The 129,207-nt window shown below is 35.4% G+C and overlaps 3 protein-coding genes across 3 annotated transcripts in view; 2 read left to right on the top strand and 1 right to left on the bottom strand.

Annotated features, from left to right (window-relative positions):
• Window positions 1–16,098: 16,098 nt before the first annotated feature.
• Window positions 16,099–77,080, top strand: LOC145686178 (phospholipase A1-like). The gene is made up of 8 exons (XM_081759197.1): window positions 16,099–16,214; window positions 24,327–24,601; window positions 39,762–39,903; window positions 43,434–43,579; window positions 47,135–47,380; window positions 51,315–51,542; window positions 60,078–60,276; window positions 77,017–77,080. Exons 2-8 carry the CDS (start codon window positions 24,556–24,558, stop codon window positions 77,042–77,044), a joined length of 1,035 nt encoding a protein of 344 aa, XP_081615323.1. The 5' UTR covers window positions 16,099–16,214; window positions 24,327–24,555; the 3' UTR covers window positions 77,045–77,080.
• Window positions 77,081–81,507: 4,427 nt separating this feature from the next.
• LOC145685281 (uncharacterized) lies at window positions 81,508–98,840 on the bottom strand. The gene is made up of 2 exons (XM_081757650.1): window positions 97,443–98,840; window positions 81,508–82,197 (listed from the first exon to the last, which is right to left on the bottom strand). Exons 1-2 carry the CDS (start codon window positions 98,838–98,840, stop codon window positions 81,508–81,510), a joined length of 2,088 nt encoding a protein of 695 aa, XP_081613776.1.
• Window positions 98,841–112,563: 13,723 nt separating this feature from the next.
• The window catches only part of LOC145686179 (pancreatic triacylglycerol lipase-like), a 22,020-nt gene continuing 5,376 nt past the window's right edge, over window positions 112,564–129,207 (top strand). Inside the window, exons 1-5 of the mRNA XM_081759199.1 lie at window positions 112,564–112,731; window positions 119,623–119,737; window positions 122,798–122,937; window positions 125,072–125,323; window positions 128,496–128,699. Coding sequence (XP_081615325.1) covers window positions 112,680–112,731; window positions 119,623–119,737; window positions 122,798–122,937; window positions 125,072–125,323; window positions 128,496–128,699 — 763 coding nt within the window. The 5' untranslated portion in view covers window positions 112,564–112,679. The remainder of the gene's footprint in view (window positions 112,732–119,622; window positions 119,738–122,797; window positions 122,938–125,071; window positions 125,324–128,495; window positions 128,700–129,207) is intronic.

Below are 129,207 nucleotides of genomic sequence, written 5' to 3'. Positions count from 1 at the left end.
TAACATACCCAACCTTTCTTGAGTTCACCTTCCATTCTTGATTGTTTATTTTGTTGAATATGTATTCATTTAAATAAACAAATAAAAGGAAAGACTGAAGGTAATTACACGGGGGAGAGTCTGAGCCTCCCCTTACCTCAACCTTAAGACTTGAACGTTCAAGGTAAAAGGAAGATAGGAGTATGGGCAAGCTGATACAAGATGGCAGCACATACTAAATCCATTGATGTTAATTACAAGTGATTACCTGTCCTCTAGCGAGAAGACATAGAATCATTTGTAGTTTACATAAATTTCCTGAGCATTTCCAAACACTTCTGAGGATTTGAGAGAAAGTGAACGCTAGTTTTGTTTTTTGCACTGACCGGGAGTATGAGTTTACTTACAAACGAATAATTGAAGACAGAAATCAGTGCTTTGAGAAAGAACCAAATTAGTGAGTTTGTTTCTGAGTCACTCTTTTCAAATTGTAATGGAGAGGAGTAAAGTTGTCCAGTAGTACTTTTCACATTCCATGACATTTTCGGTCTTCAGTTTTTCTGGAAAATCGAATATCTGAAAATCAATTTTTGATTTGAAAACCGAAACCATTTTTTGAATTTTGAAGTTAATTATATGTTATAAAAATCTAAGTTGATTTTCAGTTTTGAAATTATAGAATGGTTTCAAAACCCAACAGTAAATGGAGATTTTGATTCTCTCTCTATTACGCAAATAAGCAGTGACGGATCTAGAAGTTAAAAACTGGGGAGGGAAATGCCAGAACCCAGACTACGAAGAGTTTACTGTAAATTTTAAAAAACATATAAATAATAGCTTAAATTATTTTTGTCACAAAAAACATGGGGGCCTAGGCACCCCGGCTCTGGGCTAGATCCTCCACTGCAAATAAGAGTGATCGAATTAATAGAAACGCTATTCCCTTCCTTTTCATTTCTTTAAGATTACCATTCTCCCAGTTTCCAAAACATTCCCTATATAACCAGTCCTTGAAACGAGAAATATCAAATGCTAACGCTGGTAGCCTATACGGTGTATACTTTGCAGATGAATTTTCAAATGAGCTCCTTCGTGGCTAAGCGGTTAGCATACGCGCCTTTGGCGGGGGCGAGCCGGGTTCAGTTCCCGGCGGGAGTTTATGTCGTTCGTATTTTACGTTAATCAGTAGGTCTACATTTCATATAGCCTCGCTCATACGTATGCTACGTTTCATACGTTTCGTAAATTGAAAATCAACTCAACTCACCTCAATTTTAAAGTGTACAATCCAACTCAAACCTTTACATCTACTATCTCATAATAAAAAGTGCCGGTTTAAAAATTGAATGGAAAGAAGAAGTGTCGTAGTATATCACACCAGGGTAGCCTATACAATCCACTTCGAGCATTACATAACATACTCAGTGCCCTAATAAATCTCTTCGGGGTTCCGGCATAGAAAGGTATTTCGGGGCCCCCTCAATCTGTGAGTTGACCACAATGGAGGAGGGTACTTGTATCCGTTATAGAATTATTTGAATAATAACAGTTGAAACTCGTTCTCCTTGTCAGAATCTATAACAAAGGCTCCCCCCATCACCGTCTCCTTTAGCCTAGCTGGCATTAACGTGGGACGTAAAACTAAAGATTTCTCTTCATTTCATTTGAGCCGATTTATATATGTGATTCCCCGAATGATTATGTGGAACTTTCTTTCCTCGGGGCCCTTAGCTCCCTCTTTCTGAGAGCCACGAATGAGTAACACCATTTAAACGAAACAAGTCAGCCTACTAGATCTTTCGATTTCAAGAAAGACACATACAAATAAAATGTGCAATATAGGATCTACTGACAATTTATTATGATATGTTGATGATTATTTTCGTCGTTGTTTCAGTGACTAATTTGCTATTCTGCATTCCCGCGCCTAGCCTAAGCTGGCAACATGTAAGATATTGTATATTGTACGTACAATGCGATGCGAACTGTGTTAGTTTTTTAATATTTAAATGATTTTTTACTTTTAAAATATTACTTGCATGTTAGCAATAGGGCAGGGGATCAGGGGATTCGTTTGCTGCTACACTAATATGAAACATTAAAATGTACAAATCTCATACAAAATGAATAACAGAGTAATTTAGATAATTAGTAATATAAATTCCAAACAGTGGTTGAGGGGTGGGCATGGACCCTTTCGTCCGGGGACTCTGTGAGTTGCACTGTTTGCGCCGGCGATTATTGCTACTCGGAACATAGATACTTTTAAAACTGTTTAATACTAACTTACGGATATTCAGAATGAAAGGTATAAAAATCGAACCAAAACACGAAGTAGATGTTTGTTTTCTTTTTTCAGTATGTTATCTCATGTTCAATACAGGAATCGAACGCATGATCATATACACCAAGGCGCGCGCGCTAGCCACTAGAATACTGGAAAGTACGATTTTGGTATACGGTTTGGTATATGTGCGATGTTGGTAGACAATACAAATGTTTACGCATAACATATGTAAGAAACATTCAATACTGTCCTGGTAAATCGAATTTATCTGATTGCAATTTTGTGTCACGAAATCAGTTTATTCGTGAGTGTAAAGTAAAATAACTACATAGATATTTCTAAAACCTTGTTTCAAAGATATTCCTTCTATATTCGTGTAACCTAGTTCACGTGAAAACACATGAAACAGAATAACCGAACGTTTACCTTAAATTATAGCTGGCATGTTTTAAAAAAATAATTTTGCATATATTGCATATAGAACAGAACCATCTTACAAAAAGTAGCGTAACTAGAATTGTTTGTGGGAGAAATGATGGACGCATTAAAATTTTGAAGAACATTTGTATTTTAATGCACTTTGCTAAATAAAGAAATATAACGCACACATACACACTAATTGAGCGACCATGGTTCAGTTGGTACATCATTGGTGTAGCATTAGGTTTTCAAGTAAAGTGACGAAGTTTTATTATATAGCTAGATAGATTTACATTGAGTGTTCTAAAACTCGCGCCCGTGCTCAATTTGGGGTGATACTAGAAGTAAAAAGATAAAAATACATCTTCAGAACAAATAAATTATTTATACATTTTCAGATTATTAATGTAATATACATTTGTGAAAGATAAACAATATCATCTGAGTTAGTTTTGAGAAAATCGTCCGAAAAGTGTTCACTCTCCCACAAATAAAGTACCGTACCACTCGTAGATTTTTTGGGTCTAGATCAAAATCCCCACAGCCAAAACTCCCACACTCAAGAAATGTCAAAACGCAAACACGATCGGTCATAACTCCCACACAAATGGACAAATCTCCCAAACGCACGAACGGTCAAAACCCCCACAGCCAAAACTCCCACACTCAAGAAATGTCAAAACGCCCACACAATCGGTCATAACTCCCACACAAATGGACAAAACAGCCACACATAGCAACGGTCATAATCCCCACATAAATGGAAAAAACTCCCACACAAATGATCACAACTCCCACATGCAGAAATTGTCACAACTTCCACACAAATGGACAAAACCCCCACACAATCGGACAAATCCCCCACACTCTGAAATGATCGTGATTGCACGTCTTTGTTGCGGCTCTTTATGACGCCCACTTTAGTGTTTCTGTCATTAGAAAACAGTGCAAGAAGAATAGTTGCAACATGAGTTTAAGTGGAATAAAAAAGTTATTAAAAAGTACAAGGGCAAGACATGCAGCCAAGAATATTTCAGAGTGTGGGAGATTTGTCCGATTGTGTGGGGTTTTTGTTCATTTGTGTGGCAGTTGTGACAATTTCTGCATGTGGGAGTTTTGTCTATTTGTGTGGGGTTTTTGTCCATTTATGTGGGGATTGTGACCGTTGCTATGTGTAGGAGTTTTGTCCATTTGTGTGGGAGTTATGACCGTTGGAGGTTATGAACGATTACCAATGTGGGGGTTTGGCTGTGGAAGTTATGACCGTTCGTGTATTTGGGAGATTTGTCCATTTGTATGGGGGTTATGACCATTTGTGTGGGTGTTTTGACATTTCTTGAGTGTGGGGGTTTTGGCTGTGGGAGTTTTGACCTGTTCCCGATTTTTTCCCAGCAAATTGACTTATACCAGAGTATAAAGTTGTTAATATATACAACCCGAATTTATATGCAAATGCATGTTTATAGTAACATGCAGAAACGTATGAAAAATGTTTTCTTCTTTCCGACGGACTTGCAAGGATTAGTTTGAGGTACATGTGTTGATGCATATAAGTGCATATTTTGAGTGAATTGCAATGTGCCTGCATATTTCGTAAACTTTGCAGGATACTGCATATTTCTGAATTTTATTGCTGCATACTAGCATATTTGAGAATATATCACGAGAAAGTAGTTTATATTTAAAGTGAACTGACTCACTTGGTAAACGCATATGTAGAATAAAATGTTGTATAGAATATTAGAAGACAATGTTGTATCCTATCCTAAATTAGTCCACTTGTCTTGCACACGTTCTTCATTGCATAGCAGAAACAATCAGATACTAATATCTAGCAGTAGGCGCGCTTGTATTAAACTTAAAAAAAGTATTTGTGAAAGATCCATCGCGTGTACATATCTTTCGCGAAGTTGCGACAAATTTTCCAGTTCCTTCTCAACCAGTGGAGCTCGTGGCTAGAAGTTGTGTCGTATTATGCAGATAACTTAAATCAAGTGAAGACAGTTGTAGACTCACTAAATCGCGATGATGCAACCGCTATTTATATGTCTCAAAAATGTTTCTCTACAAGTGACATTGAGAACAAAGTTAAATACATACACAACGACTTCTCGAAAATACCTTAAATTATCAGATAGTTGGAATCCCGTAAGCTTTGCAACATTCACTCTCCTTGTTGGGCGAATTGTCGCAGACTTTGTCCAGCGAAACAACTTGCGGTCTTGCGAAAATAGCGTCAGATAAATTTTGCAAAGTATTAGTCAAAAATCCCGGGTACAAAACAATCTGTTCCATTGCAAATGTACTTAATGGTGAAAACATGACATTGGAAGAAAACGTAACATGGGAAGACATTTGGTGTTTTTCGCATGCACCAGGGCTTCTGCTGGTGTAGAAAGAAGCTTTTCGATCTACAAAACGTTTCTTACTGATAAACGCAGAGGGTTGACACAAAAAAACCTTAGGAAGATGTTAATAGTTCATTCCAACAGAGATCATTAAGATAAGATATTTTTGTAAGAAACTGACATTTTATTTTCTTAGTGTATATTTCAGTGCATTTCAGTGCATATATAATGCACTAAAATGCATATTTTAGTGCAAAGTTTTGATAAATTCTTGCATATTTGCTTGCATATTTTGGGGTTTGTTTGTGCATGAAAATCCGGGCTTTTATTAATATATAGTAAGTTTGGGTGATTCCAGACAGTCGCTGAATCCGGACATCTATCCGGGCATATCTATAGATGCATATTGGAAGAATTTTATTACTTTGTGCGCAACTGCTCTACACGTGCACAAGTTTACAGTGCTCAAAACGGGCGAATCCGGACGTTTATGGAAGGGTGAATTCGAACACGTTTATTACGTTAAGGTGAATCTGGACAATGTAATTAATGAACTAAGAGTATCCAGAACACTCTCTTCTCTGTCACCTTTCACGTTTATGAGTGTGAAATAGTACGTGAGGTCTATTGCTTTTATTGCTCTATTGCTCTATTGCAGAAGAAGCTATAAAATTGTTAGGATCCACCAACACAACTAAATTACAAAATGCTAATCATAAGGTACTCAGAAATTCTACATTACTGAATGGCTGCATCATCTGGTATATTCGCATTTGATCCGCAACAAGTTCGGGAACATGAATTTCGTTTGTCGAATGAACGTGATCTGCCAGCAGTTGCAAACAATTCCTCTTCTGTGTCATCAAACTCATCCCCAAACACGTCTCAATCGCTTTCAGAGTCCTCAGTTAAACATTTCCTATCTTTTCCTACTGTTGCTTCTCGCAAACCCACATCCTAAAGGTCTGGCGTTGCTAGAAAATTAAGTATCACGAAATGCAGTTTGTTTCAAAATGTCTCCTCAAAGACACTCGAAGATATGGATGAAAACAACTGTGGATTTTGTGCGAAGAATTATTGTGCACTATCATCAAGCAAATATGGTTCCTGGGCGTCCTGTACTGTGTAAGACCTGGCTTCATGAAAAATGTGTGAGAGGTGAAAGAAAATGTATTTCAGCTGCGGACGATGTGTCTGAATTGTAACTAGTGCTTCACGAAACTGGCAGAAATCATTAAAGCAAGAAAAATAAATGTTAGTCTCAGTGCACACATATTATACATTTTACTAATAATCTAGTTGTTACTAGCAAAAAATAGTAGTACAATGTAGTTCTAATGGAAACAAATGCGATTAATATGTTAATTGATTAAACGCTATAGTGGTAATTACAGTACTGTGTATTTAGCTTACAATTTCAACAGTAATTAGTATAGAAATGGCTATGTTAGTAATTTCTATGTACTTATGATGTATTTGTATTGATATTCTGTATTTATCATATTAGAATGTTAGTGTAGCAAGATAGTAAGCTTAAATATACCTATCATGTATATATCCTCGTTCAAAGTTTAGTGTCCGGAATCGCCAACCTCCTGTCCGGATTCACCATTCCAAATTTGCAAATCAAAGATTTTGTCAACTTTCAATTTTTTTAAATTTGATTTCTTAACATGTCATTCCAGGAAAACTATTTCAGTTGTACATGCATACCAACATATTAAAGAATATGACGAAGTATTGGATATTTTCGTTTAGCGGGGTAGCAGTAAAAGAAAGAAACATCAGAACTGTCTGGATTCACCCAAAATTGAACTATATGAAATATGAAGAAAATCATTAGAGCTGTTTTCGAAGAAAGAAAAAAAAACACATTTTCTAAAATTTAACCCTTCCATAAACTTCCCTAATTTTGGAGGGAGGAAGAAAATTCGAGAAACCCTCCTAGGGAACCGCAAGTTTAAAATTTGATGCAGGTTCGTTGAATGGCGTGATCTAGGTAAGTAACCACGTACGGTTAGGACAGACGAACGAATATTCAAGGTCGCTTTTTCGGAATAAAGAGATAATAGAACCTGTAAATCCATTGAAACCTCAAATATGAGTTTTTCCAGTAACTCATACTTCATTCTCTCCTGTTTCACATTAAGTTTTATCAATCAGGAACAACTGTGTTTGAATCGAATAATTGAGGATTATGGTTCTTGCAAAGCATAAATGTATTTTTCGCACAAATCACATTTTATTTTATGTCATAATAAGTTAAGTAATACAGAATCCGTGAACTGATAGGCTTTGGAGCCAAGGGCGCCGATTTCTCTGTATTTTTTTGGGGGGGGAGGGGCATTCAGATGCAGAAGGTATATACCGGGTGATTCAATAAGAACGTACCAAGCCTATATCGCAGCTAATACTGCACGTAGAGCCTACAAAAAAAAAAAAAAAAAAAATTGCATTACCAAATCGTATGTGTAGAATGCAATAAAAAATAGTAGCGAAACCAGTGGCGTCTCGTGAATACCTTCAAAAGTTGCAATGGAAAATGGTATAACTGTTGGAATCGTTCGATAGAACATTAAATGTCATGCAACTTTCAGAGGACAAACTTTGTCATATCCTTTCCCATTTAGCCGGGCGTTGTTGCAGACTTGTATCTGACTACCCGTAGCAGGCCTTTATCTCAGCTAATAATGCACATAGAGCCGTCAAACAAACAATGGAACTATCAAATCGTATGTGTAGAATGTAATAAAAATAGTAGCGACACCAGTGGCGTATCATGAATATCTCCAACGGGGGTCATCTGCAAAATTTGACATGTTAACGGGGGTTGGTTTTGTCTCCATTGAAATAAGCACACAATGGGAGAAACGTCGAGAGGAAACACCCTTTCACTATCTGACTTTCACTTAGTAATGCGACCGTGTTGCTGGCAACAAGGAAGAAATATACCAAGGTGTTTCCTCTCGACGTTTCTCCGCTTGTTTCAACGGAGGCACAACCAATCCCTGTTTCCATGTCAAATTTTGCAGATGACCCCCGTTTTAGATATTAACGAAACGCCACTGGTGTCGCTACTATTTTTATTGCATACTACATATACGATTTGGTAGTTCAATTATTTGTTTGACGGTTCTATGTGCATTATTAGCTGAGCTCGTAAAGGCCTGCTACGGATAGTCAGATACAAGTCTGCAACAACGCCTCTAGCGGCTAAATGGGAAAGAATATGACAAAGTTTTTCCTCTAAACGTTGCATGACATTTAATGTCCTTTCGAACGATTCCAACAGTTGTACCACTTTCCATTGCAAATTTTGAAGTTGCCCCCAATTGGAGGTATTCAGGAGACGCCACTGGTCTCGCTACTATTTTTTATTGCATTCTACACATACGATTTGGTAATGCAAGTTTTTGTTTGAAGGTTCTACGTGCAGTATTAGCTGCGATATAGGCTTGGTACGTTCTTATTGAATCACCCGGTATATGAGGATTTTAAGACAAATTGCTAAAGATGCAAGGGCTCGGAAAAAATAGCTTTTTTTTTTAAAAAAAGTAGGTTTTTTCTGCTTCGCTTTTTTGCTTGGGAAATTTTGGTCTTTTTTCAAAATTCTGCTTTAAATTCATGAAGCAGATTTTGTTTCGCTTCTCTATAACACAAAAAGTCATTTAATTAGTGATTGATGTCGATAATAATATAAAACCTCGAAAATAAACCATGAATTTCGAAAAGATATTTCAAACAATTTTACTTCTCAATATATTTACATTATGAATTCCAAAGGATTAATCAATGTATATAATAAGATTTTTTTAAACCTCCTATACACAAAAGTAAGTAGGGTTGGCAAGAACCATGGTTGTTTTTGAAAATGCCAAAAATAAAAACCGTTGTTTGGAGGGAGTTTAAACTAGTTTTTTTTTTTTTTGGTTTAAACCAGGTTTATTGGATGTAGGTACTTTGTTTTATGTATTTATATTATATATTGACAGAAATAAGTTTGTTTCGCCTTGGTGTTATTATGCAACAACGGGGTTATGCTGGAAGAGGTCCCATAAGCTTAAAGAAGTCCGGTCAGTAAATTTCTTAAATTGGGAAACTCCCGCCCTAGCCATCGGGAAAATCCCGTCATTATTTTAAATTAAAACAATAACCGAAAAATCCTGTTATTGCTTTGCATGTAAAATTTAAAGGTCAACGTATCATAATCAGTACGCTAAAACTGAGGTATTAAATTACAAATTTAGTATGTAGATGTCATTGAAAGTCCAATCCAAGCTAATGTTGGAAACTACGTAGGCAATCGATAAATTTTGCCAATTTCTATCAATATATTTAAGCAACCTTGGCTTCTTTATAAAACAATAGCCATTCAGGCATGCAGAAATATACCATTTGCTTTCGTTTCGTATGTTCAGGCTTAACATACTTATGTAATGCCTAGGTTATCAGTGACACTCGAACCGCTACTTTGTTTACGCATGAAAGAAGGATTATGGTTCGACTAAGAATTGAACACGGGACACCTTGATTAAAAGGTGAAGAGGAAATAAAACTAATGCAGATGGTTTGATGTGTGGAAACGCCACTATGAATTCACACGATTCGTATTTATCGTTCTTTTTATTTTTTTAGTTTAAACCAGTTGTTTATTTTTTTTAAAAAAAGGAAAAAACGGCTGATGTAAACCAGCCAAACCTAAAAGTAAATACTTCTTTTAAAAAATACACAAATAATTAGCAAAATTCTATGTAGTATTTTTATTTCAAAATATTCCATACCCTCTTTTTGGAATAAAATAAAATTAAAATAAAACATAAGAGAAATACTTAGATTTATATGATACACTTAAAGGCTGCACATCTAGAGCTTTTGGTTCTGTATATTCTTGAAATTCTAGTTTTATATAACCACCATCACGGTTTACTCAGTCAAGTTCTCTAAATTTTTAACAAGAGGGATTCAACATATGAAAGGTGTGAGGCAAGAACATGGTAACCCACAATTTTACTATTTTAAGAAATTGGAGACTTTCTGCTGCACAATCCATTTTGAAAGTCGGAAAGCTGATTTTTCACATAAGACTATACATGAAGGATTAAACGAAGCAGTATGTGTTGCTGTCTATCTGGTGCTGCAAAACGGAGCAATTGAAAATTTGTTGGTTACCATGTTCTTGGATCACACCCTTCAACTCATTATGGAACTCTCTTCCCCCCCCCCCCAACACCACCACCACCACAAAAAAGGACTACGGAATACATTTAAGTTAAGATAAATACAACTGCACAACAAACGTGACTGAGTGGAGCTTTTGCGTTTCTATCGGGAAGTCCGGGATTCAACTCAGCATTCGACCATTCTGACAAAACTTTTCTTCATTCCATCTGTGAAGTAGAAATAGTGCGTATACTGTGAGTTGGCCGATTTCCTTGCTTATTGTTTTGAAATTGTTATTATTACTAATTACCAGCAGTGACGGTTTTGCGAAGGTTAGGGGCGGTCTTTCGAACTGAAGCCTGTTCCCCAAAATTACGGAATGTCTAAAACAAACGAAATAACTATTAGTTATGCCTTTACTCATAAACTTTAAGCTCCCGTCAAATAAAAATTACGAATGTTTAGAAAAACTAAACATTAGTAAGAAAAACCCCTCTCAAAATACTTTTCTAAATCCGCCACTGATTCTCAGTGTAAAATGATCTTCAAGGTTGTAACCCGGAAGATTATTGCTAAATATATAAACGAAACGAAATACAGTATTAGTTATGCCTGTACTCATAAACTTCAAGCTCCTCCCAAATAAAATTAGGACATTTTAGAAAACGAAACAGAGAAAACCCTCCCAAAGTACTTTTCTAAGTCCACTACTGAATATTTATATAAATTAGTATTCAAGGTTGTATCCGGAAAATTATTGCTAAATCGTTAGACAGCTACAGTATAACAGAAATGTGGAACTACGGTCTGACGGATATATTGAAAAAAGTACGCTTTAACGGATACATAGAAAAACACAAGTTCAACTTTTGCGCTAGAAGCTAGAGTACTAAGTTCTTGGAAATGAAACACGAATTACAAACTAAAGTGATCTAGAGAAGAAAAAAAATGTCGATAACTCAAAAGTTAAAATAAAGTTAAATAGCCTCTAAAATTGCCCTCAAATACTACATTCTTCATGTTAGCTTTAATTCGTAAAACATGTGCTCCATTCATCTTGATGGTGAATTTCAGAGCGAAATATGGCATTTAGGTCATGGAATTCTTATCTACTATAGAATACACTATAAGAAAGCTATTTTGATAGAAAAATCATGAAAATGAAGAAAGCCAAAATCTCCAAAATTCTCGTTTTTTTCCCTAAAAAGCCGGCTTTTTATGTGAAAAAAAACCATCGATTCAAAAAAGCCAGCTCTTTTGCATCTCTACAAATTGCATTCAAATTATGCCAAATATTGTATATTCGTAAATACAATAGGGGCGGGCCCACATGAGCTCTTAGGGGGCCCGGGCTCCCCGGCCTCCAAAGGTTCGGCGCCCTTGTTTGGAGCGTTAGTTAACAATAATAATAATAATACTAAAGCAATAAGAAAACAACATTGACAATTACGGAAACAATAAAATTTAATGAAGAAAATTAATTGATAGATGGGTAACGAATCAGGGCTTATCAGTTGGTAGTTTCGTACGATCCTTCGTGTGAAAGTGACAAAAATTAAAGTATTAGTACGTAGATACTATATTTGCTCAGCATATTTTACTTCAAAATATCACGAAACTTAACTAATATTCCTGGACGTCTTGATACAATATAAATAATTACAAAATAACGTCTATCATCTTTTCTTCTTACTAGCAGGCACGTATTCAATGAGGTCTAGGGGAGACCGGCCCCCTAAATTTTTGCTGCCCCCTAAAATTTTCGCGGTAGGCCTGAAAATGAACTATAATATGGTTGGATCAGCCCCTCAACTTCAGCCGCCCCCCTACATTTTTGGGTTGGCAACCGGCCTGCTTCCTAGGCTGCGGAACCAACATTAAAATATCAACCTCAACTTGAGACATTTTCCTTATATAGAAAGATCTAATTCACTCGTTTCTAAGTTAAACAAGGAAAATAGCATTCCAGAATTTTTAATAGTCTTGCTCAAGCGTTCAAGGCTAAATATGTAGGTCTGCATAACCTTCGATTTACAAGGCTGCACACCTAATCAAGGTTATAGTGAATTCCTGATTTCAATGTTACTCCCGACTTACCAATAATACGTAATATAAGGCTAGCCTTAACATTCATTATGACAATCAAGTATGCCTTAAAATTTGCACTAGGCAAAGTCATACACAGGGAGAATCTCTAATGGTAAGTTTACTGCGCACGCGTTTTCGCAGTCTTCATTCTTTCGTCTGATGTAAATGTGTACAGGTTCATCCATCAAGACTATCTGGAATTAAAACATGGCTGAAATTTACACTTGCCAAAACAATGCACCGTGAGAGACCCGGGTTCGAATTCCGGCGGGAGGTCATGTGATTCGGATTCCACGTTAATCAGTAGATCCCGTCTCATATAGCCTCGCTGCTGAAAGGGATGTTAAACTTAAAAAAAAAAAAAATTATGCACACGGAGAATCTCTAGGGTTGAGCCAATCAAGGGAAATAAGGGACAAACTCGGACTTGCCATAGATGTGCTTGCTTGCTGGTTGATAAGTAACTCAATGATTGTCACTTTATACAAGCCTTAGTATCTGGACTAGTCTTACGTAAAACATTTTTCACTCCCAACAGTTTTGTTTTTCTCAATATCAAGCAAGTATTCGGCGTAGACAACTGGTTACCGCATCGGTTTTCTACCATGGCTGGTCGGGTTCGACTCTTCACAGGTCCGAAATTTTAAACGTGCTTGAATTATAATTTGAATCCATACTCTGTGTGACCAGTGGCGGATCTAGCCCAGGGCTGGGGGGTTAATCCGCCCAGTTTTTTGAGTGACAGAAATAATTTAAGTTTTTATTTATATAATTTTGAAAGTTTATAGTGAACTTATGATATAACTATCATAGTCTGGGTTCTGGCAGGGCCCCCAGTTTTTACGTTCTGAATCCGCCACTGCAACGTGTGCTATATTGAAGATCTTTTCCTATGGAGAAGAATAGAAATGCTCCAATTAAGAGGTTGACGAAGAAATGGAAAATGTCCATTCCATGAATGAAAACAAAAATTTTGAAACTTATTTCCTTCAATCGTTGCAAATTTGATATTTTCACTTAATTTCAACTCATGTATGATTTTTCCTTGTCACATACAAAATATAGTGAAATAATAAGTTATTATTATTAAGTATTCTGTCTGTTGGTAGTCCTGAGGACTAATAAGTTTTTTTTTTAATTTAATTTTAGGTTTGGACCTGGAAATGTTTCTTCCAAGTTTCTCGATCTTCAACTTCCTATTTTAACTCCCAATATTTTCTTCTATTCTTCAGCTCATCGATCAGTTGTGTTCTTCTTCTTCATAATCTTCACTTTCCTTCTATGGCGGTATGAAGAAGAGTTTCTTAGCAAGATGTCCAATCCAATTGGCCTTCCTACGAAGGATGTTGGGTAAAACGTCCTCTTCTCTCCTATCCGTTTTAAAATATCTTCGTTTGTTACTCCCTCTGTCCATTGTATCTTTTCCATCTTCCTCCATCTCCACATATCAGCTTTCTAAGTATTTCTCCTCTAACTTCCGTAGTGTCCAAGTCTCTGAACCATACAGTTCAATACTACATGTGCAGCACTTGACTAACTTCTTCTTAAGTCTAATATTCAGCCTGCTACTTAAAAGTGATCTTTTCTTGCTGAATGCTTCTTTGGCTGACATTGAGCAAATCGCTCAACAATAGGGGTTATCTCAAAATAGATAAATTTGTGCATAAAATCCACAGCACAAAAACTGACTTAAGTGCTCTACAGCCTTACCAACTGTCGTCTGCTGGTTAAAATTGGTATAAATTAGGTTGCTTCTATCCATACATTTGTGACAGCAGCAAAAGTACTGGACTTGACCTAACTGAATTATAGCAGTTAAGGAGTGGGGATGCTTTTACTGCTGATCTCAAGAACGGTGAAATATAAAATCTTATATTAATATATGATGTCCATAGAATATTATGTTTAAATATCTCAAAAACTTTTCTCTTGAGTGTTAAGGAGTTAAGCATGGAATAAAATGTTCTACTCGGTAATATATTTCCGGGTCTGTTCTGTAGTGTACTGCCTTCATATCTCTGGAGACCAACTGTTCTTTGTACTGTCATTTGAACATTTATATGGACTGCCATTTCCAGGGAAACTTTGAACAGTTCGTGAAACTCAGAATCAACATTTGGTGGCAAACCATGTACAATATTGTTTTTAAAAAAATTTGTCACCACCTTTTTTTGAAAATTCCTTCACCCTTACCTACAATTGGAATTCAATCAAGCAAATGTGAATTTTCTTTGGTCAGTCCAGATCTTTATTTAAAGGTAAATTATTTTGTTTTTCTAGGTACGGTTATCAAAATATCAACATCTTAAGTAAGTTGGGGTGCAAAAATTTTTTGAACAACCCTGTACAAGCTTTCCTATTACCTCTACTTTTTCTAAAGCACTGCTGATGTCAATTCTTTTCGCTCGAATGCTTTTTGAAAGATTCTAGATCAACCCCACTATTTTCAATTGACAATCAGAGGTGGAGTGAATGACAGTGTTAAGTATAATATTAATTAAACTTGTTAGGAATTTCCACCAGATATTTGGCTGTTGCCTATCGTTTCCTCTCGTTTTACAAAGTGTTATCATTCTCATGCTTCCCGAATCTGATTTCAATTCTTCGATTTTTTTTTACTCTAGAATGAAGTAAAAAGTGTAGAAAATTTTTACACTTTGCAGTGATCTTAAAAGGTGTAGAAAATTTTTACACTTTGCAGTGATCTTAAAAAGTGTAGAAAATTTTCACTCATCCCTTTCGGTTGAGAATTTATTTTTCTGATTATATTTTTCTTTTTTCTTTTTCTTTCTTTCTTTCTTTTTTCCTTTTTTGCTCATCTTTCCTCTTTTCGGTTGAAAATGTTGACTTTCTAAAACATTCGAGAGAAACTTCAGTCCCATGAGCTCCCTCTGCATACTCCATTCTAATCAAATATGAGTATTTATGTTGAGAGCCTACAGCTTGGAGCAGGAAACAAGATAAAAATTCACTAAAACCCAGGGTCGAGCAATGATAAATAATTTTACTATACTTGAAGTATGGGAGCAAGGGCGCCCATGTTGTGGTGTACAAGGGGGGCAAGTATAAGCGACGTTTCAAAAATAGTTTCAAATTTTACTGTAACTAATATAAACATTCTATTGGATTTTTGATATTCTGAAGTACAATTTCCTGTAGGAGGCAAACGCCCCACCTTACCCCCCTCCCTAATGGGCGCCCTTGTATAGGGGACAAGTTATTGTCAGTTACTTTTAATATGAACAGTTTTCAACAAAATAAACTTCCGTATTTTATGAAATTTCTTATTGTTAAAACATATTGTTTTTTAAAGTCTGTTTGCAAGTAGGAATGGTACTGTTGGAAAGACATTGGAAAATATTTCTGATACATATATTTTTCTTTCCTTTCTTAAACAAGCTGTTTTATATTCCTAAGTAAACACAAGTAACTGTCAAGTAACTATCACCATAATTTTCTATTTCCACAAGTTTCCTCAATAGAATTAATGGGTTTCTCCATTAAATATTGCCGGAACAAATAAATATGTTCATATTTGCATATCTCGTACTTAATTTGTACTTATTTAATGAAATATTGCAATATTTAAAAATAATCAATTTCCCACAAATGACACAAGAAGCTGTTCAAATATTGTGGTATGTATACGTATAAATTCATGTTAAGTTAGCTTTGTTCCAAGTATTTTTACATTTTTCAAAAGTTATATATATATATATTCATAAATTACTTGCAGTATTCTATAGAATCCGTGTCATTTAAAATATATAAAAATATTGCTCACAACACATGCATATGGCATATTGAATATAATAATGTATGAATGACATCACCAGTAGCTTATTAAAAGGTGTAAAAAAAACATATGTTGTTTGCTTGTTTCGATTTACTTCATTTCTCGATAAGATGTGAAATATGCAATGTGCAAACAGGTATAGTATATTTAGCATAGATAACGACTAAGTTCTTTTCCTACAGACATCTATATGTTGAATTAAATATCCAATTTAGAAGAATCAGATATTATATAATGGTATGAACCAAGTTACATAAGTTGAGTTGAGTTGATTTTAGTTTAGCGTCTCGTTCACCAGCGAGGCTATATGAGATGTGGACCTACTGATTAACGTGGAATCCGAACCACAGGAGCTCCCGCCGGGAATCGAAGCCGGGTCTCCCACGCCAAAGGCGCGTACGCTAACCACTTAGCCACGAGGGAGCTCAAGTTACATAGGGATTTAGGCTATAGTACGTATATGTTCAATATGTACAGTAATATCAGTACATGTGTGTAAGCGACGTTTGACAGAACGTTCTCCATAATCATATCTCCAGACTATTCAATGCGTTTCTTCTACGGTAGTGGACAGTAACAAGGAAAAGAAAGACCGATGCACGAACGAGGAATTACCATTCACGGACAATTAACTCGTAATGAGCTGAGACAACTTCTGTTGAAGAATTTCGGGAAATTTCCAGGTTCATGTACCATGATTGGCAACATGTCTTCTGTCTTCTTGAAGAATGTGTTCATAATCTACCGCGGTAAGAATACGTTCAGTGAAAAACTTGCCAATCACTCCATGTTTCCAAATAACTCATTGCACCATGCTCTTATTTCCTCCCTGTATTTTCGAAGGCTCTGTTCTATGATGATTTGTATCACTGCAATAGCTCCAGTTTTGTTCATTGACTTCCCCATTAATACAAAGCCATACCTCGTCACTAAAGAAAATAGTTAATGGAAAGTCAAAGTCATAGACGGGGTTGCGCTTTTCCTCACAGAATTATAGGAGATAGGGTCATCCACAATGAGGTTTTGCAACATTTGGATGCCACTTTTCTTTGTACAAAATATTATACAACTCGTTTGGTTAATGCTATATTCCATCGATAGATGTCGAGTGCTTTTCCTTGAGCTCTTGCACACAGCTGCTAAGACATTTGGTGATATTCCTTTATCTATAGCAGTCCTCAGTCCCCTTGTCCATGGTTTGTAGTTCATGCTCTGTAGATCTCAAAACGATTTTGTCACTGCGTTGTGAGAGATCGGCTCCCCGTCTTGGTGTCTGCAGTTAAACTCTTCTACTGCATTACTGTAATTGCGATTACCACGCAGGAAAACCACACCCTCCCTTTCATCTTGTGTCAACATCTTCCCTGACCCAGACAGATACTCAGCTGAACAAATTGGCCTGAAACGAGAAGATAGAAAATTCCTATGTCTGCAAACTCTTGATTCACTCTGTACATACAAATAGTTGTAGAATATTGTCTTTAGTTCCCTCCCATTTTTTGTTTATGATATTATTTCATGAATCAAAAATTAACCTAGGACTACACATTTAGATGGCGAATAACTAAACACTTATCTACTTTAGGACTTTTGTGTAAGAAGTTCCAGTTAACACAGTTAAATGATGCGTGATCCCTCACGTAAGGACTAGCAAAATTGTGCAAACAAGTAGCTAGAAATCGAGGGTTTCTATATTAAAACTACCATATATATCTATCGTGTCAACGTCAAACGAAAGCAAAGTAAGGAAATCATTAGCACAAATATTCAGCAGAGTCGAAATTGCTCTCTGAAAGCTTCAAACTTCGGTTAGAACGAATATGTTATATTCTGTTTATAACAACTAAGATACGAATTGCCCAATTGGAACATTTCCATGTAAGGCCTATGGTACAGACTATCTCAGAGGTCAGAATATTCAGCTATTAACATACAAGAAACTTAAAACTGTGAACTATTACAGTGGGCTTGCATCATGTTCATTTGTTCTATGTAAAATGATTTCAGTTTCGTGAGTCTACGTATACGCCTGTTAAGGTATGATGTATATACAACTATTTGAAAATAACAACCTCATACGGCTTACTTTATTTATGAAAGTGTGTACCATATCCAAAAATTGTTCAGTGTAGACGTTGAAAGCAATTTTTCGCAGGGTAATCACCTTCCTGAGGATCCGTTTAACTCCAATTTCTTTTTCAGTCGATGTTTTAAATATACTGTATGAATCACTTCGTTTTCGTATGATGTGTGCAATTACTTCTAAATATATGCTAGTTCCCAAATTTCAAATAGATCGACAAAGAAGTCGCTGCAATCCCATGTTAATGACTACTCTTTTGTTTTTGTTTTTCCCTAATTTGTGTAATTACCTATACCATGTAAAAACACGCTTATATATCATTTCAATTTAGTTTATCGGGACACCTTGTACTATTATCTACATTTCTTCAGATACGGGCTTCTATACAATATATTCCACTATACGATAATTTCATTGTGCAGTAATATTTCAATCGTTCCGCAATCTTCTTCCATTTTTTTAAAATTTCTTTGTTTTCCTATGTAGTACTGTTTAATTACTTTCATCGGTACGATGCTTCGTGTTTACTGTTCTTTTTTTTCGTTACGCATTCTGCAGATAAGATAATTATATCTTTATTTCCCTGAGAACATTATTTACGATTTCCTTTTGTAAACCTAGTCACCACTACACTGCTGACAGAAACTAGGTTAAGTTAAATCTACCTAGTTTTGATTGTTTTCATCTCATTAGAATATATCTTCTTTTCAATAAGAAATCATATAAAAATATCCAATACAAAATTACTAATCTGCTACAAAAGCTAACGTTCGCCAATCTTAGAAAATGACTCGATATGGTATACTGTCAATTCAAATGCTTCTCTAATGAAAGCATGTTGTCTAATTTGGAAATTTTCACCACTTATAGGTATCTTCCGATCGTGGACAACTTTATAATGCAATAACAATGAAAGGTGATTTGGCGGACTGGGATATAATGGGCCCAGGGGAAAATAATTCATGGGGGTCCTATCTATGTATACACATACACACACACACACACACATATATATATATATATATATATATATATATATATATATATATATATATATATATATATATAGATAGATATATATATATATAGATAGATAGATAGATAGATAGATAGATAGATATGCCGCCGCAAAGGCGCAATGGAGTGTGGGGGGTCCAAGGCAAAGGGAGTCCGGCTTGGACCCTTTCTTAGCGGAACGATTCCAAGACCATTGCTCAATTTTAATTATTTTTGCCTCCTTCGAACTGTCCAACATATGAGAACTGAGAAGCCCAATTCAAGTGCAAAATTATATTGATAGAAGCACGGATCTTACAGAGTGAGGATTCGGGCCGGGCTCTACTTTAGAATTCCGTCGCATAAGTCCCTAGTATGCAGAATCAGGTATAAGGGACCTCTTGCCAAATTGTGCGATACTCCAGTAAATTCGACAGTTTCTGGTGGATTAGACCCTCGACCACAGGCTCTGTTTCTTGGAACCCCGCGGATGTGTGGAACCTAGAGATTCCCTTTCTTTGCCTCCTCTTCAATTTCCTGAAATTACGTTCCTGTCAAGAGGGCTCAAAATATTTTGCTGGGGGACCCAAAGTCTGAACAGCCGCCACTGATCAAGACAGGCAACTTAAGGGACTTCTGTTTTAGGAAATTTGGGGGGAGCCCTTGCTACTCTTCAGAACCCCGTAATCAGGTGTTTAGTAACTTCATACAGCTGTATTCACTATACCTAATAAATATGACGATATGGCAGTTCTGCCTTTTGGGTTTCATTCTTATTAAAATCGGTCTTTAAACTTCGCCTGCCAAATTGAAGTCTTGTTGTCATTGGTGCATTTCTTTTTAGAAGAGAGTAGCCAGGCACTTGATAAAACAAATTATAAGGGCCAATGTGGCCATGGCCGTACCCAAGGAGACCCTCTTGGGCCCGATCAAGGGAGTCCCATCATATATTTCTAATTCGCATATAATTAGTTCTACTTCAGCGGTAGTATGTGAAAATAATAATAATAATAATAATAATAATAACAATAATAATAATAATAATAATAATAATAATTATTATTATTATTATTATTATTATTATAGACTGAAGCGGTCCTTCCCGCCAGTCCATCCCTATAAATAAATGTCTGTGTTCATCATAAGTATATGTTAAGTTCGATTATGGACAGTTGCTAGAATGATCTGTTTTCAGTCGATACAGCCCCTTTATCTTGATTAGCATAACTTTCATGATTAAACTCGACCAGGATGGCATATGATTTTAATACTTTTATTCCCGAAATATTCGGATGTTAATAACTCAAAAACTCGGGCGTTTTTAGTGCTTTTTTCTTTTCTGAAAACAGAAAATTAACATGTTATTATATGCTTTTTTTTAAAACTTTAATACATAAATATTTTACTTTAATCAAAATAAAGATAATTTCTTCACTTTTATGAAATATAATTATTATTTTAATAAGTGTGTTTAACAAGTCGAAACTGAGCAATGTTTCAATGAAAACTATACATACTACTATTCTGTGAATGGCTTTCCTTGGTATAATATAACTTCAAGCATTCTGGCACAAAGAGATCAATACTCATTAGAACATAACCACGTTGTGTTTATTATTATTGTTATTATTATTATTATTATTATTATTATTATTATTATTATTATTATTATTCTTTTGCCGTATGTTAGAACACATATTGCAACATTGAGTTGATCTTTCCCTTTTTTATGATTGAGGACGATGTTAACTATCTGAAAAGTATCCATTTCTCAGATGAGGCCTCATTTCATTTCAATGGTGTTGTCAACCGACATATAATACTAGGGTATGTGGTCTGAAAATCCCCACGCTGTACTTGAGACCATCAGAGACAGCCCTAAGCTGAACGTGTTGTGCGGTCTTATATGCAATAAAACCACAGGACCTTTTTTCTTCTGTCGAAAGACGATCACAGCCGATACCCATCTTGCAGTTATTTGTTGCAGTTATATATTGCAGTTATTTGTTGGGCCACAGATTCAGGATATAACGAAATTAATTTTCCATCAAAATGATGAGCCATTTCATTGAGGGTTAGATATCCAAGCCTATTTAGACACAACATTTCCGGGGGGGGGCGCGGTGGCTCAGTGGTAGAGCGTTCACCTCTGTTGTTTGGGGTCCCGGGTTCAAACCCTGCTCCCGCCAAGTGAACTTTGTGGTGGACAAACACCGTGTGCGTGGGTTTTCTCGGGGTTCCCCCGTTTCCTCCCACTTTCTTCATTCCACCATTTCATTCATCTCTCATCATCACCGTCTCCTTTAGCCTAACCAGCATAACCTTGGGACGTAAAACTCAAAAATTTCATTTCATTTCATTTACAACATTTCCGGGAAAATGGATCGGGCGTAATGGTTCATAAACTGACCTCCGCGATCACCTTACATAACACCACTGGATCTCTTCCTTTGCGGTTATGTCAAGAACCAGGTTTACCAAACACCAGTGAACGACATTGCAGCATTGCGGCGCAAAATTACTGAAGTCATAACATCCATCACTCACGTAATGTTGACCAACGTATGGATGGAACTGGAAAATCGCCTGGATAGACCTTATCCTGCGGGCAACGAAAGGATTATACGTAGAAATTTATAAATTGTGTACAATAAACTTGAATATTATTACATGCAATTCCATATAATAAGTGTTTGCCTATGTGTCATATTTTATGCCTTAGGAATGCTTGTAATCAGGGAAAGAATTCTGGGACACTATGTGCGGAAAAAGTCCCGAAAAGGTCCAATAACTCTCGAAATATACAGTTCGGCAGAACAAAGAAAAACACCTGTTACATAGTTTTGGAAAAGCTATCCAATGATACTAAACACAATCCTCTATGCCCACCCCTTTCGTGGGTACCAGTGGTAATTTTAACATTTTAGATGTGGCCCCTGTTTCTTAATGCACATTTGGATTCTCCAGAAAAAGGGACAGTGACCCAGAACTGAAACAGTGCCTTCACAGATGATGTTTGAATCGACACACAAAAAAGGAGGTACCAAAACATTATGAAAAGGTGAATTTTCAGTCTCGTGCTCTATGGCTATATGGTTAGCGTACGAAACTTCGGCGTCAGAGGTCCTGAGTTTGATCCCCGCTCAAGACAACATTTCTTTGTTATTTCCACAAATAATAAGTTCATACGTTTTTAGTTCAATTAGTACTTTATTCAAGTTACATACAATACAAATTTTGATAATTGTTTTGCAAACTAGCTTTGTGAAGTGATTCTTAGTAATATGGTTATTAAGGTTACAGTTAATTGTAAGTTAATTAATTATGGACAAATACATTATTTTTGTCGAAGTTAAAAAAATTCATTATTTGGGTAGAAAAAATACACATAAAAACGTTACTCCGAGCGGAATTCGAACTTAAGATCTCTGACTCCATACTCCAGTATGCTAACCGTGTGGCCACAGAGTACGGGTCTGCCAATTCGCATTTTCATAATGTTTTGGTACCCCCTTTCTTGTGTATCGATTCAAGCGCCATCCGTGAAGACACTGTTTTCAATTCTGAATCAAATCACTGTTCCCTTTTTTGGAGAATCTAAATGTGCAATAAGAAATGGGGATATATATTTAAAATTTTAAAGTTACCCCTGTACATACATACACACACACACACACACACACACACATATATATATATATATATATATATATATATATATATATATATATATATATATATATATATATATACAATATTTTAGTTAAATATGAATTAATATTTAAGTTACTCACTCATAATTTTGGCCTATACTCATTAACCATGTTTTATAATGTCCTCTGCTAGGGTCATAATGAAGCGCTTGATGGGAGTGGACTTCAATATAAGTTTAATATTTATAGATGACGAGAAAACTAAATACCCGGAACTAAATACCCGGAATCGTAATACTGCAAATTATGGATGCGTCAAAATATCAAATAATAAGTTAGTTTGGACAAAGTAAACACTTTCGAATATATAGGATCAATGTTGACAGACCAAAACTATATCCACGTAGAAATTAAATTTTGACTGAAAACAAGAAATTTGTGTTAATATTCAGTTTAAAATCTATTGTCGTCGCAAATTCTGTCGAGAAATATGAAACTTGAAATATATAAAACGACTATCATGCCTATTAATACTGTATCGTTGCGAGACATGGTCACTTACTCTAATGAAAGAACGCAAACTGAAAGTATTTGAGAATAAATGATTGATTTTTAGTTTAGCGTCCCGTTCAGCAGGGAGGCTATATGAGACGTGGACCTACTGATTAACGTGGAATCCGAACCACATGAGCTCCCGCCGGGAAACGAACCCGGGTCTCCCACACCAAAGGCGCGTACACTAACCGCTTAGCCACGAAGAGTTTTTATTTGAGAATAAAATCCTGAGACGAATATTTAGACCCAAGAGGAACGGGAATGAGGAATGGCGGAATCTTCATAACGAGGAATTGCATAATTTATATTGTTTATCAAATATTGTTAGGGTCATCAAGTCTAGGAGTTTCAGGTGGGCAGGTCATGTAGCTAGAATGGAAGAAGGTAGAATTGCTTTCAAAGTTTTAACTGGAAACCCAACCTGAAAACAACCATTAAGAAGACCTAGGCGCTGATGGGAGGACAATATTAAGATGAATTTCGCAGAAATAGGAATACTAATTAGACACTGGATCCAGTTCTTTAAGGACAGAAGTCAATTTAGAGCTTTTGTGAACTCGATATTGTACTGCCGGGTTTCATAGGCCAGGGAGTTAGTGAGTCAGATTGCCTTTTTATCGTACAGAATCAACTTTCAGGCTTACGGAAAAACTCTGGAAAAACTCATATCTCTCGAAAACCCTTACCACGATTAACATTCACCCAAATAATTCTGTTCAGTTTAATGAGGTCTATTGATTGGTATATCTTACATTTTTGGACATTTTTTCCTTATACACTAATAATATAGTAAGATATACTTCACTATTCAATTATAATTTCAACACCTTTACATACTCGTGTTCTGATAATAATTTTATGTAATATTATGTTTCTGCTTGGTCGATTATCTTCAGGAACAGGTTATGTGTTAATAAAAATGCTACGAATGCTAACACTTTTTTTGTTCTTTGTTTCAAAGCAATTGCAGACGACACTGGGTAAAAATAAACAGTTAAAAAAATCCTTTCCTGACTGAAGAAACCTTATTATTGTTTTGCTGACGTCGTATCTAAGGCAGAAATGAATAAAAATTATCAGTGACCCCGGTTCTTTCACTTTCAAAGGAAATAGTTTTGTGCAAATAACGGTTCATTATCGCCTTCATCATATGTGTCACATAGGTCTGCTGTTTGGATGATGGTAGAAACATGTGGGCCATAATTGTGATTGTGTTTGCTCTCCATGGGGTTACCGGTAAGTTGACAATTCATATTTCATGTATTCGTACGTACATTTTATTTATTCATGTAATATATACTTGTTTAAGTAGTTTTAATTTAAATTTTAAATTTAAAACATTCACGTATTGTTAAGAATTCACGCTTGTCTTTTTGCCTTTCACTGTTGGTTACATCCGCATGCATAAGACTTTTATTTTCTTTTTATTTTGTGTTTATGAGCTTAGATTTTTAGTTTGTTTCGAAGTTTAGCTTGTTTGTTATTGAATTGTGACAATGTAGTATAAAGGAAAGGATCTGAAGAAAAAGGTAAGTTTTTATTTATAAAAACAATAGTAAATTCATTTTATTTTCAGAGTCAGAGCTAAAAGGGGGCACCTCCATTTTGACAGTTTAGCTGTATGTGCTGCACTTCAGCTTACATTGCATGTGATGAGAAAAATTCACTTTGTCACTTACTGTAAATAAACAGGTAAACTCCAGTTTGCTGTGAAACACGAGAACGTATGACCAACTTTTCCTACACTGCATAGGACATAAACTGTCAAAGTATCAAAATGAAGATGCGTCTATGTTGTGACCCGCTTAGTTTCAAAATAGCGATAATAATTGAAAAACACAAAACTTGGAAAATACCGATTGGTTCTCAAGTTCTTTACAAAATATTATAAAAGGGAAATTGCCAGAACTAGAGTTTTTTCCAGGCATACTTCCAGGAGGACTTCGCTTTCCCGCCCAGAGATAAGATAAATTAATTTACGATTAAATAGCAAATAAGCAAGGACCTTTGTCAAATAGTGTCCTAGTGCAGCCTCCTCATATTTTAATTTTTCCTCACCCGGGACAAAGTTTCCTTGAAAGAAAGCCTAACTCGGAACTTTCCAAATTGGTCGTGAAACATACGTAATAGCTTATTAAATATAGGACAGAAAATAATGGATGGATTTATCTCTGTTCGGCGGGAAAATGACGAGAAAGTGTCTCAAAAAATATTAAAGATAGAACAGTATAATAAACAATTAAAAGAAGATATTAAACTACAGTATCTTAATTAGAACCTTGTTTTAAAATTAGTTGCATTCTGATGAATGTGATAACTGTTATGATAAAAGAGAAAAGAGGAAGAAGACCAAATGTGACTGTAAAAGGATGGGCTATATTAAAACAAATCTCTATGTCAAGAGAATGAAGTTACTACGAAGTTACTCTCAGAAAAATCCGTTCTCCGTACAGCTGTATATTGTATATACAAATATACGGAATCCTCTTGCTTACTACAGAAATCAGTATGGAGCATGCTTTATCCATATGCTATATACGAACTGCTCTTAGATGTTACATCATGGCATTGCAGGATGTCTGACAGCTAACAGTCTTCCGTATATCACATGCATAACATATACTTATGTTACAATCCTCAGCCATATGTTATATACGTCCATTTGTATGTGAGATTCTGACCGCCTATATTGTTTCACACGGAAATTACGTATACATGGAACACTTATACGGAAAGTATTATAAAATATACTTTTTTCAGCTATACGTTTGCTGTACGTTAAGTTCAAAAACTACAGGAATTACACACGTAACTTACGTTTAAAGTACCCCACCTATGATTTTTTTCTCAGTGTACTGAAATATCAGGGTGCAGGGAAAAAATAACATGGGATGTGGCCTGAAAGTTATGATAGACTATTAATAATCAAGTATCGGTATTTCGGAATACTATAAAAAAATCAAGAAGGGCATTCTGGCTTGAAACATGCTACCCTTTCACTCTTATTGCTTTCACAGATTGTCAATAAGTTATCAACATTGTCACTGTTCCGGCATTGACTGAGAGCTGGCATAGGGTTTATACTTTTCTTCTGTTATACTTTCTGAGTACTTATTTTGTTATTCTAAATTTTGAGACTGCATTTTAGTTCTCGTACGGTTGGTAAACATCTCCCAATTATTTCAGGCCAGTTAGTTTTCCTATGCATTATCTTATACGGGAAAGAATCAGCCTTCGCGGAATACTCTTGTTCTAATGGTCTCACCTTTTAGAGTAAGGGTCCTTTTTCAGTAACGAAACTACATACGATGTGGACATATAGTTTAATCTGAAATTCAATCCACCGTAACGCATTCAAATGTCAATGTTTTCTTCTACAGGGAATCAAAGTAACGACTATGTGTAGGAAATGATAATGCCCTAGCCACTGGACAAGCAGGAAGAGCTAAGACATATGTGTGTGTCACCTAGTCTCATGTATAGTATAAATAATAAATATTTCAATTTAACGTCCGACAATTATGTCCTTTAGGCTAAGGAAGACGAATGATTAAGGCAAGTGAATAATGATGGAAGAACTGGTGGAATGAGAATGTCGGAGGAAACGGGAATATCCCAAGAAAACCCACGGACGGATATTATCTACCAGAAATTTATGTGGCCGGGGATCGAACCAGGGACTTTATGCACCAAAAGTAAACGTACCACTAAGCTACCGGCCAAACATATTCAAAACTCCTCGGCCCGGGTTCAGGGTTGTCGGCACGGCTGAGCCGACCTAAGCCGATGGCTCATCGCAACCGAGCCGGATCCAGCTCATGGCTCTCCCCAACCGTGCCGAACCGAGCTGATGGCTCACTTCACCTAGCCGGCTCAAGCCATGGGCTCAATTGAGCCGAGTCGATGGCTCATCCCAACCGAACTGGCTCAAGACATCGGTTGAATTAATCCGAATCTGCTCGAGATGTTCACTCAGTTGAACTGAGCCGAGTCGGTTGACATCACTACCCAGGTTGGTCTTCTGCTTGGGTTCAAAAATTCAACCGTAGAGGTCTCAGCCTTGAAGGTAAGAACTACAGTATACACTTATATATGTGCTCACGACATTTGAGGCTGTTTCGTTATCGAGACGAGACGAGATGCGAGCAGCGTCCTCTCTCGTGAGCAACACTAAAAGTATTCCACATTACTGCTTATATTTCTCATGGCTTTCGCTTTCCAGTCTAATCAGGCCATGCTTTCGAAACGAGCTGAACGAGAGAGCCATTTATCAAATTCGACTCGACTCAGAACTTGACCTCAAAACAGTAACTCGGCTCGGAACTCGACTCGAGAAAATTGCCTTTGACTCGACTTGAAACTCGACTCGACCACGTAACTTTGCACTATCTAATTTCTTTTGTTGTCAACTATGAAGTCATTTTTTGAAGAAAAGGCAATTCCAATACGATGCAATGCTGATTTCTTGGGTCAAGTCATGGCTTCTAAAATATTTTTTGACGGTCTTCCTTCAAACAAGATCTCCAAAAGTGCATAAAGCTATAGGAAGAGTGTGTGGCCGTGGGAGGTTCTTACATAGAGAAGAACTAATATCTGCAGTAAATTTCGTCTATCTTATTATTGTATGTAGGTTAAGGGAAGTATTTACTGATCATTCGTCGTACGTAAAAAGAATCGTTTTCTCGACATATAGTAGCTATGAAATGTAAATCCTTTGAAATCTGAAGTTTTTTTTATAATTACCATATTCTTTTGCTTTCAAACGACGATAGGAGAGAAGAAAGTATAGTGATTGTGAAAAACTCGAATTTGAGATTTCAACGGATTTACACATCTCATGGATCCTATGTACAAAAGCGGATTTTTGAATATCTGTCTTTCCGTCCGTTCGTCCTGGTGTAAAGATGTTCACTTGTCTAAAGGTTCTACCGTTCAATGAATCGAGACCAAATTTTAAACTTAAGATTTTTATAAGATCCTGTAGTTTTACTTTCGAATTTTCTTCCTATCTCCTAATATAAGGGTAATTTACTTAAGGATAAAAATTAAAATTTGAGATTTTCCCGAAAATAGCTCTAACGATTTTGTTCGTATTTCATAAATCAATGTTTCATTATCAGCTCTATGTTATGGTATAATTTGTTTCTCTAGGAAAAGTCTACAAGAAGCATTTACTCTCGGGGAGTGACTTCTTTTTCGAAAGATTTTCTCAAAAACAGCTAAGGCGATTTCCTTCATATTTCATAAATAAATGTTCAATTAAAAATCTGAAAATATAGCATATCTCGTTTGTTCTGAAAAAATGTGGAAAGGTTAGTTTATTCCTAGGTTGAATTTATTTTAGGGTGATTTTCTCAAAAAATGACTCAGACGATTTTCTTTATATTGTATAAATAAATGTTTCATTAGTAACCTGATAATATGCCGTAGTTTCTCCTTGGGTTAAATTTATTATTGGAGGATTTTCTCTAAAAATAACAGACGATTTTCTTTATATGGTATAAATAAATGTTTCATTAGTAACCTTATAATATGGCATAACTCATTTTTCTTGAAAACTCTGCAAGAGATAGTTTAATCTTGGAGGTGAGTTTTTCTCGTTTGATTTTCTCCAAAAAAAATATGCAGGCAATTTTGTTCATATTTCGTAAATGAGTGCGTGATTAATAATTCAACAATAAATCAACACGGGATAGTTTACCGTTGGAAGGGAGTTTAATTTTGGATGATTTTCTCAAAAAGACTCAGTCAGTTTTGATTATGATTCATTAATAACCTTATATTGTTTCGCAAATCATTTCTCACGAAAATACCTGAAAGTTTTTTTTTTTTTTTTTTCAGTTTCCTGAAATACGACTTCTGCGATTTTGTTGATATAAACAAACATTTCATCAATAGCAATAATATAGGCATATAATGGAAATAAATAATTTCTCATAAAAAAAAAATCCACAAACGGTAGTTTACTTTTCGGGCTGAGTTTTCTTCGAAAGAAGTTTCCCTAAAACATAATTTTATTCATATTTTATAAACAAATTTCTCAGCAATAACTAAAGCATAACATGATTTAGTTTAAGAATTTGGATCGAGAAAGTATAGTGTGATGTCCTATACTTATTATTTCTCTCTCGTTGACGCAAATACAGTTCTAACCATTAATGTATTATAGATTCCTGCTCAAAGTCGCCACTAAGTTCAGCGGCTTTCACTAACAACCGAAATAAAATAATAATAACCCAATGCCCTTGACATTATTAGCTCTGCATACAGTTGTAAATAATTTTAATTCAATGTAAACATGAGTACAAAGCAGCATACTCTACGCAAAAGAATGTAATTATTATACATGCGTATTAATGATATTTATTTCATTGTTCAATAACTGCAATAAACCTTCTACTCCAAACATAAAACTTGTCATTGAGCAGTAATATTCTTAAATTCTACCTTTGCCAAATTCATAAGCATAATTTGATTAGTAAAATGGTTATAATATTAATTATATTCGAAAGTTAAAAGTGTGAATATATCTTAATAGCTTAACGAAAAGTCTATCCGATATTCTGTTAGTTGTTTTCCGTTTCGTAAGTTGAAAATATCATATTACTTCACTTTAATTTATTCAGACAATTGGGCAAAGTGTCTAGGATTTTGTGACAAGGAAGTAGTGGCGGTTCTAGAAGGTATAAGCTGGGAGGAGGGGGGTGGCATCCAGATCCCAGACTAGCGGACGAACGGAAGGACAGACATTTGAAAACCACTTTTTCGGCATGTAGGCATGTGCGCCGACTACATGGGGACTCCAGAGCTCCAGCACCCACACAAATAATCTTGTTGGTGCGCCGCACCCACAAGATTTTTAGTTTGATACAAACAAAATAAAATAAATATTTCGCACTTGCCAGTTAACAAAAAATTAATTAAAACATTGAGATGGAAGTTAAAATTCTAACGTCCTAGACATAATTGTTTGTTTCAAATGTGTTTCTGCAAAGGCAACCCACCAACACCCCCTAGCCTTCTTTGCTGTCTCTGGCCTAGTCAAAGACAGTCCTCACAATTAAAAAAATGAAACTATATTGTGAATAGAATCGATCACATCCCTTTATGACAGTGTTCATAAAAGATTTTAACTAAAAGGAAATCAATTAAAAATATGAGACTCCCCTGAAAACATATAACAAGCTCCACCATTGATATGCACCCACATAAATTTGGAAAGTCGGCGCCGTTGCATGTAGGAGCCATGAAATGTGTAAATCCTTTGAAATCTGGACTTTTTTCATGATCTCTCCAACCGTCGCTCCAAAGTAAAAATAATCACTATCAGCAGTAATTGTCTTTCTCCGAAGATGATCGATCCGACGGTTGTAGATCTTACAGTTAGAGGAAGGATAATGAAAGAAGTCGTCTCTAATTAGATGACCACATTCACGATTAGAACGTCGTCATCAGATATGTTCTTGTAATTAAAAGAGATAATTATTGTAACCAGACGGTACACTATCCGGAGAATATACGAGATACATTAACGTTTCCCAACCGAGCTGTCATAGTAACATTTGCAACTTGTGTCTGTGTTTTCTCCTTAAGCAGAACACCAACAAGTACTGGTTGTTCATGAAACAACACAGCGTCTCTTGTCTTGTGCGTGTTGGAATATAAGAGGGTACAAAGTGCTCATTAATTGACACTGTCCGTTAGGAAAAAGAGGAATTTGTATGTGCAGATATTATGGTATATGATATAAGATTTAAGTGTTAGATTGAGATACATATTGAGTTAGTTTTACGAAGATTATTGAAATACTAGGAAGAGGATTAACACGATACAAATTTTGATTATTAGAAGTAAGATATTGAGATACATATGCTATATGATTTAATGAGTATATGAACGAGTACAGATTAAGAATAAAGGGATGCTAATGGATATGTGGCTATAGTGATTTAAGGATTTCGAGATCACACTTAGAATATTACATATAGAGATATAAGTGTGCTAAGCGTAATTTTGAATTAATTGACTTTTTGGACCTAACAATTTTGGCGCAGTCGGTAAAATAAGAAGAGTACATATCACAATGTCAACAATTTCCAATTTTCCTCCATTCAATGTTGAGACTGATAAGTTGCAGTTATACCTGGACAGGTTCGAACATTTGTGTATAGCCTCACAAATTCAAGAAGAAAGGAAAGTGTCAACATTTATAACGGTAATGGGTGCCGAGGCTTATGAACAGTTATGCAATATCTGTTGGCCGGATTCTCAATCTGAAAAATCACACACAGAACTTAAGGAACAAATGAAAATTTATTATGCTTCTAAAGTGAACATAATATCTGAGCGTTATCAATTCCATGCATTGCGACAGAAGCCTTATCAATCAATAACTAGTTTTGTCCTGGAGCTTAAGAAGCAATCTTCTTATTGTGAATTTAAGTGTTGCCTAGATGAAAATCTGAGAGACCAATTTGTGTTCGGAGTTGCCGACGAATCAATACGCCGTAAACTGCTTAACACCAAAGAATTAACATTTCAAAAGGCAATAGACATAGCTCTCCAGATGGAAAGTACAGAACATCAATTGCGTTTATACAAGCCTAACAGGAATAATGTTTTGAATGCAATGCAAACTACCAGAGATCGATTCTCGAAAATGTAAAGTAGGCCCATGTCAACGTCCAGCTCAAGTTCGGGATCATCGAAAGAATCACCAAGAGCTTTTCGTTGTGGTTATTGTAGATTGAAACATAAAAGCGGAGCATATCCGGCATGGGGAAAACAATGTTTAAAGTGTGGTCGGATGAATCATTTTGCATTGGCATGTCATTACAATACATTTACTTCCCAGTCTAATCAGCAACAGGCACTGGTAGCGGAGGACAGGCTAGCACTGGATCAGGATGGAACGAGTCAGGAACAGCCAGAACTAATCAACTTGGCAAATATAATGCATTTAGATTCAGTATCAGGTGGGACAAGCGATGAGCATTCATTATTTGTTAGTTTCAAGGAGGAATGTCTGAATTAGTATTCTATGATCAGACAGACCCGAAGAAAGCAGAGAATTCGTACGTTAAGAAAGAATTGTCTGATGAGTTAATAGCTGACAGGCCACAAGTACCTATGCATGAGTTTGTCGAAGGAAGCATTGATCAGTACCAGACTTTGGAAATTATGCAGGACAAGTTAGATGAGTCTCCGAAGAGATCGAAACGTGTGTGGAAAAAATGGTTCAATAAAAGTAAGGAGAGAAGTGAGAAGGCAACATCTAGGAACCCGAGGAACATAAGATATGAGGATGCTGCAGCTGAGAAGAATATTGTTAAGTCGGACAGGATGCCTGATTTAGAGGTGTTAATTAAACATCTCATGGAAAAACAAAACGAAATGCAGGCACAGATTGACTTTCTGATTACAAGATGGTATGAAAGGAAGAAAAAGAAGCAGTTCGAAGACTGTCCAACAAAGGAACTTTATTCGGATTCTTAAGTATCATCTATAGTAGTTTAAATGTTTTTCGAAGGGCAAGGTTCTGTTTCACGTAAAGGGAGGAGAAATGTTGGAATATAAGAGGGCACAAAGTGCTCATTAATTGGCACTGTCCGTTAGGAAAAAGATGAATTTGTATGTGCAGATATTATGGTATATGATATAAGATTTAAGTGTTAGATTGAGATACATATTGAGTTAGTTTTACGAAGATTATTGAAATACTAGGAAGAGGATTAACACGATACAAATTTTGATTATTAGAAGTAAGATATTGAGATACATATGCTATATGATTTAATGAGTATATGAACGAGTACAGATTAATAATAAAGGGATGCTAATGGATATGTGGCTGTAGTGATTTAAGGATTTCGAGATCACACTTAGAATATTACATATAGAGATATAAGTGTGCTAAGCGTAATTTTGAATTAATTGACTTTTGGACCTAACAAGCGCATCCCTTCCAACTATGTGGTTCACAAGTACAGGAATCGAAGTTTTCAATTGTTCATAGATACGTACGTTAATACCTGCGAGTACCGGTACATAGTTGCATTACTCATCTACGCAGTTGGCAATGTGCAATGCCTCCGAGCAGTTCACCAGATAAAAGAACCTTCTGTTAGTGGAGAATCTATTTTGGCTATATGGGAAGAGGTTTACGTTGTGCCAACCGTGGAGTATTCTTAAAAGAATCATCATTTTGTCCAAAAAATGAATTGTTTTTCTGACAACACGGGAGTCATCAAGGTACTTAAGTTGCTTAACAACCATTATAATGGTCAATAATTTACCATATTCGTTTTTTAATTAAATTTCTGACATTTGTTTGATTTGTCCTCAGTTTATACTTGTAAAGCGTACAGACCCCAATAACATTTTTGGGGTTCCCATGTTTGACCTAGTTTCACTGACGTTCCCGTTTAAATTTAGTAACCATAACCACCAGGCTATAAATGTTAATACTAATTAATACGTTCTTCGAAGCGGAAGGGAAAGTAAGCTCGTATAATGCCACTAGGAAAAAGTTCGACAGTTTTTTTTCTTTGTCGGTAGCTACTATTATAAGTATATTATCTTGTTTCGTTTGAATGTTCTCTGTGAGTATAAGTATAAAGCGTAAAGCAAGAGATGAGTGATCAAGATGCTATATATACTTGTGTGGTGTAGAATTAACAAGATCCACTCCTTAGATGAGTAGAGCCCCCCAGAAAAGAGAAAATCTACATATAGTTGGGGATCTTAAGTGTTTTGAAAGTATAGATAATACACCTGAACAGTACGCTATGTTGTCAAGGTAGGGGGAAGCCCATTATCCTACTGAAAGAAGAGATTTCCCAAAGTGTCCAGTTAAGGTCTGAAAATACGGTTGGCGGTGTGTCCAATATTAAAACCAACAGTTCACACATCCCTGAATGAAAAATAAATAAAATAATGGGTTGCGTTTGCATAGCTTACAGGTTTTGCATCCATGTCACAACGCTAGAAGTGAGTCTTCTTTAGTGAATGCGAACACACGTTGCATTTTTATGGACAGTAAGAATATAATATTTATTGTCTATAGCAGGCACGTAGCCAAATTCGGGGTCCGGGCTTCCCCTTCGAAACCAGTAACGAAAAAGAGTACGGAAGGATGAAACAAAATGAAACGAGAAAAAGAAGAAAAAGTATTAAAAGCTACACAAGCCAATTATACGCATACTTGAGCACAATGTTGTCGACATATGCCCTTCTCATTGTTTCCTCTCCACTCCAGCCTTACGAGGAACGCATTAGTCGAATTACTTGCAACACATAGTGGCGAGTGAGCGGGATATCCTGGAAAAGTCAGGGATTTTGAAATTTCTAGAAAAGTTATCTAAATCAGAAATTCTGCTGAGTGCCATTCTGTAATAGTGTGGATATTTTTTTTATCATAATGTTTCGTCATCACTTCTCTGTAGTAACAAACATTATTTCAGAAACAGACAGACAGTAGTCGACGGAATAATAAAAACAAAAATTTATGTGGAAAGAAAGTTCTGTAAACTTTTGATTCAACACAGAAAGAGACGCAGTTATTGTAAAATATTTTACAATACAGTATTGGATATGTACTTTTTATAATAGGGGATATGTACTTTCTATAAAGTTGAAATCATAGTGAAAGAAAAATTCTTATGTTTTAATGAACAGAGAAAGGAACGTAGATATTGTAATTTTTTTTATATTCTTTTACTCGAGATTTCTTCATAGTTTGTTATTAAAATACTTACTAAAGTATCCTCATTTTACTGTCCTAACAAACCAATATGCATTACCAGTGAATAGTTTAGATTGATTGAGGCCCTGGTATTTCATGTCACGGACCTCCCATTACGAAATCCTGGCTAAACGAACCAATATATGTTGCCAGTAATATAGTTTAGAATGATCGAGCCCAACCACAGTATTTCATGTCACGGACTCCCCATTACGAAATCCTGGCTATGTGCCTGCCTTAAGCTGGTTCAAGCAAATAATAATAAAGGAAAATCTTTTCTTCAATTTCAGAAGCAAAGATTGCATCCTAGCTTGAGAAAGTCCCTGTAATGTTCTAATCGACAACTGCGGATGACGATTAAAGAACTGCTTCTGTCATTTATTTCCTGCTTTTTCATGTCTTCGAAACGGATTCCGTTCTCCGTTTCTAACTACCAGTTGATATACTAAATGTCTTAGACAGGGGTGGATTAAGGTTTCTGGCGCCCCTAGGCACTCTATAAGACGTCGCCTGCCCAACATACATCTACGCACTTCTCATAAAACACCAGCACAACTCATGTTTAATATATATATATATATATATATATATATATATATATATATATATATATATATATATATATATATATATATATATATATATATATATGGACCGCAAAAGATTCTTAACGCGTTTTAACACAGAAAAAGATCTTTCTCCTGAACAGTTGTAAGTTGGCGCAGATACAAACATTCGTAGGCAAATATCTACATTGGGAAAGATGGTTTCGAGTTTCTTTGTCTGAATGTACTTCAACATTTCATATGCAGTTTTGATGGCTACATCACACGCTCTCAAGTGAGCTTTCAAATGAATGCATTCATTCCAAAAACTGCCATTTAAGTCATCTTTGTAATGGAAAACCAATACATTCGCTTTTGCTCGGATGGTTTCACAGTCCACACTATCCAGTTTTGCGAGGAAATTAACTTTTTCATTTATCATGCCTTTTTCCTTCTGCACAATTTAGGGATGAGAGGAATTCACAATGTGTTACATGTCTCCATACGAAATCGTTCTCTTCCTGTAAACACAAGTTCTCCCTCTTTTATTTCAGAAGGAGCAGTTTTCCTACTTTTCTTCCATCCCTTGTCATGCAGATATTCCTGACATCCACTTATGTTCTTTGCTTTCTCTTTGTATGTATCGAACTTCGTACAAACTATTTGCAAATATGCTTCAATCCTGCAATTACTTCTGTTGCTTCACTCAGATATAGTAGTGAAGCTAGTAGCTTTTTATTGACTGTATCGAATAGCTCCATGATCTTGCCCAGGTACTACACATTAATGCTGACTCTAACTGTTGTAGTTTTCGCCAGTAATCATCAGCATCACTACGAGTTTGTGGTTTTTCATTGTTGTCACTTCCAATTTGCTTCAGAGCTACACAAATTGCACTGTAGCTTGTGGAAAGTACTTTATACGCATCTGCTCTTGCTGACCAACAAGATGCTGATAAGCTTTTCAGAACAGTTGATTCTGGCTTCAAATGTTTTAGTAGAATTGCCCACCTTCTGTCTGAGGCTGAGAAGAAGTTATATAGCTTCTGCAGTAAACTGAGAAACGGAATAGCGTCACGACAAGACTCAGCAGCACAAGTTCTTACAAGACTTAGGGAATGCGCAAAACAAGATATGTATTCTCTCAAAGGAGTAACATCTTTAATAATTTTTGCCTGTAATCCAGCGTAACCTCCTGACATGTTGTTAGCATTTTCGTAGCTTTGTCCCCTACAGTGTTTTATATCAAGTCCAAGATATAGAGTTTCTGTCAGCACGATTTGTGTTATTCTTAGATTTATGTCCTGGGTGTTCAATAAAGCTAATCAACCTTTCTGTTTTACCATTTGGAAAAACGTAGCCAATCACGAAAGTGAGCTCAACTATATGTGCAACATCAAATGTGGAATCAACAATGATGGAGTAATACTTGGCTTTCTTCAACTTGTTGTTGTTGATTTTAGTTTAGCGTCCCTTTCAGCAGCGAGGCTATATGAGACGTGGACCTACTGATTAACGTGGAATCCGAACCACATGAGCTCCCGCCGGGAATCGAACCCGGGTCTCCCACGCCAGCTTTTTTCAACTCTTTCACAATTTCTTCAGTTAATTTCTCTCCCAAAAGTTGGATGAATTCATCGCATATGGTCGAGCTCAAATAGGAAAGAATTCCTCTCCTAGCATTACTAAACCGCGCTATATGATCAGCTAAAAAAGTGTCGAATTCTGCTAATACTTCTAAAAACCCCACGTAATTTCCATTATGTGATGATCCGAATTTCTCCTCATGTCCAAGAAATGACAAACCTCTGGATACCAAAAAGTTCACAACTGCATCCACTCTTCTTAAAACATTTTTTTCAGTACTCTGCTTCAGTTTTCGCTTGCAGAACGAGTTGTTTATCTATCCTACTTCTCACATCGGCATAGAGAATGAACGCTGATGTTCTTGCCCAGTGAGTAGAAGAACTTTCATGCTCAACAACACAATGTGCAACATTTTGCCAATCGCAAAAGACTTCAGATGAAAACTGTTTGTTTGGAGTGGGGATAAATAGTCTGCATGGACCAAAGTAAAAGATGCGTTCGGAAGGAGAATAAACTGGCCATTCTCTGTCTCGAACTTCCCCATTTTTAAGTACTTGTTTAAAGACTGAGTTTGGTAAATACCTTTGTTTAACACCAAACTATGTTGATGAGTTGAAAAAATCACATTCCTTATTCTACTGAATGCCGTTATTTACAAGAAAGTGTCTTGTGTAGTCATCAATTATCCACTTTGCTAGGTCATTTGATACTGATTGAGCAGAAACTTGAAAAGAAAATGTTATTATAATATAGTATACTAAACACTTAACGGCTGTCTCAGTCGAACTTTTGGGGTTTTTCAGTCACTGGAGTTCCTGCAGAACTACAAGTATTAACCTCATCTATTCCACTGTAATTAATGTTCATGTTGATTCTTGCTGGATACCATCCGCAACTGTATCATGTGCTGATGTGTTTGTTGCCTTATCACTTTCCCTGGCACCAAGAAACGTTTCGAGTTTAGAAATTTTCCTCAGTTGCTCTCTTTTGTTTTCCTCCTCTTTCTTTAACTTGCGTCTTTCCGCACCCTGATATTTTATTTCTTAAACCACTCATACTGATTCAATTATCGACGCGACGTGTGCATAATAACAACGCAAACAAGGAACTAGATAACACTGTCTCGTTCTTTGTTATGAGGGTGTACTTGAAACAAACATTGCACTGCGGTGCTCCATTACAATCCTTTAAAAAATCCAAGTCGACAGCGCTCTCTGTTTACTTTTTTAATCTGCTAGAGAACAGAAAAAAGCGAATAAGATGTGCGTACACAGGTGGGCGCTCCAGCAAATGAAATCGGTGTCTTATTGCCACCAAAACTGCACAGCGGTTTTAGAAAATAAAGTGCAAGTGCAACATTAGATTAGTGCTTTATTCTAAAATTATAAAATAAACATATCAAGTAATGTTTGTAAACAAAGACCAATTTCTCGATAACTTATTTTCTTAATAATTTTTTTTCGGCCCCCTTTCAGCGCTGGCGCCCTAGGCACGTATCTACTGTGCCTGTGCGTTAATCCGCCACTGGTCTTAGATCTGTCGTAGACAAGGCAAGGAATTGCTTTTCAGCAGTAATGCAATGGTCAACAATAGCTTCTTCAATATGTGAAGAGATAACCTAACTTGGTTACAATCACATTTTCAAGTTTTTATTCAATAGCTTTCTGAACATGTCCTTCTAATGTTGTTTGAGGCGCATTATGAATGTGAGCTGTTTTAAAATTGCCCATTTGTTTTTCCTTAAAAATTGATCCCGTTGTTTTGATTTTGGTGTATGAAGGAGAGAAAAGTATTCGCAGATCTCAAAGTACAGTACTGATAAGTGTTCTTAATTTGAGTAGTCTCATATTGGGCATTCCGGATCACCCTATAGTAGGAAACTTACACTTGTGTTTTTCTACTCTTATTTCAACTACAAGTAATCAAAAAAAGCAATGGGTTAGATATCTGCTTTGTATTCTTTACTTAAACACTTAAAATATTACAAAAGAACATCCGTTACATTTAAACGTGTATATAGTGGTATTCTCATACACACAAAAAATATTCAGGACTCACAGATCACATTACCTCAGGGAAATTTGCAACACATATCCTGTATAGCCACAATAAATAATCGAGGTGTCCATTCAAACAATTTCCTTTCGACATTGTTGAGAAATCTCACTTTCCAAACTTAGGCAACCTCCCCACATATGGCAACTTTAATCTAATCTTCACTCCTTCGGTGACCTTTCACATCTATCTAGGTGGCATAACTCTAGGTTAAGAACCACTGAGTACAAATTTATTTTGTAGAATTCCATACATTTGAAGGTAAAAAGATATGCTCATAATCGCGTTACTGTCAATAAGAAGAATTTATAAAGAGCACATGGTCATTAGAAACCCTTCGGAAGATGTTGTACTGAATGCATGTTTAATTTTACAACCAATACAAAGTAAATAACACATACGATGTTACAATATTAGAACGGATTAGCAACACACAATATGAAGTACAGTTATTCCTTATGTTGTAGGAGAATCTGGTAATCTCTACCTTGATATATTTCGTTCCATGGTTCAGTTGGCAGAAGAAACTCCAGGTGCAGGTGCTAGTTGTTTATCGGGAAAACTAGACTATGCTTGTCCTGATCCACGCATTAAGATTTACTTCTATCCGTAAGTACAATTCATTTAAAGATATTATACTTACATATATTTGTTAAGTTTTTTAATTAGTAGTTAATTTTTATTAGTCATACACGGCATACAATAAATTGCTCATACATGAAAATCACTTGGGGTAAATGATCATTAATGGTGGAAAATTACACTTCGATTTGAAATATTTTCTACTTTCTCGAATATGATAGTCTAATTTACATTTTTTGGTACATCCTTGGAATCCGAAGAAAAAGACTACTAACAAATAATATTGTGTAAATTGTCTAATAAAAATGTTGATTACATCAGTTTAATATTTATTTTCTAATAATAGTTTCTATAAATACTTAAATTCTTTTCCGTGTTTCCACCAGGCAAGAAAACTGTTTCAAGTGTAGAAAATCATATATCAGGTTCTCCAAAGTATTGACTCTTTTGAAGTCAAAATTGAGAATACATTTATTGTGAGTTGGAAACGACATTATGAAATTATATCATCGTTTTGTTCGATGACCTGCTAATTTTCGGGTAATCGCTATAACCCCGTCGATACAGAACTTCTGTTGTTTCTGGCAAATAAAATGTGACACATAGTTTTTGCACATCTCTTTTGAAACTAACGTAAAACATTCAGGGAGTTCTGCAGAAACTGAAACAAATGGTTGTCTGATGTTTCACGATACCCTTCAAATCCCACCAAACGTATATCACAACTTTCCTACACGTCAGCGTGGAGTGTCTACATGTCGTGGAGTTTTTTCTCGCTTATATCACGACCTTTCTGGCACATTGTTGTCGTAGGTTATCCATTCATCATCACTCGTGATCAACCACTTCAGAAATGGCTTGAGCTCCTTACTTTTCAGTAGAGATTCGCAGATAATAATTCGATCGAGTAAATATTTTAGTCAGATCATATGACACCCAAATTTCGAGTTCCTTTTTGTGGCCAGCTTTCTCCAAATAGTTTAAAATTCTTTAATGATAGATAGGTTGGTCATTGGTGTTGTCATGACTGCTTGCATGCCAGCCTTGCTTGACTTTGGCAGAATGTCATTCTCTTTTTCTGTGTTCCGTAGTTTACTGCGAGAAGAATCCTAGATGTCGAAATTTCCAGAACAAGAATGACGTTATCATATTTTACTGTTGCTGTTGATAATGTATCTGTACAGTGAGTCACTGTTGCCGACACTCAGCGGTTAGTAGCAGCATCTACATTCGCGACACCCAATAGTGGTGCACTGACCTCTGAGTCACGTGTCTGAAACATCATTCATTGATTCGTACCCCATGCACTGTTGCTTATCTGTTTGGCCGGTCAGGTCTGTCCAAACGTTGTCGGTCATAATTATTCTGGACACGTTGGCGACCACTGAGTTGTTCCAGATCGGTCACAATATCTTTAATGTGACACTCAGAGTCGACCCTTACATTGTAAAGCAACACAAGGTCAATGTCCAAAACGACATCTGAATATCCCATTAGTCTAGCACCACTTATTATTCCACTCTCAAACGCTGATAATTTTCTTCAGATTGTCATTACAACGGTACATGACACTTAGCTACATTCATAGGAGACCAAATGATAACACTGGAACTGCTTCACACCGTTTGACCTTTCTTTTAATGATGTTTCGACGATGACTACTAAATCCCCACCATTAACCCATGACTTTCGGTATTAAAGTGTAAGAATTCCAACACTTCAACTTTCAGCTAACCAATAACATTAGCTCTAACGCGTCTTCTGAGATTTGTGACACTAACACCATCTCGTGCGCAAAATACTCAAGACTTTTTAGACTACCTGATAGATTATATATGGAAATACTTAATATGTGAAGTTTAAAGATTCATAAATATATTGATGATGCAAAATTTTAAAATAGTTGGATGTAGGGATTGTCTTAATCCTGAAATAAGTATTGTTAAATTTGTATATACTTCTCATAATTTTTGTAATGTTAAAATCTTCGTTTTGACAAAGCGAGACTTGTAATTTCGAAGAATAGGTACTATTATTAATAGCACTCAAGTCACAGTTATTTTCTGCACTGTGATTAGGGCCAATTAACTACGCGTAAATCTCATTCTGTTTCTACACTAATTCAAACTCTTTTTTCAAACTAAATAATCTAAAACTTTATATAGTACGAATTTCTGTTTAAAATTACATTAAATTGTAGCAAATCTTCGAAAAGTAGCGAAATTTAACTTCATATGCGCACAATTTGAGCTCAAGTTAAACAGTTATACTTACAACAATTACGTAATTGAATATTGTTTAATTGGAGTTTAACATTATTGTTTTAGTACCAAGACTGTAAAACATTTGTATCTACAGCTAAACATACAACTGAACGTGGTTTCAAGGTGAGTTCATTAAACAATCAAATACGGTACTATACATTTAATACCTGTATTTGACATACTATACCCACATTTAACGTTGTAATATAGATTTTATTAATGTCTTTCATCCATAAATCCAAACCTTTTCTTGTGAAGTCTCAATCATTTTAAATCTTTTGATAATTCAATCAGCAAATGCTGTCAGATATAACATCAGTGCAAAATAAATAAATAAATAAATAAATAAATAAATAAATAAATAAATAAATAAATAAATAAATAAATAAATAAATAAATAAAAATAAATAAATAAATAAAATAAAATAAAAATAAAGAACTATAATCAATTCTGTCATCAAATCTAAATTCAAAATTTGTTACTATAGTGTAATGTGAAAGCAGATAATAGTTAATATTTTTGTATCTCAAATATAAATATTGCGAGTGTTACTAAAGAAAGAATTTGTTCAAAATTTCAAAATGTAAAATAAATAAATATTAATAAATTAAGTAGAGATTCTTTTCCATGAATTTGCATTCAATATGATGATTAGGCTAAATATGATAGGCTAATGAACTAGGCTAAATGTTATAAAGTATAACGTTCCTACAGAATCGTTAGTAATAACATAAATTTATCTTATCTTTATTTTATGTTGTTGGGATTGTGGCCATTTTCTATATATCATGTGCCATAATGTGCAAATAAATAGAACCTAAATTGGTAAATGTCATAAATAAATTCCATTCGTTATTTAGTTTAACGACAACCTACGATTATGCACGGAGGCCAAAGGAGACAGTGATGATGAGAAATGAATGAAGTGGTGGAATGAACAAAGTGAGAGGAAACGAAAGAACCCACGCACACGGTATTTGTCCAGCACAAAACTCACTTGACACCTGCTGGAATCCAACCTGGGACCCCACACATCAAAGGTGAATGCTCTACCACTGAGCCACCGCGGCTCCCAGGAAAGAGGATCTTCATATTCCGTAAAAGAATATTATATCCTAATTTTGGGAATAGAGAATTGGTAAGTTATACACTGAAATGTGACGGGATTTTGTTTCAGCAACACTGAAATTATGATATTTTCTGATATTGAGAAATGTACTTGAATCTAGTATTATTTTGATTATTATTATTAATAATTATTTAACAGTTATTTTGATTGTTCATTATTACAGAAACGCTAGCACTCCTGTTTTAGTGACCCCAAACAATATAAGCTCTCTTTCAAATTATGGATGGGACTGTACAAAGAATAGTACCATTCTCATACATGGCTTTACTCAGGATATAAACCATGTTATTATAAGGATGCTAATAGAAGGTAAGTTAGTTCTTGTATGTATTAAAACATTTCTGATCAGTAGAATAAAGGGGAAAGAAGACCGGTCGATGTAACTGTCGGTTGAGGACTTTTTCGCATCGCAGACTGTAGACTTCTCTCGCCACGGCATCCAATCGTTAATTTAGCAATGGGAAAAATGTGTGGTTCCCGATTGAGACTATTTTGATTAACCAGAATTCAACTTCCATTCTTTTACCCTTTGAAATCACGCACTCTGTTTCCTTCATACTAATCTAATAAAATATTGCACTGTGCAAAGTCGTATTACATATCGCTAATTTTGTGGTATCAACCAAGAAAACTTAATTTCAAAACTTAAAACTTAACATTCTTAATTTCAAATTTTGATATTAGTACCTGGTTATTTCCCAGATTTAATTATGTGTGTTAAGACAGTGAAGAAGAACGAGTACCTTGTGTTATTCCTACGAGTATCTATTGAATACTAAATACACGAAGTAAAATAATTGACTAAATGAAACAACTATACCTTCCTGTTGTTAGGTGAGACTATGCTTAACTACAACCCTTTATTTAAGCGTGCTGTATGTAATAAGTTCTTTCATTATTTTTTGCAGGAATATATTATTTCAATTACTGTATCAATAAAACTCTATCAAGATATAGCGTTTCGTGTAATCCACTATTTCATGAATCCGTATAATATACGGAGCGAGATATGAGTCGTTATGTCCCTGCAAGGAGTTGAATTTATTGTCACCGTGACCGCTGTGACGAATTCCTAAACATTTACTCAGATTCGTAGGGAGGAAGAAGTAGAGGTGGAATTCTCGCTCCACTTTTCTTATAGCGCCTTTAAAATAGAACGTTGCAGAGAATTTTAAATTAAAGCAAAAGTAGATATGAAATTATTTCAATTTTATCTGTCAAATTACATTCAGTTTAGCGTATTTTATTTATTTCTGCGAAAAATGATGTGCTCCTTCCTAAACACACCAAGCATCTCCAATGGGCTTTTTTCACATTCTAACAACGAATGGATATGAACCTGTCATCTGGACATCCGAATCAAACCTAGTCAATTCGATAAATGTAACAAAGATATGTTCATGCACAAAAAAATAGGTGCCATGGATAACGGAGTAAGTCTCTTGGGCCCATTAACCCTGTTAGTATAAAGAAAATCGTAGACTCGCAGTGAAATAGCTATTGCATCAACACTGTTCATTGGGAAGTCATGGTTTATAGTTCATTCTCTTCAGCATTAAACATGCTTTCCAGAGGTGCTATGTATTGGGGCGCATAACGTAGTTGAACAAGGAAAATTGGGATAATGTCGGGAAAATTCCCTCCCGAAATCCCTCTCATCAACTTTGGATCCCTCTGGAATGGCCCCGGGTAAAAGCGCACTCTCCAAATATATCTCGAAAAATACTATAGGGGATAAGAAACGTGTGTACCAAGTTTTGTATTGATAGACGGAATAGATATGAGGTGAAAACGTGTATTGGTATACAAGTTTATCAATACAAAACTTGGTACACTCGTTTCTTATCCCCTATAGTATTTTTCAAGATATATTTGGATGGTGCGCTTTTACCCGGAGCCATTATAGAGGGGTCCAAAGTTGATGGAAGGGATTTCGGGAGGGAATTTTCTCGACATTCTCCCAATTTTCCCTGTTCAAGTATGTTATTTGCTCCAATATATAACACCTCTGGAAAGCTTGTTTCATGCTAAAGAGAATGAACTATAAACCATGACTTTACAGTGAACAGTGTTGATGTAGTATCTAGCTATTTCACCGCAAGTCTAGGATTTTCCTTATACTAACAGGGTTAATGGGCCCCAGGGACTTACTCCGTTGTCCATGGCACCTAACGTTTTGTACATGAACATATTTTTGTCATGTTTATCGAATGGACTAGGTTTGATTCGGATGTCCGGATGTCAGGTTCATGTCCGTTCCTCGTAAGAACTTCGAAGTACCCTGTTATTGCATCATTGGAAACATCAGAAGTATCGAAGCAGATATACTTGCAACGATTCGTTGGATTAGAATACAGAATGGTAACTTTAAAGTAGGTCGTTAGCTATGGTATGGTCACTGGGGCTCAGCATCATCTGTATTGTCCATTGGTATTATGCAGGCCTGTGGCCTTCTAAGAAATCGGGCTGGTCGCAGACTTGCCGTTCAAGTATCTGTCGTAAGAGAATCAAAGTTAAGTTGTGGTAGTGTTGAGTTTATGAGTATATAGTTTATCATAGATGGTGAGAATTTATGTGTAGATTGTCCAGCTTAACGAATAACAAAAATTTCCATTGAAAATTGTGTATATCAATATTTTCAATTTTTGAAGTGTATTACGAACATTTACAACTATATCTATTGCTTTATTATCATTTTAAAATATCCATGGTCTGCTCAGCACTACTGGTGCCGCATTTAGCTACTACAAAAGAAAAGCTACGGTGAATAGTAAATCAATGGAGATTCATCTTTAATAGTGAACAGTGTAAATGATTCAACAAAAATGAAAAGATTGTACTAAAAATGTATAACACATACAACTATGAATGATACATGAAACTAAGAAACTGTCCAAGTTTAATGCATACTGTTACAAATATTGATGTGTCTTCTTTTCGTCAGTGGGCCAGTGGCAGAGCGTTCACCTCTGGTGCTTGGGATCTTTGGTTCGACCCCAGCTCGCGCCAAGTAAACGTTGTGGTACAAACACCATGTAGTGGGTTTCCTCGGGGTTCTCTCGTTTCCTCCCACTTCCTTCATTTCACCGTTTCGTTCAATTTTCATCTTCATGGTCTCTTTAGAGTAGCCGGCATAACCGTAGGACGTAAAACTTAAAGATTTCATTTCATTTTTCCTTTTCTTCTTATGACACACATCTACGGGGTAGTCTAGATCACCCCCAACACGCTCTAGCATACCCTACTAGTAGTCGTAAATGTAGCTACTGTATAATGTGGTAATGGAGCTCACTCAAAATTGTTGGCAATAAAGGTACACACACTGCCCCCAATGGAGAAATAGGAACTGACAGATCGGGGGATATAGGAGCCCATGGGAAAATTTCTGTCATCTTCAGTACAATGTCCACCCCAACGGCGCTTCGTGGGTGTTTTTATACCTTAATACGTACAATAAATATCCTTAAACTGTGGATACCATCTCAGAATAATTTGATGGTCAAAACAGAACGGTTCTGCTGCCTAGGCTCCTTTTTGGAAACTAGGTTTCTGCTACCGTCTGTTACCGTCTGTTTCTGCTGCCGTCTGTACGAGCCAAGATTACGAATATGAGGAATTAAACTTTGAAATATGTTCTTTCGTATCACCATTAGCATAATCGTATTGTATTAGCAATTTTAGAAATATTTCACTTCAAACACAAAGAATCATTTATAATCACCATATATTGTCGGCATGTGCATATTTTAGAAATATTTGTTATCTTGTGATACACAGAAAAAACGTGGTTTCAATTATGAAAATAATTTCAAGATTTCGTAACAAAAAATATGACAATTATGTTATTATATCTTTCTTTTACAGGCCACGTCGATAATGGAACTTTTCATGTGTTTGTTGTGGACTGGAATTATTACGCTAGGTTCCCTTGCTTAATTGGAGCTTTGAAAAGTATTTATCCTGTTGGACAATGTGTAGCACAATTTGTAGATACACTGCAGGAAATATGTGACAACTCACCGGTTCGTCTAATTGGTCATAGCCTAGGAAGCCATGTCTGTGGGGCCACTGGAGATAGCGTTAAAAATAAGGATTTCATTTGGATTATAGGTATGTTCATGGTGATCAATTTTTTAAAAGATATTTCAAATTTGCGTTGCAAAAAGTTAATTCCCAAATAGTAAAATCTGTGGCTCTTAATTCATAATAAGACAAGGTGTTCATGATGTCAGGACATTGTAACTTCAAAAGTTAATCTTTTGTAATATATATGTAGTACCTACCGTAGTCGGGTCAAGACTTTATTTAGGAACTAGTATGCGCCCTATGAAAATATCCATATTTCAGAATCCTGTGGTACCTGAGCAACAATTTTTGTAGAGGTAGTTAGCAAGTACTTCAACTTATATGCCTGTAGCTAAACTGTCCCTAAAAAGTTGTTGCGTGAGCACCATAGGATTCTGAAACATGTATTTTTGAATAGTGCACATATTAGTCCCTAAGTGAAGTTTTGACCCGACTACGGTAAGTCCCATAGTCTTCATGTTTTCGGCAGCCTATAACTCCGAAAGGAAAGATTTCTGCACCCAAGTTGGTCTATAATTTTTGTCTTATCTTGATATCGAGAATCACCTCCCAAACGTTGTCGGTGGAACACCCTGTATACATATTTGATTATAATGAAAAATTACGTACATTTTCTTCAACGATCATTAATCATCTACAATGCTGAAGCTTGAAACAAAAGGCCAAGAAAATAAAGGATTAACTTAATAATTAATTCCATGGAAAATTTTTGTCGATTTTCATAAAACGTAATAATTATTTTCCATGATGCACACAATGATTATTATTCTTCTTGCTTGTAATTGGAATCAATAGTGGGAAACTTGGTGAATTTAATCCATATTTGGAAACGCATGTTCAGTGGTAATTTCCCTGTATGAGAGTGCATTTTAATGAAAGACGTTTGTGCTTCCTACTATGATGCTTCCCACTGGCGCTCATTCTTTGGGATTGAAATCAATCAAGTGTTATAGCATGAAGTGAGCGAATATGAACCCTACAAAATTTAAAATAAATTGTGGTTTGTCTACTTTAAACCAGTGGTACTTTCTTTTTGATAAGTAAATTAATTTCCAAGTTAACAAAGATTTTGATATAATTTGTTAAGTATGTTGCATTTATGGGCTAAGACTTACCACTATTATTTATGGTTGAAGTGAATCAAGAAAGAGGGAATAAAAAAGTTTAAAGAAACTCACAGTTTAAAAATTATGCAAGTACAAATTGAACAGATTATATTACTGAGTCAATTATATATCAGTGAACAGTGTGTTTAAAAATATATCTACTACCATAAGACGATAATACACTAAAATTTGATACAATTAAAACACTTGTGTAGTCGACATAGATTTATATCTGTATTTTAAAATAACATCGGCTTGATGTTAAATGGAATGAAATAAAATTATCTTGTAATTACTAATCGACAGAAAAAATAATTTCAATATAACATTCAGTAAACTGAATACAGGCAATTCAGTACAGAAATAATTTTGATAATAATTGAAACTAAAATTTGTTTTGAAATAAGTAGCACAAATAATAAAAGTGATGCACTGCTAAATATCAAAGTTTGACTCTAGAATCTATTTCAATTAAATACACCGTGTAAAATAAATTCATGAATATTAGCTATCCTTTCACAAGTTCCGATTTCGATTTCGATTTACAGTGTCATATGTATTGCATGTGCATGGTGACTTCTTGTCTATTGGAATTCCATATCTAAATTTGTTGGCAAATTATCATATCGTTCAGGGCTACAATATGGCGCGTTCAGTTAAAAAGGGAATCAAGACCACTTTGGGGAATTTTCGCATATATCATCTTTAAAATCTCTATTTCAAGCTCCTTTCAGAGCGTAAAAGGTTCATGTCCAGATATAGGTAAATAATCGGTAACTATATTATAAACAAACAAGATTAACTTTTCCATGTACTTAAATGTACGATACAAACTTTTATGTTTTCTTCCTCACAATTTTGGTAATTGGATATGATTCCCTTATGCTCTGAACGCCAGAAGTTTCAAAAGAATCAGTTGCTGTGATATCTTGGTATTTGATTTTATGTATAACCTGAAGGATTTGTGCTATTAGAAATTAAATACGTGACAAACAATTATTGCATATGATTATTAAATGAATGGGGAATCAAGAAATAATTTGAAAGACTAAATGCACGGAAATAAGAGAAGTATTGCTATAATTTATATTTATTGGTTTCAGTATTGAAATGGGTTATTAATTAATTGATTATATGATGTGATTAATTGAATATTACTGATCATTTTAGTTTTCTGTTCACTAAAACTATTTCGAGTGTGCTGTATCTGTTTTCGTGTATCTGTTTATATCTGTCTTGTACGTAACTCTTGTTCATTGTATATATTATCTGTTCTGTCGTATTAACTTTTCGCAGCTTAATTATTATCAACATGTTTGTTACCATGTGCTTGCAACTAGCTGTGGCGATAAGTTGTGAAAGTAACCTGGATGTTTGGATTGGTATTGTTTTGAGTAACATATAATCACTTGCTATCCATAATTTGAAAGAAGCGAATAAAACGAACTTATCCTTAACATTTTGATATAGTCAGAAGTGTTATAATAATGGTATATTTTAAGTGTTTGTATTGAGAACTGGCCAGATCTTCAAAGGAGGGGTTCAGGCGTTAGAATCAGAGCTGTCGAATTTTGTATCACGTCAAACGAACTCGTCAATGGGTTTATAGTAGTGTTTCTAAAAGATGAACAGAGAGACCGCAGTGAATCAGTAGTAGCAAGCTCATCTTTGGTGTATGAAGTTCCTGATTAGTCCCAGCTTGCACCAAGTGGGCTTTGTGGTGGACAAGCATCATGTGCGTGGGTTTTTCCGAGGCTCTCTAGTTTATCTTACTTTCTTCATTCATCACTTTCCGTTCATTATTATCACCTTTAGCCTAAGATCATAATGCTGGACGTTAAAACAAAAAAATAAAAATCTCACAGGCTCTGTAAATTAGCTTAAGAGGAAAGCATAATGAACTTCCTAGAAGACCAGCTCTTGACACAGACGTGATGTAAGTAGATTAAATATATAAAATACATATATATCCTACAACCGAGGCATATAACACATTTTCATAGAAAGAAGATAAGTATTATAATGATTGTCATAATATCATTTGCACTTTTAAAGTTGTCTCAGTATTTGCCAAATTAATTCTGTTAATTATTTCAGCAATTTGCTTATATTTAGTAGAAAATTTAAGCTTATGTTATGATATCCAATACTAGGCACAAAGCGAACTCCACAGTGCAATACGATGAAGGTTAAGCTCTAAGATACTTATATGTTAAAAACTCAAATCAAGCAAATCAATAAAATTGGTGTTCAAGCTTTAGTAAGAGATATACCGTAGCTACGAAATATTGAGAGCTTAGTGTGGTTTAAATTGTAGTTACATTCAACATATAGGGTCCCATAGCTTCTGTTAACTTTATGACAATTTCTTACAACGGTATTATACTAATACTGAATCACAAACAGCTCCTTTGTTGTTTCCCTAGATTGATACCTGAAGAAATCCTAGTCTAGGATGAAAGCTCAAGTAGTAGTTCGAGTCCCATATTAGATAGAAGGTTCCGGCTAACAAAGCATTACAACTCAAAACGAAAAGTTTAACTCAAACAATCAACCTTTTGCAACAAAAAAAGAAATGGGATGTTCAGAGCAACAAGGCAATCAAGTCGGATAACCAGTTTGTTGGAAAAGGAGGCATAAAGTTTTACGGTACGCTTAAATATATACAAAAGTTACTATATCTGAACATGAATTGTTTAAGCTCCGAAAAGAGCTTCAGATTGAAATTTTCAAGATGAAATATGTCCAAAATGGCCCAAAAAATGGGCTTACTTCCCTTGTTCACTGAACACACCGTTTTCTGTTTAGTGTAATTATAATAACTGAAGAATTTCTCGTCTCATGTCATGAAGGTTTAGACCCAGGATTCGTCGTGGGAACAGTTCCTATTACAGACTTACGTCAATTCCAATTAGACTACCTTGCAAACGATGAACATTATACGTTGGATCCATCAGATGCACCGTACGTTGAAGCCATTCTCACTAATTGCAATGGAGGTTTTGGAAGACCCTGCACCGTTAGAAGTGGACATTTACAATTTTGTGTCAACGGTGGAATGAACCAGCCAGGATGCCCTTGTAAGTTGGATATTTCATTAGGAACCTTAGGTTTAATATTTCATGGGTCTGTCACGTGGATAGAAAACCACAGACAGAATAACATGATCCAAATATAAGCTAGGATTAAACTATGTAAGAAACAATCCTATTATACTGTTTAACATAAGTAAAGTACAAAATATGTCCGTATAAACGGTAACGACCTAGATGAAATTACTGTAACCATCTAGATGAAATTACTGTAACAACCTAGATGAAGTTATTATAAAGTTCCTCTTATATGATCGCGTTTGAGATTCGCTGGAAATATTGCAATTGTAGTCAAAATGTGCTTTAGAGAAGTCCTAAACATTATTTTCTTAAATATATTTGCGGAAACCACAAACTGCTTCCCTTTCACTTAAGCAGAATTTTAGCAGTTGCGAAAGCCTGTTGTCCTGTTTTCTTTTAAGTGTGGATAACGTACTGTTATTTTTCGTCTTCAAATTTATTTAAATTGAAAAATTCATTTTTAAAAATTTTTTTTCTTAAATAGCCATAGAAATTAATTTTTAAAAAAAAGTAGAAAAAAGGTACCGATACTGTGGCGTGTCACTAGAAAATATATATATATATATATATATATATATATATATATATATATAGAGAGAGAGAGAGAGAGAGAGAGAGAGAGACTATATATGGTTATTAGAATAATGGAAACGCCTGAAGAATATTCAACTTATCTAATTAACACGGCGTGGGACATCACAGATAAAAATAATAGGCTAACACAGCTCAATTTTAATTCTCGGCAGTGGTCTCATATCTCTAACACTTTGGATCGTTATGTTAAAAAGTGCGGCGTTGCGATTAACACAGACCCGGTTTTACCTAATTGACACAAAACCAGTGTTGAGGAAGGTCAAAATAACACCGCGGTGATGTTAAAGAAATAGCTAAATGATCAGTAGGAATAGCACCATTGTGTTCTTTCAATATACGACGTGTGTTCAAAACGTGGAACCTTATTTTTCCGCCGCCTAAACCAATGAAGCTCAGGAGACTTTCTTAATTGTAGATGTAGAGGGCACACTCATGTGCAACCGTGAATTTTTTTCCCGCCGCCCACAGAAAGCGCCAGTCGTTGGCAATCGGCCAACGAGTGAAGACATGTAGTGAGCGGTCATTGGATTTCAGTTTTCTGTAAAATGACAAAAAATCGAGTGATATTGCATCAAATTTTGCTAAAGTTTGGCGATACCCAAAAGAAAACCAATTAATCGAATCGGTACATTCAATTCTGAACGAGAATTTGGGCATGAGAAGAATGTCCGCGAAATTTGATTCAGGCTTTCATCGCAAAACACAACATTCCTGTGTGTCGTCAAGACCTCTACTCACTCGACATGGCTCCATGTGATTTTTGGTTATTTCCCAAGCTGAAAATGCCACTAAAAGGGATCGATTTGAGTCAAGAGAAAACATCATGCGGAATGCGATGGCATGGTTGCTCCCCATTCCAAAATCTGCGTTCCAGAAGTGTTTCCAACAATGGGGGAGCGCTGGGAAAATTGTGTGCGTTACGAAAGAGACTACTTTGAAGGAGAGAAGTGTTTCGGATTTCCAAATCAATAAATCTATTTCTGCCTACCAATGATTCGATACTTTTTGAACACACCTCATGTACTCCACCTCGGATGATAAACACAAGTCATTGAGGTATTAATATTGATAACTGTATATTACTGATCAGTGATCAGCCAAACTTTTCATTTGCTAAGAACAATAACTTTGCATAGATATCGTAATATAACGATATTGAGTATTTTTAACATCTTCACTTGTATTTACGGGCAATATGTGCTATTAAAATATGCACAAGCTAGCTAAAAGAAGAAGAAGAAAGTATAAAAGAACTAGAATTAATTTCTTTCTGATATTTTGATTGATGTTCTATTAACATAGCAATCTGACGATATGTGTTATTGGTCGTCATAGCAACGAGAGATATAAGATATAACAAAGGATCCATTTTATATGATCTACATGCATGTTATTTAAAGGGAGTAAATGTTTCCTTCATTATGTATTATAATAAAAGGTAATATCAAGATGGAGTGTTTATGTGGATTTTGGTAAAATAGTAGACTAGATGTTAGACATATTCGAACTGTGGGCTATAGTGTAACGCTATAAAAATATACAAAATTAAGTTACATTATAGATTGGTGTTTTAAGCCACGGATTGCGTTACAGTATATGCACCTATCCCATACAGTAAATGCACCTATACTTCATTTTCTTTATCGTGCACATCACCTTGCTAATTTAAATTAGTTTTTATTTTTTAAGAGCAAAACTTTACATGTTATATTTGTCATTTATATCGAGTAAAGAACAACTGATTATATTTCCTGTAATCTTTCAGGAAAATAATTTTCTGATTCTATATTTTTTAAAACAAAATTTATATTAGAAGAAGTGTTACCAATCTGTTATCAATATTATTACATTGGTTTTCGATGTATTTTAACCGATAAAGACTTAAAAATAGAGCATTGAAATCGCGATTGATAACTTTCCTGGTGGTTTATTGATGTTCTTATTTAATTCAGCACAAGTGTGGTTGCCCAATCACAACACAATAGTCCACTATTTTCCTTATTTCAGTTATCACAGAAGTAGCTCCTTACAAATGAGTGTCTGCTATTTGTTTCAGCCGTATATATTTTTTTCCTCATAACCAGTGATGAATAATTTATGCCACAGTTTATGATCCTTCATGATAGTCATTTCTGTTTAATAAAAAAAATGTTTTTGTAAAGGTAGTTGTTTCGTAACTGTAGACAAAACTATACTAATGGTATGTTACTAAAATTATTCCATACTAATAGTCACCATGCCAGATAGTTGTGTTAACCATTAACATTTCAACAATTTAATCCAAAATATGATAAGTGGCTCAGTGGAAAATGACCAATCCCAACCAAAGTGCCATTGTTAGTTCTATACAGAATCAACATTTTGTGGTCATGTAGTGTTAATGTTTAAAAGCTCAACTGACTCAATAGGTTCAATGAATATCGTTTATTTATTCCAATAATGTGGAATCTAATAAAACTCTAATGTTTGACAAACTTAGTCCAGTTATGATGGTCCCTTATTCCAATGAGTTCCTCAATGTCTGCTATTTCTTTTAGCAGTTTTTACCTACATCAATTAATTATCCCCAACAATGTATTTTGTAAAAATTGTTCCATTTTGTTTAAATTTTATACATTTCATTTGAGAATTCCAAATCATTTCGTTAAGTTAGGGTTGAAATCAATCAAGAATAAGGGAGTTGGTTTTCTTCATCTTGTGTATTACAACGTACGCTATCTTCAAGAAAGAATAGCGAGGTTTTGTGGAGCTACTGTGCAAGTGGTTAAATGATAGTTCTACGTGGCAACTCAAATAGTTTTTTTTTGCCATGATATGAAAGGCTTACAGGAAAAAAACAGGTAACGCCTCATTGCGGTGATTTTCCAAAACAACTGGAAACACATGCTGATACACATATAGTAATTGGACATCTTGGAATTGTCTGTTTTCCTCCAAACCAATGCAATAGAAGCATCTACATTTAAAATTATGCTCGAGCCTCAAACCTAAAATTATGTTCCTCATTCAGTGTTGGGAAGTAACGTAACGCAAGTAACGCGTTACTTGTAACGCGTTACTTTTTAAGTAACGTTTCCTAGTAACGCGTTACATTTTTTCCAAAGTAACTGTAACGGTAACGCGTTACAAATTTTTAAGTAACGTACCTAGTTTGCGTTACTTTTTTCGCGTTACATTTCGGATGAGTAACTACAATACATGTATATATATATATATATATTTTTTTTGGAAACAAATGTTTCTTTCCTGTAAGTGAATTTCTCAGAATGAAACAATCGAGCATGAACTACGTATGTCAGTGACCGACAGTCACAGACACACAGAGAAACAGATAAGTTCGTAGTGCCACTTGCTGTTTTTTGAACATGAGGACAACCTTAGGGAAATCATGTGCACTGATTGCAAGCACCTGGAAGATTTTGTCGTTGATTTTGACAGCTCCACATCAATATATTCAGTGAGTGAACTAGGAGTGCAATGATACCGGTAGTCTATTTTGCTTTGATTGGTGTTGTTTTTATAAAGATGGAGAACGAAAACATTTTACCGTTCGAACATTTGAAAGAATACTTTTTTCTTAAGAGCTGGGGATGATGGTGGATAGAATTTAAAAGTAAAGTGTCTGAAGTACCCCGGCGGAAAATATTTATCAACAACTAGGGTGCCATAATTAATGATTTGCACTAAGGGGTTAATATGAATAAACTGTGTTCTGATGAGCAGGCCTACTTTTATAGAAAATAGTTTGCTGATGGTATGTAATATTGGAGTTCTTTCAGATCAGTTTGCTTATCCTAGAGTCCCGTTGATTATAGAGTAGTGTAATGTTTCTCTATATTCTTTATTTTTAATTTTACATAACAACATTGTTATTATTATATAATTAGTTTAACAGAATAATAATAAGCAACCATTTTTTTCTAACGTATAGGGATGAGCACGAGTCAAGCTAAAACTCGACTCGACTCGAATTCAAGTCGAGTTTCGAGTCAATCAAGGGTAATATCCTCGCAGGGCCGGATTTCCCAATAGGCCCGGTAGGCCCGGGCCTATGGGCGTAAGCTCCCAGGGGGCGCACGGCCGAGAAAAAGAAAATTAAAAAATATCTAGAAATAAAAATAAATAGCCATAACTTAACATATTTTTTGAATTGATTTTAAAAATCAGGCTAATAAAGCATTCTGATTTTAAAGTTCATTGGAACAAATAATTGTTGGTAAAGTTAAAGATAAAATTGCATCGTGGAGTGGTGTTTAAGCAATTAACATATAGGCCTGATATAATTTTTTAATGAAGGTTTTTAAAGAAAGTAACTTTAACCAGACTAGGGGGCGGAAAAAATTATTGGGCCTAGGGGCGGCAAAATGCTAAATCCGGCCCTGTATCCTCGAGTCGAGTTCCGAGCCGATTCAGTTTTTCGCGTCGAATTTCGAGTCCAGTCGAGTTTGATAAATGGCTCGTTCGTTTTAAGTCGTCTTGAAACCATGGCCTGATTACACCGGAAAACGAAAGCTATGAGAAATGTAAGCCAAATAGTAATATGGAATACTTTTAGTGTTGCTCACGAGAGGGGACACGGCTCGCATCTCGTCTCGTCTCGATAGCGAGACCACAAGAGATTTTTTTATAACAAGCTCATCTCGGCTCGGCTCAACTGAGAAGATGGCTCGAGCAGGTTCACTTGGAGTGAACCATCGGCTCGAGCTGGCTTGGTAGGGATGAGCCATTTGCTCGGTTCGGCTCAATTGAGCCGAGGGCTCTAGCCGAGTCGGTTGGGTGAGCTGTTGGCTCGGCTAACTTCTCGGTTCGGGTCGATAGTAAATGAGCTGTGAGCTGAGCTGCTCGAGTCGTTGACAATTCTAAACCCGGGCCGAGCAGTTTTGAAGATATTTGGCCAGTGCCCTCTAACTTTTAATAGTGTTTGGCTCGAGCCCGAATACTCAACCTAGACCCTCAACTCAAATTCAGAAGCTCGTGAACAATGTCCTTGACTCCTAGACTTCACGACTATCGAGGTTGGCAATCAACTAGTTTCTTAGTATTCAAATACAAACCGACTATCTTTCTTTTTATATACAGTGTTATAATAATAATAATAATAATAATAATAATAATAATAATAATAATAATAATAATAATAATAATAATAAAAGTTGTAGTAGTAGTAGTAGTAGTGTCATTGATAATAATTATACTGTTTATGTAATATACTTAAAGAATATACTCGAAACTACACACTGGATTTGGCTCGAGTCGACTCGAAACTCGACCCCAATTCGAGTCGAGTTGGAGGAAATTTTTCGAATCGAGTTCTCGGGTCGAACTCAAAAATGTCTGTTTCTAGTCGAATCGAGTGTCAAAGAAAACTCGCTCGTGTCCATCCTTACGAGTAACGCAGTATGGCATTTTATCAATGTTACATTATATGAAAATGTTCATATATCAAGTAAAAACTTGTCCTTGCATTTACATAAAGCGATTCAGAACGTGCAATAATAATAATAATAATAATAATAATAATAATAATAATAATAATAATAATGATAATAATAGCGATAGTAATAGTAGTACGGAAAATTGAAGTCATATTTTTTTTCTCAATTTTAAAGTTTCGGACCTAAAAGTAACGCGTTACTAACGCGTTACTTTCGAAGTAAAGTAACAGTTACTTTTTGGGGGCAAGTAACGCGTTACTAACGCGTTACATTTTAAGAGAAAGTAAAGTAACTTGTAACGCGTTACATTTTTACAAGTAACTTACCCAACACTGTCCTCATTGGACTTTTCTGTGGAGTTTGTCAAAGACATTGTGTACCGTGTTAAAATCCATTATATGAACTACCTGAAAGTAAGAATAATCAGGGCGGTGGCACCATTACGCCAGACATACTCTACAAAGTCTTGTGGAAAATTAATTTCACTGCTTAACAAAAATTTTGTCTCGGAGCTGAAATTAACTAACTTTGATATAGTTTTGCTTGCTAAAGCTGAATCCCTACTAGAAATTTATCCATCACCCACAGTTTGTCAGAGTCAACCCTGTAAACATTCTGCAGGTTTGTAAGAAAGTAGCTACTGCTGCAGGACTATCCATCAGAGTATCATGGTTCGCACGTCATTCCCTTCAAAATGAAACAAGCTTTCCAAGGGTATCATGCAAATATGTGCATGATGTGTACAAAAAGGGAAATTAAGGATAATGCGGGAAATCTGCTTTAAAAATTCCTATTGGTAAAGTTTGCACCTATAGAGTTGCGACGGCTGCAGGTACTAAAATATGATGTATCTTGAAAAATACTACATGTTAGAGGTAATTTGTGTACCAAGTTGCATTGCAATATCTCGAATTGTTATGAGGGAACAATATTTCGCAATCCTCGTTGACAATGCAAAATATCATATATAAATAAGGAATAAATACGACAGAAAGACAGAAACAGCTCCCAATCCAAAAATTCATCCAAAAATCATGGTTGGTATGTTATTCTGTGCAGAATGAAACAAACTTTGAACTGGAACCATTTCCACAGCGCATGTGTGTATGATGCACGTGTACAGGGAACTTGATGAAAACGCTCTAAATTTTACGACGAAAAATCCCGTTTGGGAAGTATGGTCGAAACGAATTTCTCTGACTCCAAAGGAAAAAGAACGTCATGCATATTCCTCTAGTTGATCCGCAAAAAAGTCTTTCTATCCCCTGTACACATAAAACTCGGTCTGATTAAGAACTTCGCTAAAAGCATGGACAGAACTGACAGGGGTTCCCAATATCTGAGAACTACATTTCCCAGAACGAGCGATGCTAAAATCAAAGAGCGTATTTTTGTAGGCCCTCAGATCAGGAAACTGTTCCTTGATGTGTATTTCATTGATGAACTTAATGAGCTCGAAAAAACTCGTGGCTGGCATTTAGAACAATATGCGAAGATTTTTGTTGAATCATAGGTCCGACAATTTCCGCAACGTTGTGTCCGACCTCGTAACTGCCTATCAGACATTGGGGTGAAACACGAACCTTAAAATTCACTTTTTCTGCTCCCAAATAGACCTCTTCACCCCAAACCTTGGAGCTGCGAGGGACGAGCATGGTGAGAGGTTTTATCAGGCTATTGCGGAAATGGAAAAACGTTACTAGTAGGATTGGACCCTCTCCATGTTACTGATTATCCTGGACTTTGCAGAGGGATATTCCTGACGCCAAATAAGGCGAAAACCATACATCCAAAAATTTAGAGGTAAGTTTTCAACATGTTTTCATTGCAAAAGCATCTTCTTGCATACATAAGTTATATGAACCTCAGTACACATTTCTTTCCCCTGTCTCATCAAAACTGTGGGTGACAAGAAAAAACTCAGATCTGAAATCACTGCTGTCAATACAATTACACCCACCTATTGGAATTCTTGAGACAGAGAACAACTTTTCTTTTGTTGGCCAGTGTATCCCCTGGACTTGTATCGTGCTGTGAATGGTGACACATACAAACATACTGACATGCAAACGCACTTTGACATGATTTTGTCATAGTGTATCATAGTGGATTCTCGCAACACTGCGTTTGTTTGTAAACTGAACAAACTATTTTAGCTGCCAAAGAAAATGGTGTTTCATTCAAGCACTTAAATGCCATAACAGCAGCCTCATGAAACCATTCTTCCTCGAAGACCCTGTTTTATCTAGTATTGTGTATTATCTAAAATTTAGTAATTATAAAAAATGCATTATTGAGTGAGTGCCCATTGTGGATATTAGTGAGTAGATAGCTAAATCAATTAATAAAAAAGTATCTCTTAAAGTCTGCATTTGCATAAAAGATGTAAGATATTTCAGATAGACAGTAAAAGGATGAAATTGCTTTCTTTCTACATATTACTGTTATTATCGTTATTTATTATTATTCGCAGGTGATAAATGTAGTCATCGACAGGCTGCTTGTTACTACATCCATATCCTTCGCAATTCAACAGTGGCACCATACGTAGGGGTGAGCAATGGACAAGACAGTTGTTTTATTGGAGAAGAAACAACAACATGCAGAACTAATTTGTTTGGAAACCAGTCTTCATCTTCCACTGCTGTAATGGGACAACCATTTCCCAGCAGGTAAATTGCATCCCTTGAAACCTCAAAATTGCGAAATGTTACCGAACATCATACGAATTATAAGACCGAGATATCTTAAGGGTGAGAAGATGAAAAGGAAGTGTGGTGTTTTATAGCATAATATATAAAAAGTTGGGATATTTTCGTTGTAACCAATTATTCCAACCAGGCTCAAAACCCAACGCAAGCAAATAGAGCGAACTCGACTTGCTTGTATAGGTTAAAAGATTTGTGCGATGCTGGTTACATAATAAGCGAATGACCCCAACTTCCTAGGAATCGTTGAAGCGTCCAAGTAGTAAAAATAAGAGGCTCGAATATACTCTTGCCCACCTCATTTAAAGTCTTACCTGGAAAAGGAAACTCCTGGATATAACTTTCACACATAACAAGATCTCAGTTTATAATGTTTTATTCATAAAGAAAACAGGGACGTCATTTAGGGGATCAGGAAAAGGCAATTGCCCCCTTCCTGAGTTTCACACACACACACACACGCACACATCTATTACAAAGAACATATGGGGAAACATGGTTGGAACTGAATGAAGATGGATGTTAATTGTTAATTTGTTTGTTCTTTAAATGACTGACTTTAAGGTATTGCAGAAAAAATTATTAATGTATCAATAATCTATGACTACTATCGAAGTATTTAGTAATTATAGGCATACACTTCTGTGATTTTCCATTCGTGCTCCACAATATGAACCATGGGTAATATAGTATACTTTAATGAATATATAGCCAACATACGGATATAACTTTAAAATGATTTGAAAATGTACAGCGCCAAAAGATAAGAGTTTAGATGGAAGATTTTTTCCTTTTTCAAGAAATTATAATAAAAGAGGAAGTTTAGAGTCATATGAATAGTGCAAGTGTTTTCGTTATTTTTTATATTATATCTAAACATTAGGTTAGATAATGCCTAGAGTACATATAAAAACTATAGGCACAAGCGATCTAGCCATAGTAGTGCGCTCAATGTTCTCCTATTTGGAATCTAACCGGAACCTTGTGGACGCACGCGCGTAGAGTCATGTCCAAAATTATTGTCGAATGTTTATAAACATGTTGTTGTAGGGACGATTTCACCCGATATTTCTTATAATGTTAGTATGTGTATAATCATCAAAGACATGTATGTGGCAATTTTCATGTCAAAAGAGCAGTAAATAAGAACAATAAAAAAAAAAAAACTTTTCTTGTCCATTTAACAACATTTTGTTTTACTTATTCTAATTTTCATATTTATAATTCTTCTCCTATGAAATTTACCACAAATATACACTTCCCAATTATACACATAGTAACAGTATTAAAAGTACCCTGCAAAATCATTATCAAATTATATTTCCACAATAAGACAGTTATAGACTTTTGAGCGGCTCGGAGGAAAACAATAGTTCCACTTCCACTGAAATTAAGTTATTAGGTGTAATGGGTTAAGGTTGGACTACCAAAATAATATATAGGTTGTTTAATTTTGGAAATGTACCTACAGATGGCAGGGCAAGCTTCTTTGGTATGTGTCATTACATTGCATTGCAAGGGAATGTTGAAAATTCTGTTCCAGTTTACTCGAAAGATAAAAAATGTGACATAACATTGTCCTCCCTCAAGCCGCTCATTTATTTAGTCAGAAATCACCTTTTCGGATGGACATTCGTAGTTGCGTTTGTCTACAGTTTGCCGTGCATATAAACTGAAGTTTAAAAAATACTTCAGTGAGTTAAGAGAAACTGATATAGTTGTACTATATTGTCCAAATTAAATATATATACAAAATGTAGACACACAACAATTACTAATAAGTAATAACCTCTAAAGAGTACAGTAGAGTCCCGATTATCCGAGCTAATATGAACCGGACTTAACTCGAATAAGCAAAAACTCGGTTAACATGGATGGGAGACCCGGGTTCGATTCCCGGCGGGAGCTCATGTGGTTCGGATTCCACGTTAATCAGTTGGTCCACGTCTTATATAGCCTCGCTGCTGAAAGGGACGTTAAACTCAAAATCAAGTCAAGTCAAGTCGGTTAACATGGATGGATACAAAGCTTTAGCTTGTAACATCGGACTTGAAAGTAGACCACCCTTTTCTCTCATCTTCTGAAACCATAAAAGCAATGCTTTTGATGCCTGTTCATAATCGCTGTCTTTCATTGTCTTTCTTTTTTTCGTAGATTCTTCATCTCCAGTCACATGTGCACTCGTTTTTCAATTTCTCTCCTTTTCATTCTTGTCACCAATGCAGGGGTGTAGCCAAGGGGGGGGGCATCGGGGCAGGCCCCCCAAATGATTTCCTGCCCCTCCAAATGACCAACTTTAAAAACATAATCGTAAGATTACCTCGTTTCAGTCACTTAAAAAAAACAAAGTTTACATATAATTAGTAATTTACTGTAAAATAGTATGGAAAAATACTATTTTACCATACCAATAGAAAAATAGTATGGTATCTCTTCCTTACACCGATCGGAAAATAGTATGGTATACTTTTTGTTTTCACAGCAGATTACACAATTTACCGCGATTTATATTTGGCAGTTTGAAAACAAATGTTTTAACAAGGTACTATAAATACTACCATACAACAATGGTACTAAACTGATTTGTAAGTAGGCCTGCATTACCTTTTTCGTATGCTGCAACTAATGTTTAAAAAAACATATTTATATCAGATGGGAAATTTGTTGAAATCAACGTTATTCGGTTTTTCAGTTTGGATTCCAATTAATCGGTAATTTTTAATTATTTTTACGTCACCATCCCGCTTAGGAGTACTAATGGGGACTAAAATTTGGATTTAAAAGACATCGGAAGTGTCATTGTTCATATCAGTCATCCCAAAAACTATGGATTCGACATTAATATTGGTCATTTTCGATCATTTTTACATATCTTCCCCTTCTCTTCAAAGTGCATCTTCAAAGTGAAGCGATAAAATCCATCCCAGGCCCGAAACTCATCTATGTTGAAAATTTGATCGTGATCGGTTTATTCGCATTCTCGCACTGCTTTAGGACAAGAAGAATTTTTAAAGTGGTAAACTGAAGTCCAAAGTCCAAAGAAGATGATCGAAAAATTGTTCACAAACGTGATGTCCCTGCTCGTTCACGTCTGCAGTCACTCCTAATCTGTGGTCGACGAGGAACAGATTGCGTCGTTGACACTGGCGAAATTCAAATGCACGAAGCATCCTGGATCTCGGAAGAAGAGGTCGATGTTATTTCTTTAGATCCTGTTTTAACTGCATCTTTCGCAGTACTTTCTCCTTGCCAATCACCAGTGACCTTAAAATGATGGGTGCGATTCCCTTAGGGAAACTACAGTAGTTTTGAAGAATTAGGATTGGTTAATTAAACAACCTTATGGGGTTAAAATATTATTATGGGTCTACCAATTTTTAATACTTTGATTTGTTGGCGAAAAACGCTACAAATATATTCACAATAATATAAGCATTTTGTAATAAAAAGTTCTACCACTAAACATATTTTTTTATTGTAATAACCCCCAAAATAATCAAAATTGGTGAAAAAAAAACAAAAATCAAAAAGTGTTACGTAACAAAGTTGATGAGGTTCGGCCTTGCGTTACGAAGTATGACAAGGAGGAGAAGGGGTAAAAATTGGTGAAAAATAGCGTTACGAAATATGTGGAGTGCCCCTAAATCAGTAAATGAGATATAGCTTTTAATAAAATTGTTTTTTTTTTTTTACTGACGAATAATAAATAAATATTTTTGTCAGAAAATTTTAAAGAAATTAAGTGAAATTTCAAAGAAAATCAGTCTTATGAATATGTTATGCAGAAAGGTATAACGTTTGGCGGAGACAGTAGTCATTGGTTAAACATAATAAAAACTAACTGGAATATAATTTATGGAGAAAAAACGAATAATAATAATAATAATAATAATAATAATAATAATAATAATAATAATAATAATAATAATAAGCTAAAACCAGCTTCTTAGTTTTCCGGAAGGAAACTAAAATTTTCCGTTTTTCCAGGCCTCAAGAGCACTAGCTGCAACACAATTTCTTTGGCTTTGTACATTGTAGATGCCCCCCTAAAAACGACGGACCCCTTCTACATAAAATTGCTATCTACACCCCTGCACCAACGGTCACTTCACCAACACCTAAATCACTTGCCACCTTTTCGATTGTTTCACCCAAAAGTGAAAGTGGATCTGAAAAGGTGGGAGGTCGGTAGGTAGCGGCATGACGCCAAGCCGTTCTCCCTGCCTATCTTTGATCATTGTAATTTTTTAGGAACAGGAGGGACGCGTACCTATTTTTTCGAGGTGAGGGGACGGCGTCCTCCCGCATTTCCCCGCATTTTTACCCCTGGTTTTACTACGATTCAATCTTTTAAAGCAGTAAACTTATCTTCTAATGATCAAACAGCACGTTCTCTTTACTAAACGCCACGAGAACTCATAGAAACACTTATCGCCGCTCACATTGCTCAGTCCACAGTCGTTCGACAAAATACGCCTCTTGCGACTTAGGCTCAAATACTGAAACTCAAGAATTGCAACAATTAAAGCTCGTTTGCTTAAATATGGCAAGGTTGGATGGGGTCGTTAAATTTACTCCAGCTTCATTTTTGCTTTGTTGCTCAAACAAAAGCCTGCAGACTGCTTATCGTTGTAACCAGATTAGTTTTTAAAAGGTTTGTTTGGATCAAGCTCGGACAACACGGAACCTCGGTTAATGGAAACCTGGAATCGGTACTCCGATGTGATTTCTGGCTACACCAGCAAGAAGTCTTACTCACCAGGTGTTTACATCAAGTAAAGGCAATTGAAATGCGGATTGGCGGGCGGCAGGTTTATAGACTGAAATATTGTGACGTCACATCCTTTTCGTTGCCATGGTGATCACCATTTTATTTTCTCAACAACAAGTAGCCTAAATACCTAAAGGACCTAAATGCAAAGCGAAAACAGTGATGAAATATTTCGGAATTGCAAACATGAGAATGAATAAAACATTCATGTTTCTTTCTAAATATTTCTAATCAATGAAACTAAAAACAAGAAAAGAAACACATAAAAAACGAAAAATATACTAATCTTTGTTCATAATCAGATATTAACCTTAAATAATACTGGAAATTTTTTTATTCATTAATCCTGTTCACGTATGCAATGTTATGATACTTATATTAATGTTTAACAGTTGTTTAGGTTATACGCTGAACCATTCATAAATGGATATTTTCTTATTGTACTGTTTCTAAATGCTTTTTAAAAAAGTTGGTAGGTAATATAAGAAAAGATCTTACCTATATCCACTGATGGTCCGGATTGAAAATTTCCAAAGGTTTGCTTTCTTCCCCTTTCTTTTGTAATATTAAAGATATTAATATTGTGGACTTCCATTATTAAGAGAGAACATAAGGAAAGCAAATGTCCCAATAGAATTAACATGGTTCTAAAATATTTTTAACTGTATATTTTTACAGTTGTCGTTGTGCCGACAGTTTGTCAATCTGCACGTAAGGGTATTTATATTGTGTATAATTGCTTCTTAAGGTGGATTATGATAATGACGTTTACATTATTTGATTTCTATCTTATCACTTAAAGATGTGGCGCTTTTAGAAATAAGTTCCTTGGATATTACTCTTTCTTTATGAATTTTCTTGATTTTATTCGTAATTTCTATATTCAAATCTGTACCCTTTCTCATCAACTTTTATCAGTCGTTAACACATTTTATAATTACAAATTTATAATTAATTTACAGCTGTTGTCCTTATTTATACTATACTTTAAAATACAGCGTTCGCTTCATGTGTTTGATAGAAAAAACATGGCGATCACCATGGTAATGGAAAGAAAATGACGACATCACTGTTTCGGTCTATTCCCATCTTTCTTCTCACTTGGTAAGAAATTAAAAATTACTGTAGTTAATGATTATGACTTAATGTGGCCATCAACAGCGAGGCTATTTTTCACCGTCACAAGGTCAATGACCGACAAAAGCTGCACATTAAAAATTCTAAAGAATTTTCAAAACTTGTAGTTTAAATCAAAGTACTAGAAAGAGACAAAAGCAGGAAAAATTATCAAAATTAAAACAGAGGTCGTAACAAGACTAGAAGAACAAAAAATGCAGAATATATGACAAGAAAATAATTCTAGAAAAAGAGCAATATCAATGACTCATAACATGAACAATTTAACAAGAAAACCTCACAACTAAAGGGTCCAAATGGATGAATCGTTTTGCGGGATGAGACATGGTGCACATGATAGAGGATGTGAAAATATGTGTATGTGCAAAGTTATAGCGGCTGAGCGCCATAAGAAACGGAGAGGGAGGGAGTCAAAGTTGGTGGGAGAAGAGCTAAGCTATATTATAGAAATCCATCAAATAAGCTGTTAAATCGTAAAAATAATTAAAGATATACAATGCAAACGGTGGTAATTTCACATATTGTCAAAAGAAGAATTGGCGGAGTGGATTATGAACTGCCGCCGCCATCTTGGAATCCGCCATTTTGAAATATGTGATATCTTTTGTAATAGAAAGGTTGTCATGTGTATAATAAATAAGGGCCGGAATGTTCTCAAAAAATCAGTTATGAACATTAATGATCATTATCTGTACTTATTTGGAAGATTTAAGATCATCTTTATAGATATTTACGAAAATCTAGGAGACTGATACTCATATGTTGAAAGTTTGGATTATCATAGAAACATAAGTACGTTAAACATACCTACAAGCCAATAAAATTTAAAATGAAATTTGATACCCACGTACATTAGAAGTGGAAGAAGGTAGAAACGCACTGGCAAACCAATCGGAAAACGACCATTAGGAAGAGCTAGGCGAAGGTGGGAGGACAATATTAAGATGGATCTCGCAGAGATAGGAATACAAAGTAAAAACTGGATCCAATTGGCTAAGGATAGAAGTCAGTGGAGAGCTTTTGTGAACGCGGCATTGAACCTCCGGGTTCCATAGGCCATAGAGTTAGTTAGTTAATGTACCTACTCTAAAAGTAAGTGGTATTCTAGAGGCTAAATCTACAGAAATAGACAAGATTTAGAGTCGACCTTTCTCTATCTTTAGATCTACACACTATTCTGACGACTTTTAGCACTTTAGCAGTCATATCGAGCGGACGCGTTAAATTTTCGTTGCACTAATACTAATAATTATAAAGTTCCATTCACAGAGCTCGAGTTTGACTCTACCGTATGTAACTCCTCTAAAATTGCACCAGAAATTGATCGCGTATGTTTTGTATATTGCACAATGCCTCTCGCGATACACGTCTCTTGTAATTGTAGCTGTTCAAGTATATCTGGACTTACGAGACTTTTTCACCTCAATGATATGTAACTCTAATACTCACAATTTTAAATTTTAAAAAAAATCTGTAATGACTGGCCCAGTCGTTTTTTCAGAAAAAATGTTCCGAGGGGGCACTCTTAATACTCTGGGGGGCACTGTTGGTAATATTCTATTTATTATTATATTATAGACTTATTAATTTGGCGTCCTCCGGGGGACACTCTCAGAGCTCCGGAGGGCAATGTCCCCCCAAAAAAACATGTCTGGAAGAAACATCGACTGACACAAGCTACATACCTATTACTCTTACAAGTTACGTTTATAAGCCTTTGAGCCCATGGTGAACAAACGACTAGTGTCATAATTGAAGGCAAATTCCTCCTTGAGCAAATTTTAGTGTGGCTTTCGCTCATTTCAATACATTATTGAAAATTTAGCACGACTCGAAAGCCAGATTAAAGACACCTTCTTCCGGCGTCAGCACCTTGTTGCTATATTTTTCGGTCTGGAGAAGGTTTATGACACAACTTGGGCTACTGAACTTTAAAACGTCAGTATGAGTAGTATCTTCATGATTATAGGGTTGAATTTTCAACTAATTTTCTTTTATGAACATTATTTTAAGGTGCGTATTGGTTCTTCTACAGAGCGATTCCTGTAGGTATATAATGCTCATAAGGCAGTGTTCAAAGTGTAATAGTGCTGTTGTCGTGAATAGTGTGCTATCTCATATATAGGCTTTTGTGTCTGGTCTGCTGTACATTGATGAACTAGTTATTTACAGCTGCTCCAGATACCTTCGCGGTGTTACATGACAGCTTTAACTTACATTAGTTCGTTTTGATGCTGCTCGTACGATACTGGCTTTCGGTTTTCTGACCAGAAACTTAGTCCGCATTTCTACTTGCAACTAACTTCCTTGTTAATCTGGACTTGTATCTTGGTGGCACACGTCATTGTTTACGCAGTCCGACCTTTAGGTTTGACACTTGATTGTCGCTTAAGGTGGACACCACATATTCGAAATCTTAAATACACTTGCTATTTGCTTCGTATACTTTCTTCCCGTACCTTGGTTGGTGATCGTATTGATCGATTGCAATTATATCGTACTCTAATTCGTTCCAAGTTAAGCTACGGTTATATAACCCATTAGTCTGCTCTTTACCCTGAAAAATTTTGCACTATTCACCATGTAGCCTGTCGGCTAGCTATTGGAGGATTACGTATTAATCCGGCTGTTATCTTTTATGCAGAAGCAAAGGAGCTATCATTAGCTAATGGGCGTGAGAGGCTTCTCAGTCTATTGTGAAATACAGCCCATGTGTATTATGTTTCTGACCATTCCTGCAGTTTTACTTTGAAGTGTGGACGAAGTTATGACCAGCATACAGCAGATAGTCGGACTCTATGCTCATGGCACTTTCGTACGTATGAGAGTCTCACTCCGGATGAATTTGTGTGGCTGTCTCTCTGTCCGATACATGCTAGTGTTTGTGTTATTTCAGCATGGCTTTTCCTCCAGCAACCCTCAACTTTTGATTATCATAACATACCAAACATCACACAAATACCCAGAAATACCAGCTAGAGTTCAAAGCGTTTCTAGAATAATACTCCAATTTTAATACCGTATGTACTCTAATCTGAGACACACCGCCATTTCTAAACTTCAAAAGTTGTGCCAGTTTCTTTGTGCAAGCTATTTTGTATTTGTATAATTATTACTATATTTGCTATACTTCAAACAAAATCAACGAGACTTAGGCCTAATAAATAACTGCCCATTATTTTATTTAACAAAACATATTGCATTTAAATTATTTTGTTTGAAATGTATGAAAACTATGTAATTGTGTTCTTATATTTGATATTGAGAAATTTCCAGCTGTACTATGATCATCAGACTTTTAAGAAGGAAGTAAAGAATAGCAAGCGAAACGAAAATGGCACCAACTGTGTGTAAATCAGCAATTCACAACTTTTAATGTTAGTTGACTACTAGTATCCAACTGACAGATTGTTAGTCTTGCAGATAATCGCTTGCTGCTAACTTAGAGATCAGAAAACTTTTTAAAGTTCAGCAAGTCTAGTGCAAGTGAAGCGCAAACTAATGCTATGTAGGATGTGATATACTCTGCAATGAAGCAGAAAGGGAACTGGTGGGTCACATACCTAGAACAGATAGAAGATGGATGAGAAATAAAATACATTGGATTTTCTAGAGATAAGAAGCGATGTACACTTATGTCCAAACTGATTGTCGCATATCTATAATTGTCTTCTTGTAAGAATATAATTTGATAATGATTTTGCAGGGCACTTTTAATACTGATACTATGTGTATAATCGGGAAATTTATATTTGTGGTAAATTTCATAGGAAAAGAATTAAAAATACAAAAATCAGAATGAGAAAAACAAAATGTTGCTAAATCGACAAGAAAGTTTTATTTTCGTTTTGTTGTTCTTATTTAATGCTCTTTTGACATGAAATTTGCCACATACATGTGTTTGCCTATTATACAGATACTATCATTATAAGATTACGGGGCCAATTCCTTATCAAATTATATTCCTACAAGAACATATTTATAGACATGCGACAATAATTTTGGACATGAATGTACATAGAAGACAATCGAATACAAAATATATAACTTTAAGCAGTCGTATAGCAGAAACTGTACAAATGAAACATGTAGAACGAAATGATGGAGACCTTCGTTCAGCAGATGATTGATATATTTTGAATACATATAAAAGTTACATTTTATATTTATGCTGAACGTTACAATTTCTCTACAGCGGTGGGAAAATGGTCTATGGCAACTCTGACAAACTGTAAAAGCACAGATGGTGGATGGTTTAAATTAATTATTTTTACGTCCTAATAGTTTTTAGTCTCACATACATCAATTGTGTTTACGTTTCTTTATTATAAACATTAATATGCAAAATTTTTTATACTGTTAGTTTCAATTTTTTGATAATATTTGATACTGTACTGATTGGTATATTATTTCAATTACTAGAAGGTAGTTGAAAAGTTTTACGTAGCTAGATGATTATAGAAACCTTAGAGTATCGTGATTTGAGCATATTTTTTAGTTACAGGAGAAGGGTGAAACAGAATCATGATGAAAATTTGTAGAAGGAGAATGTGTAAGGAAATAAGAGATGAGTGAATTTAGAGATACAATTAAAAGCATATTTAGTCATTAAACTAAAATATTTGATAAGGATTTTTAAAATTTTCTATAATTTTATTTCACACGTTCAGTTAAAAATGCGCACGTTATTCACAAGCAATGTACTTAGACAAGAATTTGAAGACATTTAGTGATACTTTGATACATTTTTAAAGATATGCCTGAACATTATTTTCAAATTCACGATATATAATTGTTTTGACTATATAGCTGAAAATCTTTCATATTGATATGTATTTTCGCTGTGTGTCTTGTTTTCCAACGCCCTAATACGTGGTATAAGCTATTCAGCATTTCATGAACTTATCTCGTTCATACATTACTAAATTACATACATCAGTTGCAACCCATCCTAACTCAACAGAGCAAGTTACATCTTCTTGTAGACGGTATGTAGGCCAGTTAAAGGGTAAACTTTACCCAACGCTATCTTAAAACAAGCCATTTCTCATTTGCTTAGAATTAAGTCCAGCTTTTCCTATTTCAGGAAACTTCCCAATGGACTACGTTTCTCGGTTACAAATCATAGTAATAGCTCAGATTCCACTTTAAACAACAGCACCTGATTCATGTAGTCTTGATCTTAAGTTTTAATCATACAAAGATCCAGTGCAACAGTAACTGAACAATTTCCTGAAAATAGTTGAGTTCAGTATTTCAATCCAATAGCATAGCAATGGGTAGGAATATTTTCTAGTTTATTTAACATATTCTAATCTTCTTAATTCAAGAGCACGAAGAAAATTGTTCAACATAATTAATATTTAATCACACTTTTTAACTAAAATCGTATCAGACTGCCTCTAAATATCATATTCAAAACCGTTATGAATGTTAATTGCATAATCTTCTAGGTGTCAAAATTAGATAACCATACTTATTATTATTATTATTATATACACAAGATATCCCGGTCTCTCATTCACACTAAATCCCATAGTTTACCGTCATTCTAATAGTTGTCGCCAATTGTGCTGCTGCTTGCCTTCTACGTTCTACCTGACGCTATAACACAATTTAATCAAACCATAGTGTTTCAAGTGGTATCCCTTATTATAAATTGAATGTTTCATTTTGTATATAAAGCTAATCCTAATAAAAAACAAACGCACTATTAATGTAACAACCTACACTGTTTAGATGATGCCAAACTTGTCGTAATGTGCATTCCTGTTACTACATATATCTCCTTTACTAATCTACTATTTTTATATACATAGTCGCTATTGTACTTTCAGTAGAAAATAATTGTGTGTTTTCAGTGTTTAAAGAAATATCCTTCAGTCAAGCAATCAACTTCAATAATATAAGACAACTTATTATTTTCGATCCATTTCCTTCCACCTAATGTATTATGTATAGATATATAATAATCTAAATCCATATTCAGGATTTCATTCGTTAATTGTGTCATGTTACGCTTGCAACATTATTTACCTCCAATACGTTTCTCTCCTTATAAAATGTTTGGTGCCAAAACTTCGTAAACAGTAAATAGTACTGTCCATAAACTAAGTTACTTCTGAAACTAAATGGTTTCATTCATTCAGAGTGCATTTCTAGTACAAAATATTTTGTCCAGAGTTCTGCTGTTCCTCTTACATTCTCGTTCCACCAAATTATAAATGCGCACTTCATTCATTCCTCTTCTTAATCCAAAATATATAATCATGGGACAATAAACTTACAAACATAAACACACACGAAGGTTTCGGCTAATGAAATATATTTGTTTTGATTTAATTATAATAACTATTAATAAGGAATATATTTTAATCAGAATATCCCAACTACTGTAGCTCATATGTACACGTAACATATATTTACTAACGGATGAACAAAAATATAAAGATCTGTATCTTCCGCTGAAGTTTGAAGGTCAAACATACACACACACACAAAGAAGCAGAAATAAGACCCTTGCTACCTGTTAGAGAAAACACAATCAGCTGTCCCTGCTATTATATATAATCGTTTTCTTAATATATATTGCTAAGCGACTATGGAGGTACAATGAAATGATTCCATAAAAATTACAATATGCAGAAATTTCAAAGATGTGCGTTTCCTCTCTGACAATATAAAACAAAGAAGACATTAACGTAAAACCCTCGGCGACCTTATTCAATTATACTAAAGAAAGTAAAAGTGAACCCTCTTAGTTTTCATTCTGTCTTTCCGCTATCTTATCTCTTAAATAATTCAAGATTTTCTTCTCTTCCGTCCAAGTAAAGAGTATAACTGTGCTGTATCACATCCAAGCAATACAATTAAATATTAAATTAATTACACTAATTAATATTTCTTACATATAAATCAATTGCTTATATGAATATCAGAGCACGAAACGGTTAAACCGATGAGGTTTGGCCTTGGACATTAATGGTCTTCAAAGAAGAAAGAATGCTTCCAGGTGTCCTGGAAGGGTAAGTATGAAGGGTAAGTGTCCTTCTGCCGTGATGCATACGAGTAATGAAAGTTAAGTACTTTCGAGGTTACATATGTTCAAAGGGCAATATAGTAAGTACACATAGTAATACTACTTACAGGTAATGAATATAAGTACAAACACTTTCACTTTCAATGTTACATACGCGAAAGAGGCACCAATGGAATAATTAGACTAAAGTCCAGTAAAATGTCATCATAAGCATGTGTAATTACATGTCAGTAATTGTTCCTAAAGTACCGGTAGAAAAACAGTAACAATAAAGTTTAATTAGTAATGGGTCGTTGTACTTCAATTAAAAGATTCATTACTTCAACGAGTGTACTCGAGTAATTAGAGTTTACGTACTTAGAGTAATTAAAATATTTGTTACTTCAACTAGGGTACTGAGAGTATATGTACTGAGTGTAATTAGAGTGTATGTTCGTATAGTACCCAGAGTAATTAAAGTGTAAGTAATTAGAGTACTTATTGTATGTACTTAGACTATCTAGAGTGTAAGTACCTTCAAGGTCAAAAATGGACTATGAATGCAGATACTTCTACTTATCTTTCATGCAACTCAATAACATTAAGATGTTTAAACATGTGATGATTTTTTAAAAAATGACATGTCTTGGACGTAGATATATTTACGGAACGAATGTTTTAACTTGTTGACTATCTAAATTTCAAGAAGGTAACACAGAATACCAACAGTCGCTTACTACTTACATTTCCCTTCTTAATCTAGAAATATACACCTACGGCTATCTCGAAGTAAATATATTAGATTTACAATCAGTGGAAACTGAATATAATTAATCTAAAATATTCGGTCGTGAGCAAAATATGATGCTGCAAGATTATTTTCTACAGAGTTAGAATACAACTGGAGAGCATAATTAAACAATCGAAATTAAAATTAGTACATTTATACATTTTTTGATCTCTCTTCGTAATGGGAAACGAATACTCGACAGGTACTTTTTTGCTATCAGTCGTACTTACTCCTAAAAAGCTCTCTGACGACTATAAATATACCACATTGACTTGATCCCTAGTCTTCCGTTGCAAGCGCTGCTATCGGCTGAAGGAATTCCACTCGCTTTCTCTCGCTTAGCCACAGCTGAATCCTTATTGGCTCAACGCGTGGGTGTGTGAGGGTGTGAGCTTTAGTTCGCATTTTTGCCACGGCTCAAGACATTTTGGCAGCACAATAGCACATTAAGTCAGAGGTCCATTTTGTATTTTGAGTCCATAATACAGGGTGTACGGAAAGAAACATTCTTAGGAAAATGAATTCACGCATGATAACATGAAAAATGTAATGGACCAACGTGGGTACACAAATGTGCTTTTTCAGAATTAGGGTGAGACGAAAATTTGTCGCAATGACATTAAGAGTGTCACAGACCGAGAATGGAATATCGCCTAAGAAAATGTTATATTATTACCTAAATTCTAATAATATGCCACTGGATATGGAATGTGGGCTAATTTTGAATTCCTGATCTATCAAGTTTCGTTTCTAGAAGACCTCATGAATCTCTTTTCATGAACTTTCTAACCCTGTCACCGCGTCTGTTCAACATGAGCTGATACATTAAGTACTTTAACGGAATCTAGACTCTAAATAATCACTATATTTCTTTACCCGACCTTCATCTGACATTTCGTTTTCGAGTTATGAACCATTATTTTATAGTTCTGATATATTTTCGGCGGGTGATAGCTCCAAAGCGATCCATTTGTTCATCTATTTTGGTCTTGAGCCTGTCTCATGCTTTCGTTTGAAAATAATATCTCATTCTACTCAGAAACTCACCATTTCTAGAACATTGTTTATTATAAACCTCAACTGTACTTCCCCTAATTATCCAACTGAAACTTTTTATGGTACGTAATGTAGGCTAAGGACAAGAATTCAAGACAGTAACACGTTTGTTCGAATGGGGCCAATAGGAGGTAAATAATAAAGACAAAAATAGGAATTTTCTCAAAATTTTCCGCTAAAATTGGATTTTTGTAGCTGGCAACACTGCTAACAGACAGACATAAACCACCTTAAAATAAACATTGGTACACTGTTAATGTGTCCTACAAGTATCATGGCGATATTTAAGAAACACAGCTTCTAATTACAAAAAATATATTACGGTAAACTGAAAATTAAGGAAAAACTAGAAAAATCAAGTGTTAGAACCTAAATACGGTTTTTTTGTGCGCTCCCTAATTACCCTATTGTAACGATCTGTACTCTCTTATGTTAAGTAAGGACCAATGTTTGACTGGCGTAAGTTGACTTGCGCTCGGACGTATAGGTACGGATTTATAAACAAACATTTCGACTTTTTTGCCAAAATTTAGGGAAGTTAATTTCCCTAGTTGGCAACACTGCGCGCAGGCCGGTCCAATGGATGACAACAGTTAGGTATCGGCTATTCCATGTAAATATGAGCCTAAGGACATGAAATAAGGACATGAAATGAATTTTGTTTAATATTTATTTAAAAAGGACCAGAAAGGTTCAAAATTCACTATGCAGATCGATTTCTTGTTAAAAAGTTTTTGTTTTGTCTTTTTGAGCGATTGAAGTTTCATGTTGCACGAAGGAAGTCGAAAGGAGATTTACCAGCAATTTTAGACACCCCTGATTATCATGCGATAAGCATTTGTTTCAGTTGCACTGCATTGCAGACAAGCACGTTCATTTTGAGAACTGAAGCTCATGAGTTTTAAAGCTATGACTATATTAAGTAGTCTACTATTTGATTACTTTTGGTATCAATGTATTTATGTAACGCCCGTCACAATTTAGATGTTTTTTCTATGCAACTTGTACTAAAAGTCAAAAGTAGTGTATCTTTTGCAAAAGTTAAATTGAGCACATGGGCAATAGAACAGGGAAGTGAATATTATTATATTTCTAATTTAATAGGTAAAAACTGCGTAACGGGTGTTACATGTGAATTCTTAGCTTGGTTTGACAGTGATATCTTCTGTACTTAGGCTAGCTCTAATGCTCTAAATAGGGAATTTGAAGTTAGTAAAGTTATAGAGGGTCCTCTTCTGAAGACATGAATTAAGGGACATTGTAGGGTGAGCAGGGTGCGAATTAAGGGACATTGTACCGAAGGTGATGAACTGCACTCCAGAGAAAACAACATCTAGGAGATATCGTGGGATGGAGACTCCCTCTCATCCCCCGTTAAGTCACACATTCAGGGTAGAGATTAAATAGTATAAAAGTGCAGTATTGCAATTGAGTACTCATAAAATAATGGAAGTTTACTTCATCAGAAGGCCAATACGCTGTTATTGAAAGTCCTCGCTTAGCAAATCATTAGTGGCTGCAGTGAGACATATTTTCAAAAGTGATATTATTTGTCTGGTGCAAATATGCGTGCAATTTAATACCAGTACAGCTAATTGACTAAACAGGATCAGCCCTTATTCATTCAGATGGTAGGCATCCTATCTATTACAATTGCAAAACTGGCCACATTTCGGTATGAATGCATCTAACAGCACATAATTTAATTGACATGCCATATGTGGCAGAGTAGTTCACATGTGGCTCAGTTCCAGACGAAATGACATATTCTCCATTTTTCAGGAAGGCATAGTAAAATTAGAAACTCTCCATTTCAATTAGAGCATTTATTTTGTTGTCCATTTCAATCGATTAAAGAAGAGCATGCTTCCTCATTGAATATACAATAATCAGAGAATATATGTGGTTCAAATGATACTTCTGACATTTCAGAAACAGAAGAAAATGGCACAACAGCTAACATTTCAAGCAGTACTTCTGTAAACAGCTACCACCAAGAAACCAGAAAAAAACCTACATGACGTGTACACAAACTCCGAAGATAAAATACACTCTACGAATGAAGTCGTGATCAACCCTTTGCGGAAAGATTATGTTTTTGTTGGAATGTTTGTCCTGATGGCAATGAAAGATGAAAGAAGTAACAGACTGTCGTCAAGTTGGAATCTGTGAAGGACTTGTGAAAGAACATAGTGATATTAGACTTATGTTCTTAAAATCTTGTGGCCAAAGGAATTCGAAATACGCGGAAGTTTTTAAAGTACAATTCATATTCATTACGAGATTGCTAAACTTCTAACACCGATTATGAAAATTAAAGAACAATGTAAAGTTATGTATCAGTTTATTTCCAGAGTTAATGTTACTGAAGCATAAGACGAATTGAATTTTGTTGCAGTGTATGAACAGATATACAAGTTTAATACTGAATCTTTCTACAGTTTTCTTATATATATGTTTATTATTTTGTGTTTTGTCCTACATTGTACTACATATGTAACTGTTTATCTATTAACATTGTAACATTTTGTTCTGTACATAATATGCTTATTAAAAATTAAGTTCGTTTAAATTCATTCACACTGTGTAACACCCGTTACAGCATTGAACAATTTTAAAAACACAAGCCATTATGCTTATGAAATTTCTGTTTGCAATATTCGCAGCATCATACTTTCAGAAAAGTGCACACATAATTGAAAACAAATTTTGGGCAGGACATTTGCAGAGTTTGGCTTAACTTTACATGCATCTAAAAGTGCATGTCCAGTTGCTGTAACGCCCGTTAACGCCACATTTTTCACTGTCACTGAATTGTGGTATCACGTATATGTAACAAATTTTGTGTTTACTAAAATATACAGACAAACGGTGATGTTTCAATGCAATTTTATATATCTTGACCCAGTAAGTACATTACTATAATAATTTCTATTCGTCCAAATGTAACACCCGTTACGATGGAATGGCCGGTATCCATCCAAGGTATGTACCTGACAAGTCTTAAGAAGATTTCTCTACAACGAAGAAAGGTACAGGGAAAAAAGAAAATTCGAAAATTCTCGAATTTCTGTCTTTGTGCTGAAATTTGAGAAGGAAATTCGACACCCAGAAGAAAAAGAAACCAATATGATAAACTATGGTCCAACCATATTTGGAAAAAAATAAATTATCCTGATATTTTAGTTAGTGTCCACACAGGAGCGGATTTAAAGAGTGACACGCCCGTGTGTGCCACTCTGGTCACCTGGGTCCGAAAGGGTTAAATGGAAAGCAACCCTCAAACCTAACAAAGTTGGTCACCAGTACACAGAATTTCATTAAGGAGGGTTCAAACAGCCAGATTCAAATGGATAATATTTTAACTAATATAGTATTTAAACGTGCATTATTATGCATAGGCAGCGAAACCTATGTTGATGAGGCGCGTCATTTGGTGGAGAGCAGTTTGAGTAATACACGTACTTTTATCAATTGCATACTAATAAAAATAAAAAGTTCTTGCGTTCGTGAGAACGAAAAGACAATAGCTATAACTATGTTAAATTACTATAGACTGCCAATTGCTCCTCCCAAGAGAAGTTATAAAGCTCACTTTATCGCAGTAGTTTTGCACAAACTAGATATCGGGATAGATGCTTAAGTATTAGGCCTATTATTATATTTAAAGCACTCTCAAAAAACACGACATACAACTGTTGGTTTCAAACAACTAAAATGAGATACAAACATTAAAGTTTGTTTTTGAAGGGTTAACTGTTAATTTTACCATTCTTCACTTTTTTAAAATAATAAATGCTGGTATTGGTTTCAAGCCTGAGTTAATACTTTCTTCGAAATAATTTTTAAAATTAAGCATAGATTTTCGAGCAATCTCGTCTCGACTCGTCTAGATTTCTACAAAACGTGTCTTGACTTGTGCGCGTCTTCTCTAGCAATTAATACAAAATTAACCTTCCGACAAAACTAAATCTTAAAGGTTAGTACACTGATCCCCAGTTGAGTTAGAGACTCTTACCTAATACCGTATAGCACAACCTTTCGCTCTGATAACGGCATCTACCCGCCGCGGCATGAGCACCGCGAGGTGCCTGAAGTGCTATTGTGGTAACTCAATCCATATCTGCTGCAAAGTCTTCCAAAACCTTTAACGTTGGTCAGAAGAGAGTCCACAGCCACAAGGCGTCATTCCGTGGCGTCCCACATGCGTTCGATGGGATTGAGGTCTGGCGACCATGGCCAGAGAAGTGTTGCCAGATCAGAGGAGTGCTCATGAAACCAGTCTACTGCCATCCTAGAGAGGTGGGCCTAGACATTGTCCTGCTGAAAGATGAGGTCACCATCAGGATGTTGTAGCCGAGGAAATGACATTACATGATCATCCAGTAGATCATGGTAGCATTCACCTGTAAGAGACCGTGTCAAACGTGTTAGGAGACCCATTTCAGTCCACGAAACATCTTCCAGGTGAGAACACCATCCTACTGGCCAGCACAGGTCCCTAGCACGATGGATCCATTGTCTCTTCCGTTTGGCAACGCACCCCTACACTTCAATCGGTATGCACCAATGTGAAACGTGACTTATCTGTCCAGACAACATTTTTTCGCGTTTCCACAGTCCAGTGACGGTGTTCCTTTGACCATCCTACATGTTGTTTCCTGTGTTGTGCGGTTAGAAGGGGTACTTGCTTAAGCCGATGGCCTCTGTACCCATGGCGAGTAGTTGGTTGTGGATTGTGTAGCTGCTAACAAGGCGTTGTTATCCTGCATTGAACCTCTCCGCGATTTGACGCACTGTGGCCCGTCTATCGGCTGTTACGATGCGGGTCAGTCGGCGACTATCCTTGTCGTCGACCGTCCCTGACCGCGGAAGTTTTCCCGTACGGGTGCGGTTTTATCGGAAGTCTGGTACTCACGATACACACCGTTGCCTTTGAAAATGTGAGTGCCACAGTCACTTCCGAAATCGAGCCATTAAATCCTGTGGCCCTTGCAATTTGATCACGGTCAAATGTACTCAGGTCCTTCGTCTTGCCCATCATACACTGCACTGACACGGATACCGAGAGAGTAAGCGCACAGAAGCAGTACTCGCGCGATGCGTTTCATTCACATGCACTGATTGAGCCTCTGCAGGGCGGTTTCTGCAACTGTCCTGCTGTCTCTAATTCAACTGGTGATCAGTGTATATATGTTAGTTCATTTAAATAACCCATACATATAAATCAAGATTATGCGGACTTTTATTAATTTTCATTTGAATCAAAATACAAAGTGAAATTGGTTGATAATGAAAAATGTCTTATGTAAAGCTAGAAAAGAATAATACAGTATACAACTCTGTAATTTTTGACGCTACCATTCCTACTTTGCTGCTACTTCTATTTATAATCAGTATGTAAGACGTTCAACGTTGTATTATATTCAGAACGTGCAAAACTGAAAATTTTAATTCTCCAAAGATAAAGTAGCTTCTTTTTTTCAATTTACTATTCTACTTTCTTGCTGTAAGTATATTCTCCGACCAAATCCAAATTGAATTACTAAAATGGAAGAGAAGAGAAAAGAAAAATAAATATATCCCTTGTGAACAAGATGGCAGTGTTGCTGCGTACAAACAGGGATATTAAAAGACACTTTATTCTTAGCTCACGTAGCTATTTACTCTCCCCATAGAGCCAGTGCAGCAAATCCAGTGGTGACGCTATGACATCAGCTATTTCTCTTTCGTTTACGTGTTTGCGTTTCCACAATTGAACAGACTGTTATTCTTTTTAGATCTCATTGTGGTAGAGCTCAGAACTCAAATGGTAATTTTTATAGTGCGAGTTGTCGGGGCAAATATTTGAAGTACAGTTAGATGTTCTTTTGTTATAAATGATCATAAATCAGGAGTGCGGCTCCAACAGAGTATTTTCTTATGGAATGCAATATTTTTTCTGGGATGCAAGCCAGATTACTAACTCACGTTAAAATCAACAAGATCATCTGATGCAACAACCAAACAGCCTTTGGCATCTTTCTCCGATCCATCTTCTGCTCCGGGAAAACAATCCTGGTTGAGAAAATCGACTCTGATGGTCAGATGTTGGTGAGAGAGGTCAGATGCTGGTAAGTCAGAGAGGTCAGATGCTGATGAGTCAGGCAGGCTGTTAGGAGGTGCAAAGTCTTCTTCCTTTGGTTCTTCCAACATACATTTACCTAGAATTGTTGTCCAATTCCTGAATAGCTTTTCTTTCTTTGCCATTCCACATTTCAGCAGTTTTATTCTTCTCAAATCAAAAACGATTAGCAAAGCAGTGTAATGACAGATGTCATCAGCGTCCCTTGTTATAGGATGAATCTTAATCCCCAACAAATGATTCGATACAGTCCATGCAAGGAAAGTAAATAGTTCAACTGGTCCATAATTAACAATAGCTCAGCCAATAACAAATCCATAGTCCAATGCCGTAGGAAGAGCTATTGTTCCACGCCAGTCGAGTTCAACGAGAGTAATGTCATTTCTGGATGAGTCAAATATAACATAAATCTGATCACAGAACACGTGAGGGAGTCCTTGATGGTCAAATTGACTAAAAGAGAAAGATGGCAAAACTAAGAGTTCCTCCATTGCATGCATCAATGTTTCTCCATGAATGGTCATCAGTTGGAAGGTTGAGGAGACTAAACTATATGAGAAAGACCATCTCATGTGTTCTAATATCCTTCGAAGTAGCCTCTTTCTTCTTTTTCTTATAAACAACTCTAATGAAAGCAATGCTAGGTTCTCTTCATCTTCATCCTTTGATCGGTTATGTGTTCTGTTTCGTCTAACCCAGAGAGCAAAGAGTCTTCTACGTCTCTTGCGAATCCACTTTCTACAACGTGAAACCAACTGCCGTAGAGTGAATTGCCTTCGCTGCTGAGTTACTGTAGAGCTGGGAAAGTGCGAATTCTCTTCTTCTAATCTGTGTAATGGATCTATATTGTAAAGCAGGCATCTCCAGTTCTTAAACAGTTTTTCCTTCTTAACCAAACGGCATTTAAGAAGTAGCTTTGATTTTAAGTCAGCAATAAGAATTGAAGCTGCATAATGGCAGATGTAATTATCTCTTGTAATTGGGTGGATCTTTAATGCCAAAAGATGGTCAAATACTGTCTACTCAACAAAAGTAAACAGCTCGACTGGTCCATAATTAACTATTACGCAGCTAACCACTAGTCCAAAGTTCAGAGCAGTGAGAAGAGCTGCTGTACCACGCCAATCTTTTAAATATATTTCGATACTGTTTGACGCAAAATTATGATATACTTCGAATTGGTTGCAAAAGACATACGGTAGCCCTTGGTCATCAAACTGCTCAGACGAGAAGGATGGTAAGACAGAAAACTTTCCCATTATCTTCAACATTGTTTCTCCTTTAATACTCATCAAGTGAAGGGCAGAGCATAAACCTCAATGTATAAGTGACCATCTCATGAATATTATCTTTTTCCATAATTTATTTTGTTTAACAGCCACCAGAAGATCATTTGGCGAGAAATCACACTGTACCTGGTTTGGCATCATTGCATTAGCTTTTAAATGCATGTGGAAGTCATCATTTGCTGTAGGTATAGCTGTTTCTCGTCTAGGAAAGATCCTTTGTAATTTCATTCAGAGCCATCGAGCACAACTAGACATCCAACATTGGCAAGAGGAATTCGGTACACCATATTCATTCCTTGGTCAGTTGAGGTTCCCCATATGAATCGTTGATTGATCAGAATTCAGACACCTTTGAGACTGTATGGTATGCAAACAAGTAGGCGCTGATGTATGGTGGACCAACAAGGTGTCAGGTAGTTGCCTCTCTAAATGATTTAGATGAGCTTGAAGTCATTAGTTTCCGCCTTTTTAAAGACAGTTCCACTGTTAAAGACTTCTTGCACGCATATGTTGCTTGAAAATTTTGATTCCTAAAACAATATCTGTTCATTGTTGTTTCTATTATATTAATTATTGTTGAAAATAATTTAAAAATTTATGAATTAATTTTTTACATTGTTTAAGTACATATTCAATTATTTTGATCGAGGATGTGAAGTATGCGACGAATATTTTTTGTTGTAATCTATTCTTAAACTACGTAGTACCTCAATACGTGCCAACTATTTAAACAGTGTAGACTATAAAGAATTAGATTTGTATGTCTGGAACAAAGACAACTTTAGCGAAACTATATCAACGCAGTGACGACGTAAGTTTTAACTTCTTTGGAGGGCCGGGCGAAGGAACAGACAATTTTCATGAGAACAGCTACTTTTTGCTTACCAAAATGGATAGTTTAAAATTACTTGGCCTACATTCCTATACAAAATGACTGGAGGATAAAACAGTATGAGTCTTCCTCTTCTGGTATCGTCATTGTATGCTCGTAATGTCAAAATCCAAGAGGAGAATTTGCAAAGAGACAAAACATAAATAATTAAACATTAAAACCAGTAAATCCTATTAACGTTATGAAAGGACTGAGAAGAAAAGAAGGAAATACTGCTGTACTTATTATGGTGATGTAAGGTAAACAGCCCAGTCATGGACATACATATATTCGCCACCAGTAATGGACACTTCGGCAGAAATGTATGAAAAATAAGACATTCACTAACGCGGGGAAGTTTGCATTGTGTTGAAAATTATGTATGTGATATACTGGTTCCACTCAAGATCGTTAGGCTGTCGTCCGCTAGATCTACGTACACTGCAGGTGTGGTAAAGTCGTGGTGTCGATTGCACGAACTTATTTTCACATTGTGTTAAGAAGTTAAAATATTAAATAATACTTTTGATAAAGTGGATACTTTCAAATATTTAGGATCAATATTAACAGACGAAAATCATATTCACGAAGAAATTAAATGTCGACTAAAAGCAGGGAATTCGTGTTACTATTTGGTTCAAAATCTCTTGTCGTCGCGAATTCTGTCGAGAAATTTGAAGCTTAAAATATATAAAACGGTAATCATGCCTGTTGTTTTGTATGGCTGCGAAACATGGTCACTTACTCTGAGGGAAGAACATAGACTGAAAGTATTTGAGAACAAGATCCTGAGACGAATATTCGGACCCAAGAGGAACGGGAATGGGGAATGGCGGAAACTTCATAACGAGGAACTACATAATTTATATGGTTTACCCAACATTGCTAGGGTCGTGAAGTCTAGGAGGCTTAGGTGGGCGGGTCATGTAGCTAGAATGGAAGAAAGTAGAAACGCTTTCAAAGTCTTAACAGGAAGACCAATCGGAAAACGACCATTAGGAAGACCTAGGCGCAGATGGGAGGACAATATTAAGATGGATCTCGCAGAGATTGGAATACAAAGTAGAAACTGGATGCAGTTAGCTAAGAATAGAAGTCAGTGGAGAGCTTTTGTGAATGCGGCATTGAACCTCCGGGTTTCATAGGCCATAGAGTTAGTTACTTAGTTAGTTAGTTTAGTTAGGAAGTTGAATAAGGTGAGGAATCACTAGGCAGCTCTACTATAGTAAAGCTATGAACAAATTGAAAGGTATGTGTTTTTCTACACACTAATATTGGTATAGTAAAGGTATAAGTGTGGCAAAAATATATATTAATAAACTTGGACCGTCAATATTGGGGGTGTCCATGACTGGTAAGATAAAGGTGCTATTTGCCAATGTTGGACACCCTCTGTCCATTACTGATAAAATTTCAAAATATCTCATTAACACAAATGTTCACTGCAAAAGTACCATGAAAGCTATATGAAGAAACTGGCTCAAAGAAACTGATAACATGTGATGTTTACCAGTAATGGACAGTGGGTGTTTATTACTGGTGTAGCTTAGCAACTTTGGTCCAATTACGAACACTTTCTGCACATTCCAGTTTCTATATAAGGGGTGATTCAAAATAACTAACGCTTGGGAATTGACTCTAAAGGTCAAAAGAGGACAAAACTATAACTGGCGTTGTTTCTTATGAGACCTCGTTCCGTTTACGGATAGGTCCTATACAACTTCTTGTCAATATCCCACACCATTTTTCGTTCCTCATGTTTAGGCACAGTTGACGAAAAGACGAAAATGCAATTAAAATGTAAACTCCTGAAGAGTCCCTACCAACGGCACGAAACCCCAAAGGAAAACATGTCAAATAAATGTTTGTCTCATGTCGAATAAATTGTATTTTAAGGAGCGACTTCAGAACAGCTGTAACAGTTTTTTGAATCTCAAATTCCACGAGAAACACTATTATTATTTAAACGTTTTTTGGAGGACATGCAATCATGGAATGGACCCAAAGAGGATATATCTCTGTTTTATCTTTGGAAGGAATTAAAGTCACAAAGCTTCAACGAGTCAGTGCAAACCAAAGATGTATCTCATATGAATGATGTTGCTAAACTTTTCCAAGAAATTCCTGCACCTTCCCATGGCAATATTTTGCCAAATCCAATACGAGCAGATTTGGAATTATCTTTCAAAAGTTGATCCCTAGTCAGACTGTAAATCCCGCAGCAGATGACGCGTCGAATAGTTTGTTCCTATTCTCTGAAAGAATGCCCATGACTGCTCAACATTCCTCTGCATTTGTAGAACAACCGGAAATCCAGACGTCTGTATGGCAGCTTTCTTGATGACGGAATTTCATACAGTGGACACCTCTTCTGAAACCACAGAAGCCAACAATTCAAAACCAACAGCAGTTGCTCCCTTATCAGTTGCGTCCCACAAGTCAGTATGGTGTGATCCAACAGCACCGACTTTCCAAAATTTATGTGGGGGCATATCAATGCAGGGTCGTATTAGTCTATGTGTTCCCAGGGAAGTCTCGATGTTTGATTTATTTTGGAACACTGTCATCATAAAGACCTGTGCTGTGATAAAGTAAAATATACCGGTACTATAAGGATAAGTTGGGGCTCACCTAGCTCAGTTGTTAACAAGGCTGACTTAAACACAAGAGAAACGAGTTCAAACCCGGATCAAAACTAGAGATCTTCTGAGTGCTCCGCACCCACAAGATTATTTGTGTGGGTGCCGGAGCTCCGGAGCACCAACTTGTTGGTGCGCATAGTGTGATCCTGATGTTCCAGCTGCTTTCAAAAGTGCTATTTCTTGGCCCGAGGACAAACCGAAGTTGTCCAAAAAAGAAAAAAAAGAAAAAAGAAAAAGAAAGAAAGAAAGAAAAAGAAACGGATTCCTGCAGTTGTTATATCTGAACAATACTCACTCGAAACTTAAAGCCAGAGTTCAGCAGGAGAAGTTACAGAGAAAACGTGTGATGAAGTTGAAGAGAGGAGAAAAGCGACGCGCAGAACAAATAAAAATGCAACGTAGAAACAGAACTCCAAACAGAGTAGAAAAAAATCCTTAAAGAAGTTTTCTCTTGTGCTTGTATCGGAAAATGGTACCGGTAGCTTTCAGGATAGCCTTTTGCTTTATTATTCTTTATTTTTTCAATAATAAAAGTGGTATTTGTTTTCATCAGTTGTGCCCAAACGCATGCAATTTCTTATGAACATTGGCTTCTTTTCATTTCGTTTTCACACAAGTACTGGTTTTGCTTAACATTTTTCATGTGCAAAATAAATAAATATCCTACGCACAAATGCTGGTTACATATTAATTTACATCTCAATAGGATAGACCTCAAAATTTGCTGATTTCTCTTGTATGTCCGTCACTGGGTGTCCATAACTGGGACATCCACTTTTTTTAAATCTCCATTACTGATTATAAAAATAGGGTTACTAGAACAACTCAAATAGTACATTCTACTCGTTTTCTATGGTAATGACTATGATTTAATAGACGAAACAACAAGATTACTACAATTCTCTTCCATCTGCAACATATTTTGTCAAAAGTTATCTTAATAGTGTCCATGACTGGGGTGTTTACCTTAAGTTTTCGCTTCCTCTCTCTCTCTCTGTCTGTTTATTTGCCTCTCTCTCTCTCTCTCTCTCTCTCTCTTTCCTGATAGACTACTTAAGCCTTATATATAAACATTGGTCTTAAAGACCTCTGGCAAGAAACTTTTTCCCTTCATTTCAGGGAGACAATTTTTAAAATGACAACTTACACATATGTAGTACACAGTGGCGTATTTACGATTTTGTTTCGGGAGGGGCTTTGCTAACTTTCGGGGGGGGGCGGCTTTGCCTGGAAATGTGAAAATTCTGCAAGATATTTCATTTACTTTACTATACTAAGTAAGATTTCGGGAGGGGCTTAAGCCCGGAAGCCACCCCCTAAATACGCCACTGGTAGTACATATTATGTACACCTATGATAACCTCGATTACATTGTTTATTTCAAACACTTCGATAATCCTGAACTTTTCAAAATATTCAAACGATTTGATAAATTGCGATCATACTAATATCTTACAGTATTTGCTGCTTTCAAACGATCCGAGACTCACGAACAGTTCGAGTGTTACACTCGGTGAATGTTTCTAATATTTCGAATACTTCGACTGCTTCGAACACTTCGAGTGTCTCGAACATTTCGACAGTCTTGAAAGTACGTAATTAAATAAAATTATCGGTGAAACGCTATCGAAGTTCTTTATCGGCGAAACGGTTTTGAGATTTTATCGAATTGTTATCGATTACTTGATTATCAGAAGCGTCCTAGCTGACAGTCTCTACGTAAGAACGACTGTCTGTCTTATCCGATCCATACTCGACTAACTCTAGCCACTGGTCTAGAATCTACGAAAGACTGAAACTGAAATTCTAAAATCGTCCGACAGCTAAATCCAACTCTCTAACTAACTGACTTCCTGCTTCCGGGTTGTGAGGGTTTTCAAAGACCCAATTTCCTTCAGGCGCTGCTGACAAAATGAGAGTCGTAACGACAGACGTTTGACGTAAGGAGGTTAGATAACACAGGTCTGCAAAACTAAAACAATGCTAAGCTGTTTCGGTTTAGTTAACTGAATCGTATGTGTTGGGGTACGCTGAATCGAGGAATGACAACTGTTTTGTCCTGGGACGTCTGGGTTTCAAACAAACATGTGATCATTGTTGAACAAAAATATGAACACAAACATGCGATTTACAGAAACACCACCATTAACAGCGTAACACAAGTTAATGTACAGAAACACGCACACACATGAAGACAAAAAGTAATACCACCCTCAATCAGATTGCTTGTGAAATAGTCTTTTTTTAAAAGTCAAACTTCGTTTGAAGCTTGTCCTTTTGTAGGTAGCTGCCGGGAGATCCCTAAACAACATCCAGCAGTAGTCTGCCATCATCGTAACATTCCAGTTCCCCTGATACCGTCGTTCCATTTCTTTGATATCTTGGAAATGCTCCCCCTGCTCTTCGATCACTGCTCCCACATTGTCAGGAAAGTATTCAAGGTGGGAATTGAGAAAATGAACTTTTAAGCTCATGTCACAACCAAGCTTTCGGAACGCTTGCAGCATTTTCCCACCATTTCTTTGTACTGTGGGACCTTTCGATTTCCCAATAACATTTTGATGACCACAGTAAAGGCATCCCAAGCCTCTTTTCGAGTTGGAGTGATTGAGCTGATAAAGTCTTTGTCGGATATGAGTTTTCAATATCAGGATCAACAAAAACCCGCGTACTCGTAGTATTTGAGCAACAAACAGTGTAGCCAGAACTACTTACCAACATTTTACAAATCTAAGAAGTAATCTTAGATTAAATTTACTAGAATTTAGAATTAACCTTAGATTTAATCTTACTAAATTCGTTTTATGAACAGATTTATTGTTTTTGGTTTTTCTTTGTAATCTCATTCTCTCATTCATGACACATTACGATATGTGTCAGTAATCCCCATCTAGACCAATATACATGTATTTTCATGTTTCGAGGAGCACAAATACATTTAATCTTCCATGCTCATTTTTATTTTCGTGTGATGTATTTGCAATCTAGTGATTTCCAGCTACCTGTTTGACCACGTTACATTTTAATTGTGTAAAAACTTGACGTCCCAGGAAGAAACGGGGATCATTTTCGACATCGGTGCACCCAGAAGTGTAAAAATCAGCTAAACTTATGCAAACAACTTTCTGGTTGCAGACCTGTGCAATCGGGAAAAGGAACACTCTCAGCTTTATTACATAAAATATACATTGACAGAATTACTTACAAAACACGAACAACACACAATTTCAATTCTGCAAGAAAATCATCAGACTGCGGAAGAAAGCATAACCTGAATTCTTAGTCAAGAATAAATCCATAACGGGTAGATGGAGAGGTTATTTGCAGAGAAAATAGCATAATTTAAGTAAATAATGGAAGAGTTCTTAATTGGTTTGAATCAAATGGAGAAATGTATAAATACTGTAACAATAATCTCAAAACTTCCTCAGTCGGATTTCATTATAAGTACTTTCTGTTCAAATAAGTATAATTTAATTCATAGGATATATGCTATTTCCTTCAGTGGATGTAATCTAAATTGTTGAGTGTGTCACTTGAAACACGTGCACAGATAAGACGCTAAACGTGCGAAGCAAAAATTGAACTTGATAACCATGTTTAAACACATGTTTATGCTGGTAACCATGTTGAAACACATGTTTTATGCATTACAGTGGTAATTAACAAACTAGTGTTTTCCGATGACTACAGCAACTCAAAATTAAAAACAAATTAACAACACTTTAGATCATTAGTTTCCATTCATTTTAAACTGACAACATACTTTACGTTACCCCTGCGGCAACACGACACACTTGTTTGATTTATTAATAGTAATTACATCAATTATCTTTAATAATAATTGTCAAGGGGGCGTGACAAGGGGCCAGAATGATCGATATTAGTGTCATATTCATAGTTTTTGGGTCGATCAAATGATTATTAACACTCCTGATCCTGCTCAACTTTAGCCTTCACAGCCATGGAAGATATCCATCAAGAGGGAAAAGTTCCATGAATATTTTCTTTTGTCATACAATGCTAGCTGCAATATCTAGACAGGATGAACAATTTCTTTTAAACCAATTGTGATCTAACTTGCACTCTACTTGCTGTCTCCTATCTGACTTTTTCAGTGACAGATGTTTTTAGTAGGCATCTATATTAAATCGATTTCAGAAAGTAGAACCTCGCTAAATTCAATTGAATTCGATTCATAGCAGTTCGATCAGTTGAAATTCTGCTTACATAGTCGACTGAGATGAAGATGGTTCCGTCCACAAATCTATTAAGTGGAAAGACTCCTTAACGAAAGATCAATTTTAAGTTTGATTTTATTTAATTTCAAGGGTTATATTCAATAATACCACAGTTTAATAATGTTTTGTTTATTTTAACCATAAGTTTAAAATATTTAATTTATATATTTTCAAGATGAAGAAGGAAATGCTTGTAAATTTCAGCATATGTTAACTGCAAGATAGAAGAAAACATAAAAAACAAGATAACATTTATCCTACGTGTAGATTTAAAATATACATAATTGATGTTGCATTTACAGCAACAAATCTTGCACCACAAGTTTTTTGTGGTTAACATAATTGCTGATTGTTGGTTTTATTCCGTGCATGAATGTAATACAGAACATGAAAGATGATGAATACTTCCATTTTTAAAATTTTCAATCTACAGCCACTATCATGGATTAGAATATATCATTTGCTTGTGATACTCTATCATTTTGGGTCTCATTCAGTAACAGTATGCGTCAACGCAACGCAACAATTGCGTTTTTGTTTGTGAAACTCGGAATAGCATTTTTAATTGCTTGTTACATATTTCGTGTTGCTTTGCGATTCTCAAAACTCCGAAAGACTATTACGGAGTAAACCCCAGAAACTGATTTTAGAAGATCTGAAAAGAAAAGGAAATTGGACATCAGTTTGTATCAAAATGTTAATTAATTTGTCAACTCTTGAAATCGGTTGTAAAAAATAGAAATCTCAATCTCCTTAAATCAATCGAAGCAATCTACAGAAAAGTGTCATAATTCGAGGCCTATGTTTAGCAGAAGGGGTCCACCTCTTTTCTCTAAAAAAAATGTTACAATTTTGGTAATTTCTGTTCACATTCGGTTAGTTTATGGTAGAGTTGGTTAGTTTAAGTTGGTTAGGCTAGTTTAGGTTACGTTAGGTTAGTTCAGTTTATGTTATATTAGTGTAGGAGTCCCGCATAATTTTCCAAAAAATGATAGAATTTCGCTTATTTGTACTAATATTACGTTAGTTTAGTTAGTTCAGGTTAGCTTACGTTAGTTTGTTATGTTAGGTTAGATTTGGTTACGTTATGTTACGTCTAAGTACTTACATCACTCATTTCTCCTGTAAATTTTGTGTTTTTTACGTGCTTGCATTATTCATTTCTCCTGTAAATTTTGTGTTTTATACGTGCTTTTGGACCCCTTGCATTAAACATACTCCTAATTCTATATTTATTATGAAAGTTTAGTGTACTTACACGCTACAAAGATTGAGAATGAAATAAACGTAGTATTCGGAATTTCCATCATCGAAGCAATTACGTACACTTTAGCAAGCAACGAATCTTCAAATAAGTCAGACGCCCTATTTCTCTGTAAGTTTTCATGCTATGTTTGAATTAACTAAGACATTAAGTTTTTTTTTCCTCTGCGTATTGTTTATTTTGAAATGGAGGTAAAATACAATAGAATGAGAGATTAATTGGCTTCGAACCAGATTCATTCCTTCCTGGTTTCATATTTCATCCGACGATGTAATTGCTAATCGAAGTACTGTGCATAATACAATTAAGCCTAATGCCAAGAATTGTAGTTACGATATTACAATAAATTATATCAATGTTATATAGTACGTTTGTTACGCACCTAAATAAATATGCTTAGTAAGTTGAAAGCAAAATATACATTGATATGTCAAATATTCATTATGCGTAAACTTCTTGGCGTTGGGACAGAAAACTCGCCAATAACATGTTGGAAAGTTACTAAAGTATTATATATACGAATACATTATCTAATATAAAGTTCAACCATGGAACTGGATTTGGTTGTGAACCGTGAAATTTTAAATAGTTGAATATTATGAAAGAACATACAGAATAATACATAGGTAATTTGCGTTATTTTGGTGAACCAACTTTCTTTACTAGCGTTTGTTTTACTCTTCAAGCTGTAACATGTTTCTTATATCTAGTCAGGCCCGTAGTCAAGGGGGGGCTAGGGCGGGCTCAGCCCCCCCTAAATTTTTTGCAGCCCCCTACTAAAGTCATAGTTCGAATTAACGGGGGATGCCGGGGAAATTCCCCTTCGGTAAAAATGTATGTCCGGCTCGTATCACAGAAGTAATATAACATCCATTTCTGGGATAAATTTTCGCCTTCTACATTTACCGCAACAATACATAAACATAACCCTCTCGTTCGAAAGTTTAATTCGAACCCTGACTGAAATGTTGGAAGAAATTGTATTTCCAAATGTACTTTAGAGTGCTAAATTAAAATTTACTTTTATTATCCTCATTTAAAGTATTGGCCTATTTATGCGCTACGCTTCTTTGAATTATTATATTTCTTTGAGCGTGAGACTGGTTTATTTATCTTTTTTTTAATGCTTCGTGTGTGGAGAGAGAGGGGGGAATTTTGACTACGTTTTATGTCACGTGATACGGAGTAAGAAAAGTTCCCTTTTCTGAATTGTGTTTACTCTTGTTGTGTTGTTGAACATAATTGTAATTGAAAGTTGATCTATACAGGTTTCTGAAGATGCACCGAAGTTGACTTGAAGAATGAGAATTGTAGTGTATCAGCAACTTGACTATTTGTTAAATAACTTGGAATAGATAAATAATACTTTTAATATATCTTTAAAGTAAAGATAAGTTCGATTCACTTAATCTTTCTCGGGGATGAATTATTAGATACTTTATTAAAATAATTTAATAATTGTTGCCAATCTTTGGTGCCAGAATCAAATGTTCACGCAGATAATCAGACGTAAATCTAATCATCCATAGTTACTATTTTGTGAAAGAATACCTTGCAATCTTCTGGTATGTAAACAAAAAATGTAGCAAACTAAACGGAAGTAGTAGTTGCACTTATAGGAAAAACAGAATTTTCAATTAAAAATTGAACCTTATTGGATGATAATATGTATAATGCTTTATAAATTTGAAATTTGACCTTTGACTTAAAACAGGGTGCGTTGGGGAGTTTAGCGTCCCTCTTCAGCAGGGAGGCTATGTAGACACGGGACCTATAGCTTAAAGTAACATCCAAATCACTATCGGTTTGAATCCGAGGACTCCCAGTACGGTTTGAACCCGAAACCGGACGCGCCAAAGGCGAGCGCTGTACCCATGAGGCTACGGGGTAGCCCACAAAAGTAACAATTTGCTAATGTAGTTTCATTTTGAAGAAGAGATATCTTCAATAGAAATAAGTAAATAGCTGTTTAAATCATTAGTTCTTAACTTAAACTTTTTTTAGTACCTACGAAAGCAACTGATGTCGAATTCTTATTTGTACAATGTAAAGAAGAATTTCATGTATACTTAGATATGAATTGTACTATACAAAGAAAATTTAATGAATTGTTACTTCTCTTGTCAATTTCGTTTCGAGAAAGAAGGTAACTGCGCTAGAACAGGGAACTTTTTTGGAGTTATTTCTTATTTGAATGCTCGAGTACCAAAACATAACATATTATTTTTACTTAAACATGACTTTAGTAGCAATCGTCCTAAATGATTGTCGATAGTATGTTCCAAAGAGTCTAGAGCAGTGGTTTTTAAACTGGAGTCCGCGGACACCGGGGGTCCGCGTGACCTGGCTACGGGGTCCGCGACGTCTAAAAATTGAAACGTGTTATGATAAAATGGAACTCACAGCTGTTATGCAAAATGTATTTTTTCAGTTACTAAAAAGACAGCAATTAGAAATTATACCTACGTTTGTAAATTTGAATATTTTCTTTTCTAAATTTCTGCCCTGAAGCCTGTCAACCGTTATGTAGGACTACTTCAGGTGAGAGGAATTCCTTCTTTGTTAGGGCATTTTCTCAGAAGGAGTTGTACATTAACTGCACCGTGCCGATCTTGTTTTGTTGAGTTACAACAATGGCATCACCAGAGATCTCGATCTGGACACAATTGTTCTAAGATTGGCAGCATCCAAAACAAGGAGACTTATACTGTGATTGTGTTGTTAGTGATTATTCAAATGTTCAACTTGTTTCTACTATACTGTGCCAACATGAGGAGTGTATATATGCGTGTTGTGTTTGTGTTTCTTAATCTTATAAAATTTATAAATTTGTAGATAGCAAAAACCCATAAACATATCATTATTACTTTCGAACATCACCATAAAAAACTGATCAAAAAATGTTTAGAAGTACAAGTGTAAAATAAAGCCCGTAATATTTGAAGGAATGTAAAGTTTCGTATCTAAGGACACGTAAATAATAATACAGGTAAGATGTTAATTTCATTTTTCCAATATGCATATATTTGTTTAAGCCACATGTATTTCAAAATATTGATTTAAGATTTTGAGACCCTCCTCTGTAGAATCTCTTTGAAGATAGTATTAAATCTCATTACTTTCTAGATGTTTTCGAGTTTCACAAATATTTTTTCAGTCCATCAAAAATTTAAAAACGTATTTCCTGTACTAATTCTTTGGAAATTTTAATTATTGGTTCGTTCGGCCAACTATTTTTTTTTAAATATTTTTTTTTATTTCCTTGAAGATGAGAAAACGGAAGAAATATTTTGTTGCCATAACAAATAAATAAAAAGGAAACACATAGTATTCTAGCTTTCAGGTACAATTGTACTAATGCTATAGAGGAAAATTTTAATAGTAATTCCTTCAGGCTGTAGTTTTAGTTTTAAGAGCATAAGAAATTATTCATCATCACACACAGAGACAGACATTATATATATATATATATATATATATATATATATATATATATATATATATATATATATATATATATATATATATATATATATATATATATATATATATATATATCTGTGTGTGTGCCCACCCTAATTTACATTTAGCCCCCCCTAAATTTCGAGGCTGGCTACGGGCCTGTATCTAGTCTCTAAAGCCAAGTCAACTAACACATAATATAATGTATGCTACTCAACAATACTAAGCCCATAAAGTAATAATCTATCTATTAAAATGCTGGCAATGTTCTAGAACACAGGTCCCCCTTACCGTATAATTGTAATAAAGACAGTAAACAACGTGTACTACGGGGCTCTAACCCGCTATCACTCGCTGACGCTCGCTTGGCATTACTACGTGATTTAAATTTTAAACTTTGGTACGAAAGGAACCAATCTAGCTACTAACGTACATAGGGGGACCTGTGTTCTAGAACCTTCCCTACAATGCTACACTAGCAATTCAAAGCGATTTTTTTTTTTTTTTTTTTTTTAGAGTGGTGGGTAGTAACAGTACTTTACTTATTGTTTTGGAAGGTGATGGACATCAATTTAAGTACAACATTTGTTAATTGGTAAAGAACTTGGAATCAATGGGTGTAAAGAAACGGCCACTAGAGGGTTTCGCCCTCTCTCTTGGCCAGGGGTGTGGGAGCATCAATTATTCTTTATTAAACTCATAGTTGGGTAAGGAGCTGTGAAACAATCATTGTTATTATACACTAACAAAAAATCAAAAAATAAAGATATTAAACAACAATAACATTAATAATATATCAATAATACCAAACTAGTAATGAAAGGTGCACATAGAAAAAGATAACAAAAGGTGCGGAAAAAAAACTGAAACTAATGAATAACGTAGAAAATGCATAAATGGATAAATGATGATGAGTGAGGTGCTCGTAACGCCACAACACAACATATAGATGTTAGTACAAACAAATGCAGATTAATCTTCTGTCCTGGGGCGTCTCAGGACTGATGAGAAACATGGGGTAAGCCCAGATTAGTGTTGTAGAGAGACAAGTGCTATGATGGAAAAAGATGCGGGAGATGCTGACGGATGAATTGATGACGGAAAAAGATGGCATGATGGTGATCTGCTGGAAGGGTGCGGATGTATATGGAAAGCAAAACGCTGAGTGGTGTATAGCAGTACTTAGATGGAGATTCTTGTTGTAAATCAGTAAATATGGTGTCAAGAAAGATATCTTTACGATCATGGAGACTGGTAGCTATGAACTTATGACGCAATTGTGCTATGTGTTGAACAAGCGGAGGAAAGGTAATTTTTTCATACAAGTCAGTATTATGATACGGAAGTTTGATCCTAAATGCAAGACGAATGGCATGTCTCTCTAGAATTTCAAGCCTATTGTAAAATTTCGGAGGCGCTGAACACCAGGCTATGTGTCCAAATGTAAGTATACTCCGCATAAATGCTTTGTATGTGTTAAGCAATAATTTGGAATTTAGACCCCAGGTCTGGCCAACCAGACGACGAAGAAGTTGTAAACGGTTCTTTGCTTTGATAGCAAGTTTCTGAAGGTGGGGTGTCCATCGCAACTTATTGTCAAAAATGATTCCTAAGTATGTGACAGTTTTTGCTGGCTGAAGAAAGTGATCTCCCACACGTATTTGTAATAAATTTGGATTTCTTCTAACTTTGCTGCGGCATTTAGGAGGTAAAATAACAAGTGATTGTGTTTTGTCTTCATTAACTGAAAGTCTCCATTTACTACACCAATTCAGAAAGCTAGTAATCGTTGTCTGTAAGTTTGTATTAATCTGCTGTATTGTGTTTCCCAGTGTAAGAAAAGCTGTATCATCAGCATATTGAAAGAGATAAGTGTTCGGTGATGGAGATGGTAAATCGGAAGCATAGAGTATGTACAAAAGAGGAGATAGACTAGAGCCTTGCGGTACTCCTGTGTATGGGAAGACTGGATGTGATAATGAGTTGTTTATGCTGACATAGGCTATTCGGTTGAGTAGAAAAGAAAATATGACTCGGAGGTATGTAACAGGAAGACCCAGTTTAAGAAGTTTATAAAATAATCCATAATGCCAAATCCGATCAAAAGCTTTTTCCAGATCCATTAAAACGAGACATGACGGAAGAGACTTATTATAATGATTGGTAATAATGGTAGTTAGACGAAGTAGTTGATCATTTATGCTATAATGAGGTCGAAATCCAGTTTGATGGAGAGGTAGAAGTTGTAAATCCATAATGTATGGGTGTAAACGAGATACGAGTATTTTTTCAAAGACTTTACCTAACGTGGAAGTTAACTGGATTGGACGATAGGACTGTACGGAATGCGATGGTTTGTTGGGTTTCAGAAACATACAGACTTTAGATACCTTCCACTCAAGAGGATAGAAACCAGTTCTAAGCATAAATGTATATATCGATGCTAGAAATATGAAAAAATTGACCGAACATTCCTTAAGTAATCTGTAAGTTATTTGGTCAAAGCCTGGGGCAGTACTACGTTTCCGCTTGATGATGGACTGTATCTCCGCGAAGGTGATTTCACGAGTCAAAGGATTATCCGCTTCCAAAGTGTGCTGGATGGAAGGTTGAAGTAATTGTGCAATTGCCTCTTCAGAAACTCTAGGGCTGAATTGATGTGTGCAAGGCGAAGGTGTAAATACTGACTGAAGATGGGTGGCTAAAGCGTCTGCTTTATCTTTATCTGTATCTAAAGATTGATTATCCTGTATGAGAGGATAAGATGAACTAACTGTCTGTCCAGTTAGAAGATGAAATTTCTTCCAGTATTTAGTGGGATGTGACTCTGTATTCAATTCATTGCATGCTTTGCTCCAGGTAAGTCGTTTATGAGCAACAATATAGTTATGAACTGTCCTTTGCCATCGTCTTGCTTGAGTCAAATACTCTGGATTCCGTGTTTGTTCGTATTTTCGAAAGTAAGTGCGAGACTTTTTGACGAGAGCCAAGTACTGCGGAGGTAGCATAGGTTGGTATGTTTTGCCTCGATATGTAGGTATGTTTTTGTTGGCGCTGCTGGTGATAGCTGTGCTAATGCTATGGACGGTATTATTAAGGTCGGTCTCTGATGTCGGTGGTACAAAGGAGGCAAGAGCAATATCTATATCAGTACGAAACTGATCCCAGTTCGCCTTGTCGTATAACATGATAGTTCTCATAGTTAATTCAGATAGTTGTTGTCTCTGATGGTTGATAACGACTTTCACCGGAAGATGGTCGCTGCCGATACAATCTAGTACATGTATGTTGCATTTATCGACCATAGAGGCAGTGCTAATAACAACATCGGGTGTAGTCTGACTGCTTGGTCGTGTATGTTTGGGCAATTGATGGACATGCCCATTTAAATTAAGAGTGACATGATCGAAAAACTCATCTTTATCACGGGCAGAGCGACTGTGAATATTAACGTCGGCTAATATAACAAGATGTTTAAAGTGATGAAACAAATAGGTGAAGAAGGCAAGAGGAATGATATGACCTGGTCGAACGTATATTGTAGCTACTGTTAATATAAGCTGCGGAACGTAAACTGTTGTCACTAGGTGTTCCGGTAACTGCATATGCTGCGGAACAGAGTTGCATCTATAAGTGAGTTTATTACGAACTCCAATTGCAACGCCACCTTGGGCTCGTACGTTATTGTCTGCGTAATCGCAGCGAAGAAATTGATATCGAGGAAATCGGACATAAGTAGCAGGTTTGAGTGCAGTCTCATTTAGTACAAATAAATCGATATTTTCCTCCAACAGTAACTGCTCAAATAATATTCGATGTTGCGCTAAAGAACGAATGTTCAGAAAAAGAAGTGTAAGAGCCATATTCATACACAAAATTACGGAGTTAAACTGCTGTGTCTCGTGGAGCAATATGGAAATGAACGTATGGTCCAGAATATGTAGCATATAAGTTAACTTGAAATATAGCGGAGGCTGCTGCTATAACATGGTCTAGTATAAGTTGACGTTGGAATGGGAAAATATTTTGTAATATGAGTGTTATGTAGCGGAGGAAGTTTTCCACAATAAGAGGAGAGGTGATAGACTGTGACAAAGACACGTTAGAATCTATGGTACGTAGCGGTACCGTCATCTCCGGGTGGTCAGGAGTTGGGTTTGGTTTGCCTTTACATTTATAACTATATGTTGGGTGTTTGTCACTGGAACAGGTCGAGCATAGAGGTGGTTTTCCCGTATTCGGACACTCTTTAGTATCATGGTTGCCAGCACAGTAGCCGCATTTTACGACATTTGGACACTTATTCAAAGCGACTAAGCTCCAACCTATAACTTTGGCTTTCAAATCTTTCATTTACGGTTATATGTGATTTCACGTTTAATAGAGACAAACATAACATTCTGAGTATGTGTACTATAAATAAATTAGTTAAATACATCATTTTCATAAAGTTTATGTGTTAAAGTTATTGTTCAAAGCCTTTGTATTTTAATAAGTCTTCTCTAAAATCAATGCAGGTGAATTGTGCTGCCATCTTCCGAGTTCTTTTAAACTATGTGTTGTGGACGTTTATATGTTTGTAATCAATCCTTTTGACAATGAGATCTCGGAAACTACAGGCTCTAGAAAGATGACGTTTTCACTGATCGATTGCAAATTTCATGTAGATTGTTCAGTTCTAATTGAATATTTTTAAAAAACATAGCCACTATTTCTTTATTACATTTTTACGGATACATTGGAAGTGTTGAAATTAAAAAAAAAAAAAACTAAAGCATCACATCCTAGGCATTATACATTTCAACACCACATTGTTGTATATAGGGGTTGTATATGTCGCAGGCGTTTGTTTCATGGCCAAATAATAATGAAAAGGAAGGATAACCATTTCTCCAGTCTAAGATGAACCTTTGTTTTTGGAGTGTTTTGTCCCATGAACACCATATATAACTGACATTATAATTAATTGTGTATGTAATGTATTTGCTTATTACATACTGCATGCAAGAAGAAAGAAAACACTGGTCATACATGAATTAGAAACTCCAACCGGAAGTAGGCTCAAATCTTGTAAACTGTGCGAGATATTGAGAAAAATAATGGAAAAAGTCTCCCCTTTATGACATCCTTGGCTTTTTTTAATCAATACGTCTTTCACTTGTGACTGTAAAGGGACATGTACAGATGTTGTGAGGAATGAGAAAGAGATTTATGCTCATATGCGAATGATGCGCTGTGTAGAGAGCGCAGGTTCAGCTAGTCTATATATTAAAATGTTAAAGGATGACGTGGATGAAAAATGTGCGAGCATGGTTGCTGTGCAACTGAAGAAACAAAACTCTGTGATTCTTGTCGTGTTGTGGTGTTTGTAATGGACAGACCCAAAATGTGTTTTCTACTCGCCTTGTTAAGACACAGGCAGAAAAAAAAAAAAGTCAGAGACACATAAACACATATGGGTTCACCCTTTTTTATAGAAGCGGTATCTTGAAGGAGATTTTTCTATACTGTTTCTACAATTAAGGGAAGACGAAGGAAAATTCTTTAATTACTTTCGTATATCTATCGCATCAACTATTGTCATTCATTAGTTTTATTAACGTGGCTGCAGTGGACAAATACAAAATAATATGCATTTTATTCGCTTTGTTACCAGCCCAAAAATTTAGAGGGGGCCCGGTAGAAGTTAGGGGGGGGCGACCCAATCACAGTATACTTCATCACCATATTATAGTTCATTTGCAAGCCTACCATGAAACTTTTAGGGAGCCATTCAAAGTTTAGGGGGCCCGGCTCCCCTAGCCCCCTGTGGATAAGGGCCTGTTTGTTACCGAAATGAGAGAACATGCCACGTACAGAAAAGATGTGCACTTTTAATTAGAGAAGCGATATTTTGCAAGAGATTTTTCTATACTGTTTCCACAATTGATAAACTTGGGCAAAATAGCGGCCCGGTTCTGGATATTTAAAATACCGTTCCGGTATTCAACTGTTGTGACTGAGAAAAACCAGGCTAAAGTCCTCTCGGGATAGTCAACCATTGAGGGTTATCCGAGAATCTCAAGCCAACATTCAGCCACTGACCCCAAGACTGGTCTGTAGGCATTATTATTATTATTATTATTATTATTATTATTATTATTATTATTATTATTATTATTATTATTATTATTATTATTATTATTATTATTATTATTATTATTAGCTGTTATGCCCGTTCTTCGCATATCAGATAAAATATCAATGTAAACAAACTGAACAATGAGAGAAGAATTAAGAAACATTTCTAAAATTAGATACATTTTGTATGAATATATATCCAACAACGTACGTGTTTTCATTGGAAAGGCCGACAGGGGCTGAATTTGAACGCAAACACTATCGGGAGTATCAATATACATCTGAGTGATCTCCATAAATATGAATTCGACACAAATATTGGTCATTTTCTACTACTTTTACATGTCCCGGTAAACGCCCCCTGAGACCCCTCCCTTGTTCGAATTGTGAAAAAATCGCCTCTGGCCTTCAGCCGATACCGCAAAAACTATAAATGTGACACTAACATCTGTCATTTTCTACTACTTTTACATAGAAAGTAAACGCCTCTGTGATCCTCTGGTTCCAATTAAAAAAAAAAAAAAAAAAAACACGTCTGACTCCCAGTCGACGGGGGCTGTATTTGGAAGTCAACGCCTTGGAAGTATCACCATTCATCTCAGCGACAGCGAAAACTATTGATTTGACACTAATATCGGTCATTTTCGATTATTTTTACATGTCTCGCAATTCTCCACCCCGGTGACTCCCGGCCCGCATACAATGGTGGCTGAATTTGAAAATCATCGCTAATGAAAGTATCACCATTTATCTCAGACCACGTAAACTGTGAATTTCACACTAATATTGGTCATTGTGGATTATTTATTTATTTATTTATTTTTTTACATGTCTCGGTGATCTCCTGGCCCAAGTTCCTTAGCCGATGGGGACTAAATGTGAAAGTAAACGCTATCTTGAGTTTCACCATTGAGCTCAGTGACCCCGAAAGCTATGGATTTGACATTAATATCGCTCATTTTCGATTATTTTTACATGTCTCGAAATTCCTCCCCCTCCCCTCTGGTGATCCCCGGCCCGCATACAAATGGTGGCTGAAGTCATCACTAATGGTAGTGTTACCATTGATCTCAGCGACCGCGGAAACTATGGATTTGACACTAATATCGGTCATTTTCTACTACTTTTACATGTCCTGGTAAACGCCCCCTGAGACCTCCTGGTTCGAATTTCGAAAAAACGCATCGGTTTGATCTGGAGTCTGGACCAAGGTACCCGTGACCAAATTTTGGTAACTTTCGGTCCACTTGTATGGTCCCTAGGCCACGCAAAGACAGACAGACACATAAACTCTTTATTTTATTTATATTAGATTATTATTATTATTATTATTATTATTATTATTATTATTATTATTATTATTATTATTATTATTATTATTATTATTATACTATTTCGGGTTTATTTTTTTATTTTAAGCGTTCCGACTATTGATTCAAGTCTCTTTAAAGCACTGCTCTAGTCTCTGAATTCAGAGGACTATTCAAGAAATTACAGCTAGATAATTATAAAATATATAAAGTACGGTATATTTATCAAATATCACATCATGAATTCTCTCTTCCTTTGCGTAGCAAAATAGTACATAAATATATAGCAAAAGACTGTATTGCTGAAATATTTGATAGTGTATATTTCATGGGTCACCACAAATTTATAGAAGGTCATTTGTCCAGTGCTGCACGGACATCTTCCAATCTTCTATTACATAGAAAAATAATAATTTATATTGATTTCGACACTTCGGTAGTATTGATCGTTTTCAATTAATTTTACATGTCATCTTTCCCCATATATTGTATATACAGGTTTGGTTAATTACTCCAGATGTACTGGGCTAGAACATAACCACATACACAAACACGCTCCACATAACACACAAAACAAAACGCTCCCATATTATAGCAGCCACTTTCTGCTCTTTCCTGGCAACACTTGCTTCCTCCCCCAACACCCATCCGGTAGTTTGCAGCGTATAGGTGAAGAGCTTCATTGCTTGTAATGTCCCGCTTGGCTATACACGGCGATTTGCCGCGCCGGATTCTAGCAGGGAGATCCGGCTGTTTTTGCTCGCCGGATGAATGTCCGGCGACCGCTGCATATATGTGAAGAGCTTCATTGCTTGCAATGTCTTTCTACCTCGTCCGGCAATTCGCCGGAAACGGATCCGGCAAATCGCCGGAAACGGACCCGGCAAATCGCCGGATAATGTGAAAGTGACATTAGGTTTATGTTTGTCTCCAACCTAAAGTTTATATTTTTGTTTCCAATCTTTTCGACAATGAGATCCTGAAAACCACAAATGCTAGAAACGTGCCGTTTTCACTGGTCGATTCCAAATTTTGTTTAGATTGTTCAGTTCCAATTGAATATTTTTTAAAAAGAAAAAACGTGCCGTATTTCTTTATTATATTTTTAGAGGTATACTGGAAGTGTTGAAATTTTAAAAATGTAGAACATAATATCTTACGAGTTATACATTCCAACACCACACAGTTGTATACAGGGGTCGCATCTCTCTGAGGCGTTTGTTTCATTGCCAAATGATAATGGAAAACAAAGGATAACCATTTCAAGTCTTTAATGTATCTTTATTGTTTGGAGTGTTTTGCCCAATGAACACCATATATCACTGACATTATAATTAATTGTGTGTGTAATGTATTTGCTTATTACATATTGCATGCAAGAAGAAAGAAAACACTGATCATACGTGAGTTACAAACTCCAACCGGAAGTAGGCTCAAATCTTGCAAACGGTGCGAGATATTGAAAAAAATAATCGAAAAACTCTCCCTTTTATGGTACACCTTGCCGATTTTTATCAAGACGTCTTTCATCTGTGTCTGTAAAGGAATGTGTTCAGATGTTGTGAGGAATGACAAGGAGATTCATGCTCATATGTGAATGATGCGCTGCGTGGAAAGCGTAGGTTCAGCTAGTATAGTATAAGGCTCGGTTCAGACGTGCAGAAAGGTCTGTTGCGGGCCCGCAACAGACTCGCAGCAGACTCGTGCGGGCGTCTCAGCCCAACCACTTCACAGACATAGAAAACAGCTTATTTTATTTTCAGCTGCAGTTGAATGAAGATGGAAACTGAAAGAAGAAAACATGCTGTTTTTGTATACTTAGCCAGTAAAATCCTAAGGAAGAAACAGAGACGATACTGGGTTCATCCGTATGTAAGCTCACGACTGCTTAAAGGTGAATTTTCTTCCATGTTTATTGATTTGCGCAATGACGAAGAAAAGACCTTTAATTATTTTCGCATGAGCATCACTTCATTTGATGAATTCTTATCGAAAATAAGTGATAAAATTAAAGCAGAAGATACTTTCATGAGACTCGCGATACCACCAATTGAAATGTTGGCTGTTACATTAATGAGTTGATTTTGAGTTTAACGTCCCGTTCAGCAGCGAGGCTATATGAGACGTGACCTACTGATTAACGTGGAATCCGAACCACATGAGAATCGAACCCGCGCCTCCCACGCCAAAGGTGGGTACGCTAACCGCTTAGCCACGGAGGAGCTCTGGCTGTTACATTAAGGTAAGTTAATTATGTTAACTAATTATCGTTTGTAAGAGCACAGAAAGTTAAACATTCGGAGACCTATTCATAGACATTTTCAGACGTTATTAACGGCCACTCGCGTAGTTTAACAATTGCGTGACTAATTTCGATTTTTCGACATAGTTGGCTGCTTTAAATTAAAAATAAGACATTTATTTGAGACTTCCCGAATATCCCGCTCAAGAGGGGGCGTTTCAATAATAGTAAAATTTCCCTTTATTCATTCACAAATTACCGAATGTGAGGATTCGCTTCAGTTAGAGATGTAAAATTCGGCATATAAACTCATATTAAAAATAATGGAGCACAAGTTTCAGCGTCTTTGAAAATTTTCTCTTGAGGGAGAGATGGAGGATTTCTATAGTAGTGGGATCCGGTGGCTCAGTGATAGTGTGTTCACCTCTGGTTCGATCCCAGCTTGCGTCAAGTGGGCTTTGTGGTGCGAGAAGCACTGTGTGCGTGAGTTTTCTCGGAGTTCTCCCGTTTCCTCCCACTTTATTCATTCCACCATTTCATTCATTTAGCATCATCATCATTATTTCCTTTAGCCTACCCGGTATAATCGTGCGACGTAAAACTCAAGGATTTAATTTCATTCCTATAGTATTGACATTTCCCGTTATATATTGAGAAAGTATAGGACTCGCTTAGAGTGGAAATGTAAAATTCTTAATGTAAACTCTTAAATAAAAATAATGGATTTAGTGTTTCCGAATAATCCATTTCTAAGGTGAGAAAAAGGAAACATTTTTATAATTGTGACATTTAACGATAGAAGGTTTTGAGGAAATCACCAATACGTGTAGCACACCAAAAGGAGGCAACGCAGCCAACGGAAGCAGAAACAGATGGGCTGATTATTTTGTAAACGACATAGGTAGAGTTCCATGGCAAGGTAACTTCAAGGTGACCAGAATTTTCATTTGCGAAAATGGGACGCATACGAATCGGCTACGGAGAGGGGGAATATCTGACTTCCAGATTGCATTTTGGGACTCAGCAGTGTTTTCAATTTACAAAATACGCAAGGAAGAGTGACAACACACCGTTTCTAACTTCACGTGTACCACACAACAAATAATGGTTCCCGATTGCAGGTTCTACCCAACAATTCTTTTAACTAGTTGAACACTCAGAATTTCCACTCAATTCCCACTTGAACCACAAACACTCAATTCCCATTTGAAAATTCAGAAGTTCTAGACACGGCTGAACCTTGGCAACGAGTGTTGGTACGGAAGAGAATAGAATTTGCATTGACCGTTTATATTTTGAATAATAATTACGGGACACCTAGGTCATTTTTACTTAAAAACGGGACATTTAGGCGTCCCGTTCGAGAATCAGAAAAATACGGGACAATGCTTGGAAAAAAAGGGACTGTCCCGGCTAAAACGGGACGTCTGGTCACCTTGGATAACTTTGTTTAAGTTGTTCTTTATGTAAGAAAACATTCAGTTGTTATCTCTAGAAAAGCAACGACGTGCACAATATTATCAATTGCACGAGAAACAAAAATATTTCTGTTACATCTCGAGCATGCTTTTTTATTTTTTAACCACATGAGTACCCTGATATTCAACAATTTTCAATTTTTTTTTTAAATTTAGTACATTACCAAATAAAGACAACAATTGCCAGCCGAAAAACGATGTTTTTTTTTCTTTCTTTTCTGTTCTGCTATTATGTTGATGATTGTTTTGGACTTCAGCGTCCCTTTTGAGCACAGAAGCTATATAATACGTGACCTCGATCCAAGAGCGCCCATGTTGTGGTTTTCAAGGGGGGAAGGGCAAATATAAGCGACTTTTCAAATATAGTTTCATTTTTTGCTGCAACTAATGTAAAAATTCTATTGGGTTTTCGATATTCCCAAGTACAATTTCCTCTTAGGGGGGCCGAACGCCCCACCTTGACCCCTGACGGGCGCCCTTGCCTCGACCTAAAGTACAATGCAACGTACGTTATAAACAGTCGGTTCATTCCGAAGTGAATGACAAGAAATCTCATCAAAGAAACTGCATTAACAATAAAGGCTTTTTGTCCAAGCGTATTTGTTGTCTATTGTTATCACAAAAAAAGTATTCATAGCCTCGCTGCTGGAAAGGGACGCTAAACGAAAAGCAAATGTAAACACTACATGAATATTAGATTTTTACACATTGAAAAGTAATAATAATACATACCAATGTTGTTTTTTTCTTTTTCTGTTTTTTCATTAAATTTCTCACATAAGGTTTCACACACCTTATTCCATGCATCCCGTTTTTTTTTTTTTTTCTATCTCTATACATTTCGCACTTTAAATTCCATATCTCGTGATATTTTTGTATTTCGTTAATGAATAGTTCTTCATTCAGTTCTTCGCTTTCCATTTCTGCGGGCGCGGGGAAGTCTGCACGTGTGGCTTGCCTCATTGCCAGCAATGGTTTTCCGTCCCGCAACACCTGTGCGGACTCGCTGCGAGCCAGCAGTCCCCGCAACTCAATTTTCGCCCGCTGCGGCCCGCAGCAGAGTCGTGCGGAAAAGTCTGCACGTGTGGCATGAATGTTATGAACCAATGTATTTCCGGCTCGCGCGGCTCCGCAACAGACTTTTCTGCACGTCTGAACCGAGACTAAGAGGTTTCAGCTGCTCTTCCCGCTGAAACTGTGGAGACTGCGGCGCCGCAACTCAAGGAAGTTGGTACTATGAACTAAAACCAAGAACGAATCAAATCATTCAGAGCGCGTGAGTCTGATAGAATTAGCCAATGATACACTTAGCTACTGCCAGTAGCAGACGATGCAGTTAGTTACAACTCTAGCCGGTAGTGTCGCAGAGTCACTTTTGTTGCATTGTGGGAAATATTTGAATTTCCATTAGGAATATAGGGAGTGCTTCATTAGAGTAATCGGTGACTAAGCCTGTGTTATTAGTGTCTTACCGAAATACATATTTACAAGCGCATTAATTATGATAATTTGCTATTTTACTATCAACTAACTAAACAACTAGAATAAACATGCTAACTACACATGAAAATACTTTACTACTACTATTGATTAAAAAAAAAACTTCAACTACAATCTACTGAAACGGATATAACAAGTTATCTAACTAAGCAAGCAACTAATCTACAGTAATACAAATCCATAACCTAATAAAGTGAAAAAAATATTACCTTTCCTTCTGGAATATTTTATTGGTACTGTTCTGGAGTGAACCGATGCCTGATGATTTCAACCGGAAAGAAAATGAGTTTTGTTTGATAAATTTTTATTATCAGTGTTAACTATAGATATATTGAGAACATTGAAGTTACCTTTATGTGTTGTAGGTTTATTTTCTGTAAATTTCCTGATGTATTCTTGTGTCTGGCTATGGAGACACATAATATATGTTTACCCTGTTAAATTTCCGTTTCAGCTTATTGTGTAATCATAATTTATGATTAGCTTTCGTTGTTTTAGTATGGAATTTTATTATATTCGGAATTACCTTTTCGATGGTTGAGCGCCGAAAGGGCGTAACTGTCGACTTTTCATATTTTGAGTTAATGCTATGAGGACATGTATAATGGATTGAATTTTCTTGTGCCAAGACGCCTTAATGAAAATCTCTATCCTTGGAACGTTATTCGAAAAAGATATAAAGGTATAACTGAGTTACTAGCATTTGGTTCTGTGCCAGAGAGGCACATGTCACTTAAGCCTCTAAACTAATAAAATTGCAGTTACGCCTTTTTGGCGCTCAACCATCGGTTTGCATAAATCTCTAGAATAGATTCCTTAGGTGGGTTCCTGTCACCACGGCATGGCGCGTCCTCAGGTTGCGGATCGAGGAGAAGGCCTCTAGATACAGAGGTTAGCTGCGAATATACTGAGTAAGCAGTCGCGGACAGGCGACTAGGAGTGGTCCTCCAGCTTGGGGGTTTGGGTGGGGCTAACAACCTCATTCTGTTAAAAAAAAAAGCACTTGTTCAGAAATATTCACAAAAGCCTCGGACAAGGACTGATAACTTGGCACGACCTCAGCAAAAGAAAATGGACATGAGATTTGGAACATGGAATATTAGGAGTCTTTATAGGGCAGGCGCGTTAAAATCCGTAACGAGGGAGTTAGAGAAATACAGGATGGACGTAGTAGGAGTTCAAGAAGTTAGGTGGGAAGGAAATGGATCTGAGAATTCCGGAAATTTTACGTTCTTTTACGGGGAAGGAAATAAAAATCACCAGTTAGGAACAGGGTTTTTCGTTCATAAACTTATATTACCAGCAATTAAATGGGTTGAATTTGTCACTGACAGACTTTCTTTTATTACTCTTAAGGGACGGTGGTGTGATATTATTGTTACACACTGAAGATAACTGAAGATAAGGATGACGATATAAAAGACAGTTTTTACGAAGAAGTGGAACGGATATTTGACCAACTCCCGCGATACCATATGAAAATTCTACTAGGGGATTTCAATGCGAAGGTAGGACGAGAGGATATTTTCAAACCGATTATAGGGAACGAAAGTCTGCATAAGGAAAGTAATGACAACGGTGTTAGACTCGTGAATTTTGCAACATCCAAAAACCTAATCGTGAAGAGTACAACATTCCCACATCGCGACATTCATAAATACACTTGGACATCACCAGACGGAAAAACACATAATCAAATTGATCACGTTTTAGTAGATAGAAGAAGGCAATCTAGCATAATTGATATTCGGTCGTTTAGAGGGGCTGATTGTGACACTGACCACTACCTGGTAGCAGCGATAATACGAGAGAGGTTATCGTTGAATAAAAGTAATATTCATTGTCCGAAAACGGAAAGATTCAATTTAAAGAAATTAGAAGAGAGCCAGGTAAGAGCGAAATACCAGATTGAAGTTTCGAATAGATTCTCGGCTTTAGAAGATTCGGAGTGCACTAGTGTTGAGGATACCTGGATTGAAATTAGAGATAGCATTAAAATTTCAGCAAAAGAAAAATTGGGGCATACGGAAATACGTAGGAACAAAGCATGGTTCGACCAGGAATGCATAAAACTAGCAGAGAAGAGAAAACAGGCAAAATTACGTTGGCTACAAAATCCGAATGAAATAACTATACAAAATTTCGCAAATATCAGACGGGAAACTTCCAAAACTTTTAGAACAAAGAAACGCGATTTTCTGAAAGCTAAAATTAAGGAACTTGAAGATAATAGTAAAAATAAAAACATCCGGGACATGTATAAGGGAATCAACGAATTTAAGAAAGGCTATCAACCTCGGACTTATATATTAAAGAAATCTGACGGTACAGTTCTCACTGACACGGATAGCATCTTAAATAGATGGAAAGACTTCTTTGACGATTTGCTTAACACGCAACCGAAAACTAGTGTGCGTGGAGAAAAGGAGATACACACCGCAGAACCGTATATTCCAGAACCCAACCGAATAGAAGTAGAAACTGCTATAAAGAAATTAAAGAAACACAAATCTCCGGGTGTAGATGAAATTCCGGCTGAGTTAATTCTAGCTGGAGGCGAAAAATTGTGGAACAAGATACGCAAACTCATTCTCCTTATCTGGAACAAGGAAGAATTGCCACAAGAGTGGAAAGAATCAATCATTGTTCCAATTCACAAGAAAGGCGACAAAACTGACTGTAATAATTATCGAGGCATTTCTCTTCTGTCAACATCCTATAAAATCCTTTCAAATATTCTATTAGCAAGACTGACCCCATACGCAGATGAAATTATTGGAGATTATCAATGCGGATTTAGACGGAATCGTTCAACTATCGACCAAATATTTACAATTCGCCAAATACTCGAAAAAAAGTGGAAATACAATACCCCGATACATCAACTATTTATTGATTTTAGAAAGGCGTACGACTCGGTTAGGAGAGAAACATTATACAACGTTCTTACAGAACTTGGAATACTGAGAAAGCTAATTAGATTAATTAAGATATGTTTAAATGAGTCCCAAAGTAAAGTCCGGGTAGGAAAATTTTTGTCCACGAGCTTTCACGTCGAAAATGGCCTGAAACAAGGAGATGCGTTGTCGCCATTATTATTTAACTTCGTTCTGGAATAGGCTATAAGGGAAATCAAAGATAGCAACCAGGGCCTAGAGTTGAACGGTTTTCACCAGGTTATGGCATATGCTGATGATGTAAATTTAATAGGTGATGATAGGAGAACAATAGAAAGAAAAGCAGAGATCTTATTAAACGCTTGCAGGGACATGAGTTTAGAAGTAAATGCAGATAAAACTAAATACATGGAAGTGTGTCGGGACTGGAATACAGCAAATTATGGATGCGTTAAAATATTAAATATTACTTTTGATAAAGTGGATAGTTTCAAATATCTAGGATCAATATTAACAGAGGGAAATCATATTCACGAAGAAATTAAATGTCGACTTAAAGCAGTGAATTCGTGTTACTATTCGGTTCAAAATCTCTTATCGTCGCGACTTCTGTCGAGGAATTTGAAGCTTAAAATATATAAAACGATAATCATGCCTGTTGTTTTGTATGGCTGCGAAACATGGTCACTTACTCTGAGGGAAGAACATAGACTGAAAGTATTTGAGAACAAGATTCTGAGACTAATATTCGGACCCAAGAGGAACGAGAATGGGGAATGGCGGAAACTTCATAACGAGGAACTACATAATTTATATGGTTTACCCAACATTGTTAGGGTCGTGAAGTCTAGGAGGCTTAGGTGGGCGGGTCATGTAGCTAGAATTGAAGAAAGTAGAAACGCTTTCAAAGTCTTGATTGGAAGACCAATCGGAAAACGACCATTAGGAAGACATAGGCGCAGATGGGAGGACAATATTAAGATGGATCTCGCAGAGATTGGAATACAAAGTAGAAACTGGATGCAGTTAGCTAAGGATAGAAGTCAGTGGAGAGCTTTTGTGAACGCGGCATTGAACCTCCGGGTTCCATAGGCCATAGAGCTAGTTAGTTAGTTACCTCGGTTAGCATGTAATTTCTTGTCGAAGTATCCTGGATTTTCTGAATGGATTGCCGTCAGAGTTTTTCATATCATTTATCTGGTGCTACTTTTATTAATAAATTATTCCATTGAATGTTGCAAAACAAAAGTGACAAACTCGTCGAGAGTATCGATGAGAAGATACCTTACATTCCCTCGGCGCTTTTGAATCTGAAAGTTTAAATTTTGAGGAAAAACATCCATATTTTCAATTGAATCTGTTTCAAATTACATTATTTTCAAGTGTGTGGTATTAATGGATATCTGATCGATTGTTTTTCAGAAACAATTGAAAAATTTAAGTGAAAGAAATAAATTGGGCAGTGTTGAATAACTAATCGAATAACTTAAATTCTTTATGTTGAGTAAAGTGTTTAAAATTAAGTTCAATGATTCTTAAGATATAAGCTATGCTAGATACATGATTATACAATCGGAAATTCATTCTTATTTTTTCTGTAATATTTGTGCCTTATATTAGAATTTTAAAATGCCTCCAAAATGAAAAATCAATGGACACTGCAGAGGCGGGAGGACTGAAATGTAGCCGATCTCGCAGAAACTGGCAATGTGACTTCCCTCTTGTAGAACTCTGCAGCCACTTAGTTTCAAAGTGTACTGTAGTCTTATTATGGAATCAATACTCACTTATTTACAGATATTTGATAGGAAGGGTGTGTATGTGAGAGAGAGGAAGAAAGAAAATATCTGTTAATGAAGTTTTATCGTCAAAAATATTTTGACATGAAAATTCTAAATACTTTATCTTGAATCTGATAACCTACAACTATTAATATCACACAGTGAACATCACGTGTTGGTTTATCACTTGAAATCAAAAAACAAATTGAAGTGGATCACATTCTGATAGATTTCGTGCAGCACTGTAGCAAACAAATGACGTACAATATCATTAAAGGGTTGTTTTCTCAAAACGTTTTAGGCGTGTGCACAGCCATATATAAATAGGAAGTATCAAATGTGATAATTAGTATAAGCAATTCTAACTAAACAAGATGATCGTATTACGAATTGTTGCTACATTGTTCATTTCCTTTTTGTGTTTAGGTAAGTTTTAAATTTTATTCACATTTTGTGTCACATAGATATACTTGTTACTATCTGCCCTTAAAACAGGAATTACGGAGAAAGTAATGTTGACTACTTTCTTTCCGTCAAAAAGTGGACAACTTAGAAAAAGATTGCCAACTTATAGAAGTGTACTTTGAAATAAAAATTAATGAAATAATAAACACTTCTGACCAGAGTATATACACTTGTTTATTAAAAACTAAATTCCAGTGTAACAGTTTAACAACGTAACGTTGTCTTCATCAGACACTAACTGTTACACTGGAATTTAGTTTTTAATAAACAAGTGTATATACTCTGGTCAGAAGTGTTTATTATTTCTTTAGTGAGTTCCAGAGTCGTGATGGATAGAGTTAAAAATTAATATACATTATAATATACGGATTATTATTATAAAACGTAAACGTCTTAATCTGTGAGTAAAGCCAATTTCTAATAGTTAACAGTCATATTGTGTTGCTATCATCACTGTTTGTGCACTTTAAGATGAAAAACGATAGCAGCGTTTGGAGATTTAAATTATTATGATGACTTAATTGCAACTTACAGCTGGATTGTTTCAACTTAATTTCTGCAAAATACGAAGTATAAAAGCCGCAACTATACTTACAGTTGAGCATTAATATTTGTGTATTGTTACAGTAATATGTTGAGTCAATTTAGTTGAAACTTATATTCTTTCAGTTTAATCATTTGAAAATGCATAATGCTTTGTTGTTTATTATTAACACAAGGGTTGTAACCATGTTAAGATTTGAGTAAAATTATTTGTGTAATCACAAGTTAGTTGGTGAGCAAGATAGAAAAGGAAGATTCAATGTAAATAATTAGAGCCTTTAATTAACCATAGTTTTAATCTATAGCCTACAGCGAGCCAAATACTTGTGCGAAACTTCTTAATTCACTAAATGCTAAGTATCTCCATACTACGAAATGACTGGTATATACAGTGGTGGTGCATTTCGTGACTGGTGTATGTTTCTATACAGCAACAAATTTTGAGAATATAGAATGGTTGTATAATAAGTATCTTGATTTAACACAGACACATACTATGGTTATGTGACTTTGCTTTTAGTGAACGTACTAATTACCTAGAAAACGTTTCATTACCAAGCATCACTTTGCAACATGAATCCTTTCGTATTTTTTGCTGATGGTATCAAATGTTTGAAAAAGACAGATAATGTTCACGAATGAAGCTAAGAGTATCCACAGCCCATCGAGTCGTCTAGACCTGATTGCCAATTAATGAAGAGTCAAAGTCAAATAGGCTTAAAAGTTATCGATAATTGTAAGACTTGTTTGATTTTGATATTCCACATTTAACCTCGAGATGCAAAACAACATTCAGAACCATTAATACAAAAATGATTTTTGGTTAATTGTGACGTATCAGCTTTTGCCTTGCGTTACGTTTTGATTATCCACGATTTTTTTTCTTTTCTTTTCCTTTTTTCAAAGCAAAATTCTGTATGTACAGAATAGCAACTAAAGAAATGGATATGACAATGTTACATTATCAAAACTCAAGGAAACAACAAAGACAAATATTATGATATGTCAATTTTAATTTCGTAAACAATTTTATTTTTAGACACAATTTAGTTTATTACAAACTTTATATTATTTTACACGTTTTTATATGTTCTGCGCCTCTGCCTTCCCTTTTCTTTTAACAAAATAGTGTTTAAACTACTTGGAACAGGCCAATTCGTCCATGTTTGGAACGGGCCATCTTATACAATTATAATTTTATCATTACAAATCAATATTATAATTTTATCATCAAACTATTATAACTTTATTATTACGTTTCAAAACAAAAGTAGTGAAGCAGTTAACTGGGCCTTAGTACTGTGACATTTTATAAAATCTCCCGTAGAGGAGATGAATAGAATAGAATAGGTATATTTAAGATGGATTGGTAAATTAGGAAGCTATTATGTTGTTTTATGGATTGGTAATTGATATATCAAATTAGATAATAAGTACGTATGAATCAGTTTTATGTACTTTTAATAAAGTAAACGCTAGTTGGGAATTTGGAAGCAATATGAAATAAATATATCTGAAGTTATAAGTGAAATATGTTTGGCTTGGTACAGTTTGATTAGGCCTAATGCAGGATTAGTAGTGTACTATTGGAATATAGATACAATTATGGTGGTTAATAAATAAGAATAGTTTCTTGCACAGTTCCCCAAATTTTCTATTGAATGACTTCACGTATTATCTAATTTGATAAATCAATTCCCAATCCATAAAACAACATAATAGCTTCCTAATTTACCAATCCAGCTTAAATATACCTACCATTTAATTTGACATGTTTTCACAGACTAACTCCTGGCAAAGCCTAATCACAAAATAGCATGTGCAATTATTCCGTAACATAACGATTCCAATATCAAGAGTCTCATTCCGAACACGCGCCTTATTCCTTATAAGACTCATTCTCAACACTACGGTAAAAAGGAAGAGAGTGACTGGAATTAAGGTAAACATTAGAAAGATGATTATTAGTAGAAAGGATGAGTTTGCTCTTAACTTTGGACACAGCATTTCTAGGCATTAGCTTTTTATTTGCGAGTGTATTCTTTTCTTTTACAATTGAATAATAATTTCTTTCATTTAGACCTTTCTTCTAATTTGTTTCCATTCGTACCTCCTAGAAGTCTCTGGTTAATGATTCTGCTTCATCTTCAACTTTGCACCTGTCTTCACTTTCCTCCTATGTTAATCTCGACATACATTACACTACAGTTTTTCAGTTTTATTTTGTCTAGTCTTTTCCACTTTTTTTGCACCGTCACATGTGCACAATCTCTCATATCATATATTTGGTGGTTTCTTTTCCCTATATAATTTCATAGTTTCCATTTATTTATTTAGTTAGTTAGATCTCCAGGCCACTTTTATAGACTGGTTTCTCATCATACTGATTCTTTCAATCTTTACCAATTCACTCACACTAATTATCACTATTCTATTCAGGTTTTATTATATTGAGTAGTGTCGGACCTCCAGTTCATTAATTTGATAATTGATAATTGAAAACATATTTTTTTTCCATATGCACTCTAATTATTTCTCTTCATTGGTTTTATTGTTTAAATATCATCTTATATTTTCTTTTGCCAAGTTACCTTCTATCGGCTATTATATTCATAACTGTTATTTTTTCTATATACTGTTAATATTTTGCTGCTAATATCTTAACATAATTCTGTCATTACCCTACTTTATTACTTATAATTTGACTTACCTTAAAATGCTTAAGGTTTCTCATATTTATCATCTTCGTTCAGGCTTGTTTTCAGGAATTTGGAAACCAAGTGTTCTTGAGTTTCTTTATGTCCACAACTACAAATTTCGTTTCCTTCTGTGCTTAATCATCTTAATGTTGCTTTAAATAGGCCATGTCCACTTACTAAGCGTGTCATGTTTCCTTTTGGTCCCTGTTCCGTTGATCTTTCTTCTATGCTTGGAAGTATATCATAATCTCTCATCCCTATGTTTATTCTGTTCCATTTCATTTGATATTTAATATCTGCAAAATTATTATTTCATTTTCTGGTATTCCTCGAAGCATTTTTGTTGCTTTTATTTGATTTTCATTATTTTGTTCAGTATTTGTAGGCTCGTATTTGTTTTTCATTGTTTCTTTAGTATTTGTGGGCTGCGGTGGCTCAGTGGTAGAGCGTTCACCTCTGGTGCTTGGGGTCCCGGATTCGATCCCAGCCCCCGCCAGTGAACTTTGTAGTCGACGAATACCGTGTGCGTGGGTTTTCCCGGGGTTCTTCTGTTTCCTCCTACTTTCTTCATTCCACCATTTCATTCATCACTTATCACCGTCTCCTTTAGTCTAATTGGCATAACCGTAGGACGTAAAACTCAAAGATTTTATTTCATTTTTCTAGTATTTGTATGCGCTTATCACAACTTCTAAGTATAATGGTCTTAGTCTTAGTAATTAAGATATGTTTAAGTGAATCCCAAAGTAAAGTCCGGGTAGGAAAATTTTTGTCCACGAGCTTCCACGTCGAAAATGGCCTGAAACAAGGAGATGCGTTGTCGCCATTATTATTTAACTTTGTGCTGGAATACGCCATAAGGAAAATCAAAGATAGCAACCAGGGCCTAGAGTTGAACGGCATTCACCAGGTTATGGCATACGCTGATGATGTAAATTTAATAGGGGATGATAGTAGAACAGTAGAAATAAATGCAGAGATCTTATTAAACGCTTGCAGGGACATGGGTTTAGAAGTAAATGCAGAGAAAACTAAATACATGGAAGTGCGTCGGGACCGTAATACGGCAAATTGTGGAGGCGTTAAAATATTAAATAATACTTTTGATAAAGTGGATACTTTCAAATATTTAGGATCAATATTAACAGACGAAAATCATATTCACGAAGAAATTAAATGTCGACTAAAAGCAGGGAATTCGTGTTACTATTCGGTTCAAAATCTCTTGTCGTCGCGAATTCTGTCGAGGAATTTGAAGCTTAAAATATATAAAACGATAATCATGCCTGTTGTTCTGTATGGTTGCGAAACATGGTCGCCTACTCTGAGGGAAGAACATAGACTGAAAGTGTTTGAGAACAGGATCCTGAGAAGAATATTCGGACCCAAGAGGAACGAGAATGGAGAATGGCGGAAGCTTCATAACGAGGAACTACATAGTTTATACGGTTTACCCAACATTGTTAGGGTCGTAAAGTCTAGGAGGCTTAGGTGGGCAGGTCATGTAGCTAGAATGGAAGAAAGTAGAAACGCTTTCAAAGTCTTGACTGGTAGACCCATAGGAAAACGACCATTAGGAAGACCTAGGCGCAGATGGGAGGATAATATTAAGATGGATCTCGCAGAGATAGGAATACAAAGTAGAAACTGGATCCAATTAGCTAAGGATAGAAGTCAGTGGAGAGCTTTTGTGAACGCGGCACTGAACCTCCGGGTTCCATAGGCCATAGAGTTAGAGTTAATGGTCTTAGTACCAAGGTAAATTTTAAAGATTGTACCGGTGTTGTTTTATATGTTCCTGTAACTTTAAGATCTTTCTTGTGTATATGTGTGTGTTAAATTCAGTCTTTCCGATAATATTTGTGCTCATCACGTTATGAACACATATGCTAGGTCCGTATCCAATAATCGACTCCAAAATTGATTTATGATATAGAACTACCATTTTTAGTGGTAGATCAAAGTCCTTATTCTGAATGCCTCATATTTTATTTACAACTAGCTGAATATACCCATTCTTCGCATGGGGACTGTATTTGGAAGTCAACACCTATGGGAGCATCATTATTCATTTCAGCGACCGCGAAAACTATGGATTTGACACTAATATCGGTCAAAAAAAAAAAACTCTTCGCCTTTGTCTGGGCCAAGGTATCCATGACCAAAATTTTGTAATTCTCGGTTAACTTGTCTGGTCCCCAGGTCGGTCCCGGTAAACGCTCCCCACTGAGACCACCCTGGTTCGAAATTTAAAAGAAAAGCGCTTCATCTTGGTCTGGAGACTGGACCAAGTTACCCGCGACCCACATTTGGTAACTCTCGGTCTACTCGTCTGGTCCCCAGGCCGTACACAGTCAGACACACATACACACACACACAATCAGACTATTTTATTTATATTAGATTTCCTTTGCCTTTTTACATGTTCCTTTCAGCGTATTCGCTCAAATACAATTTCTCATTTATTGAAACACCTAAATATAAAAAAAATACCCTTTTGATTGAAGAAATATTTATTTTTATTGTCAGTTCACGTTTTAAATTTACAAATAACATATATTTAGTTTTCGCCGGTCGATAATTTGTTATCCTGACACTTTCCTTCTAGATTTTTCATTTCTTTGTTGTCTTTTCTTCTATTTATTTTCTTGCTTTTCCACTAATTAATTACAATGGTGTCTGAATGTCCTATAATTCACCCTACTTCTATTAATTTCTTTACATTTACAAATGGGATTGCAGTGTGATGTCCCAAAAGAGAAGTCTACATATGGAACCTTCTGCAGAGCCCTTAGTTATTATTTTACTTACATTTTTCTTTTGTTAATTATATGCAACTTTTCTGTTTTCACAATAATCTCTCAATATATCATATAACTATTTGGGAAATCCAAGTCATTTGAGAATAAAGTATAGATCTGTAGTTTTTCCGTTATCTTATAACAATATACATCCCTTAACAGATTGTTTTGTCTTTCATATTATTTAGAAAAAGTACGGTTGTGAACGATGGTCCGCAGAAAATATCTACGTATATAAAATTCTAAATTGTTGTACAACAATGCCTTCTTTTGTTCTCTCCAGCAGAACATAGTAGAAGTCAATATCTTCAATAAAGAAAGGCACAAAGATATCGGGAGAGTACAATTCTGTTACAAATACATTGTTATCAGGGAAAACGTTTTATTGTCACTACTCAACTCTAAATACCGGAATTATTAGTAAACTATTATAGATTCTGAAATAGAAATTTTTATTCCGGAAACGGAATTAGTACCTTAGTCCCTTCGAAATCTCGAAACCTTCGCCCAGCGTTTCAGAATCTCGGAGCTTTAGCCTGGGATTTCAGAATTTTGAAAACTTGGAATTTCGAAATCTCGGAATTTTGTAACTTGGAAATTACGGAATTCCGAAACTCCGAAAATTTTTGGAATTGTAGACATTCCGAATTCTGGAATTGAAATTGCAATTCCGACTACCCAAACTTACCATTATTCAATTACTTTTGACACTTCAGTGTATATTGCTGGAAATGTAATTAATTACACAGTATTCTGTTGTATGCTATATACATAAACTAGGTATGTAATTAATCTTTTGAAATTTTCAGAGGCTGCAGATATCAGTAGATACAGCTCTGGAAGAATATCTTCGTTAGAAGTACCAGCAAATGTACTACCAAGGATTGACGCTGTAAACGATGTTAAGTTCTTTCTCTATACCAGGTAAGAGTCTTGATCGTTTTCTTTTAGAAATGAATAATAGGAAAGAAGAAAATAAACGTTATAGAAATTGTGTTACACCTAGATTCAGCTACGATAAAATATGAATGATGTACTATGATAAATTGGGGGACCATTCATACTCACCAGATGATGTTCGCTTTGTGGCGTTCAGCCAGCGACTTCGGAGAAATGAAGTTCCACGAAAGAAAGAAGCATTGATCTCTAGTCTAGATACTTGGTATTAACGGCAAGGGAAGCCGATATGCTGATCACACGTCATTCCACGAGCATGCCACAAACTAGTTGATCTGCTCTAGCGACTAAGGCTGTTGCGCCAGGATTTTTCAAATACAGTAGGACGTCGATAATCCGAACGCGGTCCCTATAAGCTTTTTACATTTTGTCTTAACGCTAGCGATAAACACTATAGTGTGTCCGTCGACGTTGTGTAAAGTCACTGTTTTTACAAAAGTTCATTCATATGTAATTGTTTGTCATACATATTTTTTATTTTTATTTTCTCTTAGGCCTATAAGTTTTAAGTGTGACTTACAAGATCGGTGTAATTTAGTGTACGAGCAAGTTCTTCGAAAACATTAAATGTAAGTAGCCTTACGTATGGTATTGTAATTACTGTATGCACTAAATAACCACTGTATCAATAGAAGAACATACCGTGCAGTATATGTAAGCCTAGATGACATTGTTTGATCATTTTCGAAAATCCGAACTACCTGTGGTCCCAATTAGTTCGGATTTTCGACTTCCTACTGTATTATTATTATTATTATTATTATTATTATTATTATTATTATTATTATTATTATTATTATTATTATTATTATTATTATTATTTTATCATAATAGTGTCCGTAAGGCTATGTCTGTAACCCCTGCATCTCGAGAAAGGAAATAGCTATTGAAAAGCGTTTTCCAGTTTCGAGCACTCTCGATTCTTTGATAAGCACAACGTTCTGTGGCGTTGCCCGCAATCGGAAAAAAAGCTGCTTTAATATGAGTTTTGTTTTAAGTAAATAACTCGAACTATTAAATAAAAAGCATAAGCTACCGAAACATAGAAAATGATGTATTGTCTGTATATACGGCACTGGTAGGCAACAGTGTTATCTTAAATATAAATCAACACAAACAGAGTATAACTACTGATTTACAAGTTGTATTTGCGAAAAGTGCGTGTGTCTCATCTTAAGAAACGATAAACTACATTAAATATAATCTGCTAGTTAATAGTATATTTTGCTACATATACAGTATATAAATATATAACAATTTCTTAAAGCAAAATAAAAACTGCATTTTTGTTAATAACAAACAATATACTTTTAGCGTCCCCAAAGTACGTTTCTTCGATTTTCTCGAAAATTACGCATGAGAATCTATCTTCAAATATGTTAGTTTGTTCAGTTCGATGTGGTATTTCGACAATATTTTAGTTAAACAGAAATCACTCAAGGAGTATTGATAACGATATCTTATCATATTTTATACAGTTGTCTTGTAGTTTCATAATGAAGACGTGAGTTTCACCTCAATAAGTGGCATTATTCGTGTACTACATCAATTTTCAGGTTTACAACTTAATTGTTCTTATTCTTCAATTTCATCCTTTATTTTGATAGACCTTGACACCTACTATATAGGAGTATCAAATATAATGCTGTGCAAATTTTCGGTTCCCGAGTTGTGGAAAGCCAAATTAATATTAATATTTTCAAAGGACATATATAAAATTTATCTGATCAGCATCAAACTTGACATGGTTTTAGATCTTGATCTTCTATATAAACGTATGAAATATTACGTTGAACAGGTTTCACGCTTCCAAGGTACAGACGTAAAATTTTAAATCGTATTTTATAAAGAAACTTAAGAAAAGCATCTACGAACGCATTTGATCAGAATTGAGATTGACATGGTGGTAGAGCATGTGAGATATTATGTATGTGTTTGGTTCCCGAGTTATGGACGGTTAAATATTTAGTCACATTTTCTTTAAAAAAAAAAAAAAAAAAACGAATTCATCAGATCGAGATCAAACTTGGCAAGTGGTAGGCCCTGACCTGCAACATAAGAGCAAAAAATGGAGTGCTAACTTTCGGTTCCCAAGTTATGAACGGTCAAATTTTATTGTTTTTTTTTAAAAAAAACACCAACGGAACTAATAAAGTCTAGATCTTACTTGTCATGGTAGTAAACCATGACTGCTATATAAGAATCAAAAATATTATTTTGTATAATCCTTTGCTTCCCGAATTAGAGGCAGTAAAATTTTGAGTCATATATGGAGGAAAAAGTCAACGAAAGACAATCGATACAGCTCAATCTTAGCATGGTTGTAGAGCCTACTGAATAGAGTTGTGAAATATTTTCTTGCACAAAGCTTCACGTTTTCAAGTTTCTGTTTGTCAAATTTTGAATCACATTTTCGGAAACAATAAAAAAAACTGATATATAGACCCTATATCAAACTTGGCATGTAGATAAACCTTGACTTGCTATTTAACTGTGTGAGAAATAGTAGTGTGTAGAATTCTAATTCGTGAGTTATGCACAATCAAATGTATAAATCATATTATTTGGCATTTTGAAAACGTATTTAAATTTCAATTAAAGGACTCTCTTGAACAAATAAAAATGGACTCAAGAACGAATATAGTTTCGTTCAGCTTAAAAGGTACGAATTATCGATTTTTATATAGTATGTAATCTTTGGACTTCTTTTCGATTATTGTTAATAATATTGTAAAATTTGCATTCTAAATAGATTGGAAGAATGTTTTCTTCAGTATGCCCTGCATTGAGAGAAGTTTCCGTTAAATTCTAAATCAATACACTTTAGCACCTAAGTAAGTGTAAGTCTCTTTCACAAGTTTCAATATGTAACAGTAAGCATATTGTTTCTGAGAACCGACAAAATGTCCATTAAACACATTAGAAATAAATATTTTTCAATTTTTATTTTCAAAATAGATGTGATAGGTAACCTCATAATATTACAATTAATGTTTTTTTTTTTATTTTGTTGTTTCTTCTTTGCAGAGAGCATCAGACAGGTTACAGATTGACAGTTGGTAACACACAGACTCTTCAAGGATCAACTTTCAATAATGCGAATCCTACCAAGATTTTCATTCATGGATATGAGTCAAACGTTTATACTATGGCTCAAGTGAAAAACAGTAAGTTTCTTGAGTTCATCTCCACACGCGTACTCATAAAATAAAGCTATATAAGGTACGTACATTGGACAATAAATAAAACAACAGTAAAGTCCTTTGGAAAATGAAGGAATCTTAATTTATAAATGTGAATAATTAAGGTGAACAGATAGGAAAGGAGATAGATGTAGCTATATATTTTGTAATGATAATGTAAAGGTAGGCCCTTTATTTCGGATGGTCCTATGAGATTTATGTTTAGCGTGCAGATAAAGACTTCACACGTGCTCTACTTTGACACGTTCAGGAATTAATATTTCCAGCACTACGTTCTGGTTTCCAGTAGCACATAAATTTCCCTAAGTACTCTTTTTCACAGAGGCTAGGTGACCCCTGGATCGTATTCGATCGAGGGTAGAATGAGTAAGTAGCAGTGTCACGTGTGTACCATTTGAAGGATTTATATTTTGAGCTTAATATTTTCTCTGCAATATTCAAGCTGAAAGAAGTAGAAATCATTGATCCCGAAGGCGACAGCAGATTTCTATCATTTCTGATATTAGTAGAGATATTACAATGGAGATGGAATATATTCTTCCGACGCTTAACAGAAAACCGCTTCTCACAATCTATTACCGTTTTCATTCTATTGCTGTCAACGTTAAAGCTAGTTGTTGGCACAAAAAGGGACGCTGAACTTCAACAAATAAACAAACGAGAATTACGAGTACATTTCACAGAAACAAGTGCCTTTAATTCGAATTCCTGAATAATCCTTGCGCTCTCAAGATTTGCTCTCTTTCTTTATATCCTTGATTATATAGCATGTAAAAGAATATGAGGGAAAGCATAAAAAAAATCAAAGGTATAAAGAATGGAAATGGTTTCATAGTGAAAGAGCAATCCCATCAGATGACGTGAATATTCCTAGTCAAGTGATAATATGTTTTCTGTGGAAAGGATATCAGGTTTTGCATTACTAATTTGAAAATTTAAATATACTAGCTCATGATGGTATTTTTATTTTATCGATATTCACTATGATTTATAACCATTCTTCCATTATTTCATTTGTTATTTATTTAACCAATATTAGTTAAGTTAATCCGGAAGTTTTATGAAAAATAAACAAATTTTCAGTCATGTTTCTGATTTTTGTTTTCGCTTATAAATTAAAGTCTTAAATAAAATTTTGTATTTGTTTCTAATGTTTCAAAGGCTTAGAATTAAAAACATTATTTATGAATTAGAATTAGACGTTTGTAAAAATAATAGGTTATGCTACTTAGAGAACTTTCTTACATATTTCAGTACAGTTTTCTACAACATGAATAAACAATGTTCTCATTAATCTATACCGATATAAAACCAAGTAGTTTTATCCATGTCCAATATTGATGAAACTAACTGAACACGAGTACGTTTATACATTTCTTTTAGCAAGTGTAAATATGTAAATAACACTTATTAATCTTATCCCAAAGTATTTTTTCGTAAAGGAACTCTAATTTTTAGTTTATTTCTTTAAATTAGTTACACATTAAAGCACGCCAATAAATAATTATAAAACTTTTTAAAAAGAAAATCTTAACCGACTTCTCATTTGCTTAAAATCTGACAAACAACAAATACAGTATAATACACTTTGATAGTGTTCCGAAACATTGCAGTACAACCCCTGTGCTGTTATACAACCGTAACCACTCTAAGACATGTACGGTTGCATATAAGCATGCTACATTGCCGTAATTAACACAGTATTTCATAGCTTAGCTTGAAGCATTACTATCAGATCCTAAAGAAATGTATAAGAGGACCACTAAGAAGGTATACTCTTCTAAACGAAGAAGAACCATCAAAATCGGCGCCCCTATATCTACGTTATGCGTAAACATACCCATAATATGTATATATACAGGGTGGACCATTTATTTTAATACGCTTTAGCAACTTATAAACTAATAAACAGTAGTTAACCTGGTGGTATCGCATAGTATCTTAAACAATGTCCTTTGTCGATATTTGGAAGTGAATTTTAAGGTAAATGATCCATCCTCTGTTATATGGGTTGAATTGAGAATTTGCTACTGTTTTTGAAGTCGGTTACTTAATACACAAAGATAAATAGAAAATATGTATTTTATTTATTTTACAGATTATCTCATTAAAGGAGAGTACAATGTAATCGGAGTTGATTGGTCAGGTCTCGCTTCCAACATAATGTATCCAACTGTTGTTGGAGAAGCAAGAGATGTTGGAGAATACATCGGTAGTTTTGTGGATTTCCTCGTTACCAAGGGTGGAGCCAAAGCATCAGATATTCATCTCATTGGACATAGCCTAGGCGCTCATGTGGCGGGTTTTGCTGGGGCCAGTGTTTCAGCTGGTTCTGTTGGACGAATCTCAGGTAATAGAGTTTTTTTTTTTAAGAAAATTTCTTTTTTGAGTCTTACGTAACTCAAAAAGACGAAGCTCTATAGTTTGACGTGAAATTAAAACGCCCTCTCACGCAGACTCGATTTATTTATTGAAGAGGAAGTTCATCTATGTTTTTCTGCTTATAAATAATTTTCTTTATGGATCTTTGTACTGTGGTTTTCTTCCATTCGTTTGCGGAGCAGCAGTTTTAGGCTATTGATCAATGTTATTCGAAATTTGGAGGTTCATTGTTCAAGTAACGGCATATAATTCTGACTGAGGTTTCCCCAGGGTTTCTTTCAGCTCCATCAAGCAAATGCTGAAGTGGTTTCTTTAAATATAGTTTATGATCAAGTTCCATCTCCTTTATTATTCTTATTGTCAGCAAATATTTGTACACAATTATAAAGAATCCCTGACGATAGGCTAGACGTACTAATAATTGTAATTCCACACAGTAAACCGCTCTTACTATATTTACATTATTTTTCTTCCACACTACTGTTACAGAGTTTTACATATGCTGTTCTTAAATTTTGACTTGTGACTTGTTGTGTTATTACTTGTTCATTAAAAAAAATCATTTTACAATATTAAGGGTCTTCACTACAGCGAAATTAAACTACCGCTAATTTTAGAGTTTTTCTGTAATATCTTAAAAACAAATAAAAATGTTCGAAAAGCAGAAGAGTAGTGAACTAGACAATACGATTTTGCATGTGATACCGTCATCACCTATCTGCTTTCGATTTGCAACTGTAGATAGATTTAGCATTTTTTGCGGGTTCTGTAAATAGCGGCATACCAAAAGCAGATAGGTGAATTGTGGTAAAGCTATCACATACAAAATCATATTGTATAGTTCACTACGTTTCTGCTTTTCGAATATTTTTATTTGTTTTGAAGATATTACAGACAAACTCTAAAATTAGCGGTAGTTTAATTTCGCTGTAGTGAAGACTCTTTAAGGCTTTTTTTATCGTGAGAGGAATTGACTGGGAAACAGAGACAGCAGCCTCTATCGATTTATATGTTAGGAAAAAAACAAGTAAAAATCACAAAATTAAGAAATCCTCTTCAATTAAATCAGTTAAATAAGTTGTACGATGACATAAATAAGGATAGAGTGCTGGACCTTTTGTTAACGAATTTATAAAAAATAAACTTCAATGTTGAGCTTTAACAAGTATCGATCATTTGCACCCACCATTTGTATATTCATGGAATATCACAAGAAACTTGTAATCAAATGGTGTTGGATAACAAATTACATTGAATATCATTTTAAAATATAAGAATATGAGTGCTGAATTAAAATATAAAGAATCGATCGACATTTGTTGCACTAAATTTAAAATGTGAAGTACTAAGGGATTAAAGTTTATAATAACTTAAACTGAACATATGTTTAAAAGAAAATTAGAAACTACTAACAGAGCGTTCGTCAAATTGATTAAACTGTTTAACTTTATAAGAAAACTATGTGTTACTCCTAATTTTATTGTTGATTTTGAGTTTAACGTCCATTTCAGTAGCGAGGCTATATGAGATGGGACCTACTGATTAACGTGGAATCCGAAACACATGAACTCCCGCCAGGAATCAAAACCAGGTCTCCCACGCCAAAGGCGCGTACCCTAACCGCTTAGCCACGTAGGAGCTCTCCTGAGTTTATTGTCATTATGTATTTCAGTATATTTTAAACGATCTTTTTTGTCACAAATATGACGATAAAGTGATTCTGAATTTTTACCAGTTGCAATTTAAAGAAAGATTGATTAATCCTTTCAAATGAAAATTGAAAGCAAATTTAATTTACATTTTTCTGAAAACGGTATATTAAGAAACTGAATGTTTTAATTTTAATTTAAACAATTATCTTGAACCTTGGAAATTTGAATATTTTAACCTTCCGCCAGGGGCCTTAGCCTGCTGGACGATTATCTCTCTAATTCAGTATTTGTTATGATATTTTTCTGCTCTGTTCTAAATCATTGTACATTGACTTTGACATAAGAGCTTATCGCAACACTGAAAATAAAGTTATTATTATTATTATTATTATTATTATTATTATTATTATTATTATTATTAGTAGTAGTAGTAGTAGTAGTAGTAGTAGTAGTAGTAGTAGTAGTAGTAGTAGTGAATATTTAGGATATAAATTAACTTCGCATTATATGAATAAATAAATTCTAATATCAAGTTAATGAACTAGAGAAAACAATGAAAAATGTGGATTTCTAAAAACTATAAGTTTGAGAGCAAATTAGTAAGTTAATTGTCTAGGCTATAATATTAAATCATCAGTGTAATGAAATCTTATACATTATTATTCTTTACTTGGTATAAAAACAGGAGAAAAATTCTATTAATATGGGACCAAATCGAATCATGTTTATTATTCGGAGACTTGAAATAACACTGATCAAACAAGGATTCTTTACAATAAAGTAAAAATCTTTTAGGATTAAAATAGGTTCAGTGGTCCTATTCAGGAGTGTAGCTACTACAGGAGGAAAGGAAATAGCCCTTCCAAAGATATCCTGGCCTACCAAAATGGGGCTTGTCTTTTGTGTTTTTCTGAAAGTCGTTTAACATCTACCGGAAATGAAGAATATTTGTTAAGAGAAAATGGAAGATTGTTTTAATTATGTACTTATATCCATACCTTGTGGTCATTTCTCCCTCATGGACGAGCATGTTTCGAAATAGTTATATACAGAATCCACGTTCTTAAATGTGTATAAAACAGGCAATTAGACATTTACTAAAACGTGGCTACTTTTACCGTTAACATGAGATCTAATTTTTTTAAAGAAAATAATTGTATTTCATTTTATTCTTTTGGTTTGTAAAATTGATTTTCCGATCAATTTTAGCAAAAGTTGCTTACAGTTCTGTATGCTTAAAACTTATAATTCTGCAAGTTGTATTTTTATAAGTTTATTATATATTTCTTATAACGCTGTATTTTTAAATATCATTGTTACTTTGTAACAAGCACAGCGCGTGGTACAAATATATAGTAAAAGGTATATGTAGTAAAAGGAAAACTATGGAGGTTGATTTGTTATTAAGCATTTTTCTTAAACTAGGACACAGCGAAAAAGTTGCTTAAAACTTTTGATATAATTAAGATTATGTTAAATCGTTAATAGGATTAGACCCAGCTGGTCCATTGTTTGAGATTGATGCTGCTGCACCTGAAAGGAGACTCGATCCCACCGATGCTGATTTTGTAGATGTAATTCACTCGTGTGCTGGAATAATGGGAATTGCTTATTCCGTGGGTCATGTCGATTTCTATCCCAATGGTGGTGAAGCTAGTCAACCCGGATGCGCTATTGGAGATCTGGCAGGAGGTAAGAATATTTTAATTTTTGACTTGTACATTTTCATATTACTGGAGTCATCCAGAAAATTGGTTAAATTGGTCAATTAAAAACACACACACACACACATACTTAAAATGCAATGAAACAAAATACTTTATTTTATAGTTAGAGGTCTTGGAGTATGTTACAACATATTAACCATCCCTGCTGAGACACTTATCGTGGCGCCGATATACCAAATTTTGTATCGCTATATTAAAGAACGATGCCACCTGTGATGATAATGGTATTTGACCACCTCGTCATTCCCAAAGCTCTGATCAGCATTGAGAGCGTCTAGCTATTAAAAGAAATTAAAACAGACAGGGCTAGATCTGGGCTATTCGGATGGTAAGGAAGTTTTCTCCGGGCAATGTCTGTAAGTTTTCCACATCATGCATATTGTTGCGTGCTTCGTTAAACTGTAGCACACATCACCGTTATGCTGAGACACTCAAGATCTTTTTACGTATACTTCACAAATCTAAGGATGAAT

Source organism: Thermobia domestica, chromosome 5, assembly GCF_964235325.1.
Source record: "Thermobia domestica chromosome 5, izTheDome1.hap1.1, whole genome shotgun sequence".
NCBI classification, from domain to species: domain Eukaryota; kingdom Metazoa; phylum Arthropoda; class Insecta; order Zygentoma; family Lepismatidae; genus Thermobia; species Thermobia domestica.
The sequence above is the reverse complement of the archived record's forward strand: the minus strand, read 5'-3'. Positions and strand labels throughout refer to the sequence as shown.

Coding starts and splice junctions, on each gene's coding strand:
- LOC145686178 (XM_081759197.1), top strand. CDS start 24,556: ATGTGGGCCATAATTGTGATTGTGTTTGCTCTCCATGGGGTTACCG. Junction 39,904..43,433: donor ATTAAGATTTACTTCTATCC/GTAAGTACAATT, acceptor TCATTATTACAG/AAACGCTAGCACTCCTGTTT. Junction 51,543..60,077: donor GAACCAGCCAGGATGCCCTT/GTAAGTTGGATA, acceptor TATTATTCGCAG/GTGATAAATGTAGTCATCGA.
- LOC145685281 (XM_081757650.1), bottom strand. CDS start 98,840: ATGGCTCTTACACTTCTTTTTCTGAACATTCGTTCTTTAGCGCAACAT. Junction 82,198..97,442: donor GATTACTTAAGGAATGTTCG/GTCAATTTTTTC, acceptor TTGGCATTAAAG/ATCCACCCAATTACAAGAGA.